This window comes from Rhineura floridana, chromosome 1, assembly GCF_030035675.1.
Source record: "Rhineura floridana isolate rRhiFlo1 chromosome 1, rRhiFlo1.hap2, whole genome shotgun sequence".
NCBI classification, from domain to species: Eukaryota; Metazoa; Chordata; class Lepidosauria; order Squamata; family Rhineuridae; genus Rhineura; species Rhineura floridana.
This window is the reverse complement of record NC_084480.1, coordinates 258,905,906-259,050,084: the sequence shown is the minus strand read 5'-3', so window position 1 is coordinate 259,050,084 and position 144,179 is coordinate 258,905,906. Positions and strand designations below refer to the sequence as shown.

The 144,179-nt window shown below is 41.4% G+C and overlaps 4 protein-coding genes across 8 annotated transcripts; 3 read left to right on the top strand and 1 right to left on the bottom strand.

The window, feature by feature from the left end:
• Nucleotides 1-44,387: 44,387 nt before the first annotated feature.
• On the bottom strand, nucleotides 44,388-54,760 carry MRPL15 (mitochondrial ribosomal protein L15). 2 transcript variants are annotated; one of them, XM_061601189.1, is made up of 5 exons: nucleotides 54,538-54,760; nucleotides 52,572-52,729; nucleotides 48,359-48,524; nucleotides 47,211-47,334; nucleotides 44,388-44,864 (listed from the first exon to the last, which is right to left on the bottom strand). In XM_061601189.1, the coding sequence occupies exons 1-5, from the start codon at nucleotides 54,652-54,654 to the stop codon at nucleotides 44,527-44,529; spliced, it is 903 nt and encodes a 300-aa protein (XP_061457173.1). In that variant the 5' UTR covers nucleotides 54,655-54,760; the 3' UTR covers nucleotides 44,388-44,526. The 2 variants fall into 2 exon arrangements, with proteins under 2 accessions (XP_061457173.1, XP_061457259.1); XM_061601275.1 differs by having other exon boundaries at nucleotides 54,521-54,625.
• Nucleotides 54,761-60,209: 5,449 nt separating this feature from the next.
• Nucleotides 60,210-86,514, top strand: LYPLA1 (lysophospholipase 1). Its single transcript, XM_061598828.1, has 9 exons — nucleotides 60,210-60,416; nucleotides 62,080-62,111; nucleotides 63,382-63,447; nucleotides 64,817-64,864; nucleotides 69,679-69,749; nucleotides 78,953-79,026; nucleotides 82,220-82,321; nucleotides 82,754-82,930; nucleotides 83,835-86,514. The coding sequence occupies exons 1-9, from the start codon at nucleotides 60,348-60,350 to the stop codon at nucleotides 83,886-83,888; spliced, it is 693 nt and encodes a 230-aa protein (XP_061454812.1). The 5' UTR covers nucleotides 60,210-60,347; the 3' UTR covers nucleotides 83,889-86,514.
• A 2,389-nt stretch (nucleotides 86,515-88,903) lies between these two features.
• TCEA1 (transcription elongation factor A1) lies at nucleotides 88,904-141,769 on the top strand. Of its 4 annotated transcripts, XM_061598804.1 has the most exons (12): nucleotides 88,904-89,234; nucleotides 91,946-92,022; nucleotides 102,955-103,017; nucleotides 109,330-109,435; nucleotides 115,658-115,745; nucleotides 121,144-121,292; nucleotides 124,215-124,271; nucleotides 126,468-126,622; nucleotides 128,713-128,859; nucleotides 137,413-137,484; nucleotides 138,794-138,906; nucleotides 140,894-141,769. In XM_061598804.1, the coding sequence occupies exons 3-11, from the start codon at nucleotides 102,991-102,993 to the stop codon at nucleotides 138,902-138,904; spliced, it is 912 nt and encodes a 303-aa protein (XP_061454788.1). In that variant the 5' UTR covers nucleotides 88,904-89,234; nucleotides 91,946-92,022; nucleotides 102,955-102,990; the 3' UTR covers nucleotides 138,905-138,906; nucleotides 140,894-141,769. The 4 variants fall into 4 exon arrangements, with proteins under 4 accessions (XP_061454788.1, XP_061454770.1, XP_061454780.1 ...); XM_061598786.1 differs by lacking the exon at nucleotides 91,946-92,022; XM_061598815.1 differs by lacking the exons at nucleotides 88,904-89,234; nucleotides 91,946-92,022 and adding an exon at nucleotides 89,572-89,763.
• LOC133371389 (uncharacterized) lies at nucleotides 132,548-136,564 on the top strand. The gene is made up of 2 exons (XM_061598775.1): nucleotides 132,548-135,279; nucleotides 135,920-136,564. The coding sequence occupies exons 1-2, from the start codon at nucleotides 132,557-132,559 to the stop codon at nucleotides 135,930-135,932; spliced, it is 2,736 nt and encodes a 911-aa protein (XP_061454759.1). The 5' UTR covers nucleotides 132,548-132,556; the 3' UTR covers nucleotides 135,933-136,564.
• Nucleotides 141,770-144,179: the final 2,410 nt, after the last annotated feature.

Below are 144,179 nucleotides of genomic sequence, written 5' to 3'. Positions count from 1 at the left end.
AATCTATACAAATCTCTGAACTTATTTTTTAAAGAGATTTTCCACATTTGGAAATCTGCCTTTGGAATTATCAGTTTTACTCAGAAGTGCCAGGAGATTGCTGGGTACTATGCAGGTATTATGGCTGATGAACATCTATATAACATAATTCAGTTTCTCGGTGCAAGATACAGTTTTAAACAGCCAAAAGGATCTTTGGTTAATTGTCTAGTGCATGCATTGTAGTTTGTGATGTTTTACCTGATTCTTACAAATATCAGAAAATGCTACTTAAGGACTGAAGTGATCTGCTTGTTTCATCTGCTACTGAGAAGGTGAGAGATGCTACATGAAATGGAATTGCTGTGTTTATACTCTGTTTCATGGATAAAAATTGGGGCAGGCCTAGAAAAGATAAATTCTGTGATTAACATTATCTTTGGGGTGGACATCCTAGAAACACAGGGCTGAAAACACACACACGTATTAAGATATCATGGAGAGAAGCAAATTCTTACGTTTCCATTTATCTGATTGCATTCTCAAAGAAAGATTTGTACTTGAATTAGAGGGTGGCCTTGACCCACTTTAACACTGTTTTTAAAGGTTTATGGGAGGCGGCATGATTTGGCTAAAATTGGAGAAAGTCAAAGGGTTGGGTCTGACTCTTGGAGATTTCATTAACACAGAGAGACACCTTCTCCCATAATTCAAAAACTGAGTTAAGGGCACAGCAGAGGACTCTTTCTGTTTTATATACTATTTTATGTCTGTGAAGTTATGAAATAAGAAATATTCAGCCACTGAGCAACCTGAAGTTGGCCACTTAGATCTAGAGCTTACTGATGTCTGTGTCTAGCTGTACCACTTTAGTTCATCGATGAGGATTCATGAGAAATAATGTTCCTCATAAAATAAAAATATACTCCTACAAATAAAAAACAAGCATGTTGGAGAATTGATTAAGCGAGAACACTTCTCCTTGACAATGAATTTTCTCCATTGAGGGATTGTTTGTTTGCTTGTATGAAAGGGAGCATTCAGTCATGTGAACCTGTAGCATGCAGCCTGTAATGGTACGGCCCAGAGGTAGAACTACCACTTTAGCAAAAACTAGGCATACAGTGGCTTTGAGCCTCAAGTTAACAGTGGGCTGTATAAATATTATGAAGTAATGCTGAAATATTTGCAATGGGAAATGGAAAGGTTGGGGAAGCATCATAGTTTCTTCTGTTCAAATCACTTTCCACTACATTTGATGGCAAAACTATAATTATTAACACAGCTGAAGTTTTCATCTGATCTCAGATAATCTAGTTGTAAGGTTGGCCATCCCAGATATCTGAATTGAAGTCCTCTTATACAGCTTAGCAAGATACAGATGTCACCATCATTTTGATTGTCACTTTACTATTCCCTTTGACAAATAGGGTGGGCTCATATGACTAAAAGGAACGGGATCAGAAGAAATCTGGAAAATGCCACTCATTTTTTCATTGTGAGTTCTTTCCCAATTGTGCCTGAATTGCATTCATTTAGATTGAGAAGCTCTTGTGACAGGATTTGCTGTCATGTGTTTGTTTCCCCCCAGTTCAAATCTGACTTTTGCTGTCATAAGAACATAAGAACATAAGAAGAGCCTGCAGGATCAGGCCAGTGGCCCATCTAGTCCAGCATCCTGTTCTCACAGTGGCCAACCAGGTGCCTGGGGGAAGCCCACAAGCAGGACCTGAGTGAAAGAACACTCTCCCCTCCTGAGGCTTCCGGCAACTGGTTTTCAGAAGCATGCTGCCTCTGACTAGGGTGGCACAGCACAGCCATCATGGCTAGTAGCCATTGATAGCCCTGTCCTCCATGAATTTGTCTAATCTTCTTTTAAAGCCATCCAAGCTGGTGGCCATTACTGCATCTTGTGGGAGCAAATTCCATAGTTTTAACTATGCGCTGAGTAAAGAAGTACTTCCTTTTGTCTGTCCTGAATCTTCCAACATTCAGCTTCTTTGAATGTCCACGAGTTCTAGTATTATGAGAGAGGGAGAAGAACTTTTCTCTATCCACTTTCTCAATGCCATGCATAATTTTATACACTTCTATCATGTCTCCTCTGACCCGCCTTTTCTCTAAACTAAAAAGCCCCAAATGCTGCAACCTTTCCTCGTAAGGGAGTCGCTCCATCCCCTTGATCATTCTGGTTGCCCTCTTCTGAACCTTTTCCAACTCTATCATATCCTTTTTGAGATGAGGCGACCAGAACTGTACACAGTATTCCAGATGTGGCCGCACCATAGATTTATACAATGCCATTATAATATCGGCTGTTTTATTTTCAATACCTTTCCTAATTATTGCTAGCATGGAATTTGCCTTTTTCACAGCTGCCACACACTGGGTCAACATTTTCATCGTGCTGTCCACTACAACCCCGAGGTCTCTCTCCTGGTCAGTCACTGCCAGTTCATACCCCATGAGCGTATATGTGAAATTCAGATTTTTTGCTCCAATATGCATAATTTTACACTTGTTTATATTGAATTGCATTTGCCATTTTTCCGCCCATTCACTCAGTTTGGAGAGGTCTTTTTGGAGCTCTTCGCAATCCCTTTTTGTTTTAACAACCCTGAACAATTTAGTGCTGTCAGCAAACTTGGCCACTTCACTGCTCACTCCTAATTCTAGGTCATTAATGAATGCTGACATGAGTGTGTTTCAGAAAGTTCATGCCCAGGTTTGATTCCCTGCTTAGTAAATGGCTAGGAATCATCACAAGTTGTGCTTGCCTTTTTCAGGATGGCTGTGGGGGGGGGAACTTACCCACCCCTTCAGAAGGCATGCTGTCCTGCTACTGGAGCAAGGTCATAAAAAAGAAAGAAATGTACTTAGAAGATGAGTATTTTTGAGGTTCTGATAATAAAGGTTCTGATGATAAAACTCCATGTATTTTTAATTCTCATTCTTCATCTGGAGTTACAATCTATATCGGTGGTTCCCAAACATTTTTCCCCCCATTTCACTTAAATATCATTGAGGGTCTTGGTGGACCACTTAATGGTTTTTCTGCCTGTTTTAGCAATTGTCATGTGCTGTGCTAGATGCTGTATGATTTTTAATTGTATTTTATTGCTTCTTTTATTTCTTCTATGTTGTATATTATTGTATTCCATAGAATTCAAATTGTAATACAATATAAGAAATGAAGGAAGCAATAAAAATACAATTAAAAATCAGTATAAATATTTAATACAGTAGATATTCAGTCTCCTGTCTTTAGCCACAAATGCACAGACCACCTGAAGGAAGCTCATGGACCATTGCTGGTTCACAGACCAGTTTGGGAACTCCTGATCTATATGCCAAATCATACAAATGTCTCAAATATCCTAGGATGTTGGTTATAACCAGAGCTTGGAAAAGTTACTTTTTTTGAACTACAACTCCCATCAGCCCCAGCCAGCATGGCCACTGGATTGGGCTGATGGGAGTTGTAGTTCAAAAAAGTAACTTTTCGAAGCTCTGCTATAACGTGCTTTATGATTACTCTCAAATGAAGTCAGGCCTACATAAGTTGTGATTCACCAAATGGAAAACAGTCAAATAGCTGTGTTTATGTGACCTGCCATTGCTTGAGAACCAACCCATCCCAGGTAAGTAATATGGTCACTTACACATCACTAAAAAATAAAAATAGAAGGAGGACACAGCTTTGCATGAAATTTGTACATGCTGATTTATATGTATTGATGCAAATTTAGAAATAATTACAATAAACAGAAATATAATACATTCACCATAGTTAGGAAGACTGTGACCAGGTGGAGCGATGTCTACTCAGTCGGCTGTCCATGTGCTAACTGTTGATGGGCAACTTGAAGGCCTCTTCTGCTCTCTCACTTTTGAGGGTTCTGCATCTTTAAACAGTACCAGATAGCCCTTCAAACAGAGGATGCCTTCTTGTGAAGGACTGACAGTCCTTAAAATACAGGGTTAGTCCTCTATAATGTAGAAGACATGGCTGGCAACTCAACAAATAAGACAGCAAAACATTTCAGGAACACAATCCAGCTACTAACTATTGTTATCATTGTTATTGTTATCATTACCAGCTTGTTATCTAATTAAGATATCATGGAAATTTATAAAAGTTGTTAAGGCTGTAACCTTATGTGTACTTTCCTGGGAGCAAGCCTCACTAATCTCAGTGGTCTTGCTTCTGAGATGACATGCATAGGATTGTACTGTAATGCCACTGAAAATAATCTTGGTAAGAAAAGACTGTAACCTTGGTTAAAGTGTCAGGCTTGGATCCTAAGACAATTAATTTAAGGAAGCTCATAAAAGGCATCTTCTCCACCCCTACAGAGCCCCGTATCCCCTGAAAAGCCTCTCTGATGAGTCTAGGGCCACCTTCAATAATGTGGGATGGTGTCCAGGGTGGCTGATATAGAATGGGAGACTCTTCCAATATTGGGTGGACTTTCATGCAATTTTGGATGATTCCCCTTGTCCCCAGCAGCTTCCTGCACACTGTTCCATGTTATTCAGGATGGCTTTTCAGACTCTATGGATGGGTTTGGAGGGAACCTCAGATAACTGCAAGAGGAGGATGGAGTGGGAAACCTCCCTTCCATGAATTTATGGAACTTAGATTATTTTAGGAATCAAGCTATTTAATCAATTATTTGGGAATAACTGAAAAAAACATACCTTTGCAACTGTGCCAGCCTTGTTTTTGTTTGTTTGTTTGTTTTACTTCTTTATAGGACAATGAAGACAATTCACTATGGGGCAATTACAATGTACATTTGAATCCATCCAGACAATTGCAATGACAATGGCAGGTAGGTTCAAATAAAAGCCAAATCACTTTCCTATTTTTTTTCCTTGGCTTTATTGCTTCTTAGTTCCACATTTCCCTGCTGGAATCAGAAAATCAGTGGGCCAGTGTCATAACTTTGGCCTCAGCTTAAGTATTTTACCTGATTTTGGTTTCATATTTACACAGGTGATCTTTCTATATTTATTCATTTGGTGGTTTACCTCTCCAGAATTTTGCCCCTTCCCTTCAGAATGAACACTGTTTCCCTTAAGGGTACTCAGATCCCACAATTCCATTGGTATATAACACATTATAATGGATCTTTTGAATGATCTATTAATGGAGTTTGCATATTGTTCATTTTTAGCTGTTTTTCTCATTTGTAATTCAGAGATCAAATGTTGAAGAACAAGTATTTAAGACCTGCCCCTGAAGCCAGAAGCAATGGCAAAATTCCTGGTGAGTTGAGGATTTGTCCTAAATCCCCTATAAAAGCTAAGTGCTCTGTTTTAAGCTCCAACCTAATCAGCAGTACTTTAACAGGATTTTAGTTTTATTAGAGTCTGACAAGTTGCATGTGACTCCAGGGCTGCATGATAAACATTTCAAAACTTAGATGCTTTGAGAAGAGGGTCATTTTTCCTGGCGTTAGTCATTATCAGCAACAGTACACAAGCACACAATGGAAATGATACTGGCCTGATTGCAAACAATGCCTTTGAAAAAAAACCTTCAAACCATTTCTTAGTGAACAATTTATCAGTATAATTACCATTTTCTAATCTGGAGTTGTACTGGGGCATTGTTTCAGGTAATGTGTGAATCAGGGGAGAGGATTTGCTGTTTTGGTCCCCATCAGGATGTTTAGGGGTGCATAGTCTTAGGATGGAGACTTAAGCCCAATGAAGCATTGTGCTGGCACTGCAGGCCACGGCTCCACCACTACCTGCCCCTGGAAACACCCACTTCTTCCAATTTCCCCCATCGGCAGTTTACAAAGCAACCAGGTAATTAATGGGGGTTGGAAAATAATTTGCACAGGATTTAGTGACTTAGAATTGACCATGAAGCCTCAAATCAAGCTGACTATTTGGTTGCCTCTCCTGATCCATGAGGAGAGATGTGCTGAAATGAGAACCCCATGATAACTTGTGACCCAGCTGGAGAAGACAAATAAAAGGCTTAGATGCCTTTGGATATGCTAATACACAGACACAGTTAAAAGCCCAGTGAGATTGTCTCAAATCCTCCTTCAGACCCAGCATAATAAAATGGCTCTCAAAATTCATGCCGCAAACTGGGATTGTGTTGACAAACTATACTTGGAGCATTACACACCATGTAGCTGAATAACCCCTACTTTTATATTTATAAGGGGGGCAGACATAGGTTTTGATGTCTCAATCAACTGTGTCTTGCTTCATGCATAGATGATAGTTTCTTCATATCTTGATTTCGTCTCATCATGTGCCTTACCTACCACCCAGGATAGTCGTGATTAACAATGATTTAATTACAGAATCTACCTTAGCTCAAGATAACAATTAAGGAGAACTCCCTAAAAATGAGATAGGCAATGCTGAAAATGTTTGGCAAACTCTTCTCAAAAAGTTTGAACAATCTCCCCACCTCTTTTTGCTTCATAGGGATTGAGCTTGGAAAGACTAGCACTGGTGAATCTTATGTGTCAGATCAGTCTATCACATCCCATCCACAGCTCATTTATCGCATCTCAGCCTGATCTCTGGAGCCACACTGGTTTAAATTTGCACCCTTGATGATAAGCCTATGATCTACTAATGCTATTATGTCCTTTTCCCAGTTCTACCCCAATCTAAAACAAAACCCAACAACACACACAATGTCTTTTCCTGTTCTGTCAGATTTTAGCACTGTAATACTCTCCTTTTTCAGTCCTCATTAATGCCAACATGAGGAAAAACTAAGGGTCAATTTACACCTTTGCTTTTCAGGAATTATTTATTTATTTATTTAAAATATTGCTGTCCCGCCCTTCTACCCTATAATAGGGCACTCAGGGCGGCTTACAAAAATAAAATCAGACATATACATAATAAAATTGTAAGCAGTGAAATCACAAAAATATTAAAATAAATTAAAATACATAAAATACAATTAAAATACATAAAATACTATAAACACACATACACATACACACACACATATATATAGGGATCGGCACTAAAGGAACTACAAAGATAAAATTTAATGTAGAAGACATAAAAATCAATGTCAAGCTCTTTGAATTACCACTTTGAATGTAGACTTTAGAATGTGTGAATTATTTAGAATTTCTTGGGATGATATATTTGGTACAAGGAGACTTGCAGACCCATGTACCTGGACCCTAAGCCTCGCACACCGTGAGGAGGTACATATTTTCCCCAACATATTAATACTTCTGTAGGTAATGTGTGAGAAGTTCCCAAAAATTCATGACTGATTGTCACATTAGAGCCCTGCTCAATCAGGCCAATGGCTCATCTAGTCCAGTATTCTTTTCTCACAGTGGCCAACCAGATGCCTATGGGAAGCCCAAAAGTAGGACCTAAGCACAGTAGCACTCTACCCATTTGTGATTCCCAGCAAGTGGTATTCAGGGGCATACTGCCTCTGCCAGTGGACATTTCTCTACTGAAATAAGCAGACTTGTGGAAGAGTGTATTGCATTTTAGTACATTGTATGAATTAACTGAGGTTGCCACCCTCATCACACATTTATCACATTCTTTCATCTCTTCCTTTGTCCAAGAAGCTCAGGGTGGTGTTGTTCCATTTTATCCTCACAACAATCCTGTGAATGAAACATAAGCTGGAGAATACAGGTAAGCCCAACAAGCTGAGAGGAACTTGAACCCAGATCTCCTAAATTCTAGTGCAGTACTCTTCCCCTGTGCAGTAGCTTCCTCACAAAGATTTTCATATTTATTTATTTTTTTTATTTTATTACATTTTTAGACCGCCCTATAGCAATAAGCTCCCAGGGCGGTGTACAGCATAATAAAACAGGTTAAAATACAAAAACACAATAAAACATAATTAAAAATTTTCAATTTTAAATTCAAATTTTTAAATTTTTAAAATTTTTAAAATGCCTGGGCGAAGAGGTAGGTCTTTACCTGGCGCTGAAAAGATAGCAAAGAAGGCGCCAGGCGTATCTCATCAGGGAGGGCGTTCCATAGTTCGGGGGCCACCACTGAGAAGGCCCTAGCTCTAGTTATCATTCTCCGTGCCTCCCTATGCGTTGGGACATGGAGAAGGGCCTTCGACGTCGAGCGCAGCGACCGGGTAGGTACATAGCGGGAGAGGCGTTCCGCCAGGTATTGCGGTCCGATGCCGTTAAGGGCTTTATAGGTAAGAACCAACACTTTGAATCTGGCCCGGAAACATATTGGTAGCCAGTGCAGCTGGGCCAGGACAGGTGTTATATGATCAAATTTTTTTGTCCCAGTAAGAACTCTGGCGGCAGCATTCTGCACCAGCTGAAGTTTCCGAACCGTCTTCAGAGGTAACCCTACGTAGAGTGCATTACAGTAGTCCAATCTAGAGGTTACCAGAGCATGGATAACTGTGGCAAGGTTCTCCCTATCCAGATAGGGTCGTAGTTGGGCTACCAGCCGAAGCTGGTAGAACGCATTCCGTGCCACCGAGGCTACTTGAGCCTCCAGTGACAGGAGCGGATCTAATAAGACCCCCAAACTACGGACCTGCTCCTTTAGGGGGAGTGTAACCCCATCTAGGGCAGGTCGGACATCAACCATCTGGGCAGAGAGCCCCCCCACCAACAGCATCTCAGTCTTGTCAGGATTGAGTCTCAGTTTATTAGCTCTCATCCAGTCCATTATCGCGGCCAGGCAGTGGTTTAGTACATTAACAGCCTCACCTGAAGAAGATGAAAAGGAGAAGTAGAGCTGCGTATCATCAGCATATTGCTGGAAACGCACTCCAAATCTCCTAATGACCTCGCCCAGCGGCTTCATATAGATATTAAAGAGCATGGGGGACAGAACTGAACCCTGTGGGACCCCATATTGGAGTATCCAGGGACTCGAGTAATGCTCCCCAAGCACCAGCTTCTGGAGACGATTCTTGAGGTAGGAGCACAGCCACCGCCAAGCAGTGCCTCCAACTCCTAAGTCCGCAAGACGTCCCAGAAGGATACCATGGTCGATGGTATCAAAAGCCGCTGAGAGATCAAGGAGAACCAACAGAGTTACACTCCCTCTGTCTTTCTCCCGACAGAGGTCATCATACAGGGCGACCAAGGCTGTTTCTGTACCAAACCCCGGCCGAAAGCCCGATTGAAATGGATCCAGATAATCAGTTTCATCCAAGAGAGCCTGGAGCTGGTGAGCGACCACACGCTCTAAAACCTTGCCTAGGAACGGAACATTTGCTACCGGTCTATAGTTGTCAAGATTTTCAGGGTCCAAGGAGGTTTTCTTTAGGAGCGGTCTCACCACCGCCTGTTTCAGGCAGGGTGGTACCACTCCCTCTCGTAAAGAGGCATTGATCACCTCCTTGGCCCATCCGGCTGTTCCGTTCCTGCTAGCTTTTATTAGCCATGAGGGGCAAGGATCCAGAGCAGAAGTGGTCGCCCGCACCTGTCCAAGCACCTTGTCCATGTCCTCGAGCTGAACCAACTGAAATTCATCCAATAAAACAGGACAGGACTGTGCTCCGGACACCTCATTAGGCTCATCTGCTACAATATTGGAGTCAAGGTCCCGGCGGATGTTTGCGATCTTATCTTGGAAGTGTCTCGCAAACTCATTACAGCGGGCTATTGATGGTATTATTGCGTTCTGAGGACCAGAGTGTAAAAGTCCCCGAACAACCTTATAAAGTTCCGCTGGGCGGTTAGAAGATGACTGAATGGAGGCAGCAAAGTACTGCTTCTTCGCTGCCCTCACCGCCTTCACATAGAGCTTGGTAGAGATCTTCACAAGTGCAAGACCACAGCCGTCGGGAGTTCGTCTCCATTTGCACTCAAGCCGTCATATGATTCCTCTTCATTCCTTTGCTGCAAAGCATCCTTTCTGTAAATTGCTAACAGCTGACTTTGGCAAAGTTTTTTCCTCTCCATGCTATTGCCTGCTTCTAGATTCAGTTCAGCTCATTTCATGAATTATCAGTGGAATTAAATGTTACGAATAAGACTAAGTTACCAAAATTGGTGGCTGCATGTTACTCCCTTGTCCTCTTCCCAGTAATGTCTGGTACAACTTACCCCATATGTTGGTGCTACTGAATGGTGTGATTTTTCTTATTCTATATTATTGGCTGCTGCTGGCACATAGGGACAGGGGAAGAAAGATGCACAGCATAAGGATGTCAGGACATGGGGTAAATTGTACTAAACTTTTTTGGGGGGAGTGAGGACTGAGGATAACACTCTATGAATCAGACAAAATGAGATATCTAAAATCCATGAAAGCTTGTTACAAAAAATCTGTTAGTCTTTAAGGTGCCACAAGTATCTTTGTTGGTTTGCTACAGCAGTGATACCCTCCCTACAGTCAGGCAAACACCTTTACTAGGACCAACCAAAATTTCCCAAAAATTATAAGTAAGCTTTTAAGTTCCCAGAACTCTTTATCTAAGAAGCAAATACTAAATTTGAGAATACTTAACAGTTCAGGAGAGGGAACTGAAACTGGAGGAAGATGATTTTCTACCATCTGAAGGTGGGACTTGTATTGTTTTGAAGGTTACATGCCTTCCAGCACTAGATAATTCTACCCAATTTGGCTTCTAGTTACTTTTTACAGAGTATGTTATCTCTGGCTTTGCTAATATGAAGACTGGCATGTTGACTGAAAAGTTGTTGTTGTTGTTATACTATTATTACATTTCTTGCTTGACCTTCACCATGAAGCCCAAAGGTGGGTTACAACAATTTAAAATGCAAGCCGTTAAACAAATTAAAATCCATTAAAACAAACTGCTGTCAAGAGGATAGGGTGGGTCCTGAAAACATATGTGGTGTCAAAGGCCAGGGTAAAGAGGTGTGTCTTCAGTATACAACAAAAACTACATAATGAAGTTCCATGTGCACCTCTGTGGTGAGAGAATACCATAGGGGCTGCCACAGAGAATGCCCTCTCCTGGGCTGCCATCCCCCAAATTTCTAAGGGCAGTGAAACTACTGTAAGAGCTCTGTCTGAAGGGGTCTGTGGGGAAGGAGACTGTCTTTCAGATATTTGGTGCATGAGTCATTTAGGGCATTAAACACTAATGAATTGGGTCTGGAAATGAACTGGCAACCAGGGCAGCTGTTTTAAAACGGGTTGTATCAGTTCTAAATAGAACCCTAGTCAGTAATCTGGCTGTTGCATTTTGGATCAGTTGAAGTTTCTGAGTCGTCTTCAAGGGCAGCCCCACATACAGCATGTTGCGATAATCAAATCTGGAAGTTACCAAAACATGGAATATGGTGGCCAAGTCATCTCTGTCCAAAAGGGGCTGTAGCTGGAGAATCAGCTGTTGTTGGAAATAGGCACTCCTAGCCACTGAGGCTACCTGAGCCTCCAGTGACAATGTTGGATACAGGAGTGCCCCCAAACTATAGACCTACTACTTCCAAGAGAGTATAACTCTTTCCAGAACAGGCCACTCCACCACCTTTCAGATCCAAGGATACATAAAACCTCTGTCATTATCAGGTTCAGTTTTAATTATTAGTTTTTTAAAAAAGTAATAAAATGAGATTATACAATTTGTTATTTTTTACATGACTGCGAGGAAATTTTTTTTAAAAACTATTATATTTCTCTTCACTTCTGTATTCTATCTCACCAGAGAACTGTGGGCTCCTACTGGGAGGAAAGGTGGGATATAGATCTAATAAATAAATAAATAAATAAATAAATCTGTGTGCTTTTTCTTAGGGCTAGAGATGAATCTGACTAATTGCTGATATTTTTAAATGGGGGATGAGATTATTTTTTGCTTCATTGTTCCAGCATCCCTTAGTGCAACCTGAGATCTGCATAGCACCTAGCAGAGCCAAATCCTATAACATTAGCAATCTCCTCCTCCATGCTACCTTAAAACAGTGCCTGAATGCAGGCTTTGTAGATTCAACATCAAGTGAGCTCCCCCCCCAAAAAAACCTCCCCCAGTTTTACTTATCATCCAACTAATGAATAGTTCTGTCAACTTGAAATCTTGTTCATTGTTTTGTGACGTTTTGGTTAGCCCTAATAAAAATCTTTCCTGATTGAAGTTTTTTTTTTAAAGGACCGATATGCTTTTTTATGTCCACCACTTCCCATATGAATTGATCTTCCAAGTCTAATACAGATTACAGGTTGTTGTCTGCAAATTCTGGTTTCATTGTGAGCAATGGCAAAAGCCTCACATTAACTTTGATAAAAGTAGGATTTCGTTAAAAAGGTGTAGCTTTCAGTAATAGATGTTTTAAAGACTGTGCATTATTGCTGCCACTGTTGTTGTTATGATTATTATTTAAGAGTCAATTGCAGCACATGAACTATATGCTGGGAATTTCCAGTCTCTTGCATGCTGCCTAACCTCTATAACTAGTGTAGAGAGCAGTTTCTCAGAATACAATGGAAACCCTGCCACTTTGATGATAAGCTCTCACAGTTAGCTTAAAACAATAATTCTGTACTTTCTTTCCTGTGTTAAGATTTATTTTAAGTATTAGTATAAAATATCACAGAGTCTGATAGCAGCCAGATCAGTTTGTATAAAAATCAAGGGTATGTTTGTAGTATATTGCAAGCTATATTTGACACAGGAAAACACTTCATCATGAATGCTATCAGCACACCACACCCATCTTTTGTAAAAAAGTCTTAAAAGCTAGATTTATCACTGTGAACTTGAACTGGAGAGAGACAAGTAATCATGAATCCTGCAGGCCCCTACTGAGGAGTTGGGGTTAAGAGGCATGCTGTCCACAATACATCTCCCACCACCAATGTTCTGATGTTAACAAATGTTGTTGTCAGCTAGATAGATGTGGTTAGAGTGAGGGATATCTGTATCAGAGTTAACACTGGAAACATCAATATTAGCATTTTTAAATTGGTTCACTCTCTTGAGAATATATTCCATACCTAGAAACCCATATAAAAAGTACTGAGGAGAAAGGGGCCTCTACCTTTCAATGCCCCCCTTAAATTCACTGAAGCCAAACTTTTCCAGTAGCTTGGGAGAGGGGTCCCAGAAGGCGCCACAAACCTGTTCAGTGCATATCATGCTATTTATTCATTTATTTAAAATATTTCTATCCCACCCTTCTACCCCACAATGGGGCACTCAGGGCAGCTTATCGACTTGAAGGCAGTCTATTTCCATTTTCAAACATGATTCCATAGAAATAAATCCCATTGGGCTCAAAAAGTATGCAAATGATCAAACCCTCCCTCCCTTCTCCTCCCTTCTATCCCCTCCCTCTTGCCCCTTCCCTCCCCCTTCCTTTTCCCCTCCCTCCCCATCCCTTTCCAATCCCCCTCTTCCCCTTCCCCCTCCTCTTCCTCATCCCCATGGTCAGTTTTACCTATCTTAAACATGATTGCACGGAAGTAAATCCCACTGAACTCTATAAGCGTGCAAATAATCAAACCTGCCCCCCTTCCTTTGCCCCCCTCCAATACATTCCTTACCCTTTCCACTCCCCCTCCTCCTCCCCCATGGTCAGTTTCTCCTATCCTAACCAAGATTGCATAGGAGTAAATCCCATTGAACTCAATAAGCATGCAAATGATCATACCTGCTTTCCCCCTCCTTCCCCTCCCCTCGCCCTTCCTCCTCCCCTCTTCCTTCTTCCTCCTCCCCTGCCCACTACAGCCCTCCCTCACTCCCCCTGGGCAGTTTTACCTATCCTAAGCATGATTGCACGGGAGTAAATCGCACTGAATTCAATAAACATGCAAATGATCAAACTGTCCACCCCTCCCCCTCCTGCTCCCCTCCCAGTCCTCCCCTCTGCATTTCCTCCCCTCCCTCCTCCTCCTCCTCCCCTCCCCATCCCCTGTGGTCAGTTTCACCTATCTTAAGCATGATTGTAGGGGAGTAAATCCCATTGAACTCAATAAGCATGCAAATGATCAATCCATTCCCAGCAAACTTGCACAGGATCCCATTTTTACCTCCCCGATTAAAAAGCAGGAAAATTCACTAACAGGCAAAAAACCTTGCGGTTTAAGAATGTACCTATAGCTCACAGCTACTTCTATCAAACTTTAAAAAGCAGGGACATTGGGCAGCTATAGTGAATGCACCAGGGGAGAGGAGACCTGACCTCTCTGAGATATTGTACTGCCCTACAAATTGGTCAAAATGCAAACACCATTTGGGTTGGTCTTTCACAGTCCAATCCACTTGCTGTGTAGCTTGGAAGAATATTGTTTTTTTGCTGCCCTCACTGCCCCTAAATACAGCTTACTATAGGCACTTACCAGTGTGTAACTGCATCCACCAGGAGTTCGTCTTCATCTGCACTCAAGCCGTCTCCTATATTGTTTGATCGCTCTCAGCTCTGGGGTATACCATGGAGCCATACAAGCTCTACACAGGAGAGGGTGCTCAGGAGCAATCATGTCAACTGCCCGGGTCATTTCTGTATTCCACAGTTCAACCAGGGTTTTGACAGAAGCACCAGCCCTATCAGCCGGAAAACTCCCAAGAACCCTTTGGAAACCATCCAGATCCATTACTGTCTGGGGGTGGACCAACTTAATAGGTCCACCACCCTTGCAGAGGGGAAAGGCCGCTGTAAGTCTAAACTTCAGCAAGCAGTGATCTGTCCATGACAGAGGGACTGATGTAAGGCCCCCCACATTCAGATCACCATCTCCATGTCCAGGTGCAAAAACCAAATCTAGAGTATGCCCTGCTACATGGGCCAATGGCATATTGGGACAGTCCCATGGTTGTCATGGAAACCATGAAATCCTGAGCCACCCCGGATAAGGTGGCCTCGGCATTGTTGACATCCCCCAGAACCAACCATCTGGGGGATCTCAACAGTACACCCGAGACCATCTCCATCAGCTCAGCTAGGGAGTCTGCTGGGCAGCAGTGTGGGCAGTACACCAACAGAATCCCCAATCTGTCCCGCTGACCCAACACAAGGTGCAAACACTCCAGACCAGTAGTCACATGGACAGGATGCTTGCAGAGCCTGGATCCATCTTCTCTCTTGGCTCTCAGATAAAATTGCTATGTTCATAGTTTAATTTTTTTCTACAGGAGTTCATTCCATAATTGAAAAATTAAGGCAGAGAGAACATTGTTTAAACAAGTAGGTCTGACTCATTTTTTGTAGTTACTGTTTACTTATTAGAGAGATCATTTGCTAGCCAAACTTAGCTAAACATATGCATTATCCTGTTATAGCTACCATTTTGATATTTGTGGTCTCTGCATACCTTGGGTTAATCATCAGTACATAAACATGTAGAGAATTTACTCTCATAGTTTTAAAATAGCTCGGGACTAGAAAGTATAAAAATTTCTGTGTGCTTTATTTATTCTTCCTTTTAGTAATGAATATAGTGGCAATAAAGATGTGTTTACATTGTTTACTGTTCCAAATCAGAACAGTCCATGTGATCTCACAAGAGGACTTAGATCAGAATGTCATTCTACATGTTATAAAAAAGGTCCTAAAGTGTTTCAAATGGTGGTTTGCATTACTAGACCCTGATCAAGAGGAGATGCATGTCCATTTCCCGTAGTATGCAACAGTAATGTCAACATGGAAATCATATATGCTTACATTGATTTTATTTATTTAGTTGCACATAGTTGTTTGTTTATATTTGGCAAATGTATATACCATTCAATCACAAGAAATAAAACGTTACATAATACAATATAAAATATAAAACATTGAAACTGTTCAGTCAAAAAACCTAATAATACAAAGCTGGCCACACTTTAGAGAAAGTTTGGTTTCATAAAGACATTTTTAGCAAGCATTTTTTTAAAAATGAGGATGGTATCTAAGAACTACGTGTTTCTCCTCCCTCTCCTCTCCTTGCGCCCTCACCAAATCTGCTCTGGAGGTTTGGGGAAAAATCCAGGACAGATTTAGGGGGTGCACAGGTACAGGAGAAGGAGGGGAAGTTCCAATGTGCAGCCAAAGATTGTTGCACTAGCAGAGCTACTTTATTGGATGCTACCCTTTGTGATCATGTATTGGGAGAGGGCTCTGTAAGATTGGTTGCTACCACATTGAAAGAATGCCTTAAATCTGGCCTGGTAGCATATTGGCAACCATTATACCATCATATACTGTTTTTCAGAGAAGATTGCAAAGTGGTTACAAAGGAAGTCAAACAACAAAATGAAACAATACAGCACATCAAAATCCATAAAACAGGACTCAGCACTCACACTGAGCTATGCTTATTTATTTATTTATTTATTTATTTATTGGATTTCTTAGTCGCCCATCTGGCTGGCCATCCAGCCACTCTGGGCGATGTACAAAATGAACAAAATAACACAAAATGACACACCAATACAATAAACATTAAAATCTAAAAGCAACAATGGTAAAATCTAGCCCACCCCAAAGGCCTGCCTGAAGAGCCAGGTCTTCAGGGCCCAGCGGAAACTCATTGTAGAGGGGGCCTGGTGGAGAACATTTAGAAGGGAGTTCCATAGGGTGGGGGCCACAATTGAAAAAGCCCTCTCTCTGGTCCTCACCAGTCTAGCTGTTTTGACTGGTGGGATAGAGAGAAGGTCTTTTGAGGCCGATCTTGCTAAGCGGCATAGCTGATGATGCTGGAGGCGCTCCTTCAAATAGATTGGGCCGAAACCGTGTAGGGATTTAAAGGTCAAAACCAACACCTTGAATTGGGCCCGGCAAGCAACTGGTAGCCAGTGCAAATCTTTGAGCACTGGAGTTACATGATCTTGCCGGCGGCTGCCTTTAATCAAGTGCGCCGCCGCGTTCTGAACCAGTTGCAGCTTCTGGACCGTTTTCAAGGGTAACCCCATGTAGAGCGCATTACAGTAGTCAAGGTGAGAGGAGACCAGGGCATGTACCACCGATGGGAGCAGATGATTGGGAAGGTAGGGGCGTAGCCTCCGTATCAGATGGAGTTGATACAGTGCTGCCCGGCTCACAGCCAAAACCTGAGCTTCCATTGACAGTTTGGAGTCAAGAATGACCCCGAGGCTGCGGACCTGGTCTTTTAGGGTTATGACAGCAATGTAGCCAAAGCAGGGCTACTGTGAAGGGGGGAATCAGCATACTTGGAGGAAGCCCAAGGCTTGCAGAATTAAAGTCTCTCCAACTCCTATGAACACATATAAGGAAAGCAGGAAACACATGGACAGGCAGATGCCCACTGCTATCATTCTGCCCTGAGCATCAGTGGTGCTACCAGCCTGTGGAGAAAGAGGTTTGGGGCTGACTGTACGCATCTTTACAGCTACATGGTAAATGTCAAGGTGGGAGCCTACCTGCAATTTCCATGCATTCCAGAGCATCAATGACTTTGTAAGAGCTTTAACTATTTTCTCAAACTAAAGGTGTTCTTGATCCAATAATTATATATACATGCTCATAAAATTTGGATTAGACTCATGAGTTCTGTCTGTAAGGTTGCTTATTTTCGTAAATGTTAACTTAAGGGACAAAGAACGTATCTTCAGTTTCTTCATAGCAAATAGGCTCTGGATATAATATTGTGTCACATACATTCTCTGCATACTTACCCTGTTAGCTACATTCCAGATATGTTTCATCCTTCCTGGAGAGAGACATGTTAGGTGTCAGAGCAGGATGCAAACCTTCACCTCTCTGGAGTTTTTGAAATATTTTTCACTCTTGTACTGCCTGGGGGAGAGGATGTTGTAGTCAATTATTATAGTTCATTCCTATTTTTTTTCTTAACAGCAGTGTCTACCTTAACTTTGGATATGCTGCCAACCTGTCACCGTGACTGAAAAGGGGAGAAATTACTTCTGCAGTTGATTTGCATCCTAGTAATGTATTTTGCATGTATTTCAGTGGTAGCTTTGCAAGTTCAAAACTGCATAAAGGATAAGAAAAGGTTCACCACTTGTGGACCTTAATAAAACTATGGAAGGGACACAGCTTATTAGCAAAGTGTTGAATCTATGGCTCCTAAATGTTTGTTAAATGCACTGTAAGGAGAATTATCTATGATAGTCCAGTGTAGATGTTGTGGGCCCTACGGAAATGGGATGGAGCAGTGAGAATGAGGAGGGGAGGACTTTGAATGGGATGACGGTTCCAGTGACGGGCCTACAGGTCTAGAGCTTGGAAAAGTTACTTTTTTGAACTACAACTTCCATCAGCCCCAGCCAGCATGGCCACTGGATTGGGCTGATGGGAGTTATAGTTCAAAAAAGTAACTTTTCCACGCTCTGCGGAAAGCTCTCACACTATGGACAGTGACATCTCTGCCCCTATAGTTCTGGTTACCAGCGAGGAAGCTCAGCCCAGTCAGGCTTTTACCTCTCTGCCCAATGTACATCCCCTTCCAACGCCTACTTCGCAGTAGTAGAGCACAGCCCCCCTCCCTCTGATGGGGAGGATCTTGTTGAAGCAGAGCAGCCACCCTCACCTCATACATGGAGTCTGTTGTGCTGGCAAACTCAACGCACCCCATGGCTCCTCTGAGGAGGAGTGCTCGTGTGTGCGTGTGTTCTCAACAGTGACACTCAGTTCACTCAAGTAGGGTGCCCGCCTATCCTTATTTAAGCACGGTGAGGGGGCATGACTAGTTGCTGCGACAATGTCTTAGTGCAGTATAGTCACGTCTAGTTACTTCTAGTAAAGATGCTGAATTCTGTGTAACCTATAAACTGATTCATGAAGCACTCTGAACTGAAACTTTCTATTAAATCTACTATAGAAAAGCACACCTCTGTGTTGGTGTCTTAACTTCAGTGGATTCAGGTAGGACAGTAGGTCAACAACCATCCAACTGGCTTACTACAACTTCGGTGGGGGAAAGGAAAAATATTTGGGAATTTCTATGTCGCTTTTTATCTCTAGGACCCCCAAAGTAACTCACAAAACAATTTAAAGAGTTATATTTTTAAAAAGGAATAAAAAATTCATAAAACCATTGTAGATGCTGTTGTGTACTCCATAAGTTGATCTTTGAGTAGTGTCCTTGGAAGCTGGGAGACAAATTGTCCTGATTTGCCGGTGACCTTTTCCAATAAAGATGTTTATTAATTTCCATGAATTGTTATGAATTGAAGGAGCTGTGCAGAAACCAGATGGAAACTGACAGGCTGCCAAAAGTGATGTCCAAGGACGTATTTTGATTATAAGCCCCTTTGCACCTCCTCCAGCAGCTGTGGCTAAAATCCTATGCACTCAAGATTAAAGCCCATCAAAATTAATAGAACTATTTCTGAATACACTTCCACAGGATGGTATTGTCAGTCATAATAGTATGTGAAGAAAGTATTCTGATTTGAACTTTTACTTTGAAACAAATTGCATTCATAATCATAAAGTTGAAGAAGGACCAATGGGTTATCATGGTGTTTGACCCTTTCAATGAATTTAGGGACTTACATGGGTAAGGGCCGTATCTCAGTGGTATGCAAAAGATTCTAGGTCCAATCCCTAGCATCTCCAGGTATGTCTGGGAAAGACTCTTGCCTAAAACCGTGGAGAGTTGCTGCCAGTCAGTGTGGACAATATAGAGCATGATGGTCTAATTTGGTATAAGGCAAATTTCTGTGTTTCTGATTCTTTCTAAGATGGCCAGGATTTGAGTCACAACCATCCCCAAAGCATCTTTAAAACAGACTGATAGAGCAGAGACAAAAGTGGTGTGGTATCCCACAACTACGGCTTTTGTTTGGGGAGGGGGGTAGACCATAATCAACCTTTAGTTTGTCATCCAGTTTTCTTTCACAGAAGCAAAAGCATTATCCAGTGATGATCATACATGCCAGTGTAATGAAGCCATTTACAGTTTTGAACTAGGACTGAGAAGACCCTGGTTCAAAGTCTCACTGAGTTGACCCTGGGACAGTCTCACTCAAGCCAACGTATCCCATAGGGTTGCTGTAGGGATAAAATGAGATGGAAAAGAGGATTTTGTGTACTGCTCTATGATTTTTGAAGGACAGGGTAAAAATAAAACTTGCAATGCAAATGCAAATAAGCTGTGTGCATACAATTAGCTGGGACTCCCCTGTGCATGTATACAATGTATACAACAGTGACTGTTGTATGTGTAGGATCATCATAACAATCTACGTGTGGGATTCATGACAATTCCTACACTGATTTGAATTCCAGGGAGGAATTTTATCATAGTGGGAAGCAATCCTCAGCTACATGCTCTTAGCTTATAATTTAGGATTTTCCAAAGTAGTTCAATACATGACTGTAAAGTCAGCTCTTCTTCTGAACAAGCTCAGATCCCAGCCACTCCCAGCTCAAGGTTTCCCCAAGAAACTCTTCTTTATAGTATGATAAAGACAAGCTGTTTTCATTTCTTCTCCTGCATAGCTTTTACAATGTGAGCATTTTATTTTGTTGCTTTTTAAAATAACCCTTTGTTAGAGTCATTGTATAAAGTGCCTTGGGATATTTGCATCCTGTATATTGTATGACATTGTGTTAAGTATTTTTTTTAAAAAAAAATAACAAACCCTGAAAGCCTTCTCTGCTTACACTGTTCAAGAAGAACATCTGTATTAAGGTTCATCTATACCAGTGTGGTGTAGTGGTTAGAGTGTTGGAGTACAACCTGGGAGACCAGGCTTTGAATCCCCACGCAGCCATGAAGCTCACTGGGTGGCTTTGGGCCAGTCACTGCCTCTCAGCCTCAGAGGAAGGCAATGGTAAACCCCCCCTGAATACCGCTTACCATGAAAACCCTATTCATAGGGTCTCCATAAATCGGAATCGACTTGAAGGCAGTCCATTTCCATTTTTCCATACCTCCTTTTAATCTGCGATCTAAGCTCCTTGTGTTTCCATTAATTCTCTGGCGTCCATATGATGTTCCTTGCCATTTCGGATCTCCTCATACTTAAATCAACATTTCCCCTACCCTGCTATTAACCGATTATTGTTATCCCAATTATTAACCACTGTAACATTTGTAGTGAGGACATCTTGCCTGGTTTTTTTGCATTATGGGTGGATCACAGGGGTACGTCCCACTCTCTGTCTACACCCTTACAGCTCATTTGTGCTTCTGGCACTGAACCTGGACACTTCCTTTTTCACTTCTGTAGCTGTATTGCATTGCTCATTGTTTTCCCATTTGTTTTTGTTAATTTTTTAAAAAGCTACATTTTGTGATCAGACATAAAAGCAATTATTTAATTAATCACAGTATCACTTTTCTTTTTAAAAGCTGTTTTGCTATATTATGCCAACAATTGGAAAACTGACTATTCTTTGAAAACATGGAACACACCTCTTTCCTTCACTACAAAGGTTTATAATGTATTTATAAATTTTAAATACTATGTACTGTGTGCTATGTAACAGCCCATGGAAGGTTTTTTGAGTAAAAAGCCTTTGTTGTTTTTGCTTGAATGTTTTGCACTCAACTGAAACATCAACTATTTGCAAACGTACATTTTTGCATTTTCATATAAACACACATTGTGATCTAAGATGACTTGTGGATTTTCAAGGCTTAGGAGTGGTGCTTGTTTTGCTTGGACTTTGGGGGGGGGTACTGTTAACTTTGCCGTTTTGCACATATCCTGTTTATGTTTTCAAGCCTTTTAACAAAGGGTCAATTAACTTTCAGTCTGCAAACACCTTTCTTTCTAGGTCCTCCTTTCCTTTCTATGCAGGTAACCATTTTCTGCAGCCCATTGTCAGAGTAGGACAGAAAATAACTGCCCCTCTGCTTTCTGAGCTGGCTCTCAGTCCTCCTCCTAAAATCATTCTCGCATACCCTCCCACATCTGTCTGACCCTATACCTTTAATTCATACTTGAGTTGTGGATCTTTTTTTCCCTTCATAAATACAAACCCACACATTGGCATCAGTTAAGAAAATCAGATATATATTTTTGTGCACTTCTGGGGGTGTGCCAGAGTGGAAAACACATGAAAAGCAAAGGACCTTTAAGGACCAATCACCTTAAAGGGGTGGACTTGGAGGCGTGACAAAACACAAAAGTGAAATAGGTTTTTAAAAAACCCTGTCCATATTCATGGATGTCTGAAAATTTGGGTTTTTAAACATAAATCCAAGCACAAACAAGACATATATGGCTCTCAAGGCCACCAACCAAACATGGAAAATGTGGATTTTGAGGTTAGGTATGAATGGATCCTTAACCTACAGCAGAAAAACAACAGAGTCCACTGGTATCTTAAAGATTCATAGATCTTTTGGAGAATATGCTTTGGAAGACGAAAGCATCGAACAAAGTAGTGTGTCAAACCTTGGGGGAATGGAGAATGCTGTATTAAGGGCCATGTGGAGATAGAAGACAGTAAAAGCATAACTAGATCCTCAATATCACCCTTTTCTATGGGCTGGCTTTTCCCTTTCCATGGCTGATGCTTCAGAATCACTGTCCATGAAGATACTTCTTCAGATATGGGTGCCAGGTAGGTGGTGTATCCTAAAGCAGATTGTCCATCTTAACTGTAAAATAAATCAAGACATCAACAAACAAAACTCAACACCAGGATTTTGGTGTCTCCAGGACCGATCAGGTGAAACAAGGTCAAGTCCTACTGGGCTGAGTCATGTCACACTGTGACGCAGGTGGGAATAAATACATCCCAGATTCCTAGGCACTGTACAGGGAAGAGAGGTGACACCAGCACATGACTGGAGGCCACCCATAGAATATGACTGTTGTGGGACCTCTAGTCAAGGAGCTGGGAGCATCTAGCACAGGAAGGGGAACCTGTGCCCCTCCAGATGTTGACCTACCATTCCCATCAGCCTTTGACAGCATTATCAATTATCAGAAATGATTGAAGTTGTAGTTCATAAACATCTGGTGGGGCACAGATTACCAATCCTTGATTTAGTAGAAGCAGGTAGATAATGTATCTTACCAGAAAGTCCATCCTCACCATAGCCACCTGCCTATAAGGTGAAGTAACTCCCTTCTGTGAAGCCAGTGGGAGACTGAAGTTTTTAGAGACTGAAACAGTCAAGGTCATATTGGATCACTTTCAATTACTGTGGCATAAGGATGTGGACAGTCTGCTAGAAGGGGTTCAGTCTATCACCTGTGGTGTCAACCCTTGATCATAATGACTAATAAAAGTTGACCAAAGGGGATTGACTTGGTTGGCCCAGAGAGAATAGTAAATGCCTTGGATAGGTGTCACTTACCCTCAAAGACGCAGTAGTGTGCCCCTACTTAAGAATATTTCCTAGACCCTGAAGTGTTGGACCACTATTGCCCAGTTCTGAATATCCTCTTTTGGGGTTAGGTGCTTGAGAAAGTGTTGGCAGTTTTGGATAGGGTTGCCCCTTCCTTGAAAGAGCAAGTACATAGCCTGGGGGTATTTTTTGATTGATCTTTGTTACTTGCATCCCAAGTGGCTTCAGTGACTAGGAGTGCCGATTTCCAGTTCTGGCTAGTTAACCTGCTACAGACATACCTGGACAGAGAAAGACTGTCTATAGTGACCCATGCTCTGGTAACATCCAGATTAGTTCATTGCAATGTTTGGGGTTGCCCTTGAAAATGGTCTAGGGGCTGTATTAGTGTATGTTTTAAAATTCATTTTATATTTCATGTTTTTAAAATATGTTGTAAGTCTCCTAGAGATCAGTGGGTATGAGGAGACTAAATAAATAAATAAATTAGTCCAGTGGTGCTGATGGGAACCTCTGGCTGGACCCACATTATACTAGAGGAACTGGACTAGTTGCCAATTCACTTCCAAGCCTCATTCAAGGTACTTTGATTATGTATAAAGCTCTAAATGACTAAGAACCCAAATATTTGAAGGAACACCTCCTCCCATATTGACCTGTCCATGTATTAAGTTTGGATGGGGAGGCCCTGCCTGTGATCACATTGCCACATGAAGTTTGGAAAGCAGTGGCACATGAAAGGGCTTTTTCTGCAATGGCACCCATCCCTCCAAGGTGCATCTGGCACTGATGCTATCAATGTTTCAATGACAAGTGAAGACACATCTCTTTGCCCAGACCTTTGGGAAGAGCTAAAGAGTATTGTGAGTATTCTTTGCCTGCTTCAGTATTTTGCTTGATTCTGTTTATTTTAATGATGATTTTACTAGTGGTATGTCCATTTGATCTTTTTTACTGTACTGTTTTAATGTTAGTGATTTCTCCCCAGGACCTTTTGGTGGAGGATACTTTATAAATTTCATAAATAAATCTTTGTACATAGAGAGTGTGCATGAAACTGGGGAGTAAGTAAGAGGACACAGGAATCTGCATTTAAATATCAAATACATCATTCCATCTATTCCCAGTGTTCAAGTGTGAGTGTCATTGATTATGTACTCCAAATTGCATTAAACATGCAAGAGGAAAGTAATCACAGATGGGGGGGGGGAACCAGGTTTGCAGAAGTTCCAAAAATCCTTACGGAAAAACACTTAGAGGGAAAACCTTAAAAAAACAGCCCATTGAGGACCAAGCATGTTCTGTGGCCACAGAATGCTGATTGACTGTTGGTGGGGGGGATGTAAAATTGGATGTAGAGGAATGGAAGGAAGCATCATGGAGGAGAGCATGCTGAATAACTGAAACAACGAACAGGAGCACTCCACAATGCAACTTTTTATTGCAGGTTTCATCTATATAATATATAATGTTAAATCAACTAGGTGTTGAAATGAATTCAGATTACTCTTTACCCCATTATGTGTGTGTTGCATTCAATAACTGTTTGCAGACTTGGCCTGGGAAACTCAGTTCAAACACTGCTAAGCAATACGCTCATTGTGGGTTCTTGGACAAATGACTCTCCTTCAAACTAAGACTGCTATTAGCAGTTGTTGTTATATGCACCTCACAGGATGTAGAAAATAAGGCCTGTACACTGAAAAGTACTACATTGATTATCGACAGCTTGTCCCTAAACCGTTATGTGTCATCACCTAATTCTTCCTTTCCTGGTCCTACTGACTTATAACTTCCTCACTAGAATCAAGAACAGCAATTATACAGTTGAGTTACCATGTTCTTCAAAGACATGAAGCCTAAATATAATGCTATAGTACCTTATAGGAGACAAAGCACATCCTCTAATACATTTCTTTTTTGTTTTCAATGAAGTTCAGCACAATAAGCACTCACTTGACCTTTGTCCCTTCTATAGTTCATTTTAACATTGTCTGAGAAAAGATAGACTTTGGATTTTGCAAGGCCCAGGTGCTCCATCCTACTATGGACATGGTGGAGCCTCCATGGTTATGATTTGAGTGCAGGACTGTTCATACTACCAGCTGCACTCAGGGGACTGCTTTTGTGGGCCACCAGGAATTTCCTGTGATAGAATATCAGAAATCTACTGGTGACTAGTAGGAGGTGACTTCAGAGGGCAAAAGTTCCCCTTCTACAATAAACATTCTCACTGTTGCTGTGTAGATTTCCTACCAAGCTTGATAGAAAAACACACACACATTTGTCATCTAGACACAACTTGGCTTGGTGAAAGAAAAATAGATGTTCACAAGATATTATCACCCTAAAAGCTGTAACTTAAGAAATAAAAAAAAAAAAAGATATTCCAGTAACCATTATAACTTTTTTTTCGTGAAAAGGCAATACTTGTACAAATTTGCAGCTATGAATGCAGCACTCCCTATTCTCTCCTTTAGCTATATGTCCAATAGATTGCATAGAATTATGCTTCACAGTACATCAGTTTGAGTGCACAGAGAAAAGAAAGACTATCTGTTGCTGGACTGTTAGGCTGATCTGGAAGAAAGCACCTTGAGGAGAGATATAAAACATGTGCCAGATTATATTTTTGTTGAAGAATCCAAGGCAAAAACTCAATTGCTGAATGTGTCTTAGAGATAACAGTGTCACACACTGAAATACTATAACAAAAAGTTCATATTTCATTTCAACAGGACAGCACAGACCTGCTTTTCAGACACAGCTCTATAGAGTACTGTGAGGAAAAACCAGCGTGGCTAAATCATGCACACCAATAGTGATCTCCATTCTTTGAATATTACTTATGTAGTCAAAACGGCACCACACACACTCAGGTGGAGGTTATCAGAAGACTTGGGGGAATGCAGAAGTTTGCAGAAGTACGCAAAATATTTAAAGGGAAAAACCTAAGTGGGGGGAACCCTAATGACAGATGAAGATGGAGCATGCTCATTGGCCACAGACTGCAGTGCTGTCACTGCATGTTGGGGGAGAGGCACAATAGGAAGGAGAATGGAATGGAGTTTCCGGAACTGGAGCATTCTACACTAACATTTTGCTGCAGGTCCTATTTATGCATGCTGACAGCATTATTGTACATGGTTAAAACAACCTGAGGTGAAAAACAAAGGCCTGGCTCAGTGGTCACCATACCACAATGAAGTGGTAGAATCCTGGTGTAGCAGAGTGGAGTGTACCACCTTAGACTCTAAATTGGATATAACTCTTGGGCTGTACACACATTACCAGCTTCAAACGCAAGTGTGTCATTCTTTTTCTCAATTTGGATTGAAGCTGGTTTGGGGCAAAACACAGTGTTTCATAAGAAATGACTGGATAGATATGGATTGTGGTTGATGTCACATGTACACTGCTTCCCAAGCCGGTGGTGGGAGCACACTGGATGGAAACAGGAGTCTGTACACAGCCTTGAATTCCCCAATCACAATTTTAAAAAATCCCTACAAGAATGAAACTACCATACCAGAGAGAATGATTGCTGTCCAGCCCCATCCTTAATTTTCTAATTTTCTTCTTACAGGCAGATTATATTTCTCTCTGTCTGTCTTGTTTTTTTTAAGTCAGGGAAGCATTCAAGAAATGTCATCTGAAGAAGTTTAATCCACCACTTCAGAACTCTGAATGACATTGGACAAGACAGCGTTCCAGACACCTCACCCGGATCATCAGCATCAACAATGGAGTCCAAATCCTGGTAGATGGAAGCAATTTTATCCTCAAAATGCTTAGAAAAAACATCACAGTGGGCTTTAGATGGCTCTACCACCTCCCCAGGGCCAGTACATAATAAGCCCTTCGCCACTCTAAACAGCTCAGCTGGATGGCAAGCTGAGGGTGCAAAGGAGGCGGAGAAGTGTTTGAACATATTTATTTATTTAAAATATTTCTATCCTGCCCTTCTACCCTGTAATAGGGCACTCAGGGCGGCTTACAAAAATAAAATCAGACACGTAAAATTGTAAACAATAAAATCACAAAACATGAGCATGTACCATTGTTTGGTGACATTTGTTAGGAGTTTTTCTCCCTTTGTGCTCAAGCTGTCTCCTCCTTTCATTGCTCTTAGCTCCAGGGTATACCATGGGGGTTGGACTATGTTATCTTTTTTAACAGCATTTGAATAGCATGTGTTTTAACTTGCCTATCGGTTTTTATGGGTTTTAATTTAGTATGGTTTAAATTTGTATACTTGTTTTTAATGTTTTTAATTGTTGTAAACCGCCTAGAGAACTTCAGCTATGAGGCAGTATATAAATGCAATAAATAAATAAATGGAGCTTTCTGAGCTCTGCCAGTCATAATGCACTATTATTGCATCAATGACATGTCACAGAATATATACCTGCAAAAAAAACCTAGTCCGGAGGGCCCTTAAATTGTTGGGACATTATGATGAGGGTATTTTTTGGAAATCTCAATAACACATCAGCTTTTGTACATGGAATGGGAAGGTGCTATCTTTCTCAACTCAGCCCTGCCCCAGCAGCGGGGATGGGGCACCAGTTGGGTTGTACTTCAGGTTACAAAATGTTCTGGGGCAGCACTGATTTCCCTGTTCTGGAAGGAACTAGTTTGATCTCCAACCTTTTCCCCTCTATATCTTCCATCAAGTGGCACAATCTTTTCCTTTTCTATGATTTGGGCCATTTCATTACAATGTCGAATCTTACTGAAACTGAGTGAGCTAGCCATATTTTATACTCAGCAAGAGACTGTTAAAAGAAGCATTAAGCCCAGGTTTTACTGACTTTTGACAGGTCAGTCTGAGTGCTCAGAACAGACATTAGGACATTCTCTGCCAGCCCAAGAGATATTAATACACAGGGAATTGTGTTAGGTTTACTGTGTGTTTGGTGCTACATCTCCTTTTAATTTGCATGGTTCACACAATGTTACTGGGAAACAGAAGTTATCACACAGTTTTCCCCCTGTAAATCTGTACTAACCCAATCCACAGATAATATAAAAAGTTTAGAACAATACAACTCCAGTCCACACGTCTTTGCAGATGTTTTGCTTCGATGGTTTTTAGTGGGCGGGTGAACCGTCACTTTAAACTATTCCCCTTTCTCCACCCACTAACTCTCCCATGAATTCCATTTTGTTTCCGGTGGTTTATCCAGCAACTTCCGACTGCTCTGTCCTCCCTTCTTCACAGTTTTCTGCAGCCTTCCCTTCTTTCCTCCCTTTCTTCCTGAGTAAGCTCCCTTCACTCGTAACTAGCGATGGGAATTGCCATTGGATCTTATCATTCTTTCTTATATGCACTATCTTTGCGGAGAGAATTTTAGAGTAACATCTCTCCATGCCTAGTTTCTAATTTATTTTCTAATAAATCTGAAGTAGATTTTTTAAAAAATTGCCTCAAAAATATAAATATTAATATTGATATTTTGAGAAAATATTGATATTTGTTCAGCATATCAATATTTATTTATATTTGTTCAAAATATTAATATTGATATTTTATTTAAAATATTGATATTATATTGATTTGTTTTTCCAGTGGGAAAAATTAACTCAGAAAAAGCAAAGGATAGTGGAGAAAGATGCCTGTGAGTTATCTCCTGCATCTTTTTGCCTTCAATCAATAAGCTGCAAAATCTACCTTTACTCAGCAGTGTGGCCACCAGAAGGAAAAATGGTCAGATAGCGAAGGGAAAAGGAATTGCATCATTAACGGCCACCAGGGGCCACACTCATTGATAATGTTATCTATACTTTTATTGATGTTTTTTCTATCATTACAGAGTTGAGAATAAACATTGCTGCCAGTGGATGCTCATGAATAAATATTGATAATTCTCCGAACAGCAATAAATAAATAAAATAATTGAAGAGACTAGAAAAATGATAAAATGATAGAAGGAAAAAGGAATGGTGGTGGTGGCTGGTGACCCCACTTCTCATCAACTCCCAAAATACATTCTCTCCTCCTAATAGACTAGTGTAAAGAGGGGAGGGAGGGCTGCTTGCGCAACTGAAAGAACTGTGATGGCAAGCTGGAAAACGAAAGAAGAGGAGGGGGCAGATGACCCCACTTCTTTTCAACCGCCAAACTTCAGGAAGTGGTGGGGGCAGGAGGGAGTGGAAATACTATGCAGGTCAAAAATATTTGCACATGCCCAGTAACTGTGCAACCGGGGGGGGGGGAGTAAATATAGTATGTAAAGTTAGAGGGCAGGGCCACAATGAAACAGCAGCACTAATCCTTCTCAGATGAATGCCTGCTTGTGTGAATGGAAAACAATGGATTTGAAGCTACCATTGGGCATGAAGTGTGGACCTTGCAAATGTATTACAATGGTAAAAGTAGTGCATTTGCTACGAAGAAATGCTCCCATGTGGATAAGCCCTTAGTTTCATCTTTTCTGTTCTTTTTGTTCCTTTTAGAAAGAGCGACACCAATAACACTTGGAAATGCATAGTTAGTAGTCCAATAGGCGCTTGTTACCAGTCTGCTTTCCCCTGCAACCTCTTGCCACCACTTCTACTAGTGTTCCAAAGGGTCCCCTAATCCTCTGGATCAGATTTGCGAACCTTACAAAGGGCTACGGGGGAGGAAGAATCAGCTAAAATAGTCTTTCATCCTCACTCCATTTTTGCTGACAGAAGTCTCCACTGGCTCTAACACCCTTCTGTATGTACAAAGGATGCCACTGGATACAGCCCTCACTGCTTTAAGTAATAAGCCAATGTAATGCTGGCATATATATATATATATATGATCCTGATTCAGAGGTACATGGATGCACAAGGTACAATTGTGATTGCCTATCCCGTGCATGGAGTGGTTAGTTTTAACTACTCAGTCACCTTTTCCCCTACAAAATGAATATTAAAAATGGGATGGTAACTGCTGGAACTATCTGGAGGAAGACTAGACTTGTCAGAAAGGCCTGAGCATTTGAGGGAACAGCTCTGGAGTGGGATGCCTGAGCCCAAGTTTCATTCCCCTCAGTGGATAGAGATGAGAGCCAGATTAAGGTCAAGAGTCTCCTAATCACAGATGCATGGAATGATCTCAGCCATATAGGTTTCATCACACTGCGGTTCAATGTGGATCTGAAGCTGCTTGTCTCTATTTTGTTGCCCCTCGTCATCCAAGTGGCAGTCTGCACTCTCCCCCACCTGCTATATTCAGATTTTCCCTATCTGCAGATAATCTGGTAAGGGAAGAAACTGCGAGATAAAAATCACATCCTACCCAGTTGTGGACGTATTGAAGCATACAGCATGGGTGGGTTTTTTTATATTTGTGGTGGTAACTGTTCACTTGATGCCATCTATTGCCACACCCCTACTTCCATGTTGTTTCCACCAGTCCAAAGGAAAGGATGCAGCTTGACTTTTTATATTTCTATTTTCTATTTTTTAAAAACAGCTGCATTAAGAATAAAAATAAAAATTGCCCTTGCAGGAACAGGAGGCGGGAAAAGAAAAGGGGAGGAAAGGAAGAGGCAGCCTTTCATGTGAGTGATTCCAAAACCTTGCCTGGCTTAGAGTGACATACATATACAGTTTATTATTATTATTTCTGACTGCTCTTTGATGAGAAAATCTGGTATATCAGAAAAAATTGCACTTCAAGTATTATTATTATTTTTAAAGGTGCACCACACAGGTAAACATATACCTGTGTACATTGCTACAATGGACCTCAGGTTTCTAGAACTTACATTGGGCACGGAAGTAGTAACTGAAGGGAAGAGGACAACAACAGACAGTGTGAACAAGCACACCCCATAAAGCACCCCCTATTAGTGTGTATGGGAATTATCAAGATAGGTTTCACAGGCAGAAAACTGAAAGCATGTGTATGTGGATGAAGGCACACAAACGTGCACACAGAAACAATCACCCACATTCACAGTAATGCCTTAGTGTGGACACAGCCATAATTTGTTATCACGGTTTCTGTTTGTTCTGCTCCATGAATCCTGTCTCTTGTCTTGCAAAGAAGAGTAGATCGTGAGTGTTTGGTCAGCAGTGGTGTTAGATGAAGCATTTACTAGCAAAGATGTCTATGCTTCCCACAGTCTTCACTGGTGCACAGTGGGAGCTTACTTGACCTCCAAACTTATGGTGAATAGGAGGTTCCTTATTCAAAACTTCAAGTTTAACCTGTGTCCTCAGTATGGTGGAACCTTCTGCCTTTTGAGTAAGCATTGCTAAGCCAGTGTATAGTTTCTCCTAATTTGGGAAGGGGAAGGGGGAGACACTTATGTGGGGAAGGGGAGGGGGAGACACTTATGGGAGCTTTGCTGATTTACACACCCATCTCTTTTATTTGGTTGAGGGGGTAGATGAAGGATGTGTAGGAGTCCTGCTTTGATAAATGTTCTTTCCCTGGCGGTGAGCTTCCTTTCTTGCTTACTGATGAGGAATGCCTTGTCCTTGAAGCTCTAGTTGCAGCAGTAGACTTGGGATTCCTCCTAGGTGTTTGTATTTGGAGTCCTGAACCAGGGGTACTTATAAGGAGGCCTGTGAAAATAAGTGCTAGTAATCTTCTCCTTCTGTTTTGCTGGGCTTGCCTGTTTATTGTCTGGTAGCTATGGAACATGATTTTCTTCTGGAGATGAAAGGCTATTTCTACCTTTCTTGTCCTCTTGACGGCTTTCAATATTGTTGATCACCATGTTCTAAGTCCTTTGGTACTAATGAGCATAGCTATCAAATTATGTTTTATGTTCACCGCCCAGAGAGCTATTGCTAGTCGGGCGGTATATAAATTTAATAAATAATAAATAATAAATAATGTCCTCCCCAAATCCCAGCTGGAAATTGGTCAAGGAAGGATACCACATCCATAAATGCAGACAGAGGCATTGGACAGAAACCAGCCACTCTATTGCATTTTCCATAAAAAGGATATTAGAAATGGGATGGTAACTGGAGGAACCACCTGGTGCTATACTAGACTTATTTAGAACTGATCATTTGCGGGAGCAGCTCTGCAGTGGTTTAACTCCTTCCTCTCCGGTTGCCAACATAAAATGAGGGGTATTCCCATGCCACAAAAGAACTCTCTTTTGGACTTCCACCATATGAGTCGATTCTACGGCCATTATGAAGCTACTGAGTGAGATTGTCCATTGGAGTACCATGCCATTCCTATAGGACTAATGAGTATAGCTACCAAATAATGTCCTTCCAAAATCCTGGATGTTCTAATGACACCCAAGTCTATTCTTCAGCCTTGGCCAATCCAGGAACTGCAATTGTGGTTCTGAACTGGTGTTTGGCGGCAAATGAGCTAAAATGGAATACAGACAGTAGTGATGATGGTTGGCAATCCCAATGGTCTAGATGGGGGGTTCTCAAATTGTAGTTCATGGACCATCAGTGGTGCATGAACTTCATTCAGGTGGTCCAAGGCGTGTCTGTGAATTTATGGTTGAAAACGGGAGTATTCATATTGATTTTTAATTCTATGAAATTCAAATTGCAATACGATAAAATTCAATATATAAGAAATAGAAGAACCAGTAAAGTGCCATTAAAATCATACAACATTTAGCAAAGAATTTTACAATTGCTACAATAGGCAGAAAAATCTAAGCTTATATCTGCAGTCTGGGGTGTGTTGGTGGAAATCATTTTATTCATCCAGACTTTTAATCTGACAATATTTTAAGCATCTCTGCATTTATCTGACTACTGTTCTGCTGCATTGGCTTAATTTTATTACATTAAAAAATGTTTTAGTTTATTGCTTTTTCTGTACTTTGATGTTCATGAGTGCTGCCTAAAGTTTTTGGGAGGTAGATGAGTTACAACTTAGCATCGCACTTGGCATCGTCTTGGGGTTGTTTTCGAGAAAGAAGACAATGGAAGAAATGTTTATAGTGCTATTGGTTATGGAAGATGGGGTTAGGTGGGGAGAAGCACAATGGGGCATTGGAGAATATGTTGTAGATATTGTTATAATTGCTATGTTTGTTTTGTTTTATTTATTCTGTTATTATGTTATGTATATTGTTGAGATTTATTGTTTACTTATGTTTATTTAAAATGTGATGTATTGCTTTTCCTTTTAATTGTATCAAATATGAATTGTATTTTATATATTGTATATTGATTTTTATGTTGTAAACCGCCCAGAGAGCTTCGGCTATGGGGCGGTATAGAAATTTAATTAATTAATTAATAACTACTACTACTACCACTACTACTACTAATAATAATTTAAAAAAATCACCTTATTGGATTCCGTAAAACAGCTCAACTCTTTGCATCTGTACCACTCAGTCTCTGCCTCCTGTCCCCAAAAGTAAATATTCTAGGTTTAATACTTTAAGGCTGCATTCCCATACCCACTTACCTGGGAGTAAACACCATTGAACTCAGTGTGACTTATGTTTGAGTAGACAGGTATAGGATTGCTCTGTAAGGCAATATGAAGTGCCCTGATGGCTCAGACTAAAGATCCATCTAGTCCTATCTCTGACATACCAAATTTCTAAAGTACTAGTAGAACAAGGCCGTATTTTTCCATTCAAGGGGTATTCCCTGCCTATCACAGTGTCTAAAGCCATCAAAATAAATATATCTTGAACTCCATTTTCAGAGTTAGCAAACTCTGTTATCAGCAGAACACAGGTTGAGAGGATGTCCTTCATGGTCACAATTTACTATGTTAAATGTATAGATGCCAAATTCATGCACACTTCTAGGCAAGCTGTCCTTGGCAGTTCAGGGTACATTCAGAAAATAGAGTACCAAGTACTCGTATAGTCAAAAAGCTCAAGAAGGGCTTTTACATTTTGTTTACCTTTTTCACATGACATTGTGTGGTTGCGAGGGAATCAGACAATCTAATTATGTTAGCAAACCATAAACTTAGTAAGCACATTTTTCCTTCCATTGCCATGAACATTTTAAAATTATCTACTTAAAGCTAAACCTTGAAGTTCAAACTTCATATTCGCAAATGGGTTTCTCCCAGATATCTGTTTTACATTCTATCTTTCTATTTACTGCTGATAATGGGCTTGCTCTAGAAACCCATGAACAGTGTTGGATGGGAAATAAATGATTTTTGTTGATTCCTTCTTTCCCCTACAGACCTTTGGGCTGCACAAAATCTGTACCAGAGGACTGAAGGACTTTCCAACATGGAAAGTAGCATGGGAGTCTGCAGAGAGATGGAAAAACCTGTGAAAAGTGTCTCCTCTTTCTGTTCATGGAGGCTTCCACTGGATCACAGCACTTTGTGTGAAGGACTCACTCTGTTAATGAAATGGCTGGTCTGGACTCTGGAATAGATCCAGCCAACAGTGTTCCTGAGTCCTGTTTCAGAAATGCAAGAGGGATTACTACTCATGTGTCAAATATGGCCAGAAATACATTTATATTACTAGATATGCATTTATATTACAAAATGAATGATGATGAATAGCTTTGACCACGAGTGGCAGCTGGTGGCCCCATGTCAGTGGAGTTGTAGAATCTGTGCTGGGTTTTATTTCAAACTTTTAAGGAGCTGTCCAAGGTGCTGAAGCAGTTCAGACTAAAACTCTGTGTGGATTCCACTGCCCCACTGACATGGAGCCACCAGCCGCCACTGCTCACCACCCTGTCCCCACTTGTACTGTGAAAATAACTTGATGTGCTGCCTTGTGTTGCATTTGCCTGCCCAGAAGTGCCAATGGGTACAGCTTGGAGCAGTTCTGAGGCAGTTCTTAGCCTAACACACCTTGCTGGGTTTTCAGAGGATAAAATAGATATACCTCCCCACCCCCATGTATGCCATTAAAACTTCTTGGAAGAAGCACATAACAGAAATGTGATCAATTAAAAGCCAGAGATTCATTTTTAATATGGGTTACTAGTGTGACTAGAATGTACAGCAATTCTGGTAAAGTACAGTTTGCTTGAAGACTTGCCAATGATGATTCAGGTGGCATTTTAAAATGTGATTAAAAATTATACCAATTAGGGCTGCAATCCTGTACACTGTTATCTGAAAAAAAGTTAGTTCCGTTGAAGTCAGCAGGACTCATGTCACAGTAGATATTCATAAGATCGCACTAATGTTAACGCACATTTCCCCAGTATTAGAGAAATTAAACCTTTCAGGAAGGATTATCCAGATGAGTTAGGTTTTTGACTGCAACCCAGGAAGCTGTTGTTTTTCAGATTCCTCCCAAGTCCCAACATGGTTTTCTTTAAGCTATATTAGATATGTACTGATAAAAGACGCATAACACCATATGTATTTTGTTCACTGAAAAACATCATTGATGCACCACAATAGTGGGATCCATGTTAAGTATATTATTGCTTGTTTAGGGTAGGGCAATTTCAAAAGAAGGGACCAGGATCCAAAGTACTGTAAAACCAGTTACATGCACTTAAGGGCCTTTGACTTGTTTCCTTTAAACAGCACTCAAGTATATACATAGCAGAGCCACAATTCTCAGAGTGGTTTAATGAACAATTCCTCTTCCTAGGGAACTTCAGGAATTGTAGCTCTGTGATGAGAACAGGAATCTCCTAACAACTCTCACTACCCTTAACAAACTACACTTCCAGGGTTTTTTGGGGGAAGCCATGGATGTTTAAAGTGGCATGATATTGCTTTAAATATATAGTACAGATGGGGCCCTAATCTTTGAGACACCCTCAAACATTGTAAATCTTATTATGAGGATTCAAAACAATGGGATTCTCATTTGTTCAGCCACTGCCTTCCATAAATCTCCATCTTTTTCCTCACTCTATGCCCCCATCCCCAGATTCTTTACCTTTTCAATCTACTTCCACTTTAATAAATAAACAGGCAACAGTGTGGTATAGCGGTTAAGATGTCGGTCTATGACCTGGGAGACCAGGGTTCAAATCCCCACGCAGCCATGAAGCTCACTGGGTGACCTTGGGCCAGTCACTGCCTCTCAGCCTCAGAGGAAGGCAATGGTAAACCACCTCTGAATACCACTTACCATGAAAACCCTATTCATAGGGTCACCATAAGTCGGAATCGACTTGAAGGCAGTCCATTTCATTTTTTCATCTTTTGGGGTATATGTAATAAGAATGCATCTGTACTCATTCTAAAATCCATTTTTTAATAAGGCACTAAAAATAAATTTGTCGCTATTTGCCTGCCAGCAGTGAAGTGGACAATGACTGATAAATAAAAAGAACACCCCACTGTAAACTAAGTGTAAGATCACCCCCTAGTGTTATCCTTTTTTACAAAAGCTCTACATACTTGCAGCCCAGAGGCTGGGGAATGACCTCCTTTAAGAATTGAGGAACTATTCCTCTTTGCTTGCCTTTTGGAAGAACTAGAAGTTTTTTCTTTTTAATCTGGATTGTGGCATTTCCTTTTGCAGACATGCTTTTGCCAGGCTGACATTAATGTTTTATAATTATTTTGTTTACTGGTATTTTTACTATTGGTTTTAATGCTTGTAGTTTATTTTCCCCTTCTATAAAAGCCACTTGCAATAACAGAGAGGTCCGGGGCAGAATAAAACTACACAGATTAAAATCAGGAGTATGCAAGATAAAAGCAAAGGGTGGCATCCAATTAGGCTGCAATCTTAACCCCAGTTACCTGAAATTTACTTCTGAGTAGCCATGGTTAAGATTGCAGCCCCAACTACTGTAGATCTACTGAAATATATGGATTTAAGTTAGTAATTACTAATTTAAGTCCATTGATTTCAGTGGGTCGGATTATGAGTACCCGAACAAAATTAACTAGAAAATACTCACATATTACAAATTACATAGAAAGTTTAGCAGACTTCTAACCTCCTGTTCAAGGATGAGATCCACCTGGCTTATTATTCACAAAAGTGAAAAGGAAGAATCCTTAACTGCCTTACCAACAAGTGTGCTCAAATTATTTGGCACTGAGTCACACAGAAAATCACAAAAGTCCTGTGAATACTTTGAAACACATAAACATAATGAAATACAGGGTTGTTGCATAATCAAATATATATCAGTCCTAGTAGCTGCATGAATCCCACAGAACAAGAACCAAAGCAGGTGAGACAGAACTGATGTTTATGATGTCAAGAGCAAATTAGCTTTTTGCTCCACCGCATAGAATGTTTTGACTCCACTGCCTCTTTTTTTAATGCCTGAAAAAGCATTCTATGTAACTCAATAATTTGGCAAATTCAGAAGTGCAGGGTCCCGTCATGATATGCTGTGCCCCTTCACAGCCATGTCCCCTAACAGTGATGCTCCTCCTAAGATTATACAATAAAATGAGCTTTCAGTCTCGTACTTTGGAGTACTTTCCCTTAGTGATGCATTGCAACAATTAATACAGATCTCTATATGTTGCCTTTCAGTTAGATCTACTATTTTCTGTGCACGTACATGGGCAAATGTACTAAGATGCTGTAAGGTAAGGAATTTCCTTGCTGAGTTTCCCTTCTTGGTTGCCATACTAAGACTAAGAGTAACTGCATTTGGGCAATGCTTATGAGTTTTAGGAGGAAACATTTATTTATTTATTATTTGATTTATATCCCACCCTTCCTCCCAGCAGGAGCCCACATAAGCATGGAACTTCCTGATCCTAGCCTCGCTGGTGTTGGCTGCACCCCTCTCAAACATAAGCATATTAATTTGTATTTCACCTTACCATGCACGACACATACATACATAGAGAACGTCTTTAAAAGCTGAAACACCATTGAGCTCACACACTTTCTCTCCCACCCCCACATGTATTTTTTCTCTCCCTTCTTCTCCTCTACTACTCTGTCTTTGGGTTGGAACAAAATCACACATCTTCCCCCTCCCCCCCTTCTTTTTTGCTGCTGGGTTGAGAATAAGATCCTTATTTGCCGGTAGCAAATGTTCCATTCCTGGGCAAGGTACTTGAACGAGTGGTGGCAGGCCAGCTCCAGACACTCTTGGATGAGACCGATTATCTGGATCCATTTCAGTCGGGTTTCAGGCCTGGTTTTGCCATAGAAACAGCCTTGGCCGCCCTGTATGATGACCTTTGTCAGGAGAGAGACTGGGGAAGTGTGACTCTGTTGATTCTCTTTGATCTCTCAGTGGCTTTCGATACCATCGACCATGGTATCCTTCTGAGACGACTGGCTGAGTTGGGAGTGGGAGGGACTGCATGGCAGTGGTTCCGCTCCTACTTGGTGGGTCGGCTCCAGAAGGTGGTGCTTGGGGAACATTGCTCGGCACCCTGGACTCTCCAGTATGGGGTTCCACAGGGGTCAGTTCTGTCCCCCATGCTGGTCAACATCTACATGAAAACGTTGGGTGCGGTCATCTGGAGCTTTGGAGTGCGTTGCCATCAGTATGCTGATGACACGCAGCTCTATTTCTCCTTTTCATCTTCTTCAGGTGAGGCTGTCAATGTGCTGAACCGGTGCCTGGCTGCGACAATGGACTGGATGAGGGCTAATTAACTGAGGCTCAATCCGGACAAGACTGAGATGCTGCTAGTGGGTGGTTCTTCTGACCGGATGGTGGATGTTCAACCTGTCCTGGAAGGGGTTGCACTCCCCCTGAAGGAGCAGGTTCGTAGCTTAGAGGTTCTCCTAGAACCATCTCTGTCACTTGAGGCTCAGGTAGCCTCGGTGGCACAGAGTGCCTTCTACCAACTTCAGTTGGTGGCCCAGCTACGTCCCTATCTGAACAGGGATAACCTGGCTTAAGTTGTCCATGCTCTGGTAACCTCCAAGTTGGATTACTGCAATGCACTCTATGTGGGACTGCCCTTGAAGACGGTTCAGAAGCTGCAGGTTGTGCAAAATGCAGCGTCCAGATTGGTAACAGGGACCAGACGGTTCAAACATATAAAACCGATTCTGGCCCGCTTGCATTGGCTGCCTGTATGTTTCCGAGCTCGATTCAAGGTGCTGGTTTTAACCTATAAAGCCTTACATGGCTTAGGACCACAATACCTGATGGAACGCCTCTCCCGACATGAACCCACCCGTACACTACGACAAAATTGAAGGCCCTCCTCCAGGTGCCTCCTGTGAAGGAAGCTGGGAGTCTGGCAACAAGGGAGAGGTCCTTCTCAGTGGTGGCCCCCAAATTATGCAATGAGTTTTCTGATGAGGTGCACCTGGCGCCAACACTGATATCTTATCAGCGTCAGGTCAAGACTTTCCTCTTCTCCCAGGCATTTTAGCATGTGTTTTAAAATTATTTTTTTAAATGTGTTTTTAAATTTGTATATTTGTCTATTTGTTTTTAATGTTTTTAATTGTTGTAAACCACCCAGAGAGCTTCGGCTATGGGGCAGTATACAAATGCAATAAATAAATAAATAAATTAACAAAGAGAGAAACTGGAAGCTAGGCAGCAAAGAGCCAGAGACTCAAGTTCTCCCCTCTCCACACCTCCCTCCTTTTCCACTTTCTCTTGCTTGCTTGCTTGCTCTCCATCGTTTCCACGCTCCTCAGCCCTTCCTTCACACACTTTCTGCCCTAGGAGTCAATCAGCATGAAAGGGTAGTATGTTAGCTACTGAGGAGAGTCTTCTCAGTCGCTACCTCTCCACCTTTCACCCTGACTGGCTCCAGTCCGGAGGAAAGGACACTGGAGATATAGAAACCTTGCTTGGACTGTGCTCCTAAGAAGAGTAATGGGTCTAAGACCCCTCCGTTTCCTGGACAACTACAGCCCTGTTCACTCCCCAACATCTCCAGATAGAGGGCTGGGAGAGGCTCCTGTATGAAACCCTGCAACAAGGGTGGGGAAGCTCAGGCCCATGCGCCAAACCGTGCCCTTCAGGCCTCCCTATGTGGTGCTTGATACCCTCTCCAGGCAACACCCCTCACCAGCCCCACTTCCCATCCTCCTTGACTGAGCTCTGTGTCCTTCCTCTGACAGACCCCACCAGATTACTAAAGTTTGCTTTGTTTGCAGGCTAGTTACCTTTTCAGGTTTATTGACAAGGCTGTAGCAGAGCTTGTGCAGCAGGGATGAGGGACTTTTGCTTTCTGTCAGGGGCTGCATGATGGTGGTAGGTGGGGCTGAAACCAGCAGCAGGAGTAGCCAGAACCAAAGGTGTACAGGGTCAATCCTTTTGCCTCTGTTACCCCCCACTAGTGCCCAGAATGCTGCCAAGGGAGGGACAGATGATTCTTGCCAGACATCTCAACTGGTCACTTGACTTTTCCCGTTTCTTCCCTTCTCCCTTCAGGCATCCCTAACCAGCATGAAATGAGGCAGAGGGCCACATGTTCCCCATTTTTGCTGTACAGCAACAGGGTTCTCAAGAGTCTCAAACCCCAGAATATTGGCATATAGCAGCCCTTCTAAAGATTTAGTTTGAAATATGCACAATTATCAGTCAATCTAGCTAGATTCCCGGCTGTCACACTGATGACATAAATCTTATCTCAAACCAAAGCAAATCTTTCTGTGGTATTACCTCAGAAGTCTTCGTTTTTAAGTTCATAAGAACATAAGAACACAAGAAGAGCCTGCTGGATCAGGCCAGTGGCCCATCTAGTCCAGCATCCTGTTCTCACAGTGGCCAACCAGGTGCCTGGGGGAAGCCCGCAAGCAGGACCCGGGTGCAAGAACACTCTCCCCTCCTGAGGCTTCCGGCAACTGGTTTTCAGAAGCATGCTGCCTCTGACTAGGGTGGCACAGCACAGCCATCATGGCTAGTAGCCATTGATAGCCCTGTCCTCCATGAATTTGTCTAATCTCCTTTCAAAGCCATCCAAGCTGGTGGCCATTACTGCATCTTGTGGGAGCAAGTTCCATAGTTTAACTATGCGCTGAGTAAAGAAGTACTTCCTTTTGTCTGTCCTGAATCTTCCAACATTCAGCTTCTTTGAATGTCCACGAGTTCTAGTATTATGAGAGAGGGAGAAGAACTTTTCTCTATCCACTTTCTCAATGCCATGCATAATTTTATACACTTCTATCATGTCTCCTCTGACCCACCTTTTCTCTAAACTAAAAAGCCCCAAATGCTGCAACCTTTCCTCGTAAGGGAGTCGCTCCATCCCCTTGATCATTCTGGTTGCCCAGAAGTTCGGCTTCGGACCCGAGCTTATTTTTCCCCACCTTAGGAAAATGTCCACTATTGTGCAATTATTTCTCCAGTATACACTGGCAGAAATGAATTCATTCTCCAGTGGCAAGTTAGCAAGTGCCTTTCCTGTTATGACATGGCAAGATTTCTGCATATGCAACAAAACAGGAAAGCCAAAACAACCAATCATCCTCAAAGTGTGAAAAATGCACTTAGCTTTAGACAGATTTCATAACATTTTGGAGCTTGTTTTGTCTCATTTTAAAAAACAGCAACACATGTAAGAGTGAGAGCTGTTTTTAGACAGCTGTGGGGACCTTGTTGCTAGATCCCTCATTCCTTTGAAAAATTCTTTATTATGGTGCCTAAGATTTTGCTAGTCTAATGAGAAAAACATTGTGAGTAGCAAAGCCTCTGTAGTAACCCTCTATAGCATTGCCAAAACAAGTAAATAAAATCATTACTATTATAAGATACGGAGAAGTATATATATATAAAAAGAATATGGGGGGAGTCAAGGCTGCATTTTAAAAAGCAGTGAATAGTCAGTGCTGTCCCCTCCTATTGTAAGTCAATCACAGCTTCACCTTTATAAAATAAAATGACCGGATTTTGTGGAACGTGGCTGTTTTGGCTCTTAAGGTATTGATACCATTATAATATTGGTGTCAGGATACAGCTGCCCTGTGACTAAGATGGTGCTTGATAAATAAGTGCTATCCAATCAGTGCACGTCACTAGACATCTGTTTCCTGTTTTCATTCTTTCCCCATTATCATTTTATCAGAGTTTCCCTTTCACCTGAAGTTTATTTAGAATACAATACTAACCGAAGTATGCTGTTTTGTTTTTAAGGAGACTGTTCACAGTATCCTATACAAGCACACACACACACACCAAGTTGTTCATCCTACTAAAAAGAATTGAGTGGAAATAAAAAAAAACTTCTATTGAGTTGGAATATACAAATAATATAACACTTTTGTCTTCCACTCTTCATTAAGATGACTAACTTCCTCTCCTGCTGCCAGTTTTGTAGCTTTCCTGTTGAATGTCTCCATTTCCAGAGTACAATTGTGAATTGATTCATAAAAACTTAGCAAGACTGTATCACAAATAAGGGAAAGCAATAAATATTTCCCCTCTTCCTACATCCCCCAAATTAAATCAGTAACACAGTAACAACAACAGGCATTACTTGTTAACCCAATAATCATACACAGAACAGGATGCTCTAGAATGAAACATGTATTTACATTATGTGGTGGGTTGAAACGGAGGCTTTTATTTTTAGCAAAAGGTGCTGCCCTAAAGAAAGATGCCCAATTTGGCATGGAAATTACAAAAACTACATGTCAGGCACTTGGCAAGCAGATTAGTGGTATAATTCAAAGGGCTGTAACCATTAATCAACTAAAAAGGTTTAATTAGTTAAAACAGAAGGAATGGGTGGATCTGCTTCCAGGCCTGTTACTTTTGCATGTGAGTTGCCTTTAATGGGCTATGCCCCCAAAGGCAGCATATAACTAATATTTATAAGTGCACTTGCTTATGACACACATAAAAAAAAATGTAAGAGGGCTAGACAGAGTTCCTATGAACACAACTCAGCCCATGAGGCACTGACCGGGGGGGGGGGAGCTATCTTCACAGATTGCTTCTCCCTGTACCTTCTGAAAATCCCTATACTCTCCAAAACAGTATGGGAGATGTCCGGGGACGGGAAATCAGCAAAAATTATCCCATCCTCTCCTTAATCCAACAGGAGGCTTGCCTGGATCGGAGTCCCTTCCACGAACAGGAGAAAGTCTGGATGTCATAATGAAAACATACTTTTTGCATAAGAACTATTTTATTCATAGGCAACTTTAATCAATCAAGTAAAATTAAACTAAAATTTTATTAACTGGATGACAAATTCAATTATGGAGTCATGGCACCCCTAAAAATTCAGCTAAGAAGTCTGGTCATAAATGTATTGTGGCTATTATTTATTTATGGGGATTTGTGGCTTGATTCAACAGCTTCAACATAGTGTTTTACAATGCCAGTCTTATTTGTCGGCTGACCTTCTGGACCAACAGGATAACACGGTATACTTAACCAGTAAGTGCATTTATTTGTTAAGTACAGGCCCTTCCAAATGAACAAGCCAAGAAACTGTCAAGTTTCAAGTTCTAATAGAGCACTGAAAGTATCAGGCCTGAATTTAGTCTAGCTGCAGAAGACAAAAGGGCAAAGCAAAGATTTTGTCCAAGGAAGACAAGAATCTACTTCACACTTGATTTTATAAATTGGATCCAGGCACAAGGGTACACATTAAATAAGTGTTTTGCCAGTTGCATAACAAGTCATGCTCAGAAGGGGAGCAGAGAGAGAGAGAGAGACATTACTGTTTCAAGCCATCACTTTTTTTTTTAAAAGGACTCACATGAATTTGAGATGGAAGAATTTACAGTAAACTGGATTTTGCAAAATGCATCAAGGAGCACCATAATTGTTCCTGGAATGCTAGTCTTGAATCATGTCCAATCATAGACAATATTTGGTTTATTCTGTGCTTGGTACTAATTTAATTAATATTGTGGGTAACAGGAACTAGTGTTTGATTTTGACTGTTACTGAGAAATCTGGAGTTCAGGTGTTGCTGTGTAATGTAGCACACATGATATTTAATAGTATTAAAAAATGAAACCTGCCAGAGTGTCCATTTCTGTTTGTTCACTGAAGAATATACATACAACCCAATCCTAGGCCATTCCTTTACATCCTTGGCACAAGCAGAATTTTTATGCTACAGCATCTAGAGCAGCATTCTAGTTTTGACAAATGGATCAGAGCCATACAGCAAATGAGCCAACAGAGGGAGCTGAGACAGCACTGGAGGAAGCTTTCATGTTTGAGGAAGAAGATTGTGGGGAAAGGGAGCAGATGTCAGCATTTGTAAAGCTGATGGAACCTCCTGGGTTACTTAAACACCTGGAAAAGGTTAATTGGTTATATATTGTTGCACAGATTACTACTTTGGAACAAATATCTGATTATGAGACAATTATTTTGGAAAGGATGGAGTCTTATATACATGTATACTGCACAGCAGATAGTGTGTGAAAAGCATTTACTAGATATCCAGAAGGAAAGCCTGAACTTTGGGGACTAGCCATAGTGCAATCATATTTCACATAAGGAAGAACACTAAACAGAAGATGTGCCTATTATACAGTCAACATTTTATTGTTTTATTTATATTATGACTAATTTTGTTTTAAGAGAAAATAGTGACAATAATTTCATTTAATATGCAAACGTTCTTGAATATTGAGTTCTCCAACAGTTGTCTCCAATCATTCATGAGCTGTAGTATTTTAGCAAGCCCTCGTCCATAGGTTTCAGAATTTTCTTTTCTGACATGTTTACCACCCAGCCTGGAGCAAGGCCAAAGAAAATTTGTCTGGGGTCCTTGCGTGTGCTCAGCATTTGGAACAGTTCATCTTTTGTAATATCTGGTAAGACATAACCGTATTTCCTGGCAAGCTCCAGCCTCGCTCCTGGAATCTTTGACGGATCAGCCAGGTAGCCACGGCTCTTAGGATCTGTATAGTAACGAGCAAGATCTTCAGGAGGAAGCATTCTCTTTGGAATAGGCTGGCCACGTTGGAAAAAGGGCACTGGCTTGCAAAGAACATCTAAGTGCAAAATAATGGAACAAAAAGATACAGGATTAGCTACTCTGGCATCAGCAATTCCATCTATGAAAGAAGGGCATAGTGTGAAATTACAGTGTTTTTCAGTTTATATTCTGCAACATCCTGCTGTTGGGGAAGGCCCATTGGGTGATAATGTGAGTTGGCGCCCTTCCATTGGAGGTATGACTGGAATAGCTGCTATTGGGTTTTAAGTGCTGGCTGAAGACCTGCCTCTTCACCCAGGCCTTTGGAGAAAGGTGATTTGACATGGTCAGGAGTAAATTGATAGATGTCGTCATCTGATCTGATGATACAGCTGTAAATTGGATTGAAATGGTTGATTGAATGTTAACATTTTAATGCTTTGATGTTTGACTGTAAACCTCCCTGGGAAAATTTGATGAAGGGTGATTTAGAAATATAATAAATATTTTGCATATGAAAAAGTCACTGTTTAACTTATTTGGGTCCATTATGTTTAGAAATCTTTTATTTTTACGTTATGGAAGATTTCTCTATTTAGTTGGCACTCATCAACAGCCGTTAGAGGATACGAAGTCAAGAATAGAGAACACAAAGTCTGTTCCCTTTATTTCTTCAAGCCAAACTGTTTGAAGTTGATAACGGACTGGATGAGGGTGAAAGCTCAATTCAGACAAGTCCAAGTTGCTGATGGCAGATGGGCCAGATGGGGAAATGTGTCTGCTCTGGTCAGGGAATTACATTCCCCTTTAAGGAGAAGATTCATAGCTTGGCAGCCCTTCTAATGCCAAAGTTGCTCCTGGACTCCGAGTGATGGCTATGGGCAGGAGTACATTTTCCCCCCAGCATTGGCTGACAAACCTGCTGCACCCCTTTCTGACAATAAGAACTGAGCCACTGTCTTGCATGCCCTGGTGACGTCTGTTAAATTACCATTAACATGCCATATATGAGGCCGCTTTTAGAAACATTTTGGATAGTTACTAACAAAATACAGCAGCACAGCTTTTGTCTGGACCTGAGCATAGAATTCAATTCATATAATACTAATCTGGGATGACCTTAACTGGCTACCCATCTATTTTTGGTCTAAATTTGGTAATGTTTTTTATCTTTAAATTCATAAACAAGCTGGGTACAGAATACCTTCAGTAATGCCCTCTTCATATATTAAGATCAAGAGCCAGGTGGTGATATTTAACAAGGGTGAGGGAGATCCTGTTCCACATCCCTGCTATAACTCAAGTAATTTAACACTAACTGTATTATTGTTTTAACAATGTTTTTATTTGTTTTTAATTCTAACATGTTTTTGTATTTGGTAATGCCACCTTGATATAATTTTATGAAAAACGAAGCTTATAAATGCTTTAAATAAATAAATAAATAAACTGCATACATTATTCTCCTTCACATAAAGCAATGGCACAAACCTATGAATTGAAAGGGCAAAAAGCTCAGTAGACAAAGAATTTCTGCGGTACTCATTCCTGCCATAGCAAAAGGAAAGCAGAGGAAGGAAAATGCCAGGACTTCTGCTATAGAGACACAATAGACTGAATACTAAAGAGGTCATTTGAATGAGGAATGGTATCTTATTTGTAGGTGAGCAAAATACATGATGTGAATGGCAGACAGAGAAAAAAGGAGCAACACAGACTCCCCTCCCCCGGTCACTGATCTATTTAGACCTGTGCTGATGAGCCAAGCATACAGTGTCAGCTGCAGGTTTAGGAAGGCCCGTGAGCAAGATGTGTATAGTGAACCCATCTCCTCCTCACCACTGCTTATGTATCTGCAATGTTCACAGGCCACCTATAACAAAAATTCTCAGGCAGATCAGAGATAAAAACAAACTGCAGCTGCCCATTTGCTTGCCTTCTTCTGTTGAGCTTAGCCTGCATGACTATCCAGAGGGCAAGGAAAGCAATGGAAGCTCCTCCTCCTCTTGTTTTAGATGCTGCTCACTCACCCACTCAAACAGCAACATCAAGGAAAAAGAGCAGCAGGGTGGGGGATCTGTGGGCTCTGAGTGAGCTTTCTACCAAGGCACAAGCCTTACAATGCCAACCCTCTTACATCAACCCAGCTAGTATGGCAGATGAAATTGTGCTCATAGCTCATTTCTGTTTGCCACATTAGAAAAAGCGGCATGCAAAAGCCTTCCTCTGTTTCATGACCTGAGTGCCAAATGCGTATGATACATAAAAGCAGCTTTTTTTGTTGGAAAAGACAAGGGCTTCCCTCAAGAACCATCAGAAGACTAGCCGTATACATTGATAAAAAAGCTGCAATGAAAAGAAACATTCAGATAGAAAATACCGACTGCTTGTCCATGAAGAGACAGTTAATGAGAATTCTTACCCAAACTCCTTGGATCATAGAAGGCTGTAGTAATAACACCACCATTTTTTTCAACAGCTGCAATGGTGAGTTCCGATGCCAACTGCACTTCAATATTTATTTTTGCTGCAAAAGTATCGGCACCCTGCAAGTTCACATGAAGAGTGGTTAGGTCACAGAAAGATCAACTGAGGCTTATGTTTTTCAGCTACTGCACTCTTATGTGCACCACAGAACTTAAATCTATGATAGGTCACAGACATTCAAGTTCATCACGTGCACGGAACCTTTGGCCCTCCAGATGTTGCTGAACTACAACTACCATCATCCCTGGCCATTGGCCATGCTTACTGGGGCTGATGGGAGCTATAGTTCAGCAACATCTAGAGGCCAATGGTTCCCTACACCTGAACTACATGGTATATAAAATAATTTTCATTACTATTCATCAAAGGCAAAGAGCACAGATAACTTATCTTGGGATCCAAGTCAGTGTAACATAAGAAAGCTTATGGAAGGAAAGTTTCCCATCCTCTCCACGACTCTGTGGCCATCTGCACCCCCCCCCCAGACAGTTGGGACCAATCTCAAACAACATGTAAACAGAGAGCTGCTGGGAGGAGGAAGGAATCATCCAAAACTGAGCTTGGATCTTAAGGATGTTCACAGAAAGAGAAAGTTGCTATTCTCCCCTCTTCTTTTCCCTGGCCATCTCTACTCCTCCTCTTCTTCCATACAACTAACTACTTTTGAAATCCCCTGAAATCTGAGAAATGCAAATCCAAAGTGCCATATGCCACTGAAGTAAATTACATTCAACTCTGGATTCTGAAGTCATTTTAAAAAGTTAATCCATCTTGCATTCAACTTTGGAACATGTTAAGTCAGGTGTGGGGGACCTTTGGCCTTCCAGATGCTGCTGAACTACAACCCCCGTCAGCCCCAGCAAGGAGGCTCAATGGCCAAAGGAGATGGGAGTGTTGTCTAGCAGAATTTGGAGGGTCAAAGGTTCCTCGGGCTTAGTTTCTTGAATACCCCTCATCCAGCAATAAAAACAATCCAATAATGTATAGTGCCCTCTAGTGGAGGGATACCTACTTGACTTACAAAAATAAAGTACTACACTTTCAAAACTCAATAGCTTAAAATATCGCATAATACAGACATACCTCCTCCACAAGTTGGATACCATAATGTCTTTTGAATGGCTGTACTGTTACACCTCTAGCATTTATCAGCTGTGTTAGATCTATTGGCTGTGTGGGGTCAATTCTACCTAAGTCAATCAGATACTGTAGCTTTTTGAGACTGAGGGGTGGATACTGACGTCTGAGGCTGTAGAAACAAAGGAAAACAGATTTAGACTTTCAGAATGCATACCTAAACCAGAATGAGTAAAAAATATATATTAAGCACACAACACACTGTGCAAACGTCACTGAAATGAGTGAAAATTGTTCTACTGCTGGATTGTATGGTAAGGCTGTAACCCAAGATATCATTCCCCACAGGGATGTGGATCCGTTGAACCTCCAGATGTTGTTGGACTACAACTCCCATAATCCTCACCTATTGGCCATGCTGGCTGACACTGATTGCAGGTGAAAATCCAAAATCTGGAGGGTGCCAGGTCCCCCATTTCTGTTTTACCTGGAAAGTAAGCCCACTGAAATTTGTCCTGCTCGTAAACAAACAAGAACATAAGCCAAGACTACTGGATCAGGCCAAAGGCCCATCTAGTCCAGCATTCTGTTCTCAGAGGCAAACTAGACACCTTTGGGAAGCCCACAGGCACAACCTGAGTGCAATAGCACTCTCCACATCTGCTATTACCAGCAACTGGAATTCGGAGGCACACTGTCTCCTGCAACAGTAGAGGTAGAATACAGCCATCAGGGTTTGTTACCACTGATAGACAAATTCATGGAGGACAAGGCTAAAACTCTTGAAAAGCCATCCAAGCTGGTAGCCACCATTGCATCTCATCAGAGCAAATGTCATAGTTTAACTATGCATTGTTTATCCTTACTCTTCCAGCATTCAGCTTCATTGGATGTCCCTGAGTTCTAGTATTAGGGGAGAGGTAGAAAAACATTCCGCTACATGCAAAGCTTATGCCAACCAAGCCCCCCCCCCCAACTTAACAATTCACAAGGGTAATTGCAGCCACAAGCCTTGGTCAATTTCAAGCCTTGATGAAATTCAAGGACCAAGAAAACCAAAACATGAAACACACTGTGAAATGTTATACATGCATAATGTATTTTGTGTCAATTTGATACTGGCCTGCATGTTTCACCCTACAAATCAGTGTTCTTCAGCCTTGGGTCCCCAGATGTTGTTGGACTAAAACTTTCATAATCCCTGACCGTTAACCATGCTGTCTGGGAATGATGGGAGTTGCAGTCCAACAACATCTGGGGATCCAACGTTTAAGAACAGTGCTAGACTTTGTCTCTTGAAAAATAACATGCATGGAACTAGGTTCTGGGTACTGAAGCTGGAGTTCTGAGAATCACAGCTTTCAAACAAACTTTAAACTGCTCACTATTCACTAATAGGCAAAAAAAACCTTGGGGTTTAAGAACGTACCTACATCCAACATATATTTCTATCAAACTTTAAAAAGCAGAGAAATTGGGCAGCTATAGTGAATTCAACTGGGGAGCAGGAGACCTGACCTCCTCTCTGAGTTATTGTTCTGCCCTACAAATTTGTAAAAATGCAAACACAATTTGGGTTGGTCTTTCACAGTCCAATTCACTTCCTGTGTAGCTTGGAAGAATTTGGTAACATGTGCCTCTGAGCAAATGGTGAGTGGTGGCAACACCTGCAAACAGGACTGCATCTTCAAAGATGAATTAATTTTTTTGTATGTTTGTTGGTGTTCTTCTTACTTTGTTTTTCCTGCATTACTACTGTTTCTATAGAGAATTTACTCTAGAAAATTTTATTTCCCTCATTATTCATCCTAGAAATCTGTGTCAAATTTATTTTTATTAATTTCAAAGCCTTTTTATTGGTTAATGTCATATGATGGTGAAGATAGCCTTTTATGTTTCATACTGGAGGTTATGCTCTATTTCTATTTTGGGTGCATTAACAGTTGAATCTGAAACTGAAGTTTGATGTAAAATCAGACTGAATACAATACGTTGCTACTTAAGCAATGAATCTAGCTGTTGGAAAGAAACAAACTTGGCCTGCCCAAGATGCACGTTTTCAGTCTGCTATGTTTAAACCACTCCACTTAAGGAAGGGTGGGCATGGTCAATTAAAAACATAAGAGCACACCTAGAAATTTGCTAGAATATATTTCACCTCCCACTGTTTTATCCTGTGCAAACTGAGACACTTCTCATGTCCATTGGAAAGTATTCTGCAGAACAGTCAGTACCATTATTCCACAATTGTTTTTGGAGGGTTTTTTTTAGTGTAAATTATGCAAAGTGTTGCTGTACTTCACATATTCCCAGAAACAGAAGAAAAAAATGATTTACTATAGGAAACTTCACTAAAATTGCAAAGTTAATCAAACATATTTAAAGTGACTATCTGAACTGTAACACTCAATATCGTTGCTTCCTCCCTGCTAAAAGATCAGCACAGCAAATGTCTTGTTTCTGTTATTAGGTCTGATTGCAGGTGTTGCCACCATTCACCTTATGCTCAGAGACACATGTTACCAAATTCTTCCAAGCTACACAGGAAGTGGATTGGATTGTGAAAGACCAACCCAAATTGTGTTTGCATTTTGACAAATTTGTAGGTATAGCACAGTGGGGAGAGTCTGGCTGGGAGTCCACAGTCTGTGAGTTCAAATCCCAGCTTGTGTCTCCTGGGTGTCAAGGGCCAGCTAAAGATCACCCCCACAGTGAGTGGCTCAGAGGTTACATGCCCTGCCACCTGTGCAGCCGTGGGCAAGCTGCATAGTCCCAAGGAGCCCAGTAGCGCCCCCCCCAGCTGGCAGTCGTGTACAAGGAAGGGGCTGGCTTGTGCAGCTGTGGCAAGTTGAGCAGGCCCTAGCCAGCTGGGGAGGACCAGCCTCAGAGGGAGGCAATGCTAAACTCCCTCTGAATACCGCTTACCATGAACACCCTATTTATAGGGTAGCCACAACTTGGGATCGACTTGAAGGCAGTCCATGTCCATTTTTCACAATATCTCAGAGAGGTCAGGTCTTCTTCTCCCCTGGCGCATTCACTATAGCTGCCAAATTTCCTTGCTTTTTAAAATTTGATAGAAATATCTGTTGGCTATAGGTACGTTCTTAAACCCCAAGGGTGTTTGGTTTTTTTTGGCCTATTAGTGAATTTATGTGAGATTCTTTCACATACCTCAATAAGAAAATCATAGAAACATAGAATAGTAGGGTTGGAAGTGGCCTATAAGGCCATCGAATCCAACCCCCTGCTCAATGCAGGAATCCAAATTAAAGCATGTAATAGAATCCAATAGCCTAAAATGTAATCTGCTTGCTTATTCTCCCCTCCCTCAGTATTTCTCTCCCCCACTCACATTTCCGTGACATATGAAAGAAATCTCCAGACTCTTTCTGACATTTCCAACATGTTGCCAAATAAAATTCTAAAAACTAATAAAAATGTTAACAGGTGTAATGTATGATCTGCTCATTAATTTATTACATTTTTTCCCCTAATGGCTGCGTTCAGGGAAAATCTTTGCGCCTTTTCCAAAAGATGTTCCCTACTTCCTTAGGGCTATTTTCCCCAATATTTTGAGCCCATCTGGTCATAAGGTCTTTTACCTGCTCTGGCTCAGAATTGTATTGAATGAAAAGGTGGTAATTTTTTGCTAAATCAATAAATGTGACCAACTTAGGTTTATTAGTTTCATGGATCTATAACTTAAATTATACTCTAAGTAAATCTATGAAATTAATAGACCTAAGTTAGTCATGATGATTCATTTCAATGGGTCTACTATGAGCAGAACTAACACTGAATACCACCCAATGTTCTTAACACAAATAAGTGCTTCCATTTATTTGGTTTCAAACCATGTTTCTTTTTATCTGCACATACTGGCATAAGCATGGAGGTTTGCAAGTGAATGTGCAAGTCATAGAATCACAGAATAGTAGATGAAGGCAGAGTCCTAAACTGCTCCCCCTACCATCACTGGACCCAATCTGTACTGCTCTCTTGAGTCAGTTTGAAGGTGCTACAACAAAAATCAGCACAATGACTGCCTGCCCCCACCTTCCACCCTGGTTAGCACAAGCTGCAGGGCTGTGAATGCAGCAGTGGCTCTCCCACCCTGTTCAACCCCACTGCTCCCAGCTGGGAGTGTGACTTGCACCATAAATTAATTTTGACTACAGACATTTTCCCAAAAGTATAATTGTAGAAGCAAACTTACTGGTGTCTGTCATTGTAGGTATATTTTGGTATAACAAGATAAAATGGAGTTTGGCCTCCCTCAAAGCCTAATCGAGGACGGGTTCCTCTCTGCCTTTGCCCTTTGTGACCTCGGCCACTTTTTCCACCTCCATGCATTCCACGTCCACGTCTCTTTTCCTAAAATAAATAACTTTACATTAGCTTGCTATATAAGGTATACTCAGTTTGCAGTTTCGTATGTTCCAAAAAAGGGTGCCTGTGCCACAGAACTCCCCTCTTCCACAAGCAATCTTGTGCACATATATTTGGAAGTAAGTCCAACTGAATACAGTGAGACTTACTTCTATATAGGATATACAGGATATATGTATAGGATATAAGCTATTCCATTTTGACCGTTTGGGAGTATACAATAAAATAATCCACAAAATTGGGATAATCCACAGCAAGGTAGAAGTTGTGGAAAAGTGAGTGAAGAGGTGGGGAACTGTCAGAGAATGATCTAAAAATATATTCCACAATTTGTAATGGGTTCTCTGCTAAATACAGAATAAATGTCTGACAGGTGTTCCACAAATGATACATCCTACAGAAAAAGTTCCAGCTCTTGCAGCAAAAATCCCATTTATGTATTTATTACATTTATACCCAGCCTTTCTTTTCATCATAGAAACCCGTGGCGGCATACATACGGTTCCCAAATGGTCTCCCATCTAGACACTGACCAGACCTGACCCTGCTTAGCTTAAGCAGGGTGCAATCCCATGGCATTTGGGAGATAAACTGGTGTATTGTGACATGAGGTTTTGGAATTATTTCCATGTCACAAACAACAGCAATCAGGATTAAGTTCTTTGTATTTCAGTAACTGTCTGGTCTCATCTTACTTAATACTTTTTAAAAAATAATTAATTAATTAAATTTATATCCTGCCCTTCCTCACAGTAGGAGCCCAGGGAGGCAAACAAAAACACTAAAATCGCTATAAAACATCATAAAAACATATTAAAATATATTAAAACAAAACAACTTTTAAAAAAAGCTTTGTGCATATGGACTACCCCCTTCCTTTTATGCCATTATTTTATATACAAACTCAAACAAACACAGAAGATACAGCATGAATGCAAGGTAAGTTACATTTCACCTTTTCTATTGAAAAATTAGAACAATAATTGCTCCTCACTCACAGTTCATGTATTCTATCAACTTTAAGTATCGTCTCATAATAGAACCCTTAGCAATGGAACTAGTGGACATAGCTACACATGAAAAAATGACTTATGGAACCAGTCAGGCAGAGAAGAAGTATAAGGAAATGTTAAAATATGGGAATCAAATAGAATAACAATATTTTAAAAAACCATGAACGAGATATACGGGTACTAGTCATTGGTGAAAGCTTTCCAATTTTATATGCTGTGTGTTTATATCTGTAAGATTGTATTTGACTTAAGTAGATTGGAAGGTGCTACAGGATTCTTTGTAGTATCCCAGATAAAATAGCCAATGATATTTACTCAGACAAGACGTGCCTGTGTCCAGTAAAAATATGCACAGAAGCATCTTCCAGTATTTATAAGTTCACTATATGGAGAAAATTAAGTAAAGCATTACGTTTATGAATATGACCTATCTGCTTATTAGAAATAAGCGGGAATGTGCCACCTTTTCTTCTATGTGTATATCAGTTGCCTGACAGGCAGAAATCTAAATGTTACTAGGCCCCATTCAAGTATCTTCAAGCTGGGAAAGCAGCACCTGTGGAATTTCTGCCAATCATCCTACTTATAAAGGTACACGAACCCTCCCTATCGAGAAAGTGGGCTTAAATAAAAAAAATGAGGGAACGAAGGGAGTGTGGGACAAGTAGCTCTCCTCCTTTCCTCCCGATCTCACAGCAAGTGGCCTAACGCGGCAGCGGCCTTGCCAACAGCGAGGCAGACCCAGCACGACCTCCACGCTCACCGTAGCCTCCAACTCACCCGGTGGCGGGCTCCATCGTTGGGCCGTAGGTTGGCGAGGCTAACCCTGGGCAAGGTCCGCACCAGCTCCAAGGCCTTGCTCCTACTCCCTCCGCCAGCCCGAGACGCCGTCGCCATCGATCCACCAGTAAGAAGTAAGTGCAACGGCTAGAAGGAAGGACCAGAGTAGGGGAGAAAAGAGAACCAACCAGAGTCTCTGCGCAAGCGCAAAAAGATTGCCAAACCACAGCCGTAGATAAAAGAAGGTATAGAGAAATGCATTCCTCTCGATTTCCGGTGTTATTTCGGAATCAATACCTTAATTTTTTTAGAAAGGTACAGCGCAACGTGTCTGAATTCAGGGGAATTGAGATAAATTCTGTTTGAAAGGCAACGACTCCTGAGTTTTCTTCGATTGTAGGGGAAAGCACGCTACTGCCGCCAAATCACAGTTATTTGGATTTCTACATTGCTTCCTACAAACAGCTGTCACTTTCATTGGTTTCGTTTTTAACTCGCAAGTGATCCCAGGGCGGGGTACCTCAAACATAAAATCAAACAATACAACAATTCTAATAAAAATCTTAAAACAATATAAAGCCATCAACTCCCCCTTACTATATTAAAAAAAGACTAGGCTACAGTCCTAAATCCACTAAGGACTGGCCTGATCCAGCAGGTTCTTCTTATGATGCCGCCCTGGGCTCCTACTGGGAGGAAGGGCGGGATATAAATTTAATAAATAAATAAAATGATACCATGGACAATGGTATTCAAGGCTGCAGAGGGATCCAGGAGAAATAACAGGGTTGCACTCTCAGTTGCCTCCCCCCTGCACAGGTCATCAGTAAGCTCTCAGAGTTAAGAACATAAGAACATAAGAAGAGCCTGCTGGATCAGGCCAGTGGCCCATCTAGTCCAGCATCCTGTTCTCACAGTGGCCAACCATTTGCCTGGGGGAAGCCTGCAAGCAGGACCCGAGTGCAAGAACACTCTCCCCTCCTGAGGCTTCTGGCAACTGGTTTTCAGAAGCATGCTGCCTCTGACTAGGGTGGCAGAGCACAGCCATCACGGCTAGTAGCCATTGATAGCCCTGTCCTCCATGAATTTGTCTAATCTTCTTTTAAAGCCATCCAAGCTGGTGGCCATTACTGCATCTTGTGGGAGCAAATTCCATAGTTTAACTATGCGCTGAGTAAAGAAGTACTTCCTTTTGTCTGTCCTGAATCTTCCAACATTCAGCTTCTTTGAATGTCCACGAGTTCTAGTATTATGAGAGAGGGAGAAGAACTTTTCTCTATCCACTTTCTCAATGCCATGCATAATTTTATACACTTCTATCATGTCTCCTCTGACCCGCCTTTTCTCTAAACCAAAAAGCCCCAAATGCTGCAACCTTTCCTCGTAAGGGAGTCGCTCCATCCCCTTGATCATTCTGGTTGCCCTCTTCTGAACCTTTTCCAACTCTATCATATCCTTTTTGAGGTGAGGCGACCAGAACTGTACACAGTATTCCAAATGCGGCCGCACCATAGATTTATACAACGGTATTATGATATCGGCTGTTTTATTTTCAATACCTTTCCTAATTATCGCAAGCATGGAATTTGCCTTTTTCACAGCTGCTGCACACTAGGTTGACATTTTCATCGTGCTGTCCACTACAACCCCGAGGTCTCTCTCCTGGTTGGTCACCGCCAGTTCAGACCCCATGAGCGTATATGTGAAATTCAGATTTTTTGCTCCAATATGCATAATTTTACACTTGTTTATATTGAATTGCATTTGCCATTTTTCCGCCCATTCACTCAGTTTGGAGAGGTCTTTTTGGAGCTCTTCGCAATCCCTTTTTGTTTTAACAACCCTGAACAATTTAGTGTCGTCAGCAAACTTGGCCACTTCACTGCTCACTCCTAATTCTAGGTCATTAATGAACAAGTTGAAAAGTACAGGTCCCAATACTGATCCTTGAGGGACTCCACTTTCTACAGCCCTCCATTGGGAGAACTGTCCGTTTATTCCTACTCTCTGCTTTCTGCTTCTTAACCAATTCCTTATCCACAAGAGGACCTCTCCTCTTATTCCATGACTGCTAAGCTTCCTCAGAAGCCTTTGGTGAGGTACCTTGTCAAACGCTTTTTGAAAGTCTAAGTACACTATGTCCACTGGATCACCTCTATCTATATGCTTGTTGACACTCTCAAAGAATTCTAATAGGTTACTGAGACAGGACTTTCCCTTGCAGAAGCCATGCTGGCTCTGCTTCAGCAAGGCTTGTTCTTCTATGTGCTTAGTTAATCTAGCTTTAATAATACTTTCTACCAGTTTTCCAGGGACAGAAGTTAAGCTAACTGGCCTGTAATTTCTGGGATCCCCTCTGGATCCCTTTTTGAAGATTGGCGTTACATTTGCCACTTTCCAGTCCTCAGGCACGGAGGAGGACCCAAGGGACAAGTTACATATTTTAGTTAGCAGATCAGCAATTTCACCTTTGAGTTCTTTGAGAACTCTCGGGTGGATGCCATCCGGGCCCGGTGATTTGTCAGTTTTTATATTGTCCATTAAGCTTAGAACTTCCGCTCTCGTTACCACTATTTGTCTCAGTTCCTCAGAATCCCTTCCTGCAAATGTTAGTTCAGGTTCAGGTTCAGTTAAGAAACTGGGAGGGATGCATCATCTCTTTCCATAGTCACAGCACAGAAGCCATTTCTCACATCTCTACTGTGGGTTTAGAACTACCCATAGAAATCAATGAAGAAGTCCAAGATTTTATTCTACTGAGTGGGGTCCTCAGTGCACCACTGTTAAGCATGCGGGCCACATTCACACCACACATTTATTCCATGGTTTCCCCAAAAGAATCCTGGGAGTTGTAGTTAATAAAGGATGCTGAGAGTTGTTAGATATCCTATTTCCCTCAAACAGCTACAATTTTCAGAGATCTCTTGGAAGAGCGATTGACTGTAAAACTACTCTGAGAATTATAGCTCTTAGAGGGGACTAGGAGCCTCCCATGCAAGTAAAGTAATGCTCAAGATTCTACAACAAAGACTCTTACCATATATGGAGTGAGAAATGTCAGACATTCAAGCTGGATTTAGAAAGGGAAAAGGCACAGAGATCATATTGCAAACATACATTTGATAATGGAACGGAGCAAGGACTTTCAGAAGAAAATCACCCTGTGCTTTATAGATTACAGCAAAGTCTTTGACTGTGTAGATCATGAAAAACTATGGAATGCTTTAAAAGAAATGGGGGTGCCACAGCATCTGATTGTCCTGATGCGCAACTTATACTCTGGACAAGAGGCTATTGTAAGGACAGAATATGGAGAAACCAATTGGTTCCCAATAGGAAAGGATGTGAGACGGGTGTATCTTATCACCCTAGTGTATTTATTTAATCCGGCCTTTCCCAACCAGTGTGCCTCCAGATGTTGTTGGACCACAACTCTCATCAGCCTCAGCCAGCATTGCCAATGGCTGAGGCTGATGGCAGTTGTGGTCCAACAACATCTGGAGGCACACTGGTTGGGAAAGGCTGACTGTGCGCAGAGCATATCATACGGAAAGTGGGATTGGACCAAGATGAAGGAGGTGTGAAAATTGGAGGGAGAAATATCAATAATTTAAGATATGCAGATGATACCATACTACTAACAGAAACCAGTAAGGATTTCAAATGAATGCTCATGAAAGTTAAAGAGGAAAGCACAAAAGCAGGACTATAGCTGAATGTCAAAAAGACTAAAGTAATGACAACAGAAGATTTATGTAACCTTAAAGTTGACAATGAGGATATTGAACTTGTCAAAGATTATCAATACCTTGGCACAGTCATTAACCAAAATGGAGACAATAGTCAAGAAACCAGAAGAAGGCTAGGAATGAGGAGGGCAGCTGTGAGAGAACTAGAAAAGGTCCTCAAATGCAAAGATGTATCACTGAACACTAAAGTCAGGATCATTCAGACCATGGTATTCCTGATCTCTGTGTATGGATGTGAAAGTTGGACAGTGAAAAAAGCAGATAAGAGAAAAATCAACTCATTTGAAATGTGGTGTTGGAAGAGAGCTTTGCACACACCATGGCCTGCAAAAAAGACAAATAATTGGGTGTTATAACAACCCAACTGTTAGAACTGTCACTAGGAGCTACAATGATGAAACTGAGATTATCATACTTTGGACACATAATGAGAAGACATGATTCACTAGAAAAAAGAATAATGGTGGGGAAAACAGAAGGGAGTAGAAAAAGAGGAAGGACAAACAAGAGATGGATTGATTCCATAAAGGAAGCCACAGACCTGAACTTACAAGATCTGAACAGGGTGGTTCATGACAGATGCTCTTGGAGGTCACTGATTCATAGGGTCGCCATAAGTCATAATTGACTTGAAGGCACATAGCAACAAACAACAAGGGGTCTCCTAACAACTCTCAGCATCCTTAACCTTTGACAAACTACACTTTCCAGGATTCTTTGGGGGAAGGCATAACTGTGTAAAGAGGCATAAATGTGTGGTGTGAATGTGGTTCAAGTCCACCTAGAATGAAAAGGCAGCAATAAAGGGGACAACTCATGCTCTTTCATATTTTGTGTACCTAGGGAGAAATCTTTTTTTCTTTCCAAACATTTAAAAATTAGCCCAGCAGTGCAAAATCTAATACAAATTCAGCCATTTGTGTTATTCATAATCTGCCTTTTTTTAAAAAAACCTTTCCCAAGGCAGCTTTAAAAATATATATTTTTAAATCTCATAATATATTATTTATAATAAAACCCAAGTTAGAAAATAGCTGAAATCCAAATCCCTCCTGTTTCTTTTTTTTGGGGGGGGGGAGATACCTTTTATGTAAACAAACCTACAGTAATATCCCAGATTTTATTTTTTTATCCAATTTATATCTCGCCCTTCCTCCTAATCTACCGATTTCACTGGGCAGCTATCCTTTCAGAAGATTAAAGCCAAAATCTCTGGTTATGTTCATTTCATTTTCATTCATTCATTTCATTCAATGAAATGAATCTGGTTATGTATTCCCCTATAGACCAAACAAGAGATGGACTGATTTCATAAAGGAAGCCACAGACCTAAACGCACAAGATCTGAACACGGTGGTTAATAACAGATGCTGTTGGAGATCGCTGACTCATAAGGGTCGCCATAAGTCGTGATCAACTTGAAGGCACATAATACACACATACTTTGTCTGCCTCTTAGTTTTTTTGCTACGTTATAGCAGAGACGGAGGACCTGTGAGGCTTCCGTATTAGCTGGACTACAACTCCCATCATCCCTGACCATGGGCCATCTGGCTAAGGAGTTTAAAGCTTAAGAACAATGAAAAGCTACAGGTTCCCTATCTCTGCTTTAAAAGAGAAAAAATAAAAAACAGCGTCAAAAGTAATCAGGAAGTCCGGTCTGCAGCCAAAGCAAAAGTCGGTCTAGAACTTTTAAAACAACGTTAACAAAAAGTCTGTGTTTGTTAGAGATCCCACACGTAGTCGCCCTTGCGGGCCATCTAGGCTCAATCCAGCCAATGGAAAGAAAGTAGACGTTCGAGCGCTTCAAAGAGCCCTCGGTGCTTTAGAGGACGAGCGGGCGTGCGCGCACACACCTTTAACGGCCATTACCGCTGGCTGACGCCTTACGTAAGAGGACAAACTCATGCACACGCGCTCTGGTGGAGGGGCGGGAAAGGCGGTCCTGCTGATCTTCCTCCCCGTTTTCCTCCTTCCAATCCGTTCTTCCGCCACGCCCGTTTCCCCTCCCTCCTTCCCTGACAGTTTCTCACTGGCCGCTGCGGGAGGAGAGTCCAGTGTATGTGCGGCAACAACATGTCTGCCCCGTTACCAGCCATCGTCCCGGCCGCCAGGAAGGCCACCGCCACGGTGAGTGAAGTGAACAGGCGAGAGCAGCGCCTGACGATTCTCATCATGCGGGGGAAGAGTTGGTTATGCAGGGGCCCTGGAGGTGTCTTGCGGCTTCACTTCTGCACTCCTGAGCACACTTACTTGGGGGTAAACCCCACCGACAGCGGGACTTGCTTTTGAGTAAACGTGCCCACGATCAGCTCAGGAAGCCCCTTTCTCCCGGGCCGGTCAGAGAAAGTCTGCGTCTTCTGCAGCTGTCATTGGCCTGGCCTTTGGACCGGCGCCCTCCCTTGTCTCCTGGTGGGCGGTCATGCCCTTGTGCCGCCCATCCCCCTTCTAGGTAAAGCCATGGTAATAGGGTTTAACCTTTAAATCTGTAATAATATTAATATGCAATGTAAGTAGATCATATACTGGTGTAGTAGATCAACAGTGCAGATATATTAGTCTATACATTTATACAGTTCTTACAGAAACCAAATAACTTCCTTTTTTACAGCCTCTGGTTCTCTCCCTCCCCCTCTTAAAAAAAGTCTGGGAAAGCTTAGAATTGGATTTCACTAGTATGTTCTGAGTAGAGCAAAGCGTTGCTTGCGCTAGAAGTGCACTGGAAAATTGGATTAGGACAATGCAGTCACTTGGGTCATTTCCTTGCTTCAGATTATGCCATCCCATTTATGAGTTTGAGCAAGACCTAAGTAGTAATCTCTGTGTCAAAATTAAAAATAGTACTATTTCACGGTTTTGGTGTCAAATCCTGTGTGGGCAGATGGGAAAATCACAACTGAATGTCACAGGAATCAGATAAATTGTTGAAAGGGCTTTGGGAAGCCACCACATGTTCACATTCTCAAAGTGACAGGCTTGGTTGCAACAAAATCTTTCATCACCTTTTGTTGTCTCTTTCAAAAGTGTTGGAATATGCACACTTGCATCAGAATAACCAGAAGTGTGAAGGAGAGTTAATTAAGTCATTTTAGTGTCAGTTTCCATGCAGGAGTGTCCCAAATAAGCACTTTGTCTGCTTGTTGATAAAAATAATTTAAAACTTTGAATTATGAAGGCTATGAATGTGCTTTTATTGTTGCTTAATATGTCAATTTTTTATTTTTAAAAACTTGATGAGCAACACAAGCTACTACTAATTAGGCTGGTGGAGCCCTATATCCTTGAGTGCTCATTATAAGGAAAGGAAAGTATAAACAAAAACTATTCATTTCTGTAAAAGACACACAAATGGCCAGTTTGATTCTAAAGTTCTATTTTGAGGGCAGGAGTAAGGATGCAACCTCCAGAGCATCTATCAGCTTCCAATTGCTTCCTGCCTAGTGATTCTGAACTCCCTGGCTTTGTTCCCAGCTGACAAACTTGCTACATAGCCCTTACTACACAGTCAAATTAGAACAGGATTACATAATAATAATAATTAAGATGGTGATGATGATGTCTGCCTGTCTGTCCTGCCCTTCTACCCTAAAATAGGGCACTCAGGGCAGCCCACAATAAAATCATACACAATAAAAACACAAAAAACATTAAAATAGCCTTGATACTAATTGGTATCAAACAGTTCCCAGCACTATTTCTTTTTTATTTTTGTAGCAGGGACCACCCATGAGCAGTTTCTATGTGTCTCACAGCATTAAAGGAATGATGTAATTAATGTGCTGTTTACTCCCAGGTCATATTTCTTCATGGGTTAGGAGATACTGGGTAAGTAAAATATTTTGCTTGCTATATCATCTCAGCCTTTGAAAATACATCTTACTACTTACAAGGAAATATGCTATATGTTGAATTCCCACCTCAGTCAGATCTACATTAGCTTTTTTCTATGTATGCTTTGGGGCTTAAAGATTCAGTTTAATGGTCGAAATGTGTGAATAGTGCTATAGAATGCATTTTTTTAGAGTTATGTGCGGGTTGTTAGATCTGAACAGGGTGGTTCATGACAGATGCTCTTGGAGGTCACTGATTCATAGGGTCGCCATAAGTCGTAATCAACTTGAAGGCGCATAACAACAAAAGCAGGTTGTCACCTGATTTTAGTGGCAGGAAATAAGTCATGAAAAGAACAAACAAGAAACCTCTTCCAATGTTTTTCTTTCACATGGAATTTCTTTATACCTCCTCCCTACAGAAGTGATTATCTTATAGTTGCTTAACAGTGCAGTAATATGTATATTTGTTCAATGGGGTTTACGTGCTAATAAGTCTATTCAGAATTGCAACCTTAGTGTGGTTTGAGGTACCAAAAGCTACATGTTCTTATTGCTCATGCCAAACATCAGATCTTTTGTTTTAAAATTGATATGTCATTAACAAGTATGCACTTTAACTGACTGCAGTAACAATTGTTTACTTTTCAAATAACTAAACTCTCTATACAGTGTAGAGGTGGGAATCCAAATCTTTGCCAGGCAGACAGCATAAACTACAGAATTGTATCTGCTTAGAGTGAACTAAACATTGCAGAATGGGAAGTCTGATTGAAATCAAATCAGAAAAGTAATTTTGCTAGAAACTTACCCATCTTGTGGTGCTGGGTTTTACATCCTGAAAAGAGAGATTAAATTATTAACATAACTAATGACTTTAGATAGCCATATTCAAATCAATTGGTTTGTGATGGAAGAAAATGCTTGATCGTGGTCTTGTAAAAAGGTACAAATATAGACAGTGCTGTTGAGGTACTACATGCAGTCTACTCCTTGGAAGAACATTGCTTTGGTTACCAGAACATTTATCTTAATTTAGTGTCTTCAAATGCTGAACTGTTTATCTGATGTCTAAATTTGGCATTGTTTTGCTGAATTTTATTTTGCTTTCCCTGCATTAATAAATTTGGGGTTAGTAATAGTCCTATTCTGTCTATACTGTCCTGGGTTTTGAGAGACTAATGGGAATCAGAAAACTTTAATTTGGTCATAAATGGGATTGGAATATTTTGAATGATAGTTTTTTTTCCTGTGTATTTCAATAGGCACGGGTGGGCAGAAGCATTTGCTGGTATCAAAAGCCCACATATAAAGTATATTTGTCCGCATGCGTAAGTATGTTAATACTTTTGGGTTAGTCTTCCTCCTGCAACCCCCTTGTCAAGATTAGATGGGAGATAGATGTTTGGTAAGAGAATCCTGAAGATTTTCTATGAGAAACAAGGAGTTGCTATACATTCAGCTCTTCTTCTCAAAGTTCCATCACACATCCACTGATACAGATAAGTGTTTGGTTACCTGCAGAGCTTGGAAAAGTTACTTTTTTGAACTACAACTCCCATCAGCTCCAGCCAGCGCTGGTTGGGGCTGATGGGAGTTGTAGTTCAAAAAAGTAACTTTTCCAAGCTCTGGTTACCTGTACCTAGAATTCCTAGCTGCTTGAGACAAACAAATTGTTACAAAAATCAACTTGGGCTCAGCTGCATGCATTCAAGAGATGTTCCCGCAGTGTTATTAATTTCCTCATACTGTCCTGGCCAAGCCGATTGAAATCAGACTCAGATGTGCTGGTGTATTTTTCTCCAGCATGTTTAATGAGAAACTTCAGTCTAGAACGCTTCAAGGGTCATCTTATACATTACACAAGATTTTGCACCTCTACACACCATAATCAGGTATTACAACTCAAAGCTAAGAGATTGCAGCAATTAGACATGCCCCCACCAATCCTTACATAGGTGAGGGCGGGACCCATTGACGATAATGGGACACGTCGTGCAAAAATGACGTCAAAATGGCGCGCGATGGAAAAAGCCACTGTAAAAACAGAACAAGCGCCTTAATGCGGGGACTTTCCCTGATTGAAAGCCGCCGCATTAGCGAATCGCTGTAAAGTGAAGCGCTGTAAAGCGGGGCCCTACTGTATTATCTTGCCTTGTCCTAGTAAGCCAAACAAAGTGAAATCTTTCAGGAATAGAAATACCTCCTTACCCCAAAGTCTTGATCAAATTGCTTAGTATTAGCCTTATTTAAGGAGCGGCAGATTTAAAAGATGGGGAAGAATAAGTCCATGGCATGTCTTCTGTTTCAGGATGAAACAAACACAGGAACACAGAACTTGTGTGAACTCCCAGGAAATGATATATTGGCTTGCAGTGCCTCAGTGAGCACAAGTGGAGAAGTACATATGGTTCACATAGCACTAACAGAGAAGGGTTACCATATTTATTGCCCAAGACATGGCAGGCATTTGGATAGAGGTAGGAGGGTCAGGGAATACATTTTCCTATTCCTGCCAGCTACGAAGATTCTCTCCCAGAAGGTCTGTCTATCATTATGGTCATATCAGGAGTTAGTGATGGTACTGTTAACATAAAGCAGATGTAGTTAAATTAGTCCTATGTATGCCAAAATACAGAAGTGGTTGTTTTGAATTTTCTTCTTAATTTTTTAAAGAAAATCTTTTCCCCCAATTTCCAGGCCAGTTATGCCAGTTTCTCTAAACATGAACATGGCTATGCCGTCTTGGTAAGTAGTGGATTTAAAATGATTTTGAAGCATTCTTAAGATTTGTAGCCTTCTGTATACCTGAGCATGCAATAGAGGGCTATTGAAGGCAAGGGAGAGTAGCTTAATTTCACACAGTACATGATAGAAAACTAATGACCTATGGTCACAGTTGTGTCCTTTCTGTGGTCTGTAGCCCTTAAAGAGAAAGCGGTGAGGCCTAAGTTTGGTCTGCCACATAGACAAAGTCAGGAATGTTGTTACCCGTTATGTTGGTGTCTCCTTTAACACATAGAGTCTGGGTTGGGGTACTGAGACGGCGTTGTCCAGGGTTTGCTTTGCATTCCTCCCTTTATTGAAGATTTTGCTGTTTTGTTCTAATTAGAAATGTGTCTTCTATGCCTATATTAAAGACACAAGAATCTTCTCAGCTTTGATCTGATGTCAGGTGTGTTTCAAAGCTCCTAAAGCAGAATTGCCCATATGGAGGTCCTTACATTTTTAAAAGCTGGATGACAGGCAGGAATGCATAGCTGTAACTTTTTTTAGCCCAGAGATGCAGTGGTAGAAAAGCACTGTCACATTATGATCATTCATGAAGTGCTTAAAAGCACAAGAGCCCTGCCAGAAAAAGTGACCACTATAGCCATGTGTGAGCTTAATCCTAGTCCCACCTTTTATTTATTATTTATTTTTTAAATTTATACCCCACCCTTTCTCCCAGAAGGTTGTCTCTCCTTTCTTCAATGCCATCTATCCAAATGTATCCTCAAATCCTTGATCTTCCTGCTGCCATGTAATGCTCCCATGTATGTTCTTGTCTTGACCAAGCACATTGGAATCAGACTCACACTCATTGGTGTACTTTTCTCCAGTATGTTTAATGAAAAATGTCAGTTGAGAGCACTTCATGGATCATCTTACAGGTCACACAAGATTCTACATCTCTACACAGCATAACTAGGCAAGACTACTCAAAGCTAAGATGTTGTTGCAGCAATTAGACACACACCCTTACAACCCTTAAGTAGGTTCAGGCGGGCTCTTTCTACTTGCATTAGGAAGGTGTCACAGAACAGGAATGTGCATGGATGCGAGCACTCCGAGTTGGAAAAGTAAGGGCCAACTCAGCCTGCCAGCACAGTTGTCTGTGTGTCTGGGGTGGTAGTGGCACCACATCAAGATTCTCCTTGTCCAGAAGAGGTGCATGCAGTGCCTGTGGCTGGGGCGAAGAGAGGGGATGGAGGGGAGGAGAAGGGGCTGGCTTTTGATTAGCCAGCATTCCCTTTGCTGTAACTGGAGCTAAGGGGGAAGAGCTGTCACTGTCAAAAGTGCTAAAGCCTTCTGTTTCAACACTTTCTTGTTGCAAAGCACTAGGGCCCTCCCCTGGGTCTCATCCTGCATGTTCCTCTATTTATACATCACTCCAGGAACATTCTGTGGGGCTCATTATATCATCCCTCCTCCTGCCCAAGTCCTTCCCCCAGTCCTGAGGTTTAGGTTTGTCAGGATAGTGTTCGTGGAAATACCTCACCAAATCTGGAGCATGGATGTCAGGAGCTGCTTCCCAGGACTGTTCATCTGGTCTGAAGCTTTTCCAGTGCATCAGGTACTGCAGCGTCCCCCTGTGATGGTGAGAATCAAGGATCTGTTCAACCTGATACTCTTCTTGTCTGTCGATCAGTACTAGTACAGGAAGAGTTTCAGGCTCCCTATACGGGTGAGGTCATTTCTGTAGTGCCACTAGTGAATGGTGGAATACTGGGTGAATTTACATGGAGGCAAACATAGTTAATAGGCCACTGGGTTGATCTGTGCTTCTACTTCCAATGGTCCCAATTGTCTTTTTTCAAACAGGTGGCACAGGGTAGAAGTTGACAGGTAGCACATTGAGAACCATACTCAATCTCCCACCTAGATTTCTGGACTTGGCTGCCGATGTTGATCAGCTGCCCACTTGTAGGCAGCTTTGGCTCTCTCCAGTTATTCCTGTAGTATTTGTTATAGACAAATTCTGCCGGGGGTAGCAAGGACACCCAGTTGTTCTGCTGGTAGTTGACATAGCAGCTGAGGTGTTGTTCAAGGGTGGCATTAAGTTTTTCTGTTTGCCCATCTTGCCTGAGGATGGTGGGCAGAAGATAGTCAAAATTCAGTTTTCAGCAACTGCAGTAAGGCACACCAGAAACAGGTGGTAAATTGAGGACCCTGATCTGAGACCAGGTTGGGGAGGCTGCGCAACTGGAATAATTGTTTAATAAACAATTTGGTCCTTTCTTTGGCGGTAGGGAGGCCAGTGCAAGGAATGAAGTGAGCCATTTTGTTGAATGTGTCTACCACAACCAAGATGGTAGTATTTTCCTGCAAGGGAGGTAGGTCTGTAGTAAAGTTCAGAGTCACCATTCTCCAAGGCCCCTCAGGCATAGACAGACGTTCCAGTGGACACACTGGTTGACCAGAGGCATGTTTAACCCTCATACAGGTAGGGCAAGTCTGTACTTATTTTTCCACTTAATGTCATATTTGAGGCCAGCAAAGTTCTCATGTAACCGCCTACAGCATCTTGAACTTTCCAAAGTGGCCAGTGGTAGGATTATCATGGCACTGCCTCAGTACTTTGGCCCAAAATTCTTCTGCGGGCACATACAAGGCCTCATAGTGATAGAGCAGCCCTCCCACTCTTGTGAAGCCTGGCTCAATTTCCTGAGAGGGACTTTATAATTCTCATACTTGTTCTTGAGCAAAGGGGTCTCATTCCTTGGTGACTTGCAACTCTTCAATCCAGGGATCAGTACAAGTGGTCGCCATGATCTTGTCCAAGGGTATGATGTGACAAAGAGGGGGTTCTTCCTTAGGTACATTGTATTCCAGCTTGTGAGAGCACATCAGCTCTATGGTTTTGAGCAGAGCTTGGAAAAGTTACTTTTTGGAACTACAACTCCCATCAGCCCTAGGCAACATGGCCACTGGATTAGGCTGATGGGAGCTGTAGTTCAAAAAAGTAACTTTTCCAAGCTCTGGTTTTGAGCACTTGGAATGTACGTAATGCGGAAATGGATGTTTGGTAACACTGCTCCAATGGCTACATCTGATGCATTTGTTTCAGCCATGAAGGAGAGATGAGGGTCAGCATGTTGTAATGTAGATTCAGAGGCAAACAGCATTTTAAGGTATTTAAAAGCCTGTTGAGCTGCTTCAGTCCACTGGAAAGATCCTGAACCTTTGATACAGTCTGTTAAAGGAGCAGCCATTTTGGAGAAGATGGCTATAAATCATCTGTAATAGTTGGCAAATCCCAGAAAGTGTTGAAGATCATTTATGGTTCTGGGAGGATGCCAGGAAAGTATGCAATGCACCTTCCCAGGGCCCATTTCCATCCCTGATGGGATGATGTGATAGTCTAAAAAGCCTACTGAAGAACTTCCTCTTTCAACAAGCGTTTTAAGTTGAGACCTTATCCTAGTCTGTGTCTGTGTTGGAATTGCTTTTTAATATGTTTTTAAACCTCCTTTTTTAAACAATAGATGTTTTTAAACCCTTTTTTAAAATATGCTTTTAAAGCTTTTTTAAAAAAAATGTTTTTAAAGGTGTTTTGTTTTAATGTATTTTAAAGTCTATTTTTATGATGTTTTAAAGTGTTTTTAGTGCTGTTGTTTGCTGCCCTGGGCTCCTACTGGGAGGAAGGGCGGGATATCAATCAATCAATCAAATAAATAAATAAATAAAGGTGCTGAATCCTTCTGTTCAAACAATTTCTTGTTGCAAAGCACTAGGACCCTCTCCTGGGTCCCATCCTCTATCTTTCTCTTCTTGTTCATAGTTCCAGGAATGTTGCACAGGGCTCATGACAGTTCTTGGCTTTTAGCCACATTTCTTTTCTGACCAACACTTGTTTTTCCTCAAAAATACCTTCCTGCCAGAAATATACAACTCCTGATCCTTAGGGCCCTGTATGTCTGTTCATTTGGCCGCTTACTTCATCAGCTGTCTCTGGGGTCTGCACCTTCCTCTAGCTACTTTCCCCTCGGGTTCCTGTATGTCAGTCTGCTATTGACTATGTCACCTAGCATTTATGTTTGCTGCACCTTAGTCTCCTAAAACCTCTTCTCATTCAGTTTGCCTGTCTTGCTAACACAGCTCTACCTGTTTATATAGTTTAGCGGTAGTCAATGTGGTACCTTTCAAATATTGTTGGGCCCCACCTCCCGCCACCTTTGCCCATTAATCAGGGATGATGGGAGTTGTAGTTCAGCATCTGGAAGACACCACATTGACTACAGCTGCTACAGCCCATGTGAGCTCTGAGTTCTGACCCAGCTGCTACCTTCCTTTCCTTTCAGCACTTAGAGTATTTGTAAAAGTTTCTAAGACACAATGTGTCAGTGCCAAAGGCTTTGTCACCATTATGACCACCAGTAAATCCCTTTATGTATTGCAGTATAAAGAAAGAAGGCTTTCTCCTGCTCATGCTGTGGATTAATTTTTCTTTTACCACTTCCTGCACATGCTATAATAATGGGAACCAGGTAGAGCTTCAACACTTTTTCAGCCAAATTTATCTACATGATCCTGTAGGTCCAACTTCAAATGACTGATGTTTTTGAAAACACACTGTTCTCTTGCTTTGAAATGTATGATTAAAGACTCCAAAATATATTTTGTTAGGGCCAGTCTTCTGTCTGTAAACACATATGCATTTTATATACAATTTAGTGCTTCATAATTCAGTCTCCACTTAATACAGGGTTGAACCTATATGGCTTATATTAACACATGCTCTGAAAGTTGCTATTGTGTAGCCACCTGAGTAATATAGCTTAATAATTGTTTCATTTAAGGTTTGATATTATTGGACTTGCTCCAGATTCACAGGAAGATGAAGCTGGGATTAAGCAAGCTTCAGAGAATGGTATGTTCAATAACAATGTTATGTTTGATACAAAACAATAGCCCTGTTTGGTCAGACCAAAAGCCCATCTAGTCCAGCATCCTGTTCCCACAGCGGCCATCCAGATGCCTATAGGAAGCCCACTAGCAGAATGTGAATGCAGCACTCTTACCTCTTGTGCTCCACAGCAACTGCTATTCAGAGGTAAATCACTCTTCGTTTTCATGGGAAGCTTGCTGCCTTCCTGTGTTGTACACTGAAAAATGGACTCCTTTTTTATTGCACAGCACAGAAGCTGTGTGTTACTTTGGCACATCTGGGCCCTACCTACTGCCAGGATGGACCCTCCTATTCACTTTTCCCCAACACAGTGCAGCTCTCGGAGGGAAAAAAAGGTTCCCGTTCTTATTCTGTCTCCAGAACACATGGCTACAATCTAAATGGAATGGGTGTTGTCATAATTTGTGGCATTATAGTTAGGACATTTCTGCTTTTGATCTGGGTTTGTATGCAGCAATGTTGCTCCACTTATAGAAGGCTTTCCTCAGCAGAAAGGGAAGGGGAGGGAGGGAGGGAGTCAATATTTGGCTATTCCCTATGTCCTTTGCAGCCCCCTGTGCCTCCGTAATTTCCCCCCAGAGAGTTCCCTAACCCTCTGGATCACATTTAGGTGGAATAGGGGTTGAAGGAGAATAAGCGAAAATTACTTCCCTTGCCTTTCCACTCACAGAAACCTTCTGTCAGTCGAGTGACACTGTTGGATACAAGTTAGGATTGATACAAATAACTCCCTATGCTCCCTTCATGCTAACGTTTAGCAGTTTACAATGCAGCGTTTAATCACAGCTCTTCATGAGTCTTGCTAAAAGTCATTTTTCATGATGCAGCTGGATATAATTTAATAACAAATCTGGTTGGTCTCTTCAACTTCAGTACTTTGTTTTACTCCCAGATTTTTCAGTTTTGAGTCGGTCATTTGGTTGTGGTTTCCCCATAGTCTTCTGTTACTTTTTTGAACCAGGGAGAGCTGGCAGTACTAATGTTTCTATTCCCATGTTGCTGTAAGGTTGATCATTTTAGCAGTCAAAAGATTTAGTCAATTGAGCAGTCAAACACTGGGAAATAATAGTGCCTGCTTAAAACTTCTAGGCAAGCCTTTCCAGACACATAGATCTTAATATGTTTAATCTTCTTAGTTAGTAGCTGTTTTATTTAATAATAATAATAATAATAATAATAATAATAATAATAATAATGCTTACCCTGTTCTAGATGGGGTTACACTCCCCTTGAAGGAACAGGTTCGTAGTCTTGGGGTTCTTTTCGATCCTTCCTTGTCTCTGGAGGCACAAGTGGCCACGGTGGCAAGGAATGCATTCTACCACCTTCGGTTGGTAGCCCAGCTACGCCCCTATCTGGACAGGGATGACCTCGCCTCAGTTGTTCATGCTCTGGTAACTTCTAGGTTGGATTACTGTAATGCACTCTACGTAGGGCTGCCCTTGAAGACAGTTCGGAAGCTTCAGCTAGTGCAAAACGCAGCAGCCAGACTGCTGACGAGGACCAGCCGGTCAGCGCATATAACACCTGTTCTGGCCCGTTTGCACTGGCTACCTATTTGCTTCCGAGCCAGATTCAAGGTGCTGGTTTTGACCTATAAAGCCTTACATGGCGTGGGACCGCAGTATCTTGTGGAACGCCTCTCCCGCTATGAACCGACCCGGTCACTTCGCTCAGCGTCTAAGGCCCTCCTCCGGGTACCAACCCATCGGGAAGCCCGGAGGACAGTTACTTGATCTAGGGCCTTTTCTGTAGTGGCCCCCGAATTGTGGAATAGCCTCCCCGAAGAAATACGCCTGGCGCCGACGCTTCTATCTTTTCGGCGCCAGGTTAAGACCTGGCTATGCTCCCAGGCATTTTAATGCGTTTAATGTTACAATTTTAAATCTCTTTGTTTCAGTTTATTTATTGTGATATTTTGTATTTCTGTACTTTTAATCTTTTGTACACCGCCCAGAGAGCTATTCGGTATGGGCGGTTTAAAAATGAAATAAAATAAATAAATAAATAAATAATAATAATAATAATAGTCAAAGTTCAAGGACACATTCTAGCCAAACAAAAAACCTCAATGATGCTGCAAAGCAGGGCTGGTATTTGGTGTGGCCTGGGGAGAAGAGGTATGGCCAGGAAGGGGGTGTCCAGAAAGAGTCTTCAGGGCAAGATAAAGAGGCCTGGAGGGTTGCATGTGTGAGTTTCCCAATCTCTGCTCTAGGAGGAAGTAAAGGAACCTATAATGCAGGATTGGTAACTGTGATGTTCCTATATTAATGTATATATGGTAAGTGTTGTTGTTTTAGAAGATACATGGTAAGTGGAGTGAAAGAGGAGGGGAAGTGAATGGGCAGTAGAATGCGAGATGATTGGCTGAGTGTTTAAAATGGCTGAATGTATAAAAGGAAGAGTGAGAGTGGAATCGGGGGGAGAAGAGAACGAGTGGGTTGCTTGGTGGGGTTTAGAGAGTTGTTTACCAGGAGGGAGGTGGAGTTCGGATTAGTATTGAGTAAAACCATATGCTTATGTGCCTTAAGAAGAAATCTTGTTAATCTTGTTAGCTTTGTTATCTGTAATAAATACTTAATTTGGTTTACCAAAGGCCTGATCCTTGGCTGGGGTTTCACAGACCAGAAGGGAGGGTAAGGTAATGACCAAGGCTGAAGGGGAACTGTAACAAATGGTGGCAGCGGTGAAGAGAATAACAATACCAGTATTCAGAGTCTCTGGGAATACTAGTATTGGGACGTTACTGGTGGTTGCCTAGCAGGGGGATCTGTTGAGATCTGTGCTAGAGCGGGGAGAGAAACCATAAGAGAGAGCGGTCCGGACTGGTGGAGTCCCTGGTGGTGCCTAGAGACAGGCAGTAACCACGAGCAGGTAGGAACCTGACAGGGAGAGCCAGGGAAGGAAGCCTCACATGTGGTGGCAGTAGTGGTGGGATACGAACAAAGGAGACTACATCACAGGTGGTGTCAGTAGCGGTGGGATACGAACAACAGAGAATCCAGATACAGTGGTGTGGCAAACAGAAATAACAAAACAAGATTTCTTGTGAGAGTGACTGGCAAAGAGTGTGTGGCAAAGAGTGAGTGAACTCAAACACCATGGCTGAATATATAAAAATGAAAAGAGAGGAGCTGGTGGAGAAGTGCATAACATTCAATTTACCTCACGAGGGTAAAGGGGTAGATGAATTGAGGGTAGCACTTACAGGATTTGCAACTGCCCAGCAAAAACAACCTGTCAGAGAAGAGACCCCAGAAGGATATTTAAGCAATCCCGCTTATATAGAGTACTTGAGAGAGAAGTTAAGATTAGAGGCTGAGGAAAAAGATAAACAGCGAGAGTTAGAAGCTGAGAAGTTGAAGATGGAAACTGAGAGAATGAGAATGGGGTTTGAGGAGAGGGAGAAGCAACGAGCAGTGGATGCCGAATTACAAGTAGAAAAGTTAAAATTTGAAAGAGAGAAGTTTCATTCTGATGAAACAAGAAAGGACAGAGATGGAGCAAAAATAAAAATTACTCCAAAGGACTTTGCTGTCTATGAGCCTGGTCAAGATCCTCAAATTTACCTCAGCACCTTTGAAAAAGCAGCTCAGTTGTGGGGGCTACCTGAAGATAAATACATGCAGTATTTATCAAACCTGATTAAAGGGGAATTGGCTGAGGTATACCAATATTTCCCCTCAGACAGGCCCGTCACCTATGCTGAATTCAAGGAAGCAGTGTTTAAAAGATTCAGACTGGGGCCTGATTATTTTAGAAAGCTTTTCAGAAATTGCCAGATACAGACAGGGAGGTCTTTTGTGGAACTGGGAGCAAAGTTGATGGATATATTTGGAAAGTGGATGAGTAGTGCCAAAGCTCAATCAGTGGAAGAGGTGAAAAGCCTCATGATACTGGATCAATTATACCATCAGTTACCACCAGAAATAAGGCTCCTGGTCAAAGACCATTCCCCTACATCTGTGCAGGAGGCCGCAGAGTTGGCGGATCACTTCGCCTCCAATAGAACTGGCTGGGTGGGGAAAACATCAAGAGAGTTTAAACCCAGACCATATAGTGCTGGCAGAAGGGATGTGGTACCACAGCGAATGAGTCCTCCATTAAAATCTGAAGGGCACAGGACACCCCAGAGTGGATCTGTGTACCCTAAAAGTGAGGAGAAATTATGCTACAAATGTGGTAGACCGGGGCACCTACGTTTTCAATGTGAGGTTGCCAACCCCATTAGTAATCCTGCTCAGACAAGGACAGTGAAAACAGAGCCCAAGGCTTTAGAAACAGCGAAAAAGGTTCAGTTCTGCCAGATAAACTGGACAGAAGTAACAGACCTTGATTCAAGTCTGAGAGAGGAAGTGAGTGTACAAGGGGCAAATTATTGGGCATTGCTTGATACTGGTGCCGCTCAGACATTACTGAGGCCAGATTTAATAAAATCTGAGGTAATATTACCTCAGGAAACTGTGACTATCCAAGGAGTGAGAGGTCAACCAGAAAGTTTGCCTGTGGCCCTGGTGGATATGACTTGGAGAGGCCGAGAGGGCCAATATAAAGTAGGCATTAATGCCCAGCAACAAGAACCAGTAATACTGGGAAGGGATGTAATGGGCGCCCAAGGAAAGATCTATGTAGTGACCAGACAGCAACTTGGCAGAGAAAAAGAAGCCATATTAAGGGGGGCTGAAACAAACAGGGTGGAATCTGTTAACCAGCCTCAGGTCACCATAGCAACCACTAGCAGGCCTGTTGAAGGAGACAAATTGTATCAAGTGGTCTCTGGGAAAGAAGCAGAGCAATTCAGGGAAGAGCTGCATAAAGATATCAGTTTGAATCAAATAAAGGAACAAGCCCTGACCCAACAGATTCCTTTCACTGACAAACTGAGGAATCAAGTTGTGTGTGAAAATGGGATTTTATATAGACTGTGGATGCCCACTGAGAGAAAGGATGAATGTGAACCAGTGAAGCAATTAATAGTACCTAGCAAATACAGAACCAGATTGCTAGAGGTAGCCCACGATGTCCCATGTGCAGGACATCTGGGAATAAAAAAGACCAAGAGGAGATTGGCGGCACACTATTATTGGCCAAACATCTCCAAAGATGTAAAACAACATTGTCTATCTTGTGGAATATGCCAAAAGGTGGGAAAAAGTGGAGTAAAGACTAAGGCACCCTTAAAGCCCCTTCCTATAATTGGACAACCCTTTTATAGAGTGGGGATAGATTTGGTGGGCCCTTTTTCCAAACCCACAAGGCATGGCAAGAAATATCTAGTGGTGGTGGTGGATTTTGCCACCAGGTACCCAGACGCAGAAGCACTAAGATCTGTAGAAACCCCTGTAGTGGCAGAGGCTTTATTAAAAATCTTTATGAGGCTGGGTTTCCCTCATGAAGTGCTGACGGATCAAGGCAGTGTATTCATGGGAGTAGTGATGCAATGTATGTGGAAATGTTGTGGTCTAAAACATCTAAAGACCACTACTTACCATCCCGCCACTAATGGGTTAACAGAGAGATTCAATGGCGTTTTGAAGGGCATGATAAGCTATATTCAAGATCACCCACAAGACTGGGATGAACGTTTGGGATGCTTCTTATTTGCATACAGAGAAGTCCCTCAAGAGTCAACAGGCTTCTCACCCTTTGAACTCATGTTCACTAGAAAAGTGAGGGGACCTTTGGAACTATTAAAAAATTCATGGGAAGGAACCCTGGGAGAGTACAAAACATCTGTAGTAGATTTTGTATTGGAATTCCGCAATAAATTAACATCAATGATGGAAGTAGTGAAAAAGAATGTGAGTCATGCACAGGAGAAGCAAAGTTACTGGTATGACAGAACAGCCAGAGAACGTGTGTATGATGTGGGAGATATGGTTATGTCATTCATACCCAGGAAACATGACAAATTACAGGCTAACTGGGAAGGACCATATACCATCAGAGAAAGGCTTGACACAGTGACGTATGTAATTACCACAGACCAATTAAACAAAAGCAAAGTGGTTCATGTAAATATGTTGAAGCCTTACCATACCAGGGATGCAAAGGTGTTGTAAGTTACCTTATTCCCTGAGGGAAGTGGGCCTGAACTTCCAGATTTGGTACAGGAAAGCAAAGACAAAGGAGGGGTAGATCAAGTGGAATGGACAGAGGAGGTAGAGGAGGAAGTAAAAGAAGAGATTCTGAGAGTTTTGAAAACCTATAGGAATCTCTTTAGCAACAAACCTGGCCGAACCAGTATAGTTATACATTCCATTGATACTGGAGATCATGCCCCAATCAGATCTGTTCCGTACCGTGTGAATGGGAAAGTTTTGAATGAGATCAAAAAGGAGGTGGAAGAGATGCTGGAATTAGGAGTGATCAGGGAATCCATCAGTCCCTGGGCCTCAAGTATTGTCCTGGTTCCAAAAAAAGATGGAACGACAAGGTTTTGCATTGATTATCGGCTAATCAATAAAATTACTGTCCCAGATGCGTATCCTATGCCTAGGGTAGACGCAATGTTAGAGTTATTGGGGGCAGCAACCATTATCTCTACACTAGATCTCTGTAAAGGATTTTGGCAAATGGAACTAGACGAGCAATCCAGAGCCAAAACTGCCTTCAGTACACCAGATGGGTTATATGAGTTTGTGACCTTACCCATGGGACTAAGGAACTCACCAAGTTCATTTCAGAGGCTAATCAATACTGTGTTGCGAGGCATGTCAGATTTTGCAGTGGCCTATATCGATGACGTGGCCATTTTTAGCAAGTCGGTGCCTGAGCATGTCCAACACCTGACAACAGTATTGGAGGCCTTAAGAAAAGCAGGCCTCACAATAAAAGCTAAGAAATGCCAGTTTGGACTAAAGGAAGTAATCTATTTAGGACATAAGGTGGGGAGTGGGAAAATCACCCCCTTATGGAGCAAGGTGGAGGCAATACAAGCGTGGCCGATCCCCTTAACCAAAAAACAAGTAAGGGCATTTCTGGGTGTGGCTGGATTTTATAGGAAGTTTGTGAGAAATTTTGGGGAAATAGCAACCCCCTTGCATGAATTAACAAAGAAGAAGTGTTCTGAGCGTGTGGTATGGACGGATGAATGTCAGAAGGCTTTTGATCTACTGAAGCAAGCCTTGTGCCAAGGACCCATATTAATAGCACCAGACTATGAGAAACCATTCATCGTGGCTACAGATGCGTCGGACCTGGCGCTGGGAGTCGTCTTGCTACAGGAGAGAGAAGGTACCAGACATCCAGTGGCGTACCTGAGTCGCAAGCTGACGCCGAGGGAGAAAAACTATTTGTCGGTCCAGAAGGAGTGCCTAGCGGTCGTGTGGGGACTGAACAAGTTGCGCCCATACGTGTGGGGACGAAGATTCACAGTGACTATGGATCATCGGGCCTTGTTATGGTTGCAGACTATGAAAAACCATAACACTATGCTGCAGAGGTGGTCCTGGGCCCTACAGGACTATCAAGTGGACTTCCAGTTCATCAAAGGCAAGGACAATGTACTGGCCGATGGACTTTCCAGGCAAGTGGCTGGGACTGCAGTGACGTGACCAGACAGAGGAACAAAGAAAGACATTTTCCCCATAGAGACTTTTATTTGTTAACGCGACGTATAAATCCTGGAACAGGAATAATACTCTGCTGTTGTTTAAGGGGGGGGGGGGAAATGTGATGTTCCTATATTAATGTATATATGGTAAGTGTTGTTGTTTTAGAAGATACATGGTAAGTGGAGTGAAAGAGGAGGGGAAGTGAATGGGCAGTAGAATGCGAGATGATTGGCTGAGTGTTTAAAATGGCTGAATGTATAAAAGGAAGAGTGAGAGTGGAATGGGGGGGGGAAGAGAGAAAGAGTGGATTGCTTGGTGGGGTTTGAGAGAGTTGTTTGCCAGGAGAGAGTGGAGAAGGAGGGGGGTGGAGTTCGGATTAGTATTGAGTAAAACCATATGCTTATGTGCCTTAAGAAGAAATCTTGTTAATCTTGTTAGCTTTGTTATCTGTAATAAATACTTAATTTGGTTTACCAAAGGCCTGATCCTTGGCTGGGGTTTCACAGACCAGAAGGGAGGGTAAGGTAATGACCAAGGCTGAAGGGGAACTGTAACAAATGGTGGCAGCGGTGAAGAGAATAACAATACCAGTATTCAGAGTCTCTGGGAATACTAGTATTGGGACGTTACTGGTGGTTGCCTAGCAGGGGGATCTGTTGAGATCTGTGCTAGAGCGGGGAGAGAAACCATAAGAGAGAGCGGTCCGGACTGGTGGAGTCCCTGGTGGTGCCTAGAGACAGGCAGTAACCACGAGCAGGTAGGAACCTGACAGGGAGAGCCAGGGAAGGACGCATCACAGTAACCTATAGGCCTCCAGATGTTGTTGGACTCCATCAGCATCAGCCATCATGATAAGATATTTTGTTTTGTTTTATTTATTTATTATTTGATTTATATTCTGCCATTCCTTCCATCAGAACCAGGAGGATATGATGGGAGTGTAGCCCAATAACATCTTCAGAGCCACAGGCTTCCCATTCCTGTACTGGCAGGCCTCACTACTGTGGAGTAGCTGGGGGATGCAGGATATGGGGACAAGATAATGGCCTAGAACAGGGTTGGGGAACCTGTGGACTGCAACTCCTATCAGCCCAGTCAACATAATTAGTGGTCGGGATGATGGGAGTTTAGTCTGACAGCATCTGGAGGTCCACAGTTTCCACATCCCTGTATAACTTTGTATAACTTCAAAGGCAAGAAAGGCAGCCAGCCATCTATATCTCATACTGGAGGGTAGTGGCTAGAGCAGCCTTTCCCAGCCGGTGTGCCTCCAGATGTTGTTGGACTACAACTCCCATCAGCCTCAGGCTGATGGGAGTTGTGGTCCAACAACATCTGGAGGCACACTGGTTGGGAAAGGCTGGGCTAGAGAGTGGGGAAGGCTATATAGGCTGCAGTGGGAACAAGTGTGAATGAGGATTCCCAAAACCTCTGAGCAGGAAGGCGATGTCAGTCCCCAATGCTCTGGTCTGAGTCTCCAGGGAAAAGGTAAGGTGGGAAACCTAGAGGCTCATCTCTACCTGTTAGCCCCTCCCAGTGGCTTTCCCCATGATCGTCAATTATTCATTTTTTTGATCATCCTTAACAATTGACTTTTTTTTTTTTTAGTGAAAACACTTATTGAGCAAGAGGTAAGGAATGGAATACCCTCAAGCAGAATCATTTTGGGAGGATTTTCTCAGGTAAAGCTGATTTCTTTCTTACATCTAGCACTGTTTCTGTGAAAGTTGAAGGCAGTCTTTATAATATAGCATACCTGCTATTATTAGCATATTTTCATTAGCAGATAGTTTATCCACTTATTTTTCCTTGACCTTCAAAAGACCCACAGCACATTTTTAGTGACGCTTTCTTGTGCCCATGCTCATCATAGCTGTGTAGCATGTGGTAGCATAGGAGTTTTCCTATGTAGGTTTGACATATTATTTAAATATATATCTCATCTTTCCCCAAAGCTGAGGGTGAGGACCAATTTTCAAATCCGTAAAATATGCTATAAATATATGCTCATTCCATAGGTACTTGGTATTGATAGTTCAGTGCAATCAAAAACATATCTTTTACTAGGGGCTTTGCTCACCAACCCCATCTACTATCACCAACCTCTGCCTTCCCCCAGGTCACCAAAGCCCTCCCCCCCCATGTTTCTCCATAGCTCTCCCCGTTCCCCTCAGGTGTCGCCAGGGCTCTCCTTTCCCTACCCCACCACCCCAGGGGTCGCCAGAGCTCCCCCAGCCTTCTCCCCACCTCTCCAGGGGTTGCCAGAACTCCCATCCCCTCTCCTTCCCACCCAGGGGTCACCAGAACTCCCCTCCCTCAGCCATCCTCCCACCCACCTGTTGAGGTTGCACTGCTCTGGAACTTGCCGTGTGGGCCTGCCACCCTTATGGGCCTTGCTGCATGGACCCATGGTCCTGCCACCCCTGGTGGCTTGTCCTTGCCTATCTCACCTATAAGCATCATGCTACTTATGAACACTTGCAAAACTATAATATAGGTAGAAATTCTCTGGTCTTGACAAACTCTCTGATATGGGAGTTGCACCATCTGTGGAGCAGCCACTAGAGAATAGCTACCTGCACACCTTTTATCATTTTTACTTAACATAAGTGGCATCATTAATAGGTAAACAGCATGCCATAGTTTTCAGAGAGGTACAGTAGATGAAATGTTCCCTTGGAGCTCAAGTTGTCATAAAGGACTAGTATGCTTAAGTAAATAAGGATTTTGTATATGGGTTATAATAGTTGACTGTGCTGTACATCAGAGATTCCTTAGAGCAAGATGTAACAGAGTATTTTTTTAAATAAAGTTTTATAATAGTTTCACAGAGAATATCGGTGTCTATTCAGAAAGTTAAATAGTTGTCCCTTCGCATCTCACCAGTAGCTTAGCATGTTAAACACTACTACAGTGGTTCCCAAACTTTTTTCTCCACAGACCACTGGAAAGGCATTGAGAGTCTTCCTGGATCCCTTAATAATTTTTCTGTCTGTTGTAGCAATTGTAATGTGCTCCGTTAGATACCATATGGTGTTTAATTGTATGTTTATGGCTTCTTTTATTTCTTACTACATTTTGAATGCCATAGAATTCAACATGTAATATAATAAAATGCAATATATAAGAAATAAAAGCAATAAACATACAATTAAAAATCAATATGACTAATGCGATGGATGTGCCATCTCCCATCTTAAACCACAAATTCAGAAATATGCTGTGGACCATCTGAATGAAGCTTGTGAACCACTGGTAGTTTGCAGACCACAGTTTAGGAACCATTGCCCTACTACATTAAATACACATGTCCCAAAAGCCAACTACTTTGCCCATTGTTGTCCCAATAGAAGGGAGGGAGCAGGGACACGTGGACTACAACATGCTTCAAGGTGCTTGTGGGAAGTGCTCATTGGAAAGCAAATGTTTTACAATCACCACAAGGGCTGGAAGTGAAAGATTCAAATAAGGCATGCACTTGAAGAGACTGGGGGGGGGTTGAGAACAGCATGCTGCTTCAAGGAGATATGCCATGTATTTTGAGAACCATTACTTTAAACCATCTTGTCCCCCATGCTGTTTAACATCTATATGAAGCCCTCGGGAGCGGTCATTAGGAGATTTGGGGCGAGGTGTCAACGGTATGCTGATGATACCCAGCTCTATTTCTCTGTAACATCTGAGTGGGGAGAGGTCGTGCAAGCCCTGGACCGCTGCCTGGACTCGGTGGTGGGCTGGATGAGGGCCAATAAACTGAGCCTGAATCCTAGCAAGACGGAGGCGCTGTGGGTTGGTGGTTCCCAAGTTCGGATAATTCGTCAATTGCCTGCTTTGGATGGGGTCGTACTCCCTCTGAAAGAGCAGGTCCGTAGCCTGGGGGTGCTCCTGGATCCATCTTTGTTGCTAGAGGCCCAGGTGACTTCAGTAGCTAGGAGTGCCTTTTACCAGCTTCGGCTGGTGAGACAGCTGCAGCCGTTTCTGGACCGGGATAGCCTGACCACTGTTGTCCACACACTGGTAACCTCCAGGGTGGATTACTGTAACATGCTGTATGTGGAGCTGCCCTGGAGGTTGGTCCGGAAGCTGTAGCTGGTGTAAAATGCAGCGGCAAGACTGCTCACTGGGGCAGGATATTGCCAACATGTCACCCCCTGCTGAAAGAATTGCACTGGCTGCCCATTTGCTACTGGGCCAAGTTCAAGTTTCTAGTTTTGATGTACAAAGCCCTATACAGCTTGGGACCAGGATACCTGAAAGACAATCTTACCCGATATATACCCAGTCGATCACTGTGCTCTGCAAGGTACCATCTTATCAGGAGGTTCATTCTGCACAATATAGGAAATGGACCTTTAGTGTGGCACCACCTACCCTCTGGAATTCCCTCCCTTTGAATATTAGGCAGGCGCCATCTCTGCTATCTTTTTGGCTCCTTTTGAAAACTTTCCTCTTCCAACAAGCCTTTTAGGTTGAGACCTATCCCAGTCTGTGTCTGTGTTAGAATTGCTTAATATGTTTTTTAATGTTTTTAACCCTTTTTTAAAGTTGTTGTTTTTTTTAAAAAATGTTTTTAACGCTGTTTTGTTTTAATGTATTTTAAGATCTGTTTTTATGATGTTTTAAAGTGTTCTGGTGCTTTGTTTGCCGCCCTGGTCTCCTGCTGGGAGGAAGGGTGGGATACAAATGAAATAATAAATAAATAAAGATCTACCCATTTATGTTTCTGCCATATAAAAATGTGTATGTGATGTTTGAGTAGTTTCTAAAAGTTGGTAATGAACCCTAGTTGAAATTCCAGCATTTTGAATGAGGCTATTTTCATATGTAGTTGATCAATGTGTGATAAGTAATTAGCGTTCTCTTTTATTTCATTAGGGAGGAGCTTTATCATTGTACACAGCTCTCACAACACATCAGAAGCTGGGGGGTGTTGTAGCACTTAGCTGTTGGCTTCCACTGCGGACCTCATTTCCACAGGTAATATATTACGCTTTTAAGATTCAAAATAACTGATTACTTTCCACTCATATTTCTGCATTCAGCATTCATGACAGAGAAGCAGAATTATCACAGTACTTTTATTTTTTTAGCCTAAAGACAGCTAAGTTAAAGAGCATTCTGTTTGGTGCATTTCTTTATGCCTGTCCCTTCTCAGATCTGGAATATAGAGTAATATAACCATCATTTCATGAACCCAAGTTTCATGTACTCCATATGTTGTTGGACTTGTCTCACCCAGCTACAAAGCTCGCTTGGTGTGCTGATCAGTCACTGTGTGCAGCTTAACCTATCCCATAGAATGATGAGATAGATGTGACAGTGGACATTTATTCAACTGTTTGGAAGGCTAAAATAAAAGAACTTGTTTTTCATCTGTAATGTTCTAACATCTTAATAACTTTCTTATAGGGTGCCATCAACTGTGTCAACAAAGACATTCCCATTCTCCAGTGCCATGGTGACCATGATCCTTTAGTTCCGCTTATGTTTGGTTCTGTCACTTCTGAGACACTAAAAACTATGTTAAATCCTGGCAACATAAATTTCAAAACTTATTCGGGCATGATGCATAGTTCGTGTATTGAGGTATTTTTTTTTAACAAATATGAGATGAATGGTTTAATCAGAGAAGAATGGGAAATGCTGATGTCATCTAAAATGTTTGTTTGGTATCCATTTAGTACATAAAGTAGGGCCCCGCTTTTCGGCATTCCGCTAATATGGCGGCGCCAGCGGGGCGATCAGCTGGAGCGTGGGGAGCTCACGCTTTCCAGCTGATCACTGTCAGCTGGAGCCTGGCGGCTGGAATATAGTAGGGCCCCACTTCCCGGTGGTTTTTGTTTTTCAGTGGGGGCCTGGAACATAACCTGCGGTATGAGTGGGGCCCTACTGTATTGATATGTAAGCTCTTGAAACGGTTGTAAGGCTATAATTTTATTTTGAAGCACTGGTTAAAAGCTGTTGAGCATTTTTTTACTCTTTCAGTAGGATACTGTTAAAGGATAGGATACTACTGTATCAGACTTAACATTGTTCTGCTTCACTCTTTTTATAAGTGGTGTCAAATATTTAGGTATAGTGAATTTAACTAACTAAATATCCCAATACTTTGGAATAGAATTCTGACTTTCTTAGCACAGAACCTGGCACTATTTACAGTGCAGTCATACATTTGTTACTCAGAAATATGTCCCACTGAGTTCAGTGGACCTTACTTGCAGGTTAGCAGGTACAGAATTACAGCCTTGGTCCAAACCAGTTGCAAGTATGGTGCACAGACGGTGTGTAAAACACCCTTTTTAGTATAGTAAAATAAGAATTCATGTTTTAAGTTTGAATAGAAAATAACTGGATGAAGTTTTTCAGAGCAAGAACGATCTTGCATTGTAAGGAATCCAACCATATGCTTGGCTTTCTTATATACTGATTCCTGCAATATCAATATACAAGGGTAATTAAACCAGATCACTGTTTTTTATTCTTTTAACAGGAAATGAGGGATGTGAAGCAGTTTATTGACAAGCATCTACCTCCAATTGACTGAAACTATGTGAGAAGCCTTGTTAAATGCACCAGCATTAACTGTACGAAATTGTTTCTTTTCATGCAGCCATTTCTAAAGCATTTCTATGCCTACAGTGTTAATTGCATTGCAAAGACTAGATCACATAACTTTGAAAAATTATGCTCTTTTCAAACTTCACTGGCTGTGATGTAGGTGTACGGCAGAGGAAAAGCATGCTAGAATATAATTAGGTATACTCCATCCTTTATTGCTCCAAATTTAAATTTGTCTGTTGATAACTGAATACCTCTTGCTTCAAATAATTGTTTAAATGAAAACAATTTATGTCCAAACCTGTTTTATTACTGCTTGCAAAACTGGCATTCTTGTGTTGTACATACAGTGGGTAGTATGTAAAATTCAATAAGCATGCAGTAGTAGAATAAGTATACTTAAAGATCAAGTTTAATTAATATTATTGCATGAGCATATCGTAAGACTTCCTGAAGTGTTGTAAAATTTAAGCTCTCAAAGGCTCTGAGTAGCTTGGTAAATTTCTAAATTAAAATAAAAATATATATTTTATAAACAATTTATCTTAAATTGTTTTTTTCTGCTACAGCAAAATCAGGAATGATGCTGTGGTATAGCCACTGATGTGAAAAGACAAGTGCTTCTAAAAATGAGGAATTTATCTCTTTGCACTTGGCACAATGCAGTAGCTTTTTCTTTTAAATTGTTTCAAAGACTTCAGGCCTTTGTCAAACCAGAAATGATATTTTCTCCCCAAAATACCAAATAACCTGGTAAATATTTGAGAAAAATAAAATATTCTGTCTTGCTCAACTAGCTAAAACATATACCATTTTAATCTATATTTATACAAATAAAACTCAGAGCATCCTTAGTAACTTGTATAGCTCAAGCTTCAAAATCCTTGTACTATTCTACTATTCAGAAAAAGTAGTGCAGATTTGCTGGTGATGGGGGTCATAAATTTGTAGAAACATTTGGACATCTTTTCTCCCTTCGAGGCCATCACTAAGGTCCCCAGAGTTTGCTAATTGCCTTAGCATTACATTGCTGGTACATACCTATTATTCTTAATGTTGAAATTACTACTTCTAGATTTTCTTTCATTATCTTTTTCAATGCCCATGATCCAAGCTTAGGAATACAGTCCAACACCAGTCACTGTCACCAATACAGGCATTTTAAATAGTAAATTATAGTTGAGTTTATAGTGCACCAGGGATGCTTGTTATGTGACTTTTAGTACTTCTGTTACCTAGTTTTGCTCTGCTTTGTATATCACATTCCTTGTGCCTTGCTTGGTCTTTTGTAGCTTGAGGGCCACTATATATCAGCAGAACTGAGCAGTAAAGCTATTCCTGGAGTACACAACTTCAGATTTCAAATGAAATAATTTTAGGTTTGACTGTTCCTACATATATTCCTAGCCATCTCACTAACATGCTGATTTCCTATGTGCTGGGATAGGGAATTTGAATGAAGGAGCACTGAAACATGCCACCTCTCCACTTGTAGCCTGAAGCAGTACAGTTCAGAAACAGCTTTACCACTTGATTTTTCTGAATAGTCCTTATAAAGTAGTAAGCATTTCTGTACTCAGCCTTCCTTCTAAAATATTCAGTATTGGGACCTCTGCAAGAACTGGTGTATCCAGAATTTCAATATGGAACCAGTGTGACTTTCCTGAGTGCTTGACCTGTTTATACTAGAGAATAGTTTTCTGTATAAATTATAGCTCCCAGAGTAAGTCAGTCATTATTTAGCCACTTTATGGTAATGTGTAACATTTTTTAGAACCTTGCTTTATTAACAGAAGTTGGTCTGCTAAAAAGTATTTCTAATGGAATAGATCAGTTTTCTCTTAAAAATCAGTAGTGAAAATTGATGTCTTCATTTATTAGAATAGCTTCATATTTTATCAACTTATTTGTGAAACTACTGAAATTAAAATGGTAGTGCTTCAAGACAAGACATTTAGTTCACTTTGGAATGCTAGATATGCAACATTTTGCTGAAAATCAAGATTTGATTACCAGTATTAGATGACTTAAGAGTATTTGTATGAAGTACTTAATTGCCAACTTGCTGATAAATCTTAATTGTGCTGTATATCATAGTTGTGCCAACAAAGGCAAAACTACTGGCTTCATTGGGAATTTTGCCCTAATAAGATGTAGCCTTTATTTTTCCCTTGAGTATTGTATGTAAATGCAGTGAATTGCTGAAGGAGTACTGTACTCTATAACTTGATATTTTAGATCTGTTAATTAAATGTTTGCCTTAGTGAGGTGTATTGCACTTCATTAAACTGCAAAATGCATCTTTTTATAAATAGGTGCTATTGACACTCAAAATTAATATAGTTTAAGAATGTATTGTATAGGAGGATGTTAATAAAGCCATACATTTAGGCTGAGGTATTTTATAAACAAGTTTAATTTGGCTTTCCTTTATCCTAAATTGTAGAAATACGAAGTTAAGGTAACATCTTGATTTTATATTTGTTTATAGAAAAATATCTTGTTGAAATGGCTTTCTTGTAGTTGAAAACTCTAACATTACTGTGAAATAAATTCTGAACAATCAATGCATGAACAATTTCTTCCAGCAGAACAAAGCCTTTATACGTGTATCTCTAAACTGTTGTAAGAGAAGATATTTCATTTTAAAAACTAAACATTAACCTGAGTGGTGGCCTTATGTTTTTTAAACTTTTTACTGCTTTTCATTGATACATCACAAAACAATTTGCAGTGTACATAGAAAATACAGTTAAAACATCCAAGCATCATAATTTCCGCAACTACAGCAGCTGGAGCCAAAAAATAAATTAAATATCAACAATCAGGAAACACCAGGGTAAACAGAAATCTTTAGCTGTCTGCAAAAGCACCCCATAATCATATGGAGCTCCTTTTACAAAATGGGTACTACAGTGGTAAAGGTTAACAGTAGACATATGTAAAAGCAGTATCAGCAGTATATGAAAAGGAGAGAGGCAACATACAAAGTAGCATTTGACTTATTTCCTACAACTGGTCCATTTGAAGTCTTGTTCTGCTTTTGGAACTTTCCTTAAAGCAGGTTCACACAGAATTTCAAGACACTACTGTATATTAGGCAGAGGTCCAAATTTTGACTAGCTGGGGTAGCAAAGCCAAAATCTGTAGTTGCCAGAATCCTGTCCCTTTGTGCAATGCAAGACAATCCCTACTCCCCTCTCCAGCCCCAAGTTTAGAGCTGAGTAGACAGGCCAGGGTATGGAGTGAAATCCTGAGAAAAAAGGTAAGTCTTTTCCTGGCCCCCTTAAAGATGTTAGTGAATGTGTCAGACAGACCTCATTGGAGAGAGCATTCCACAGACAGGTAGTCACAACTGAAAAAGACCTCTCGTCGTTGCCCTCTGAACCTTCCTCAGAGAAGGACTTCAGATGAAGATCTAAGGGTCTGGGTAGGTTCATATCAGACAGGCATTCCAGAAGATACTGGGGTCTTGAGCCATGAAGAGCTTTAAAGATCAAAACCAGCCCTCTGAATTGGGCTCAGAAGAGTACAGACAGCCAGTTTAACCGGAACAGAATTGATGTCATATGATCTGTTCACCAGGTACATGTCAACAGTTCAACAGTTGTGTTCTGTACTAATTGAAGTTTCCGAACTGTTTTCAAAGGCAGCCCCATATAAACCTCATTGCAATCATCCAATCTTGAGGTTATGAGCATAGATTAGCCAAATTAAGGCTAAAACCTACAACCAACACCTTAAATTGAGCAGCCAGCCACTGCAAACACCTTTAGGGATAGGTGTTAAATGATGGTACCTGGCTGCCCCCAAATTAACTATGGGACACCTCCATTTTCCACTACCTGCAAGTTCCAGGCCCTTTTTAAGGGCAGCCTGGCATAGAACACATTACAATAATCCAATCACTAGAGCATGGGCCACATATAACAGGCTGTCTTGGGCTGCAATCCAATAATGTCCACTCAGAAATAAGCTCCACTGGGTTCAGTGGGATTTACTCTCAGGTACGTGTGCACTGGATTGCAAGCCTTGGTCCAGAACAGCCCTTATACACTGCTGAGAAACCCTTGATTGTTTCTGCTGAGGCAGCACATGTAGAAGAAACTAAAATATCCCACGTGCAGGGGTGTAGTTGTCCATGGGCCTTGAGGATCTTGGACCCCTAAATTTTTTGAGAGCAGGGTCCCAATGTCTCCAGCAGCCTATCAGTCAATCTGCATGACGGGAATGTGTTAGCCACTGAGAAGACTCTTCTAACATGCTTCCTTGTCCTTGCCTGTTGATTGGAGCCAATCAGACTGAAAAGAGGTCAGTCAGCCACTCAGAAAGCTAGCTAACTCTTCTCTTTCAAGCTTATTGGCTCCTAGGGATGTCTGTTGTTGTGGAAGGCATTAACAGGGATCTCATTCTCACCTGTTCAGCAAAAAATGGGGAGGGGGTGTGGCTGTGACTATCATGAAGGGACCCTGCACTTCTGAATTTGCCACTACACTACTGCCCACGCAGCATTTTTAACGACAGGTAATTCCTGCAGTCGTGAACAAAGTTACAAGGCATCCTTAATACCAGGTCATGTCCTAATTTAAGATAAAATACCCACTAAAATGGTGTGTGTGGGGGTAACGTTTCTGATCATTAGCCCATTACCATCTTTGAATTGAAGAAGCATTATCGCCTAACCCAGCCATCCGGATTCCGCCTGTAGGCCACCCTCTGTGTAGTAACGAATGTTCGTTATTCCTGTGTCTTATGCCGGAATAACACCCCTACCACACATCAAGTACTACAGAGCAACTTGTAACACCAGACTGAAAAAAAGATCTTCCATGTTCGCTACTCCTCAGGCAGCCTTTCCTGAAGGATTTCTAATCACATCTACATCGCCATTTTCTTTGTTCGAGGCACAGACGAGGTTTCCGCTGGGTGGACACAGCATTTAAGGACAGAAACCCCGCCTTTTCTCTCTCCCGCCTCCCTTCACCCCCCAATCGATGTATTCGGCTTGCAGAAGCACCGCCTGGCTCTTTTCCCCAAGGCTTGATGAGCGCAGCCTGGCGCCACGGCGGCCGAGCTGTCGCTTGCGGGTCAGGCCGGTTTATGTGCTAAGCGGCCTGGACTGTGGGCTGACGGCTCCATCTTTGCTGGCGCTGAAGGCTCCAGCGGCATTCCAAGCAGCAGCGTTAGCACCAGCGGCGGCTGTTGAGCTTCACTCAACATCCCGTCGTGGAGGTAGGCACTGCTGACGCTGTGGGCAGTCGCCATGAGCACCGAAGACGAGATCATTCGCATCGCTAAAAAGATGGACAAGATGGTGCAGAAGAAAAACGCGGTGAGATGCTGCACCGGGAGGGAAGGATGCTTGCGAGCCCCTCGCGCGCTCGCCTTGAACTTCTGTTCGACCAATCAGCTGCGCCTCCCGCTCAGCTGGGCGCCCGCCTTTTTCCTGAGGGGCGAAGGGAGGAAAGGCTTAATGCGCGCGGTTGCGCTTTTGTGAGGCCTCAACTGACACCTGTCGGAATGAGCCGGGCGGGGGGAGATGGGACCACAGACAGCACTACATTTCACCCTAATGCCGATATGGTAGATGGGGCCATGTTTCTGGCTCTCTTGAGTAGTAGTGACCCGAAGGCTACTATGTCACGTTCAAAACAGGAGACTCATTGGCGACATTTATCTGGCGAGCAGCCGAATTCTTGCCTTCCTTTAAATTGGGGGTTAAGGGTCCCACTGCGTGCAGGAGAATAAACCACTCGCCTGTAGTATTATCATGTTGGGCCTCTTTCTGGGAGACTTTCCTGTTTTCAAAGTTAATAGTCATAGTACACTTACTTAAAAAATGTGATGCTGATCATCAAAAGGTAAAATCTTTCTGCCATTCCAAATCAGACCCTTTCATGTGGGTACTCTAGTCACAAAGATTAGTTAGTTTTTAAAAGAACTTGCAGTTTTTATTAGACTAGAGAAGGGCAATAAAATATAAATGCTTTATGAATTTCATGAGTATATGTCTGTATCTCTGTTTTCATTTTGCAGTAGAATAATGCTAGTCTGTATAGTAGGGCCCCACTCATACGGTGGGTTATGTTCCAGATCCCTGCTGAAAAGCGGAACTCATTGAATAGAATGGCATGTGACACCTGAAAACAGCCGTAAAAGCGGAACAAGCGCAGTGTGAGTGGGGCTTTCGTCTAATTGAGACCACCGCATTAGCGAAGCGCTGTAAAGCGGGGCCCTACTGTATTGGTTTTAACTTAGTTCTTAACTTGGTGGCTTAAGCTTGGAGTTTGAACAGCTTTTCTGAGATACTTGCTGGATATCATACTAAGGTACAGGTAAATGGTTCCATGGGTTTATACTACCCAGCTCTTGAGTGTGGATTTGAAAACAAAAGTTTCAATCTTCGGATTAAATAGGCAATGAAATATACCCATAAATAAATGCCAGAATTCCACCTGAAATTGTAGCTTTTAAACTGTGAATATTCTCCCTGCATACCAGTCAGTTGACAAAGATGTGTCACTGCATGTATGTTTGATACGTTTGTCTTTTTTAATGAAATTCTAAATTAAAATAATTGACACTGTTAAAAGCACAGAACTGAGGCAACATTAATTATCCCCCAAATTTAATGGAACAGGTAAGTTCTTTACTAATTCTCTAGCAATGATGTCATGTGGTAGACTTATCGGGAAAGGCATTCCATCACCAATATGAAAACGGTGTGTGCCTCCTCAAATATTAAAATTATGATAGCTCCCTGGGAGATCTTAACATTCTTGAAAGCACATGTATTTCAATTTATTTATCTGGTCCAGTGCAGAGAAGATAAGCCTGCCCCCTCACTAGACTTGCTGAGGATGTGTTTTGAGAGAATCTTAGATCTTTTTTTACAAATGGTAACACTGGTCTGGCCAGTTTCCCCAAAAGTAGTGAAGTATACTCAAAAGTTTGTTTGATTTAAAATATAAATATACAAAACAAGTTTTATTGTAAAACCTGAGGCTTGATAGTCTTCAAAGAAGAATAACTTGGTAAGTCTTGCACCTGAATGTGCCTCTGTACTACTATTGAAGGGAGTTTTATCTGTAACCAGTACAGAAATTCTTCTATAGTCTTGTTCTAAATATGGATTCAGTTGAGAAGGATATATTTGATAATAATACTTCTTTCATTATTTATTTATATAAATATTTGTATACTGCTATTTTGTTGAAAATGAAAGTGGTTTACAACACATTAAAAACCACCACCACCATAGAATTTAAAAAAAATACAGTAAAAACAAAGGTCAACTGTTGTGAAAAAAGCATCTTCTTAATTGCCTGCATAAGCCTAATGGAACAGAAAGGTTTTCAGCAGGTGCTCAAAAGTTAAAACAGAAGAATTTGCTGGGTTTCTGTTGGCAGATCATTCCAGAGAACTGGGCCAGTAACACTGAAGGCTCAGTTTCGTGTTGATGTTAAGTGAGCTTCACCAACTCAGGACAATCAAAGCCGCTCCTGCAGATTATCTCAGTGATCAAGCTGGGATATAAGGGTTCATGTATTGTTCAGATGATTTGGGTGTTCAGCTTCAAATATTTTTCCATGCTCAGTTAACTGTGTCTTGTGGACCCCACTTGAACCTTGATAAAGTGTCAGTGTTAAAGGCTTTAACAGCTGTTACTGATTATGTAAGCCACCTTTACTGAAAGAGTTATTTTAACTTGGTAAATGCAAAGCACTATGATGTAGTAGGAACAGATGTGTGCTACAATGTTCATGGGTTTGGGGGCCTGGATTCCCTGGTCCTTTGTGTTATTCCAAATCTCTCCACCACCTATGCTCCAGACCCACACATCCTATCTGTTGGGAACACTTGGATATTTTAATACACATTGGATCAGACCCAATGTGTATTAGCTCTTGCTCAGAAAAATTAATATCAGCATGAACTATATACCAGTTTTAAATTGAGCCTTGCAAATTATATTTGTAACTTATCAATGTTTGTTCTATAGTATAATCAGTGTAATAAATTACCTTATTGTGTAATGAATAGGTTGAAGTTGGCAGAGGTAATTTTGCACATGGATTTTCAAAAATCGAGAGCAGTTGAGTAAGATTAGAGAAGAAAAGGTAAGCAGTTGTAGCTTTTCCTCTTATACCGTATGGAGCCAGTGTGTACTAAGCAGCTTTCCATGTGCACTGAGCTGCAATCCTGTATCACTCAGTTGGGAGTAAGCCCCATATAGCTCAATGTGACTTACGTCTAAGTAGACATATATAGGATTAAACTGTTACAAATGAGTTGTACAAATTTATGTCTAGCAATAGCTCCATAAATCTTTGGTCATAGAACCTAATCTTTAAAGACCAATTTTAAAAATAAATCTGAACTACTTTCACGTATTTATTGATCTTTTTATGAGGAACTTAAAAGTAACTTTTGTTATATAAATAATGTTCCTAAAACCTTTTTATAAACACTTGTCCACCAAATACTGTAGTTCTTATACTGTTTGTTTGTATTGGGTTGGATCCAGAGTTAGTTATGTTTAGAGTAGATCTATTTAAATCAATGGAACTTAAGTTAGTCATGAATAACTTAAATTCCATTGATTTCAAATGATCTTCTTTAAAAATGACCAAGTCTGGCTCTTACCCTATGTCTCCCATATTGATTGGCTTGAATAAAGTGCTACTTTTGTAAAATGTATGTTATTTTTATTTTGGTTCTTGCATCCCAATCTTAATTAGGTTAACTTTGAAGTTAACCTAATTGCTCATTGGAACTTGATTCCTAATTACTACATTTGGGATTGTACCATAAATCTACAATCTTTAAAAAATCAGTAAATCCTATTGATTTCAGGATGAACTTTGAGATTCTATTGATCTTAGAGCAGAAAATCTACTTTGCTTCTGAATTTACTTTTAACAATGTATGCTTAAGATTGCAGTCTTACTGCCCTGTCCTCTGCATGCTTACTAAGTTCTGAGTTCAATAGAACTTGATCACAAATAAATAGGTAGTTTTATGTCTACATATCAAGGAAGATATTTCATAGATAAATTATAAATATGCATCCCTGCCCCCCAACTGACTTCAGTCATATGATGAGTCCCTTTACAGACTACCATGGCTATAAAAGCTAAGCTGGTAGTCACAATGAATAGGACTTTCTCATTGGTATAACTTAACTTTTGAAACTTTCTCCATAGAAAGTGTGCCATATTCCCTGCTGGTGTTCCTTTTTATATATCTGTTTTACTTCCCAAGGCATTTGGAGTAAAAAAGGATTTTGACTGGGGACTGCAGTGGTGAATGTAAAATTGGTTTGGATTTTTTAATTTTTTCCTCGAAGTTACTTCATGGATCTGCAAAACTGAAAGACAGAGTATATATTTCATTAATAGACAGCAGTACAACATCTTATATTAAGTTTCTTTTACTTTTTTTCCGGTATTGTGCAAATCAGACTATGGTTTTGCATTCATCTTTATTAACAAGGAAGGTAGAACAGAATAGTTTTATGGAGGCTTTTTAGTTTCTTTGTGACAAATGAATGTTACTTGCATTCACATGACAGTCTTGTTTGAATTTTAGAAGATGGCAGTTCAGGTTGTAGTGCCTTTTATATCTACACATCAAAGGTGTAAAAGGCAGTGAAGAGGCTTGCAATATAATTCAGCAGTGGCTTTGTTCTGTTACACACTTTCTACATGATTCTGGAGACTGTTTCTCTCTGCAAAATCAATGAATGATCTTTCCCTGCCAGTAGGAATTGAGTTGCTTGAACACTCTGCCTGTTGTACCAATTGTAATGTGCTGTGCTAAATGCTGTATGATTTTTAATTGTGTTTTTATTGCTTCTTTTGTTTTTTACATTGTACTTATTGTATTACAATAGCATTCAAACTGTAATACAGTAACATACAATATAAGAAATAAAAGAAGCAATAAGACTGTTGGTTCTGGGGGATGTCAACATCCATGCCAAGGCCACCTTATCTGGGTGGCTCAGGATTTCATGGTTTCCATGACAACCATGGGACTGTCCCAACATGCCATTGGCCCAACACGTGTAGCAGGGCATACTCTAGATTTGGTTTTTGCACCTGGACATGGAGATGGTGATCTGAATGTGGGGGGCCTTACATCAGTCCCTCTGTCATGGACAGATCACTGCTTGCTGAAGTTTAGATTTACAGTGGCTTTTCCCCTCTGCAAGGGTGGGAGACCTATGAAGTTGGTCCGCCCCCAGAGACTAATGGATCCAGATGGTTTGCAAAGGGCTCTTGGGAGTTTTCTGCCTGACAGGGCTGGCGCTCCTGTCGAAACCCTGGTTGAACTGTGGAATACAGAAATGACCGGGCGGTTGACATGATTGCTCCTGAGTGTCCTCTCCTGTGTAGAGCTTGTACGGCTCCATGGTATACCGCAGAGCTGAGAGCGATGAAACAATATAGGAGACAGCTTGAGTGCAGATGGAGACAAAATCCTGGTGGATACAATAACACATCGGTAAGTGCCTATGGTAAGCTGTATTTAGGGGCAGTGAGGGCAGCAAAAAACCAATATTTTGCTGCCACTATAAAATCATCAATCTGCCACCCAGCGGAGCTCTTCAGAATTGTCTGGGGACTATTACACACTGGCCCCAAGGACACGGTAGAACCATCTGAAGTCTGCTGTAATGAATCTGCTAGGCACTTCCAGGATACACTGTTTAGCATCTGCTAGGACATAGACTCCAGTGTTATAGCAGGTGAATCAAGCGGGGTATCCTGAGCATAGCCTTGTCCTGATTTCTTGGATGAGTTTCAGTTGGTACAGCTTGAGGACATTGACAGGGTGGACAGGTTCGTGCAACCACTTCTGTGCTGGATCCTTGCCCTTCTTGGCTAATAAAAGCTAGCAGGGATGGAACAGCTGGCTGGGCCAGGGAAGTGATTAATGCCTCTCTGTGAGAGGGGGTGGTCCCTGGCTTCCTGAAAGAGGCGGTAGTGAGACCACTCCTGAAGAGACCCTCCCTGGACCCAGAAAATCTTAATTACTATAGGCTGGTAGCAAATGTGACATTCCTGGGCAAGGTCCTTGAACGAGTGGTTGCAGGCCGGCTCCAGACACTCTTGGATGAGACAGATGATCTGGATCCATTTCAGTCGGGTTTCAGGCCTGGTTTTGGCACGGAAACAGCCTTGGCCGCCCTGTATGATGACCTCTGTCGGGAGAGAGACGGGGGAGTGTGACTCTGTTGATTCTCCTTGATTTCTCAGCGGCTTTCGATACCATCGACCATGGTATCCTTCAGGGAAGACTGGCTGAGTTGGGAGTGGGAGGGACTGCATGGTGGTGGTTCTGCTCCTACTTGGCGGGTCGGCTCCAGAAGGTGGTGCTTGGGGAACATTGCTCGGCACCCTGGACTCTCCAGTATGGGGTTCCACAGGGGTCAGTTCTGTCCCCCATGCTGTTCAACATCTGCATGAAACTGTTGGGTGCGGTCATCCGGAGCTTTGGAGTGCGTTGCCATCAGTATGCTGATGACACACAGCTCTATTTCTCCTTTTCATCTTCTTCAGGTGAGGCTGTCAATGTCCTGAACCAGTGCCTGGCTGCAACAATGGACTGTATGAGGGCTAATAAACTGAGGCTCAATCCACACAAGACTGAGATGCTGCTAGTGGGTGGTTCTTCTGACCGGATGGTGGATGTCCAACCTGTCCTAGATGGGGTTGCACTCCCCTTGAAGGAGCAGGTTTGTAGCTTAGGGGTTCTCCTAGAACCGTCTCTGTCACTTGAGGCTCAGGTAGGCTCGGTGGCACGGAGTGCCTTCTACCAGCTTCGGTTGGTGGCCCAGCTACAACCCTTTCTGGACAGGGATAACGTGGCTTCAGATTAGATTACTGCAATGCGCTCTATGTGGGACTGCCTTTGAAGACGGTTCAGAAGCTGCAGCTTGTGCAAAATGCAGCAGTCAGATTGGTAACAGGGACCAGATGGTTCGAACATATAAAACCGATTCTGCTGTTTGCATTGGCTGCCTGTATGTTTCCAAGCTTGATTCAAGGTGCTGGTTTTAACCTATAAAGCTTTACATGGCTTAGGACCACAATACCTGATGGAATGCCTCTCCCAACATGAACCCACCCATACACTATGCTCAACATCCAAGGCCCTCCTCCGGGTGCCTACTGGGAGGGAAGCTGGGAGTCTGGTAACAAGGGAGAGGGCCTTCTCAATGATGGCCTCCAAATTATGGAATGAACTCGCTGAGGAGGTGTGCCTGGCGCCAACACGGTTATCTTTTCGGCGCCAGGTCAAGACTTTCCTCCTCACAAGGATTTTAGCATGTGTTTTTAAATTTTGTTTAATTTTGTTTATGTTTTTACATTGTTTTTGTGTTTTAAACATTTGTATATTTGTTTTTAATTTTTTTAATTGCTGTAAACCGCCCAGAGAGCTTCGGCTATGGGTCGGTCGGTCGGTCGGTAGGTAGGTAGGTAGGTAGGTAGGTAGGTAGGTAGGTAGGTAGATAGATAGATAGATAGATAGATAGATAGATAGATAGATAGATAGATAGATAGATAGATAGATAGATAGATAGATAAAAATGCAATTCAATATTAATGTTTAATGCGGTCATGTCACAGACCACCTGAGTGAAGCTTGCAGGCCACTGGTGGTCCACTGACCACAGTTTGTGAACCTCTGGTATAGACTATTTGAGGAGTATTATAAATGTATGTTGAATATGGGAGGATATAAAAGGTACCATCAGGCTTACATGGCTCTAAGTCAATAAACAACTCTTCTTTCAAGTTTGTGATTGAACAAGTGGAGTCTTTTCTCCCTCTTGCATCATCTAATAAGGATAGATTCCATAGTTACAGTAGAAGAGAATATTCCCTGCCGATTTTGGAGGCATTTTAGTTGTATTACCCAAATAAATTTTAGATGTAAATTATTACAGATGTCAGAAGCAATAAACCATGGCTCCAATTTGTTCTTTTCTTGTAGGCTTAATATTCAGAAAATTTTATTTGAAGGGTTACTTTCTATGATTACATTTTAAAGATACCATTTATTTTCAGATTATGCTTTAGAATATTGTTCTTAAATGGATTTGGTTTGGTTATCTTGAAATTGGTCAGTGTTTGCTTTCTGAGGTATAGATTGTAAGAAATTGTATTGAACATGATGTGTTAAAGATTAAAAATCAGGGTGGACAATAAAATAAGAGAAAAGTAATTTCTGTACAGTATTTTTACCAGCAGATCCAACAACTGCCTTGCTTTGTTAGTTTAACCAAATTATTTTAACAGAAAAGCTTGTATGTATTTTGGTGACAATATCTTTGCACTGTTGTGAATAGATAAACCGTTCCAAGTACCTATGATTTATGAATTAAACCTTCAAATATATGGTCAAGTATAAATTCACAAATTCAGGTAAGCCAAGATAGGGAGAGTACTTGATAAGTTTGAAAAATATACAGCCATTTTAAAAGAAGTTATAGATTTTAAGAATTTAACCCACAGTATAATCAGTGGGACTTCATGCTTAAATATTTGATGGTTAAACTATTGTGTGTGGTGTTGTCTTTAAATGCTTCTTTTACAGTGTGATCCTTTACCCATTTACCTAGGAGTAATGCCCCATTGAACTGAGCTTGAACCCAGGGAAGATGGAGGCACTGAGGGTTGGTGGTTCCTGTGTCCAGGAGATTGGCCATTTCCCTGTTCTGAATGGGATTACTCTCCCTCTGTAACGAGATTACTCTCCCTCTGAAAGAACAGATTCCTGAATCTTTCTTGGTCACTTCAGGCTCAGATAGTCTCAGTGGCTAGGAGTGCATTTTACCAGCTATGTCTGGTACAGCCTTTTGGGGACAGGAATAATTTGACCATGGTGACTCATGCATTGGTAACCTCAATATTTTATGATTGCTCTGTGCTCTATGTGAGACTACCCTTGAGCATAGTCCACGAGCAAGAGCTGGTGCAAAATTCCCTTGGCTAGACTGTTGATGGGGACACGCTAACATATACTAAAAGCTTGCACTGTCTGCCCATATGTTACTGGACCAGGTTCCAGGTTCTTGTATTAATTTATAAGGCCCTTAACAACTTGGGTCCAGGATATCTTAAGGACCACCTGATCCCTTATATCCCTGCCCAATCTTTGGAGGAGCTCTGTTATTGATCCCCCATGGCTGAGCTGCATGACTCATAACTACTTGAAGATGTGCATTCAGTTTTGTGGGCTGAAGCCTGTGGAACTCCTTGCTAAACTTCAGGTGCATTATAAAAACTTTCATATTTCAGCAGACATTTTAAAGTAGTGTTCGGTTTTATGATGAATTTTTATTGTTATTCTTTGTATGGCTTATTTCACTTTTTATCATTTTATGTACACCACTTAGAAATGTTAATAATTAAGCTGTATATAAATACCTTAAATAAATAACTAAACTTAGTGACGCTTCTGAGTAGACATATACAGGATTGCACTCTTAAGGTTTCTGTCAGAATTCTTTATTTAAACAAAAGTAAATGAAACAAAGTAGAGATGGGATTTGTTTAGAAGAAGAAGAAGCTGAGCACTTCAGCGATTTACCTCACTCTGAACACTTTACTTGTGAGATAATTGTATTAATTTCAGGGAGTCTCATTTTCGAATAAATGTGTGTTTAGTTTTGATGCAGAACTGTGGCTAATCTTGGCAGTGGGCCAGAATTGTGACATTAGGACCTAGGAAAGACTGTTCTACATAGTTGACTAAGTTAAATTTACATTAGGAGTTAAAAGCAATGTAAGTGTAACCTTAATTCAGAAAAAGATGTGGCTTTGGACAAATGAATAAGGATATGATACACAGAAGATTCAGGAAACTGCAAATATATAAGGTCAAATGTACGTTGTTAGAGTGAATTAACAACTTGAATAACATTGAACTTGAAAGTGTTCTTTCCTAGAAGGTTAAAATGAAACCAGTTTTTATTGAACATTCATATCTGATTTGTCTTGTTAGCCTGTTAATCCCTCTTAAGTGGTGAAATAAAAATTAGGCCCTGTTTAGTTGTTTATATTTATTAGTAGCTTTTTTTCCTCAGAAAGGTGAACATATAACATTAAATCATGGTTTAGCACTACATGGACAAACTTGAATAAGTCGGAGCAAAACATCAGGCATCTGCACTACGTGTCTCCCTCCCCATGCAGCTGGGAGGAGCACGTTGCCAGACTTCAATTCCTTTTTTTACAAAATCTTAGCTTAATGTTTCTTTTGAGCAAGGATCCTAGTTTATGTTTCATAATAAACCAATATCAAACCATGAATTATGAAACTAGTTTATTAAACTAGGTACAGTTTGTTTTAAATTAGGATTCCTGGTTTGAACATAATGCTATGCCAAGATTCCTTAAAAGTGAAACGTACCTCTTAGAAAGTACTTGTGGCCTCATGAGGGGAGATGAAATATTTGAGATAGCTTTAAATTGTGATTTAGTGTTATGTCCAAATGCAGCCACTATATGTTCTCTATAGACAAGAAATATAGGTTTCTTCAGAATATTCTGGAAAACTTGCTTTTTCTGTTCTTATGGACTGTAACAGAAGCCTTCATATTCCAGGCTTATGCTTTGACATCTGTTTTCTTTGCCCTACTGTACCATAGACAATTATGTGGTAGAAGCCATTTTTGTAAGTGTTTCTTCTCTTTTCTAACTACTTTCATTTCTTCATCTTTTTATTTGTCCTGTAGTGCTGGCTTAGGCAGACTATATTCAAGCAGTTTTGTGTAGCCAGGTGTAGGATTATAGATGCAAGAGTGGGAGATAGCTTAAGCCTTATTTACAAAATAAAAACTGACAAATCGTTGGATCCAGATGGCATATCCCTGACAGTTCTCAAAGAGCTCAGGTTTGAAATTGCTGATCTTCTAATAAAAATGTGTTACCTGTCCCTAATATCAGCCTCCATTCCCAAGGATTGGAAAATGACCAAATTTTAAAAAGGAATCCAAGTGGCTTCCTGAGAATTACAGGACAGTTAGCTTAACATCAATTCTGAGGAAATTGGTAGAAAGTATTGTTAAAGGTAAAATAACCAAGCATACATAAGAACAAACCTTACTGAAGCAGAAACAGCATGGCGTCTACAAGGGTAAGTTCTTTCTCACTAACCTATTGGAGTTCTTTGAAAGTGTCAACAAGCATACTGATAGAGGTGATCCAGTTGACATAGTGTATTTGGCCTTTTAAAAAGCTTTTGACAGAGTATGTCACCAAAGGCTCCTGAGAAAACTTGGCATTCAATAAGAGGAGAGGTCCTCTTGTGGATCAGGAACTGGTTAAGAAACAAGGAGTAGAGAGTAGAAATAAATGGACAGTTCTCCCAATGGAGGGGTGTAGAAAGTGGAAGTGAGGTAACCAAGTTTGCGGATGATGTTCAGGGTAGTTAATCAAAAAGGGATTTGAAGAGCTCCAAAAGGATCTCTCCGCACTGAGTGAATGGTTGGTAAAATGGCAAATACAATCCAATGTAAACAAGTGTAAATTTATGTACTCCAGGACAAACCCCCCCACTTAATTCCACATATACAATCATGGGATCTGAACAGGTGGTAGCTGACAAGGAAAGGAATTGAAAATAAAAATGCCGATATCATAATGCCATTATATAAATTTATGGTGAGACCACACTTGGAATACTGTGTACAGTTCTGGTCACCTCACCTCAAAAAGTATATTGTAGAGTTGGAAAAGGGCAACCAAAATGACCAAGAGGGTGGATCAACTCCCCTATGAGGAAAGATTGGGGGCTTCTTAGTTTAAAGAAAAGGTGAGTAAGAGATGGCATGATAGAGGTGTATAAAGTTATGCATGGTGTAGAGAAAGTGGATAGCAACAAGTTTTCCTCTTTCTCATAATGCTAGAACTTGGGGCCATCCAAAGAAGCTGAATGTTGGAAAATTGAGGACAGACAAAAGAAACTACTTCACACATGGCATGGTTAAACTATGGAATTGGCTCCCACAAGAGGCAGTGATGGTCACCAACTTGGATGGCTTTAAAAGGTTTAGACAAATTCATGGACGATAAGGCTATCAATGGCTACTAACCCCGATGACTATAATCAACCTCTACTGTCGGAGGTGGTATGCTTCTGAATACCAGTTGCTGGAAGCCACAGGAGGGTAGAGTGCTATCAGGGCTGGTTCTAAAGGACAGCCAGGTTGGGCACTGGCCCGAGGGCCCCGGAGCTACAGGAGCCCCTGGGGGCCCCTCTGCTCCCCTTCAGTGATCCACGCCCCCCCACGCCCTCACTTACCTGTCAGCTGGCTTTTTAGCATTGCCCTTAATGAAGATGGCGGCCGCAGCTTCCCTAAGGTACTGAAGCCGCTGCCACCATCTTAGTTGATGGCAGAGATGTGTGCGCGTAGCACGCACATGTGCCATCAGCAAAGATGGCGGCGGAGGCTTCATTCCCCTTAGGGAAACCACGGCCGCCATCTTCATTAAGGGCAATGGTAAAGACTAGACAGGTAGGGGGGCATGCGCGCATACCCACTGACCCACCGGGGGGCCAGGGCAAGCTGATGCCCAAGGGCCCCCACATGCCTGGGGCCAGCCCTGAGTGCTATTGTGCTCTAGCCCTTGCATGCTTTCCATAGGTATCTGGGCACTGTCAGGGCAGGATGCTGGACCAGATGGGCAACTGGTCTAATCCAGCAGGCTCTTCTGTGCATTCTCCTGTGGCTCTACTATGCTTTCATTCAAGTCTTCTATTGCTAGGATGTCTCTTTTAGGAGTTTGGCACAGTATATTCTAGTCTTTTTATCTGAATCCTTTTTACTTTTAGTTATCTTCCTCTTTTGAGGGTATCTAGAGAAGTAAACTAACAACAGAGATGTTGGTATAATAAAGGGAAATGCCTACATAGTTGTGTCTTGTTAATCATAGTGGCTTTTAATATAATAGAGTTAACTATTGCCTTGCTTTGATAAATGGTTTTTGCCATCTCTCTTTGAGAAATGTTTTTTGGCATTTATTTGGGATACTTGTGCTTGATAAGAACACAAAGCAATTGATATGAAAGTGGAGCTTTCATTTGTTGAGTCTATCTGGTTTAGATGCAAATTGCACCAGGCAATGAAAGATCTTGATGTAATCTGTGGTCTTCCTATACTGTGTTCTTAAAATCTTCTTCCAGTACTCTTTAGGGCAGCCTTTCCCAACCAGTGTGCCTCCAGATGTTGTTGGACCACAACTCCCATCTTTCCTGACTATTGGCAATGCTAGCTGAGGCTAATGGGAATTGTGGTCCAACAACATCTGGAGGCACACTGGTTGGGAAAGGCTGCTTTAGGGATTGGCCTGCAGTTAACTTCAAAATAATGCTTTAAAGTTATTAGACTATTCTAATGATAGGTAGAATACAATCTTCATATGAATGCTGTAGTATAATATATTTTACACCTCCCCTCATTTTGAAAATAAATTCAAGATTTAGCATATAATGGAATTTGGAATAAACAATTAACGGTGAAGGTGTCCCCGCACTTATAGTGCGAGTCGTTTCCGACTCTTAGGGTGACGTCTTGCGACATTTACTAGGCAGACCGTATATACGGAGTGGGATTGCCAGTTCCTTCCCTGGCCTTTCTTTACCCCCCAGCATATGCCGGGTACTCATTTTACCGACCACGGATGGATGGAAGGCTGAGTGGATCTCGGTAAAAGATCATTAAAAGCCAGTGAACATTTAATGGAATAATTGGCCAAAAACTAGATTTTATGTTCTTTGAGAATGCCCAAGTTAAAATTTTCCTTAAGTGGGGTTTTGTTATAGGCTAATTGCAACCTAGAGAGACAAGATTGACTTTTTAATTCTGTGCAAGATATTGGGGAAAACTGCAATTATTTAGCACACACTGATAAATGTTTTCACTAACTGAAACTCATATTGTGGAAGTAGAGTTGAATAAAACTGTCTCAATAGTAAATATTATTTTAATTATATGGGAATGAACACATTAAATCTTTTTACAATGTATTTTACAGGCTGGGGCTCTTGATTTACTCAAAGAACTTAAGAATATGCCCATGACTCTGGAGTTATTACAGGTATGTTTTTCCAATACTGCAATATTTCTTATATGTACATTTGTTGTTGTTATGTGCCTTCAAGTCGATTACAACTTATGGCGACCCTATAACAAATTTTAACTTTCATCTGTAAGACATTTTTGGTTCCTGGCAATGGAAGGGAGAGTCTGATTAATGTATGCATTCATTAGTAAATTTGCCAGGCAACCAAATGGTAATGAAGTTCACTCCCCTTGAATATTAGATAGACATTATCTCTGTTGTCTTTTGCACATCAATGGAACTACTTTGCTGCTGCGCATGTATTATATAGATAAGGTACTTGAATCACACTGACATTATCCCTGAGTATCAGAAATATTATTCTACAAGTAGAAAGCTCAACATTGCTATACATGGAGTTCACGTTACCCTGAAAGAAATGTCTGACAAGGGACTTCTTACATCTTACAACAGAAATTCAAGACTTGAATTATCCCTCTATTATAATAGTAGCCAGTGCTCCACTAGACCACAAGCTAAGGCATATATGCAAGAACAGGTTTCCACAAATGCCCTCACCAGGTTGCCCTTGATGAAGAGACATCTCTCCCTTGTGATCTGAAATTACAAATGAGGATGAAGTGAGAGATTCCTCCTTGATCTCTGAGGATAAAGAGGTTTCTTGTTCACTTCCTATCTCAGCAAAAGAGATGGCTGTCATCCCTCTTTTGATTATTTGACACATGTTGAGGGAAAGGAAGAATTTTCCTTTCACCTCTTGCCAGGTTAGGAGATGCTCAGAAGAAGATATATTTTTCCTGCTTGTGAGAATGCTACAAAACACATAGAAAGGCTAATCATTTGGTCTTTAGCAGGTGCCAGCCTGGAACATACTTGAAATGGCCAGAAATTCTTATCAGAAAAGTAAATTGAGTGAATGAATTAAGTTACATCTGACATCTCTGTCCAGATTTTCCACTTCATTACAAAGCATTTAGGTGCCTAATATAACTAATTAAAAAATAAACCATCCAATTAAAATAATTAGAAATAATACAACAACCACAGTTTGGAAATCGCAGTGATATGTATCAGAGGGAGGAAAAGAAAACCAAAAGTCAGGATGAAGGTGTGCTGAAACAAAAGGTTTTAGTTAATGGTGGAAGATCAATGAAGAGGGCATGAGATAGATCTCCTGGGGCAGGATAATCCCAAACTGCAACACTTAATTTTCAAGGGGAGCATTATCCCATCCAAAATAAGTTCATTGCCAAAAACTGGATAGACAGTCCTATTGACCATGTGGACTTGTCTAGATTATCTGGAATGTTGGAGAAACCAAAAGACCATCAACTCCAACCCCTGCCCAAGGTACAACTCTTCATTTTACAGTTGTCTACTGATCAAGTACTGCAGAAGGAGAAAGTAGGTTCACTGCAGGAAATGTTTTACAGTATATATAACTTGAAATTGTCTCTCAAGTGAGCCAAACTATATTTAAAGACTCATTCTATAGAATTTGATTTGGCATCACATTTATCGTTCTTGTCCTTTTGATTGCTATAGTGAAGAATCTAGGGCAGAGCAGGGATCAGTACCTTAGGTTAAGGCTGATTTGGATGTAATCTTAAATTAATTTATTGAAGCAATCCCTTTGGTTCAATAAAATTTGTCATTTGTTGTCTACAACAATCCAGGGATGTGGAATTCTAGGTTCTACCTAGGTCTTCTAACTAGACTGCATCATAAAAAAGACAGGACTCTACTTCTTTATCATGTATGCACTGCTTAGCCTCTCCCCAGCAGATGCCATGCTGATCTGCCCACCCATCTTGTGTTGCTATTCCTTATTGTCAGATTAGGTCACACACACAAAAACAACCCAAAACCCTCATCCATGATTTGATTGTAGAAGAGGTGGCTGAACTGGAATGGATTACCAAGACCTGGGCGAGTGAGCTGGGGTCAGAGTGGGAGCTGACTGTACCCAGCTTTGCCCATCTGAGTATTTGGTGTAGCATCAGTCAAGGTTGGAGGGATGGAGAGGAGGTGTGACAGTGATTCATAAAAGTTCCATCATTCTTACCAGGAGGCCAGTCTATCTGGGTACTGAATGTGAGGGTTTGTTCTTGGTCCTGAGAGTCAAAGACAGAACAAGGATCTTCTTGGTGTACCATCCATTCTGCTGCCCATCCATCTCTCTCACTGAGCCAGAGATGGCAGTCTCTGGTATGGTGTTGGAAAATCCCAGGACACTAGTTCTGGGGAGTTTCAACATCCATGTCGATGCTGCCTTGTCTGGGCCAGTTCAGGCCTTCATGGCTGCTATGACAACCATGGAGCTATTGAAATACATTGTGCATCAGATATGTAGTGCAGGTCATACCCTAGATCTGGTTCTCGCTACTGAGGGCATTGGGAAGAATCCAGCGGTGGAGAGGATATTGCCCTATTATCATAGATGGATCACTCTGGTGAGGTTTGGTTTGGCTATGACTGACTCCCTTCCCCCTCAGGGATTTGGGAACAGTTAGATCAGTCCACCCCTGGAGACTGATGAAATCTGAGGGATTTCTTAATGCTCTGGAGTATTTTCCAGGAGGCATGGCTGGTGCTCCAGCCCATCCCCTAGTTTCACTAGGCCATTGACATTATCACTTCTAAGTGCCCTCTCTGAACATGGGGAATCTGGAAGATATGGTTTGCTGAGGAGCTCTCAGTGATGAAGCAAGCTAGACATCGGCTAGAGTGCAAGTGGCACAAGTCCCAGCGTGAATCCAACCAAATAGAGGTATGAATACTTCTGTTCCTATCACAGACTGTGGTGGCAGCAAAGAGCATATCTGTTGGCCTTTATTGCATCCTCAGTGAATTGCCCAGTAGAATTGTTTAGTAGAACTGTGGTAAACTGGCTGGTTTGGACCAGTGTGGCATTGTTAATAATGGACTACTCAACAGCTTGTTGTGAGATTTGCAAATTGCTTTGAGGGGAAACTTACTTGGATGCATGCTGAACTTGATGGCACAATTGGTTCAGGACTGTAGGACATCCCTGGAGCGTTGTCAAATTACAGCTTGTGGGATTGGTTTCAGTAGTTACAATCTGTGGATATAGACAGAATGCCTGGAGTGGTGCAGCCAACTACATGTCCTCTCAATCCCTGCCCATTACGATTGGTAAAATGTAGTAAGGATTGACTGGATAGGTCCAGGGAGTGGTCAATGCCTCGCTGCAGGAAGGAGTTCTCGCCACCACCTTCAAAGAGGTGGTGGTGCAGCTCATCTTAAAGAAGTAGTGTCTGGATCCAGAGGTTTTAGAAAACTACTTTCTGGTATCTAATCTTCCCTTTCCGGCTAAGTGACAGAGAGAGTGGTAGGCGGTCAGATGCAGGTATGCCCAGAGGAAACAGATGATCTAGATTTATGCCATTATGATTTCAGGCCCTGTTTTGACATGGGAACAGCTTTGGTCACTTTTATTGATGACCTTTATCAGGAGAGAGATAAGGGCAATGCACTCCTATCAGTGTCCTTGACTTCACAGCCATTTTTGACACCATTGACTATGGTGTTCTTCTGGGGTGACTCAAGGAGGTGGGAGTTGGAGGTACTCTATTACAGTGGTTCCACTCCTACCTGCAAGGTTGCTACTAGAAAGTAGTATTAGGAGACTGTTGCTCAGCTCCATGGCTTTTGGGTTATGGAGTCTTTTCTTTCTCCTGTGCTATTTAATATCTATACTGTATTAAACTTTTGGAAGCTGTTATCTGGAGATTTGGATCACAGTGTCTGTTTCTTCATTCTGGAAGCAGTGAAGGACTGGCTAGGGGGCAATAAAATGAGGCTGAATCCTGATAAGATGGAAGTACTCCTGATAAGATGAAAGTACTATGAGTGATTTCGATTTCTATGTCTCAGAATTAGATGTATGGCTTGTTCTGGAATGGATTGCACTCCCCCTGAAGGAACAGGTTCATAGTCTGGGAGTACTCTTGTATTCCAACTTGTCACTAGAATCTCAAGTGGCTTCTGTGGCTAGGAGTGCTTATGCACAACATAGGCTGATTCACTAGCTATGGCTGCTCCTGAACCAGAATAACCTGGCCTCAGTTGTTCATGCTCTTGTGACCTCTCGTTTGGACTACTGTAATGCACTGTTTTTGGGGCTGCGTTTGAAGAAGGTCCGGAGGCTGTTGGTAGTGTGGAATGCAGCTCCTGGGTTTGTAAAGTAGGACAACCCAACCATGTGTCATAGGTCCTAAAAGCACTGCGCTAGCTGACAGTGACTACTAGGCCCAATTCAAGGTGTCCATCTTATATGCTATAATTGGCAACTGAGTCCTTGGTGGTGGTGCAACCACTGGGGCTGTTTGGTTGGAGTTGACATGTGACAGGACTTTTTCAGTGGCAGTTCTTCATTTGTGGAATGCATCTTCCTGGTGAGGTGCATCTGTCTTCCTCATTATTGACTTTCAGGAAGAATTTAAAAACATTCTTGTTCACTCAGGCATTTGATGAGTAAAAAGGACTGTTCACAGTAACACTGAGCTGGGTGAGATAATGTTTTTAACTGTTTTTATAATACTTGTAATTTTCTTTACTATTATTGATGTGTTTCCCACCCTGGGCTCCTTTCAGAGGAAGGGGGTATAAATTGAATGAATAAATGAATGAACAAATATATTCATTTATTTATTTATTCATTCATTTGTTTTTCTTGTGGGGAGGTGAATAAGTTGTCCTGGGAGTCAATAGACTCCCAGGACAACTTATTCACCTCCCCACAAGAAAAACAAATGAGTGTACCTTTGATTTCCTTCAGAAAATGGAAATCTTGTCCAAATGAGGACAACAAAAAGGAACATAAACTTTGGCAAAAGAAAAAATGCCAGTACTGCACAAGCAGATGCACTGAAATGCAAAAAAAAAATTAAAAAAATTAAGGAGCAGATTGCTAAAAACATAAAGACCGACAAAAAAGGGACTAAGTGGACAGTATAGAATGGAGTATATTTCTGGGCTACATTTGGCTAGAGTGAGACTGATCCACTATAGGTATCTTTTTAATGATACAGATAATTTTGAATGATATGAACATATCCACACATGTCACTCTCCACAAATTTTAATATCCCATATGTTTCTTCTTAACTGCCCAAATAAAGCTGTAGGTCATTTGTAGAACATAGATGGCCTGAAGCAATAAAATTTACCACCATCTTAAAAAACTTTTCCTGCCTCATTAAATGGAGGCAGTTCTTTCTTTCCCCATGCAATAGGCTTTTAAAACATAAGTACTACATATATGCAAGCTCACAATTACTAGATATGGTGCTATGCTTGAACTTCCTCTTTCAACAAGCCTTTTAAGTTGAGACCTTATGCCAGTCTGTGTCTGTGTTAGAATTGCTTGTTTTTAACCTTTTTTTAAAAAGTCTTAAGCTTTTTGTTTTTTTAAAAAAATGTTTTTAAAGATGTTTTGTTTTGATGTGTTTTGAAGTCTGTTTTTATTATGTTTTATAGTGTTAGTGTTTTTGTTTGCCACCCTGGGCTGCTGGAGGAACGGTGGGATATAAATCAGATAATAATAATAATAACAACTTAGTTTTGGAGCTGGGATAGGATTGAATGAAATGAATGAAACTTTGTTTTTACCCCGTCCTTTTTCCAAACTGGAACTCAGGGCGGCTTACAAATAAAACTACATGTAGTTAAAAACATACAAAAATATACAATTAAGATACAATTAAACTATATGAAATGTACTTGTGTTTGGTTGTAAGTTGCCCAGAGTGGCAGATTAACCTCTGCCAAATAGGCATCTAACAAATCTCATAAATAAATAAATACACAACCATAAAACAGGCACTTAAAATACTAAAAAACAATTTAAAATCATACAAATAACAGCATAAAACAATAAACAAACCTTGTAGAGGTTTCAAATGAAACCAAATTGAATAAGAGTTGCAGTCTGAAAATATGATTAAAAGAGAAGCAAACTCTTATAACAAGTGTTCAGCTTTAACAAAATGGTACTGTAGATGGCAGCAGTATTGTTTTAATACTGTTTAACCAGAAGGGTGCCCCTGGAGAATAAGTGAAGCTGATAATGAAATTTGATTAAATCATCGGCTTTTTCTTTCTTTTTCTGATTCCATGGTTTTCAAAGCAGTTACCTTGGATCAGTTAAGGCAACCAGTTTTAAACAAAATTTAAGATTGTAATGAGAGTTGATTTGTAACCTTCATGTCATTCAAATAGCAATGATCATGTTAAATCTGGAAGCTAAGGTGTAATCTTTCTGTAAATATCTGCTTAAGTGTTGATACCTGTATTTGTTTTCAGTCTACAAGAATTGGAATGTCAGTGAATGCAATACGGAAGCAAAGCACAGATGAAGAAGTTACATCTTTAGCAAAATCTCTCATTAAGTCATGGAAGAAGTTATTAGGTATAACTAAGTTCTTGTTTTTTTCTTCTCCAATTTTCAAATTAATATCGAATGGGTTGTTACTGTTTTTGTCATTCTTGCAAAACCAATTTCCTTTGACACAAGAACTCTCCCTTTTTTTAACTTTCTTTTTCCTTTCAAGTACATGACAGATATTTCCTCTGCGATGGGGCAAGCAACAAGATGATAAAACAACCTGGCAGCAGACTGGTTATTCTGGATGGGGGGATATAGTTGAGGGTGGAATGGAGAGGCTGGATGTCATGGGCCCGGCCTCATATGGGGTTAAAAAGTGCTTATGCTTGCTGTTATTGCTTATATAGTCTACTTATTTTATAGTATGCATAAATTGTTCTTTGAAAGGGTTTCTTTGCTCCCCTCCTGGGTAAGGCATGGAGTTCTCTACTAAAGTTCTTTAACAGAATACAGAGAAACAAAACGTCTGGGAAGGCAGCCAATGCTCCGTTATATTTGTAAATACCTGATATCATTTTAGATAGCTGCTGGAACACCATTTAAGGCATGCCGTTTTGTGGTGTTCCTCAAGAGATATTGTGACCAGAGTTACCAGAGAGAGATGCAGTGACAATAATTACCAGGCAGGCATACTTGTGTATGAGAAAGCATATAAAAAAGCCAAGCCACATTATGCTCAAGACCCATCTCCATTTGGAGATGTGGTTGAAGATCTGCAAGAATGCTAATCTATGTCATCTGATGGGTGAGATGTATTTTGACATGTATTTCCATGTACTTTGTACCTTTGGCTCTGTAACAAGACTATGAGTTCTAAATCCTTTTATCTATTGTAACTTAAGTAAGTTTGTACCTTCAAGGTTTTATACTTTGATGTTAAATGAGCATATACAGCAATTTCTGTCCTGCTGATTTGTATTCTTATTTTCTGTTTCTGCTCTGATGGCTAAAGCCACTTAGAGTGCATTTAATAGCTGTAGTATGCACGATATGAATAAATATTTTCTGAAGTCTGATTCCCAATTAAAGTATTTGATACATTCCAAGAATCCTTGGGTGGGGTCTCTAACTATAATTTGCCTACCCTAGGCGATTGCTGTTGAAACCTGTTAGCTTAGATGAGCTAACACTCAACATATAAGGACTCTGAGTAGTTACGAGTAAAGGGAGAAAGCAAGCAGGGCCGGATCCAGGAATGCCGGGGCCCTTGGGCATCAGCTTGCCCTGGGCCCCCAGCGTGTGTATGTGTGTGCGCGCACACACGCACTCCCGCAACACCCCCACCTACCTGTCTGCTGTCTTTTACCATTGCCCTTAACAAAGATGGTGGCCGCGGTTTCCCTAAGGGGATGAAGCCTCCGCTGCCATCTTTGTTGATGGCACGCGTGCGTGCTATGCACGTGCATCTCTGCCATCAACTAAGATGGTGGCAGGGGCTTCAGTACCTTAGGGAAACCGCAGCCGCCATCTTCATTAAGGGCAATGCTAAAAAGCCAGTTGACAGGTAAGTGGGGGGGGCACGGATCACGGGAGGGGAGCAGAGGGGCGGCTGAGGGCCCCCCTGTAGCTCCAGGGGCCATCGGGCCAGTGCCCCACCTGGCCGTCCTTTAGAACTGGCCCTGAAAGCAAGAATCCTTGACCCTGTGCAGTCACAAGAAGAAGGCCAGCCTTGCCAGTATTGAGAGTGCTCATGTTGGACAGTTAGGAATGACTGAATTATAGGGAAAAATAACACTGATTTTTTTATTTTAAAAATGTATATTTACATACCCAGCTGTTTTGTGGAAACGTATACCAAAAAGTCTATAAAATGCAATTACATTGAGGAATGTAGCACTATTTTTGTGAAAACTATTAAGTATATGCAAATATATTTACATATGTGTGCAATATTTTATATTTGCAAAATATTGTTGCATATGGATGATGGTTGCATCAAACAAAACCTAAGATTCACACCAAAATAATTTTAAAGTGCAAATTAAGAGCAGCTGTTTTCAACAGAAAACTCCCAATTTATTTTTTTTAAAAAATCTATTTGAGGTAAGACGTATCACTAACTTTGTATTGCAATGAGTCTGCTAATTAAACTGCTGATTAAAATGGTTTATTATTAGCCAATCAACATATTTTCAGATTTTCTACTGGAAGAGGGGAGCTCAGAGGTTAAATAAATGAAAAATTGAGAGGAGGGCTGAACACCATAAGTTCCAGAAACAGAAAAAAAGTCTTACATATTTAAAATACCATTAGTCAGCATCTTAAAAATATTCTTAACAATTTCCACTGTCAGATGGAAGTGTGCGTCTGTGAATACTAGTTGCTGGGCATCATAAGTGGGGAGAGTGTTAGTTGCACTCTGGTTCTGCTTGCAGGCTTCCCATAGGCATCTGATTGGCCACTATGAATACAGAATGTCGGACTAGATGGGCCTTTAACCTGATCTAGCAGGGCTCTTCTTAAGTCCATCTATAGTGCACTTTCAAAAAGGAAAGAGTGTATAACTGTATTCTAAAAAGAGTGGGACTCTGTCTCAAAATTCTTACCTGCTATAATTTGCCATACTTTAGAGCTCTTAAATCAGATGTTTTGCTATAGGAGGAGGGGATAAGTTTATTTTGTGCCTACCTTTTTCTGTCACTGACAATGGAGATTTGAACAGGGTGTCTGCATGAGGCATGTTAATTATATCTTATGTTTTTATTTATGGAAAAAATGGAAATGGAGTGCCTTCAAGTCAATTCCGACTTATGGCAACCTTATGAATAGGGTTTTCATGGTAAGTGGTATTCCGAGGTGGTTTACCATTGCCTTCCTCTGAGGCTGAGAGGCAATGACTGGCCCAAGGTCACCCAGTGAGCTTCATGGCTGTGGGGATTTGAACCCTGGTCTCCCAGGTCATATATCACAAGAAATGTCAGGATGGGAGTCATATTCCAATAAAACAATACAAATAGAATAAAATTGATCAATAAAAAATGAAAATACTTTTCTCTTTTTCTTTTTTTTCACTCAGTATGCTTCCTATAATGAAGCCTTGTAGCTCAGTGTCTCATACCCACCGAAAGGCCTGGAGGGGGAGATGGGTAGTCAGCTGGAAATAAAAGCTGAACAATATCAGTTTCAACCAAATTTCAGGGCAATCCTCCCCACCCCCCAATTTCTTGGTTTGAGATAAAGCATAAGTTGCTGTTTTGTTCCAGCTGACAAACTGTGATTTGCACTTGCCTGGAAAACCAGGATAAAACCCTAGCTTGGACTGTTGGTTTGCAGGGTAAGTGTAAACTGTTCATTATATACCCTTATATATCCAGCTGATCACTATGCTCTGCAGGTGAGGGCCTTCAGCAGATACCATTCCGCATAATATAGAAAACAAACCTTTAGTGTAGTGGTACCTACCCTTTGGAATTCCCTCTCCTTAAATATTAGACAGGTGCCCTTGCTGTTATCTTTTCGGTGCCTACTGAAGATCTTCCTCTTTCAACAAACCTTTTAAGTAGAGACCTTATCCAGTCTGTGTCAGTGTTGGAATTGCTTTTTACGGTGTTTTTAAAGCTTTTTAAAAAAAGATTTTTTGTTGTAATATATTTTAAAGTCTGTTTTTATGATGTTTTGGAGTGTTTTTAGTGCTTTTGTTTGCTGCCTTGGGCTCCTACTGGGAGGAAGGGCAGGATATAAATCTAATCAATAAATAATAGTTTGGATGAAACAGCATATTATGGTTTGCCTCAAACTAAGGAAGAAGGGAAGAAAATAGTACATGCGAAGGAAAGAGGGATCACATGGATCTGAGGCTCCTTGAAGACTTGATCTTATAGCATCAAACCATGTTTGGCTTTATGCCTGAACCAGTCCTTTATGAAAGTGTCAGTCATTCATATGAAACTTACTTTTACGTCTTGAGATTCCACAGCACTATTTTGTATGGTTTCCATTCGAGAGTACTCTTAAAATAGTTGCTTTATTAAGCTAGTACTTGATTGGCTAGATTGATTGGTTAAAAAGCTTGTGACCAATTTTAAAAAGTATCCCTGATTGAACCAGTAGCAATAGTTTTGTCTATTTTTAGTGTTTTCATAAAAGAACTAGGATTGCTGGTGCCATTTTAAACAAGGCATTCCTACATCTCACATGCAGGAAGCAATTCCTCTTACAATATATGATCCCTGCTATGATAAATGTATGCATAATCTAGAAACAGTGCTTTTTATTTTTGGAACTGTTCTTTGTTTAAATTGGGTGGGCAGACTTCAGGCTTCTCAAATTAACATTTTTTATTTGAATTCTAAGATCTACCAGCTGAAGTCAGTTGCAAAAGATAGTTAGAATTAAGAAGAGGGTGTATCTACATACTGAGCCTAGGAATTTGTTTCAGTATCAGAATTAAACTAAGTTCACAGTCTTTTCACACAAGTCTACTCCTGGTGAACTTTATTCATTTCATTATCCTAATTTAGGTGGAAGTCGTAGGATTTTTTGTTGCTATAGTTAGAAGTCAGAAACCTGCCAGTCTACTGCAATTCACCTGAAGATATATCAGTAGATGAGAATCTACCATTCCATATTAAATACAAATTAAATTATTGTATGCATTGATGAGTGTCTTTAATTTTTTGTCTTGATTTTTAGAATTGTGTATCTACTGCTGTTTTGACGTGCTGTTTTAGTTAACTAATTGTCAGGGATATTGAACAATTAAATTGTAGTACTTCACTTTGAAACCTAGGGTGATACCCGTGTTAGTCATACTCAAGGTAGGCCCTCTGAAATCAGTGGAAAAGTAACTTAAATTCATTAATTTCATAGATATGCTCTAAGTATGACACAGCTGGATATTTCTGCAATCCTTACCATGCCTACTCAAAAGTAAGGCCCATTGAATTCAGTGGAGCTTATTCTGAGGTAGTAAGTTTAGTATTGCAACCTGTCCTAGTTTTTTGAAATGCGAAGCAGTACTTAAATTAACTAAATTCAGTAGAACTCAAACTTAGTTGTCTTGGGCTTGTTTTATGTTTACAAATATATGCTGTTTTAAACAGTAGCTCTTTGGTTTCAGGATTCCATCTTGTTTCTGAATGCTTCTCTATATTTTCAAATCTAAACAAAAGTGAAACCCATTGAATGCACTGGGACTTAGTTCTGGGTAAATATACATACGATTTTGCTGCATGTAATATTTAGGAAAATTTTAGCTGTCATATTCTGATTGCTGTCATTTCATTTGATTATTAACCTGCTAGGTATTTAGCAACATTAAATATACCTAGATACAGGAGAGCATTTGGCTAGGTTCAGTGCTTTGTCATCAGCAGTTATAGAAGGTCAACTTACTAGGCTGCCTTGACACTTGAGTGTTTCCCCTTCCAGAAGCAGCTCAGTCTCCATCTTAACCCATATTTTGTTATATCGTAATTTCTATAGGGATAAGGTACCAATTTATCTGCCTAGTACTTTCTCTACATTAGGGGAACTCAGATGAATTCTAGGTTTCAATTTTAATGGCAGGCTCCAACCCTATGATTACAGAGAACATAGCCAAGTTCCTCAATCTAGTCATCAAAATTGGGTCACAATTATTAAAGGGAAGACTATATCTGGTAATGGATTTTGTTATACTATTTTAAAAGGCACAATTTGTGTGCATGTCTCTTGTGTTTTTTCTCTGGTGAGGTTGTCTTGATAATCCTATACTGTATTTGATGTCTATGGTCTTTAGACAAAATAAACTGAAACCGGTGATTGATATGTGAGAGCTGATCATTTTGATATAGTGGGTTGTATCCAGCATTTAGGACTACTCTTAATTAGAAATAAATGTTGGATACAACCCAGTCATTAAAGGACACTTCATACTTGATTTAATGCACATACAAAAATATTAACTGTATATGAGTTATGTATACAGATAGGCTTATGAGAGCATCAAGATTGGTTGTAGATCAGTGGCAAGTTTTTGCTCAGTAGCAAAACTGTGAGGTAGTTTGAAGAGCCAGTTCCTAAGATCTGGAACGTCTCTAGTTAAAATCACCTGAGCTGTAAGTTGTTGAGTGACATTAAACAAGCTACTGCTTTTTTTTTATCACTCTCTCCATCTGTGATATGGACGATACTGACTTAACAGAGTTGTTGTTTAAATTACTGAGACAATATATGTAAATCACTTTGGAACACTTGGCAGTGTGCTATATAAATGATACATATTGTATGTGTACATATGTATTTATAAATATATATGCATTTCAGATGGACCATCAAATGATAAAGACTCTGAAGAAAAGAAAAAAGAAGCTGCTTCTTCATCACAAAATAGTCCTGAAGCAAGAGAAGAAAGGTATTTCTTTGAACTGGCGGTAGAAAAAAACTAATTCAAATAATTCAAATTTGTGAAAATTAGAGTAACGGAAGCAGATAGTTAAATAGGAAAAATTATTTGGCTTGCTCAGTAGATGCTAAACTAGACTACAAGGTAAGATTGTGGAACCTGATAAGATATTATTTGAAAGACGTTTATAAATTAGTATTTTCCTGGGGCTCCCAGAAGTCATTCCTTAACCTTGGGATGGTGTGTCCCCTTGGAGGCAGGGTCAACATCTTCAATACTTATCCAGGAAGATGGACTGCACTGCCCTGCCTAGTGAGCAAAATGGTTGGGGTAAGTTGGAGCTTCTGAGAGCCCAACTTTTGTACATTTTTAGGCTTCTCAAGCGCTTGCATCTCTCTTCCGTCTTTGGCTGACACATCCTAGACAGGGACCTCTGGAAACCACAGGTTCAAGGGGAGCACATTGCTAGACTGGTGGCCTCCTGAGAAACTCTTACTGCATTGGGTTGGGTCACCAATGGGATACTGCAGTGGCAGTGCAACCAATTCACCTCTGCCAGAACCACTGAGAATACTGCAGCTACAAGAAAGAACACCATGATGCCAAAGCAGTTAGTCTTGACTCCCTTCTCCTTCATATAAGGCAGGTAGGGGACAGAGCATAACAGTCACTCAAATGCTAAGAAGACAAGCTATCAGCACCATGACTCCTGACGAAACAGTGTCAAATGAGATGGAATGGGAAGCTCTGAAAGCATCCACCTTGCCCAGCATGGTTTTGGAACCAAACAGACAGGCAACATGAAATGGAGGGGGTGACCACTCCTTTCCTGATCTTACTAGGAAGGGATCCTATTCCCGAACGTATGACCTGAGTGAACGTGTTAGTCTCCTAGGCACAAGTATTAGAGAAAAAGACCACAGGAATTGTGTTCATCCAGGGAGAAATCACAGCCTACTCTTTCAGTGAGGGTGTCTGCATCAGCAACATTCTGGTGTAATTATCTCATTAAATGTAACTGTAGAGTAACCCCATAGGCCTCAGGTCATATTTTTACAAAGCATTATAAGATGTGTATTTGCAGACTCAGCCTTGGATAGGAAAGTTGTGCAGAAAGTTCTGGTACATTAATGTGCTGGTCTACTTGAAAGCCCACCCTGAAATAGTATGGCCCTGTTACATCCAAAGGTTGAGGAATGCCCTCCAGGAGCCACAAGAGAAAATGGAAATCTTCTTACTGTGACTCTGTTCTCTGGGACTCCCAGAGTACATTTCACTCACCTCTTCCTTTCAGGACCAGCTCATGGGCACTTCAAGGGTTCTACCTCACCAGCGTCCCCTTTTTTATTCACTACTTTTTTATTGCAGCTGAAGTTGTTTAGTGCTGATTAACAATGTCACTCAAGGGTGTAGTTTGTATTTTAGCAAGGGATGGAAGGGCAGCATTTGCTATTCTACTCTGGTCTGGGAGAGCAGGGCAGCCTTCCCCCTGTATAAACAATTGAAGATGTTGACTCTGTCTTTCTGCTCCAAGTGAACACACCATCCCAAGGTTAAAGAACGACCTCTGGGAGCCACAGGAAAATACTAATTTATAAACTTCTTTCAAAGATTCTCTTATCGGGTTCCACAGTCATATCTTCAAGCTTGAAGTCTAGTTTGGCATCTACTGAGTGAGCCAAATAATTTTTTCCTACTTATCTACCTGTTTCCGTTATTCTAATTTTCACAAACTTGAATTGTTCAAATTAGTTCTTTTCTACCACCATCACAAAGTGAGGTGACATCCTGAAGTTGAAGAATGCTGTCCAAGAGTCTTAAATAATAGAAATTCATTGTGGGTGAGAGATCTGTTATCCCATTTATTTTTCAGATACATCTAATACTAGGGATAACTGAAATCTCATTTCATTAAACTGGGAGATGTGAGTGAACAGCAATGGTTATGGTTTTGTAGTCCAAACCAACTGGAGGGTGCCAGGCTGACAAAGGCTGCTATACACTCTGTTTATACCTTAGTTTACTCCTTAGATTGGAGTTATGCAATATGTTAACCTGATGCTTATCACAGCAAATATAAGAATTGTGGGAATTGTGGGACTGGAACAGATTGAATGTTGTAGATTTTGTCTTGTGCCAAAATTTAAAACTATACATAAATTCCAAAATGAATACATGTAGTCATTTTTCTGCTACTTCTGTCATGGCGCATTGGAGTCTAGCAATGTTCTTTACAGTTATGTCAGCTATAATGATGTGTCTGTTTGGCTTCACTGTTTTTTTAGTAGTCTAAATTGGAATATGTCAGATATTAGCCAGTATTGTTGTATTTTGTTTTGTGACTTACATTGGCCACTTTCAGATGACAATATTATGGCAGTGGGATCTAATGAAGCATCCAGAACACGGTCTTGTCCTTATTTATTGGATGAGTTTCAGTCTGTGCAGCTTGAGGATGTTGACAAGATCCTTGGACTGGTGTGGGTGACCACATCTGTGCTGGACTCTTGCCCCTCTTGGCTGGTGAAAGCTGGCAGGACCGGAACCGCCGGCTGGGCCAAGGAGATAATAAACGCCTCTTTGAGAGAGGGAGTGGTCCCTGACTGCCTAAAAGAGGCGGTAGTGAGACCGCTCCTGAAGAAACCCTCTTTGGACCCAGATAACCTGAACAACTATAGACCTGTGGCGAATGTTCCGTTCTTGGGCAAGGTGCTGGAACGGGTGGTTGCCGGCCAGCTCCAGGGGCTCTTGGATGACACTGATTATCTTGATCCATTTCAATCCGGTTTTAGGCCCGGTTTTGGCACTGAAACAGCCTTGGTCGCCCTGTATGATGACCTTTGTCGGGAGAGGGACAGGGGGAGTGTGACTCTGTTGATTCTCCTTGATCTCTCAGCTGCTTTTGATACCATCGACCATGGTATCCTTCTGGGAAGACTCACGGAGTTGGGAGTTGGGGGTACTGCTTGGCAGTGGCTCCGCTCCTACTTGGTGGGTCGCCACTAGAAGGTAGTGCTTGGGGAACATTGCTCGATGCCCTGGACTCTCCATTGTGGAGTCCCGCAGGGATCGGTACTGTCCCCCATGCTTTTTAACATCTACATGAAGCCGCTGGGTGCGGTCATCAGGAGTTTTGGGGTGCATTGTCATCAGTACGCTGATGACACGCAGCTCTATTTCTCCTTTTCATCCTCTTCAGGTGAGGCTGTTAACATGCTAAACCATTGCCTGGCCGCGATAATGGACTGGATGGGAGCTAACAGACTGAAGCTCAATCCAGACAAGACCGAGACGCTGTTGGTGAGTGCCTTCTCTGCCCAGATGGTGGATGTTCATCCTGTTCTTGATGGGGGTTACACTCCCCTTGAAGGAACAGGTTCGTAGCTTGGGAGTTCTTTTCGATCCTTCCTTGTCTCTTGAGGCCCAGGTGGCCTCGGTGGCACGGAATGCTTTTTACCATCTTCGCTTGGTAGCCCAGCTACGTCCCTATCTGGACAGTGACGACCTCGCCTCAGTTGTTCATGCTCTGGTAACTTCTAGATTGGACTACTGCAATGCGCTCTACGTTGGGCTGCCCTTGAAGACTGTTCGGAAACTACAGCTAGTCCAGAATGCAGCGGCCAGATTGCTGACGTGGACCAGAAGGTCCGCTCATATAACACCTGTTCTGGCCCGTCTGCACTGGCTTCCTATTTGTTTCCGGGCTAGATTCAAAGTGCTGGTTTTGACCTATAAAGCCCTACACGACATGGGACCGCAATACCTGGTGGAACGCCTTTCCCAATATGAACCTACCCGTACACTGCGCTCAACATCTAAGGCCCTCCTCCGAGTGCCATCCCATCGAGAAGCTCGGAGGGTGGTGACTAGAACTAGGGCCTTTTCAGTGGTGGCCCCCGAACTGTGGAACAGTCTTCCCGATGAGGTGCGCCTGGCGCTGACACTACTATCTTTTCGGCGCCAGGTGAAAACCTTTTTATACTCCCAGGCATTTTAAAGTGTATTTTAACAGTATTTCACTATTATTTTGTATTTTGGATGTTGTTTGGTTCTTTTATTGTTTGTTTGCTTTTGTTTCTTGATTTATTGTATTTATTCACTGTGCTTGTTTTATCTTTTTGTACAACCGCCCAGAGAGCCTTCGGGCTTAGGGCGGTATATAAATTAAATTAAATAATAATAATAATAATGGTAAACCATAAATCATTGCTTACTGTGAACAAGCAGCATGCTAGCACATGCTGCTGAAGCACTACCACTGCACTACTCCTCTAGCATGATCCAAGCCTTGGCATGCATGGCATCTGAACCAGCACTCATGGTTTGTTTCTCCCAAACAAAGCATGTTTGGAAACCCAGAACAAATCTGGATATCAGACTGTTGTTTGGAGAGAAACAAACCAATGAATGCTGATTTGATTTTGCAGTAAGCCAAGGCTTGTGGTTAGTTGCTTGTTCTAGGGAAGAAGAGCAGTGAAAGAGATCTGGAAGTGTACTAGCACACTACTTGTTTGTAATAAGTCCAAACACAGCCATTGTATGACTTGTAACATTCATGCAGATTTGTGGAATACTTCTGGACCCCAGGGGCATTTTAATTGTGTAATTTACACATAAGTAGACCTACAGGAATGTCCTCCGAGGCCTTGTCACAAATTTTAATCTGTACAACATCCTCAAGTTTCAGCCAGTTACCACTTACTGTTTTCCTTCTGGAAACAAAAAGCCATTGTGGGCCACAAATGCCCCAGCAAACAGCTCTGGGGGCAGATTTCTGCCTTTTATTGTGTAATTTACACATGAGTAGACCTACAGGGTTGTCCTTCTACGACATTGTCATAAACTGTCACCTGTACAATGTCCCCAAATTTCAGCCAGTTACCACTTACAGTTGTCCTTCGGGGGGGGAACAAACAAACAATGGGGTTCAAAAAAAACCCCATTTACTAAATATGCATGGAGAAATGGCCAATGTATACTGCTCAGAAAAAATTCTACCTCTTCTGAATAAGGTTTTTTTTTTTATCAAGGTGCTTTGGTAGTGTCAAGCACACTTGAGGTGACACCTCCCCCCCAAAATGGTCTCTGGGTTACAAAATAATTCCATCCTTCTATTGGAAATCTCACTGGTGTCCAAATATACCCCAAAGTCAGTAAGTGTGGTTTTTTTGCTGGGTCTGCATGAGGTTAACAAGATTGGTTGGGATCTAAAAATAAGATTTTCCATGTCACTGTCAAATGCCACCTCTTACTACAGAATTTGAGCATGAGAAGACTTGCCATTTCAAATATTTTGGCTAGTATATAGTTAGTGCTAAAGAGGGATTTTAACTTAACCAATAATGAAACTAGCCAAAGACGAATTCTGTTAAGTGCAATAAAAATTTTTTTTCAATGGTCCATTTAGCAGTTGCAGTAGCAACTCAAGCAGCAAGAAAGAGGAAGCTAATGCTCCCTCAGAAAGCTTTATCTCTTCTTTTCCTCGGGCTCCAAGCACATCAGATTCTGTACGGATGAAATGCAGAGAAATGTTGGCAGCAGCTCTCAAAACAGGAGGTAAGCAAGGCAGTACCACCTTTATAGTTCAGTGTGCTCTACATTTCCTTTCCATTGTTACTTACATCTAGTTGTACAGCTGTAGCTAAACCTGTTATTATATAGATACCAAGTGAGTGGTGAGGTGCAGTTTCTTGAGAGATTAATATAAGCCATTTGATGTTCCAACATGTATGTCCATTGTTTTTGAAAGCAGATATGCTCTTTGTGATAAACCTTAAAGTTCTTATATTTCTCTTTTAGAGGTTTATGAGGTTGCTGCGTCTTGTTCTGTGCTAGTAATTGTATCTAGAGCTCATGATTTTTTTTAAAAAACACACACTTTAATTCTGAAGTTTTATGGGTTCGATCCAGAGATCCACCTACAGGCGAAAGTAGATGAAGAGTGACTTTCTCCCCTCTCCCTGCCAGTCCCTGGAATCACCTGAAAATGCTCCCTTGAGGGTCTGGGGATTCTGCTGAATAGAGTGGGCTGTGATGCAGGGGGCTGAAAGGGAGAGATCACAGAAGAGCAGGTGAAGGCACATTCTCAGAGCAGCAGCTTTTTTCAGGAGGGGGTTTAGGGGTTGGCAGGGAGAACAGGGGAGGAAAATTACCTCCTCTTCCACAGACAAATCTCTCGATCCAACTCACAGATATACCTGAGAGTTGATAAATAACTCAAATGAGAAATCACTGATCTACTGGGGGGGGGATGTAGCTTGTCACTAAAAGTGGCCATCTTAGTGGAAGATTAGGAAGTAGCTGCTGTAGCATGGTGGGGTTTTTTTAAGGGGCAGAATTACAGGCTAGTTAGATTAAAATCTTTTGTGGTTATAAATGAAAGCTAAAAGACATTGTTAAGCAAGAACAGACATTGCTGAAGAAGTATCAACATAGCTTCTGTAAAAGGACATTATTTTTGAAGTACACTGAAAGCATCATCTACATAGAAGTGATTTGGTAGACACTTGGAATTCCAAAAACACACACATTGATATAGTCCCTTGCCAAAGGCACCTGGGTAAATTTAATAGACATGGGATAAGATGGCAAATTGTCTTATGGATTACCCACTAGTTAAACAATAGGAAGCAGAGGATAGAGGTAAACTGACAGTTTCACAATGGAGGGAAAAAACAGGTGAGTCCTATTAGGACTATTACAGTTTAATTTGTTAATAAATCGTCATCAGTCATGGGTGAGTAGCAAGGTGATTGTTTGCAGATGACACCAATTTTATTCAAGATGGTGAAAACCCATTTGGTTTGTTTGAGATTTTTAGCTGTACTCCACTTTTTTGTAAATCAAAGATTACTCTAATCCATATCAAGAAGCTGCCATCTGGATGTGGATCTGGTAAATTGCATTTTAAAATGCCATCACCTTGACCCATTTTCACAAAGCCCATATGGAGCCATGTTTGCTTGAAGCCAGTCAAAATACATTTCTGGATCCTAGAGTAAATTAGAGTAAGTAAATTTCCCATGCTGGAATTTCTCTGAATGCATGCAGCAATTCTCATACCACGCTGCTTGTGACACTCAATTATGTTAAACATAGCTGATTATGTTTTGCATGACAAATTACACATACACAGGTTTTTGTCATTAAATATTTATTCTTATTTATTGAATTACATTGAGAACTGTTAAAATGAAAAAATCCTTGGCCAGCCCATCTACTGATTTTTGGCCTATTGTTAATTTCAGACTCAGTACTGGAAAATAAGGCTCAATCACTAGATGTTCCATTGAAAGTGGTAAGCAATGGAAGCTTGTTGAGTTGTGAAGATTACAGAAGGCGACATAATCTGTACTGGTTTTGCCACTTTGAAAAAATAAATTGCTACCAATGCAGCATGTGATGTGAGAATGGATCTCTAGCCGTCTTAAACATGTTTCTGTGAAGGAATGTGCCATTTGGTGTTAATGATCGTAAACAATCTCTGATGTTTTGAAACTAAAATTCTTAAGGAAATAAAGGGTACCCACAGTCTTCTATAAGAGTTACACAGTAACCCTAGGAAGATATTTGGAAAATTCATTTGAAACTTCCTGTCGGTTGATTTTGTGCACTTACAAAATAGCCAGCCATATCCTGCTGGCTGTCGTTCCATTGTTGTTTTGACTGATTATATTTAGAAGTATATTTTTCAAATATAATCACTATGTATTTGGAAGATATACTTCTGTTTACTGCCAGATAAACATGCACGTACATATGTTACTGCTCCTTATGTGTTGCAGACAATGAAACTTCTTTCGGTTCTGATACAGTATCTCTGAATGTGCCTGAGGAGCATATGCGTGCTGTCTACAAAATGCCATTTGAGAAACCAGCAACATTATAGAATGCCATCTTTCTTGATGCTTCTTGAACCTGTAGTATAATGAATGAGATCATACACAGATGCTGCAACGACTTTCAGAAACTGTGAAAGAAGCATTGGCTCACAAAAGATTGGCTCACAAGATTTTGACCCATTATTCTTTGAAATGAATCCATTGCAATTGCTCACAGGCCAATCAGAAGTCTGTGTAGTGCCAGAATACTCCTGCTATCATGAACCTCTGGCATGGAGTCTTTCTGCAGGTTGTGGAACAGGTAGTGTAGGATCTTGTTATTCAATCTAGGGGTGCTCAACCTTTTTGGGCCAGCAAGCACATTGGGAATTTTGAGAAAGTGTTGTGGGCACCATGACAAAATGACTTTTCAGAGAGTAGGGGCTTGTCCATTGAAATATTGACTAGTGAAATGGATGTGACCATTCACAAAACATCCCATGTTGCAATTCTTGTGCTAGATAATAGCCACTGTGATGTAACAAAGAAATTTGACATCCTGTTAACTGCCCTAGAAGGAATTTTGTTGAAGAGTGGTATAGGAATGTGGTGAATGAATTTTAAATATTAATAATTATACAACTGACTTCTGTTTCAGATGATTATATTGCTATTGGTGCTGATGAGGACGAGCTGGGTTCTCAGATTGAAGAAGATATCCTTACCTGTCCAATGAGTTTTTGACCAACTGTTTTGGTTTAGTAGGGTCCCTTTTGAAATATTGTGTGTCTTTTATTGTTTGTGATTGTCTTATTGTTATTCATTGATATTTTTAGTCTTTTATGAACCACACTGAGTGCAGAAAGGTAATATAGAAGAGTTTTAAATTATGCAGCCACAAGAGTGGCTGTATACTATAGTCAGCATGGATTTTTCGCATTCTGCAATGTTAAATCGAAAATATCCCTCCATGCTGAGAGGAGACTCTTATTCCCCTGACAGAGCTCTAGTGGCCAGAGTGGTTTAACAGTCAGCCACTGTGATTGAAGCTCTGTGAGTGGAACAGGGCATCTCCTAAGCAACTCTCAGCACCCTTCACTAACTACACTTTCCAGGATTCTTTGGGAGAAGTCATGGCTATCTAAAGGGAAATAAAGGTCTGGTATGGATGTGGCCAGGGACAGCTTTGGTTTAAATTTGGGTGGGAGGCTACATGTGCCTGCTGTAGAATAAAAAGGTGGGGGAAACCCTGAAAAAGAATGATACTGTTCCCAATGTTTTCCTTTTGGAAAGGAAAGGGGCTTCCCCTCTGCCCAGTGCCCACCCATCCAATCTCCTCCCCCTTCATCCCTCCCCTCCCTGCCCCTCCCCCAATTTCCCTGCTTTTTAAAGTTTGATAGAAATATCTGTTGGCTGTAGGTACATTCTTAAACCGCAAGGTTTTGTGCCTATTAGTAAATAAATAATGGTGATATATTATTCAACCCTTATGTCAGGTTATACACTTGAGTATAAGCCCGTGGGAACAAGAACCCATCCTTTTAAACTTTATAAAGCACTATAGATACACACACGCACAAACACATATATGTATGAAGCTTACCAGTCTGTAAAGGTAACTCAGCATAAAAAGATAAAAACATTAAAATATTTTTTATTTATTATACTTATTAAATGCTGAATAGCAATTGTAGAGAAAAGGAAAAATGGATATATTAAAACACTATAACACACATAAAAAAACCAACATAAAAGCTTTTAAACAATTATAAAATGGAGCTAAAACCCATTATCAAGCAGAAAGCAACCTTAAAATACAATAAACTAAAGATATATTAAAAACTACAGGAATGGAGAATTAAATCAAGAAATTTACAAGAAGCAGATGTTAAAAGGTTTATTTATTTATTTATTTGTTTGTTTCATTAAGCTTATAGACCGCCCCATAGCCGAAGCTCTCTGGGCGGTTCACAAAAACAAGAACAACATTAGAAATACATAAACATATACAGTATAAAACACAATTTAAAAGTACAAAATATTAAGAATTAAAACACTTGCAATATATACAACATGTTAAAATAATTAAAATGCCTGGCCGAAGAGGAAAGTTTTAACCTGGCGCTGAAAAGATAGTAACGTTGGCGCCAGGCGTATCTCCTCTGGCAGGGTGTTCCACAATTCGGGGGCCACCACTGAAAATGCCCTTTTTCGTGTTGCCGCCGTCCGAGTTTCCCTATGAGTAGGCACTCGGAGGAGGGTCTTCGATGTTGAGCGTAGTGTACGGGCAGTTTCATATCGGGGGAGGCGTTCCAACATGTATTGTGGTCCAGTGCCGTGTAAGGCTTTGTAGGTTAAAACCAGCACTTTGAACCGGGCCCGGAAACATATAGGCAGCCAATGCAAGCGGGCCAGAATCGGTGTTATATGGTCAGACCGTCTGGTCCCCATTAACAATCTGGCCGCTGCATTCTGCACAAGCTGCAGTTTCCGAACCGTCTTCAAAGGCATGTGAGGGAACAAAAAGGATCTTGTTTGATGCTAAAATACATTAAATTAGGTGCTGGGCATAACTGGGGATGGCATCCATAGTTTATAAAGAGTGCTGTTTGCCAAGCACTGATCTTCTGCAAATTTCATTCATTTCACTGAATCAGCTATAAAGGAGCAGCCTTGTCAAGCTCTGGCCATATTTGTGGTAAAATTTCCCATGCTAAGCTTACATTCCTAGTCATCATGTCTTAATATTCATATCTTCAGTCTCAACATGCCAGTATTGTTTAAGATGCTATTGTCAGTTAAAAGAAAGGAACAGATGTAGATGTAAGATTAGAATTGGTCAAATGTTCGTAAAAGGATAGAGTGCAATATTGCACTATTCATATTGCTGTTGTCCTTAACTCATAAGCACCTATATTTCAGGAGCTAAAAAACACTGACATGAAATACAAAAACAGGGTGCGCAGCAGGATAGCAAATCTTAAAGACACTAAGAATCCTAATCTAAGGAAAAACGTTTTATGTGGCAATATACCCCCTGACAGGTTTGCTAAAATGACAGCAGAGGTAAGTAACTCATTCAGTTTACTACATCTTTGATTTTCTTTGGCAAAAATTTGAGTGTAATACCATACTACTAAGAGATGGGTATTTTGGAAACTTCTTACTGTGACATACTAAAACCTTGTCAGCAAGCAGTGATGTATGCTTGAATACAATACCTCAGCCTTTTTGAATGTATGTTGGGATTGGGTAGACAAAGTAGGCCTTTTATTTGTGTTTCTAACATAGGGACGATGTGTAGCTTATCTTTTGGAAAGCGTTAAAGTAGAAGTATGTTTTTAGTTCCATTCTGAAAGGTAAATTAACTATATGAAAGGAAGCTACAGCTTATACTTTTATAGTGTCTCCGTAGGTGTTGCAGGGGCTGAAGCTTGGTGGCAGAGCACATGCTTTGCATGCAGAAGGTCCATCTCCAGACTTAGTAGTTGGCCTTTTAGGGAGAGTGAAAAGATCAAGAGCATAAATCCTTCCTAAAGTGATACGATCCACTAGCAATCACATGTGTGTTGTCTGGATTCAACTTCTATCTGTCCTCACTTATTCAACCCTTAACACATCAAAGCACTTTCTCAAGAGCACCATGGCTGCTTATGGATTTTTTGAAAATGAAAAAAATAGGGCTGGATGTCATCCACATAACAATGACATCACATTCCCAAAATTCCACATAATCACTCCTAGCAACTGTATTTGGTGTCCAAAAACATTGGAGGCAAAATTGAATCTTTTATGCAACACTATAGGATAATTCTCATGGAGTCAAGCAGCAAAGGGTTTGATTTCTGTGATTCTTAATTCTATTGAGGTGTCTCTCTCCCTCTCAATTGATGAGGATATTCAGTTTTGGTTATAATGGGTTGGATCCAGCCATCCATTTCCACAAATGGAAGTGCTCATTTTGTTCACAGAAGAGATTTCAATTCATCAGAGGCTTCTGCTAGATGAAGAGGGAGGGGTGATTTTCATTGATTCCTCTTTCTGCAGCCCTCTTGAAAGCCGCTTTGGAGGTTTGGGGATCATCTGGAACAGGGTGGCACAGAGGGAAGGGGAAATTGGTGAAAATCACCTCCTTCCTCCTGCAGATGTGGGGGCATCACATGTGCAGAGTTCTGCTCATATTTAGCCTAGATCAAATCAAATATGTGTGTTGCATCTTTTGGTGGTCTTTTGATTTGTCTTTTTATTTTGTTTAGTTTGCTAATATTATTTCATCACCGAACTAACAACAACAATTTTCCATTTAATCCAGTTGCCTGGCACATTTCAAGCATGTTCTCTTTTTTCCAAATGCAACTGTAAAATAATAAAAAATGATAAAGCATAAAAATTGTTCACACCACTATAATAATAGTAGTAGTAGTAATAATAATTGGGTGATATCCAGTGTTAATCGTCTTTAAAGTAGACCCATTGAAATCAGTGGACTTAAATTGGTGGATTTCAGTGGATCTACTCTGAGTATGATTAATATTAGATAGCACCCATTATTATTATTTTTTAGCTATTTCATCCTAAGAGGTTTTGTTTGGTTGTTTTGTTGTTGTTGAGCAGCAATCTGCCAGTGCTATTCTCTAGTATTACTGGACAGGGTGGAGTGGATAGATTACCATATATTGCCCCAAATCATCAGACGTGATTTGTAATAAATGAACATTGTAATTTTCCAGGTGAAAAATAAACTATTGGTTAATGAATAATCCAAGACTGTAGGCAGTAGAACTTAAACTAATTTAGCAACAAGTGATAAATCTGTGTTACATTAATTTGGCTGTTTTCTCATGGAAGGGTAGTCTACTAGATGGAAAGATTCTGTCAGTGGAACGAGAAAGGGAGGCAATTTCTGGAGATCCGCTCTCCCCTGCGCCCCCCCCCCCCACAAGTTTGCTCTATAGGGTTGTGGAGATTCCAGAGCATGTTTGGGTGGAGTCTGTGGGACTTTAGGGAGAGAGGGAATAGCCAAAAATTGTCTCCCTCCTCCTTTCTTGTCACAGATTCCTTCCATCAGCAGACAGATACTGTTGGATACCACACAATGAACAGCTGTAAGTAAATTAAAAATATTTTAAAGCCAATTCACTGTGTCATTACAACAGGAGATGGCAAGTGATGAACTGAAAGAGATGAGAAAAAATCTTACCAAAGAAGCCATAAGAGAGCATCAAATGGCTAAAACAGGAGGAACCCAGACTGATCTCTTTACATGTGGTAAATGTAAAAAGAAGAATTGTACTTACACCCAGGTATGTCAAGCTGTATTCTCCAACATTAACACTTCATAAGTTCCCCCCGTGACAGCACTCCTGCTTATAAAAGATTCCACAAAAGCAATATCTGACTTATAAAAGCAACACTAGTTGACTTTTATTAGACTTTGGGGGGGGGGTTCTTGTACTGTAGGGCCCCACTCATATGGCAGGTTCCGTTCCGGACCGCCGCTGTAAAGCGAAATCTGCTGTAAAGTGTAACTCGTTGACTAACATTGACAAAAATGACACCCAAAAAACGCCATAAAACTCGAACAAGCGCTGTAGGAGCGGGGCCTTTCTGCAGTTGACAACTGCTGTATCGGTGGAATGCTGTAAAGCGGAGCGCCACAAAGCGGGGCCCTACTGTATCTGGATGGACAACAACATGAGTGGCTTGTAGATAAATCATTGTAGAAGATGACATACATGATAGGATGCTGGAAGTTTAAATGGACTCAGAGAAACCAAGGTTTTTGGAATAACACATGGTCAGTAAATCCAGATATTTTGGGTGCACCATAAATACATAGGTATTTACAGATGGTACTGTTGCCACTCTTACAAATTCTTAATTTTTTTAGATCTTGTTGAAATAGCTAATAATAGAGATAGTGTTGATGTTTCAGACTGTCTTTTTTTGTAGAAATGTTATGATCAGAATGTCTGTAGTCTGAGGATTCAGTTTTGCTTGAATTAGCTTACTCTGTATCCAGTGCTGGAGATATTATGGATATGTAGAACTGCCTGCTGCTTTGTAGTATGAAGTGCTATTTTCCATAGGAAGTGGGCCATCACTGTGGGAAATAGTTCCACCTATCGTGCGAAGGCAAGAATGTTTTTGAAGTCAAGACTAGGGGCGTCATGCCCCTCCCACTCTCCAGTTCATTCTTGCCTTCGTACGAACAAGATTGGAATTTCACATAGCATTTAGCTAAGTCTCGTATTTGTCTTTAAATCTTTTCTCTTTTTCTGTGTGTGTTTAGCCTCTGAGGGTTCCCTCAGGGACCGCGGCTGCGGCTTCCTCACCCTTCCCTCAGAGCTATTCAATCCATTTTATTGACTTGATTGGGGGCTCCCTCTGAGACCGCGGCTGCGGCTCTCTTCGTTTTGGCAGTTTCTAGCCCCCCCCCCCCGCTCAGTTGTCTCTTTAGCCAGGGGGCTTCCTCAAGGACCGCGGCTGCGGTTCTCCCCTTTTGATCGCTTCTGATCGCTTCTGATCGCTGTTAACCTCCCCCCCCGATCGGTTGCCGCGGCTGCGGCTTATCCGATCTCAGCGGGAGCTCGCAGCTGCGGCTCCCGCCGTTAACCCTCTGCCTCAGATCGCCCTCGCAACGTGGCTTAAATCCCACTGAGGGCTTTTCAGACCGCGACGGCGGCTCTCTCTGCAGTGGCGGCCGTTTTTCCCCTACCTGTTTTCTCCAGGGATTTTTTGGAGCCGCTACTGCGGTTTTTGGCGAGATTGTGCTGGGCAGCCCTTCCCCCAGTTCGCCTCCGACGGCCGCCATTGCTTCTTCCCTCTCTGTCATTTTTTTTCCCGCTCCTTTTTTCCGGGCGCCATTTTTTTCTTTCAGAATTTGAATTTCCCGCCCCTTTTTGTTCCCCTTATTATCGGATACCTCCCCTGCAGACTATCTATCCGTACGTTTGTGTATATGTGCTGCTGACTAATTTACACACGACTGATTTACACACATTACTGTGGCTGTAATCATAGTGGAGCTCCAATCCTAGTGGGCTGGATTGTATTATTAAGGCTGGAGCTTTAATCCTAGTGGCTGGATTACATTATCAAGGCTGGAGTTTTAATCCTAGTGGCTGGATTACATTATCAAGGCTGGAGCTTTAATCCTAGTGGCTGGATTACATTATCAAGGCTGGAGCTTTAATATCAGTGGCTGATTTGTATTAAATCTGATTTACATTACATATCCTGCCCCCTATGGGGCCGTGAACAAGCCAAAAAAACCCAGCCTACAGCACTAATCTGAGTGTGCCTACTCTAAGCAGCCTATATTATATTAACGCTGATACCTCTGTGCATTCTGCCCCCTCTGTGGCAGTGCATTCGCCATCTGCCAGTGTATCCTACCCCCTCCGTGGTAGTACACTGTGCCAGTTCGGGTCTTTACATCCTGCCCCCTCCGTGGCAGTGTACTGCACCCAGGTTCATATAAGATGGCAGAACAGCCAGGCATGTCACCATCAACACACATGGTGCCAGATCAGCCAGACATGCCACAATCAGCCAAGCCACAACATACTAACACGTCTAAGACCAGACATGCCAAAGCACTGGCTAAGACAAAACATCTTTCCAGCCATAGTAAACCAAAGCGCCCTCGTTATGTCTCTGTGCCAACAACCACCACAGCACAGACACACATAAGTGATATTTTCCATTCTCCTGCTACTGCATCTGACGAGGAAGAGTTTGTTGGCTTTCCCCCTCACGGTTCGCCTAACGAACCTACCTCTGGCTTACCGCCTCAGACATCTGTTCCAATAGCCCACCAGGCACATACATCTCACACATCTGGTCTGCAGCTGTCTCCTGATTTCCTCTCTCAACTCCAAGCCATGCTGGCTTATTTCACACGAATGCAGTCACTACCACAGGTTCCTGCCATACCCCCACTCAACATGGACCAACGTGCGTTCCATGCTGCTCATCCTTCCTGCTCACCAGATCCTTTCGATGTAGCCAGAGGCAGATGTACGGACGAAGCCTCGTATGCGGAGGAGTTAACTTTCACTGACCATGTTGAAGGAGACGACTGGAGCGACTATTCAGATCATGAGGAGGATACATCGTATCGCTTGTTCAATACCTCAGATTACCAACCGCTCGCACATAGGGTACTTCATACCCTTGGTCTCCAGACTGCGCCTTCAACTTTGTCCGCTCCAACTCTCAAAGGGGCCAAGGTCCTCAAATCCCCTGCACCTACTGAACAGTACATCCTGGTGCCGGACCCAATTGCCAAATTAGCTTCCGAAGAATGGGCCCACCCACTCAAAGCTCGACGCTTCAAGAACATGGCTGACAGACTTTACGCCCTAGCCCCAGACTTCGCCACCAAGTTAGATGTCCCTGGCATAGACGAACCGATCGCTCGCCTCGTTTCGCGATCTATCTTGCCCAGGGAAGGGGAATCCCACCTAAAAGATACTACTGAACGTCGAATAGACTTCGCCCTCCGCAAGAACCACGAGGCCACTGCCCTATCCATGCGTGCCTCCGCTTCAGCCTCCATTTTCTCCAGAGCATCTATGATGTGACTGGATGACCTTCTAGAGGATGATAACCCTGATCCTGTCGCCTTCAAAAGAGCACTATTGAAACTACGTAAGACAGCAGCCTTTGTGGCCGACGCCACTTTGGATGCCACCCAATTAGGGGCACGAGCCATGACGACTCAAATAGTCGCTCGTCGCACCCTCTGGCTTCGTCACTGGCAAGCTGATTCAGCGGCCAGATTGAACCTGTCCAAGGCTCCTTACTCCGGATCTCTACTCTTCGGTGAGGAAGCTCTAAAGGCAGTTCTGGTTGATCCAAAAGACGCCCACAAACCGGTTCTAGCCACAGTCAAGAACATCGACCACAGGCCCTTCAGGCGATTTCCCTCCTTTCGTTCTAACCAGCCCTTTCGAGGAACGCGACCAGGAGGACGAGGCCGCGATTTCAGACCCTATGATTCCAACGCATTCAGGGGCTCCTGGAACCGACGCCCCCAGGGCAGAGGTCAGTACCAAGGGCGCAGGGGCAACTCATCGTCCTCATATAGGGGAGGTCCTCGCCTACACAAGTAGTATTAACGCCATCCCCATAGGTGGCAGATTACTTAATTTTGGAGATCGATGGCTGCGCCTTACTACGGTCCCCTGGATCAGGGACCTCTTCACTTATGGCTATACCATAGAGTTCTGGGCAACCCCATCAGACAGATTCCACCCGTCTCCTTGCCCAAGGGCACCAGCCAGGCACAACATCATGCAGACAGCTATGCATCACCTCTTGCACATAGCGGCAATAGAGCCAGTTCCCACAACTGAGAGATCGGAAGGGGTGTACTCCCTCCTATTTGCTGTGCCAAAACGAGATTTATCTTGGAGGGCGGTATTGGATCTCAAGTTTGTCAACCGTTTTGTAACATACCGCAGGTTCAAAATGGAATTTCTCCATTCCATTACCGAGAGTCTGCATGAAGGAGACTTCCTGGCTTCTATCGACCTTAAGGAAGCGTATCTCCATGTACCCATTTGCATAGCCCACAGAAAGTTTCTTCGGTTTACCTTTGGCCACCAACATTTTCAATACAGAGCGATGCCATTTGGCCTCTCCTCTGCTCCAAGAGTATTTTCCAAGGTGCTACTCATCCTAGTGGCTTACCTTCGGACCCAAGGGGTTCATATCTACCCATATTTGGATGATCTGCTCATACGGGCCAAATCTGAAGAGCTGGCTCATCATCATTTAATGATCACCCTCAATGTTTTGCAGACCTACGGCTGGCTTGTCAACTTCGACAAAAGCCATCTCCAACCAACCCAACGCCTACTACATCTTGGGGCAATGTTGGACACCCTGCAGGCAATGGTCTTCCTGGCTCCAGATCGCATCACTGCCATCACAAGCATCGCAAGGTCCCTGATGCAACAAACATCCGCAGACGTCATGCTTCTCGCCAGAGCGCTCGGGATGTTTATCTCCACAATCCACATTGTGCCCTGGGCTCGGGCTCACACTCGGCCCCTTCAGTGGACTCTGTTGCCTTTTCAAAAAGACATTGCCAGCTCCAACCATCGCAAAGTTCATTTGAGCCCCGCTCTGCGCCTCTCCTTCCGCTGGTGGACCAAGGTTCAACACCTCTCCAAGGGCACGTCGTTCAGAGAACCCCGCAGAACCGTCGTGACCACAGACGCCAGCCTCATAGGTTGGGGAGCCCACTGCAACTCCCAGTACGTTCAGGGGGTTTGGCCCAACGCAGAGAGATCTCGAAGCATCAACTGGCTGGAACTAAAGGCTGTCCACTTGGCTCTATGTCATTTTCAGTCTCTGTTCCCTTTGCAGCATGTGCTCATTCGAACAGACAACACGTGTGTAAAATCACATTTGAACAGACGGGGGCACCAGGTCTCGTCCTCTGCAGGACTTAGCCTCCCTCATCTTTGTCTGGGCAGAACAACATCTACAATCCCTGAAAGCAGAGCACCTCAGAGGGATTTTGAATGTGACAGCAGACTGGCTCAGCAGCCAACAGGTCTTCCCGGGAGAATGGAAACTTCATCCAGCCATTTTCCATCGTCTCCAGTGTCAATTCGGCGCCCTCTCAGTCGACCTGTTTGCTTCCAGTCACAATTGCCAGCTTCCAAGGTACTTTGCCCGATACCTGGACTCAACAGCAGAAGCAGTGGATGCTCTGACAACACCGTGGCCAGACGGTCTATTGTACGCCTTTCCTCCCATACCATTGTTAGCCAAAACCTTGAGGAAGGCGCGAACCGAAAGGGCACAGCTGGTTCTGATAGCACCATTTTGGCCACGCCGACCGTGGTTCTCAGATCTTCTGGCAATGTCGATGATGGATCCTTGGACACTTCCAGTAACGCCAGACCTCCTATCCCAGGGTCCAGTACTGCACCAGGACCCTACTTGGCTCAATCTAACAGCGTGGCGTTTGAACGGAGACACTTGAGGTCAGCTGGACTGTCTGACGCTGTGATTGATATTATTTTGGCCTCGAGAAGACCATCTACCACTCGAATTTATCAACATACCTGGGTGGCTTTCTCCAAGTGGTGTCAGTCCCACCACCACGATCCATCCCAGGCCAATGTGCACCAGGTACTCCAATTTCTCCATAGTGGCTTTATGATGGGACTTCGACCCAACACTCTACGTAGACATGCGTCTACTCTGTCATCCATTCTCTCAGTGTCCTCTCCTGGAGATCATATTTCCTCACTTCCGTTCATTAAACGTTTTTTGAGGGGAGTCGCCCTACGCTCTCCGGCTGTTGTCCATCGGTTCCCCTCATGGAGTTTGCCGAAAGTCCTGCAGGCTTTGCAACGCCCTCCATTTGAACCCATCAGGACTGTGCCCCTACGCATACTGTCCTTCAAGGTCCTGTTTCTGATTGCAATCACATCTGCCAGACGCGTTTCGGAGTTGGGTGCATTGTCTTCTGCTAGACACCTCTGCGTCTTCCATAAGGACTCTGTTGTGCTGAAGACTGACCCTTCCTTTCGTCCCAAGGTCGATTCAGTTTTTCATTGCAACCAGGACATTGTGTTGCCTTCTTTTTGCCCGGATCCTACCCATACTCTTGAAAAGGCTTGGCATTCGTTAGATGTCCGGAGGGCTCTCAAGACCTACCTGTCTAGGACCCAAGAGATTCGACGAACGGAGTCTCTGTTTGTATCCTTTCATCCAAGGTCTATGGGGCATAAAGTATCCAATCCTACCTTATCCCGTTGGTTAAGGGCATGCATTACTTTAGCATACGAGTCCCTGAAGCTGTCAGTTCCAGCTAGTATAACGGCTCATTCTACCAGGTCAGCTGCCACCTCGGCTGCTTTTGCCACTAATGCTCCTGTTGCCGATATTTGTAGGGCCGCAGTCTGGTCTACCCCACACTCGTTTATAAGGCATTATAAAATTGATCGTTATGCCTCTGCTGATGCTTCTTTTGGCAGACGAGTGTTGCAACAGGTTCTTAATGAGGATTAACATGTGGGTGGTCCCTCCCTATATGGGTTGCTTTGGTACATCCCACAGTGATGGCCCACTTCCTATGGAAAATGTACCATTGGTCTCACCTGAAAGGTGATTTTCATAGGAAGGGGCCATCACGACCCTCCCAGTTGGAGGATGACTAGTGATTTTATCAATGGGTTACATGTTATTGTTTCCATATTATATTTAAATGTAAGAGTGAAGTCAAGACTTTTAGTTCTGTTATGTTATGTAGTTAGGTTAGAGTCATGTTGTTATGCATGTGACTATTATGTTATTTTCCTGGCGGGCCTGTTGGCCTTGTTCTTGTATTTTTAGATATCTCTTTTAGACTCGCTACGAATGAACTGGAGAGTGGGAGGGGCATGACGCCCCTAGTCTTGACTTCAAAAACATTCTTGCCTTCGCACGATAGGTGGAACTATTTCCCACAGTGATGGCCCCTTCCTATGAAAATCACCTTTCAGGTGAGACCAATGGTACATTCACATTAAAATGGAATATGAATAGTGGCATCCTTGGGACTGTTGTGTGTAGGCGCTGAAGTCATGAAGTAGGTGAGAGAAGTAGAAATCAGTTGTGGTAGGAGAGGGTATTTTTTTAGGTAGAGATACTCAATACTGGATAGGATCCAAAGGCCATGCATTAGGGCTTTTCAGCTTCCCTCTACTCACCCACCTCATTTCCTCTCAAAAGCTGTTTAAAGTTGTTGTCCCTCTAGAACAGAGATGAGGAAACTGGCCCTACAGATGTTGTTGGACTGCAGTTCAGTTTATCCCTCATTGTTGGCCATACTTCCTTGGATTGATGGGAACTGTAATCCAGCAACATCAGGGGGGTCATAGGATAATGGATTTAATGGAAATGCCTATGTTTGCTAGGAAGAGTGTAAATATTTATATCTGAGAAATGATCAAATTGGTTCTTCATTTACATAGAAGGCTGTCCTATTTTATCTGGTAGAGAGCATTGATTTGGTTCAGAGATTAGCATCCTTATACATATCTTGTGTTTATGCATGCTAATCTCTAAAAATAAATTTTAACCAAATGATTTATTTAGAGAAACTTCGTATTTCTGATATTAAATTTTAGGAGTGCAGTTTTTCTTTTTTATATATATAAAAACATTGATAATATTTTTTTAAATCCACCTTGTCCTACTACCACCACAGCATTCCCTCAGATATATGCTGATGTACAACCAAAGGGTAGTGGGACTGACCTAGGATCCAAGGCTGATGTATTAATGCAGACAGTTTTTGCTTCTTGCTCTCTCATTGCTTTTTTTACCATTCAACCAGTATCTCCCCACTCTTTGCCAATGACATAACGGGAAATTGCTGCAGGGAAGACACCCGGTACTATGCCCCAAACCTTCTTAAATTGTATTAACATTGGATAATGAACAAGCTGTTGTCACCCAAAAGAAGCTTCTGCATGAAGACAGTGCCATCTTGGGTGTACTACTCACAGTGGCCAAAACAGAATAGGAGGTGGAGGGTTGTGGATTAGGGCAGTGAGTAGAAGAAGTGTGAACAAGAGAATGGCTAACAGTGTAGGGGAGACAAGAAAAGGGCAAATGAGTTGAAGGGGAATTATCTCTCTACTTCACCCTCTTACTCACAAGCTCAATCTTATAAGTCAGTAATTAAGCATTAATATTGGGTGAAAAATGAGAATTGGTCTGCAATTGTAAAATGCACATACAAGAAAGTAAGCCCTATTGAACACAGTTAGTCTTACTTACAAATAAACATGCATAATATGTAATGAGGAGATCAGGATTGCTGCCCTTTTTTTTCTCTTTAGGTTCAAACTCGAAGTGCTGATGAACCTATGACAACATTTGTTGTGTGTAATGATTGTGGAAACAGATGGAAGGTAAACAAGTCTTGTTTGTTTTTGTATAGATGATTTCGGGGTGTGTGTGTTTATGTATCAATTTTTGCTGTATTTTCCAAGGAATGTATTTTCTCATTCTAGGTATGTGTATTTATGAGGTGACAGTGTTTCATACAAGATATAAAAAAGGTAGAATTGGGATACCAGTCCATTGACCAATCACATGTTCTCAATGGCCTAGCTGGCCTTGGTTGGAAAAAGGATGCTGAACTAGTTAGACCTTCAGTCTGATCCAGCAAGGTTTTTCTTGCCTTGTATTTTAAATTTAGAGGAGTTATAAGCTAGCACATCTGAAAAGGAAATATGAAATTAGCAATAATTTTTCAATAAAAATATATATTAAAAACGTTTAAAAATTCAGTGTTCATAAACAGATTCCTCAATCTCAAACCATAGAATGACACCATAAATATTCTTATCTAAATACAGCAAATAGAAATCTTTTTTCACTAGATGGGGTACAAGAGGCTTGAGCTCCAAGTCTCAGGGCTAGGCTGCACATGAAGAACGTTAGAGTGAGTAGCTTATGAAGTGGTCTAAGAGGGCTGCCTTTCCCCCATTATACCTGCAAGCTCAAGTCTTGTTACATTGCAGCCAACTCAGAAGGGACAGGAAGGGGGGAGGCATGAGTTTCAGGCACCTCCGCAGCCAGAAGAAGTAGAGTTGGGGATTGTTGTGTCTGAGCAGGAGCAAACGGGAGGATGGCAGCCTGCTCTTCAGCCAGTTCCCATGAGTAACGCCCTTTCCGAGGAGCCGAGCGCACCGCCCCCAGTTGATGCAGAGAACGGGTGGGGGGAAGTTTCAGAGTCAGTGCCAGCTCCTCCTTTTCCAAGCAGTTCCCAGGAGGATTCCAGTGCGGCACCGCCCTCTGACCTCGAGCCTGTTGCTCGCGAGCAGGTGTCTTCTGATGAGCGGTTGGATGAGCGCCCCCTGTCTCCTCATTCCTGCCGGCGCGAGAAACGGACAGGGCAAAGACAGGAATTACGAAGGAGTCAGAGATTACGTTCAAAAACATTTCCTATATAAGCCTGCCGCTCCCAGTGGGGGGTCGTTGAGTCAACTTTCTTCGCACGCTGCAGAGCATGTCTAGAGTATAGTCAGGGGTTTTAGTGAGTTAGCATAAGGTTTCCTATGAAGCGCAATGCCTTTGATGTATCCATTACTCTAATAAAACGAGATTTACTTGCACACACACTCCAGCCTCATTCTTTCTGCTCTGGACGGGACAAGTCTCCATGTGCACCTGCGAATTTACTCTTCCAGCCTTTTTGCTTCTTTTTTCTTATAGCTTCAGGACAGGGAGTGGAGCACCCAGCCAGAAAAACCAGAGCCATTGGGCACCTTTTGCACCCTCAAAGGAGTGGCCACCTGCTCCCAATTGGCTTCAAGGGCTTTTTAAAGGCATGTGTACAGTATATCTTTAGGCTTCCCCACCCTTAGCTTCCACATTCTTCCCTGATTTTGGGTTGACTGCTGTGGTGTTAATAAATGGACACTTTGTGCCAAAGCAATAATTTTAAAATGTGTACTTTGTGCATCTGTGGAAATATATGCAGCCTAGCAGATCCATACTGAAAAGGGCAATTTAGCGAGGTTGGGAGTCCTGTGCCAGGAAGACATTGTTGCCACTACCACCATCACTCACCTCCTACTGGGCCTCAGCTTTTGGAGGCTACGAAGCAGTCCTTCCCTGTAGGGTTGCTTAGGACTGGAGAATCCCTAGCTGGATCAGGCTGTCCTGGGGCTTCAGAATGAGATCCTTTCCCAGGACCAGTGCAAGAAGACCTTCCCTTTCCCCAGGGCTGCAGTCACTCCGTTGCCCCAATCCCCGGAGGCTAGTACCCCACCTGCATGCAGCATCTCTTTCCTTTTCCCTTCCCCAAAGAGAAGTAGACTCCTGTCCTCTTCCTTCATTGACACCAGCACCATGGTGACACTACTGCATTCCCAGCGCACCATTGTAGCAGCAGTCCTGGGCTGAGCAAAGACAATAGGGAAAATGGGAGGAAACAGTGTGGCTGCCCCAAACCACCACCCAATTCTCTGAAATAATATGAAAAGAAATCTGCAAGAAGAGGGCCACCTGGTGACGCCTCTGGAAAGGACTTCACAAAGCGGCTTCTATTAGCCCAACAGTCACTCTTCACCATCACCCCAAGGGCAACCTTGAGCTGGGCATGGATAGGAGGGACCTGCTTGAGGGGTAAAGAGGAGACGTTAGTAAATGGGGGTGTAGAAATAGCACAAGGCTAGAAAGGACATGGTGGTTTTATCCCAGCTTGATCCTATGCATGTTAATTTACAAGTTTTTTCAATAGGGTGCATCCCTAAGTAAGATGGCAGCCTTACTACAGCGCAATCTTATGTATGTTCTCTTTGAAGCAAGTCCTGCTATTGTCATGGGATTTACTCATAAATATTTAAGGATTTACACATAGAGAATGAGCATTTGGTAGTCAGGTTTTATTTTGTGTTTTTCTATTGCTGTGGTGTTGGCAACCAAGGCATCTCAGGTATTTTTTCCCTCCTGTTTGTTTTTAGGTCATACTCAGTGTTTCATATAGATTGGGGGAAGAAAGTACACAAAACCCCATGATTTTTGCTCTCTCTGTCACTCCCTTTCCTGCTCCCTTTTATTTACCAACTAAAGGTTTCAAGTTTAGGACCTTCTCTGCCCCCCCCCAACCTTTTGTATAAAGAAAGCAGACATCAGCACAATGCAGGGATTTTCATTTCTGTTGAAAGTGTTGGGATGCCACTCAGTGTGTTGGGAGTTGCATGGCAAAGGGTAGATAGAGAGGGAAACATTTCTGTTTCCTAGACTGTTCTTCTGACCTAACCTGTGCTGACTTTCCTTCAGGTAGACTGATACTCTTAGGGTTTCTGATCTCATTTCCTGCTCCTCCCTTCTTCATACCACCTTGGGAGAAGAAACATGTTTCTTTTGTATCTCTCTCCTGCAGAGATGAAAGAGGAAGCATGGCCCTTTGCACCTCCAACTTTAGTTAGCTAGAACTAGAATCTTTCCTAGCCAGTATGTTTTTGGTACAAAAAATGTGAGCTTTATTGTTTTCCTTAAAGTTAAAGTCTCAGTGTGATTATATTCAGAGTAAAGAAACCAGGATTCACACATAACTCAGCTACCACTGGCATTTTGATGTTCTGCTAACAGGTTATGGGCTTAGCATGCTTCCACTGCATTTTGCATTTTCCACAAATCAGCGGTGAAAATTTGGGGGTGGGAGAAAGAGAGTTTTGTTATCATTCTTGAATAATAGATGATAAGAAAGTGAACAAGATGTAGAATCTTCATTTGTTTTCTCTCAGCAATGACTCAAAACTCGTGTCATATGCATATAACTCATAAATATTTCTTTTCCTTTGACAGTTCTGCTGAAGAAGAAATTATTGACATCTGGACCAGGATGAAAGAGGATTTTATAATTAGCTTTAAGAACTAGGTCAAGCATCTAGATTCCAGCAAAAGTTTTTGTTTGTTTTTTCTTTCAAGCAGACATCTGATGTTAAATTTTGGATTTTGACACAGCCATCCCTGTAGTTAATAGTTTGTAGAGCAAGAAAGCTAAATTGTATGGTATATTTTTTTTCATTTTTATAAGCAAGTCTACATTAAACTTTTATCAATAACATTTGGGTAACTGCTTTTTTCTTAACTTTGTGAAGAAAGAGTTGTATGTCTCTGCATTTGACATATCCAGCTGACTTTTTTTCTTGTAGAATAAAATTCACATTTAATAGCACATTCCTTTTTAATAGTTTTGGTGTCTTAGATAAAATAGTTCTTCATACTCATATAATAAATTATATTTTGTATGGGTGACTAGGCCGTATAAACCATTTCTGCAATGGCCCTCATAGCCTCATTATAAAATGTGATTATGTGTAACACCCAGAGGCCTCTTATTAATCAAAACTTTTGAAAATTGCATTGATGTATCCAATTTATTGTGCAGTCCTGAAGCATGTGTATTATTATCTTGCCCTTAGTTCTAGAGAAATGTCGTAATTGTTCATTTGACCTTACTGTTTAGTTTCCTTTATGTTCTTAATACCATAATTCATTTTAGATTCTGTAGATGAACAAAGATGCTCTGTAGTATGCTGCCTACCTGAAGATGTAAAGCTAATCTTTACCAATGGTATTAGTTCTTGTGAACTCTTAATGACCAGCACTTTTTACATGTAGAATAGCTGATTTCCTAGACCACAGAGGTCAAAAATAAAATCACAGTTTTTCACCACCTGTTATGGTGGAGTTTTGTTAGAAAATTTCTCAAACTCTTTAAGAAAATACTGAAAAAGCAAAGCTCTTGTGTTGATTGATATTTTTGGTATAATATACAAATCTAGGAGAATATAAGTTGGAAAAACAGGGTCTCTTCTGAGCTATTTATGAAGATAACTCACCCCCCCAAAAAAAACTTTATTAGATAAGGCTTCAGAACATAAGTAACTGAATTGGAACTGAGATAATGGGATAGTTCTCATATCCACAGTAAGAGTAATATGAAAAACCTTGACTTCCTTTACTGCATTATTCAGCTTTTGTGTACTACTCCATGCTGTCATGCTGATTGAAAAGAGTAAGATATTCAAAATTATCAAAGAATATATTTATTTATTTATTTTTATATATCCCATCCTTTGTCCCAGTACACACCCAGGGCAGCAAATATTTCTCATTAGCAAACCACACTTGACACAAGTTTCTTACATATAAGGTGCAAATTGCCATCTCATTTTATAGCATTTAATTACGAAAGTAAGCACTCTTCGCTCAAATTTTCAATTTTATATTGATGACAACTTTTTGGTGCCAAATTATACCTTTTTTAAAGCCCTTTTATTTATTTATTTTGAGTATTAATAATAAACTGATCCTGTCCCTTCAAAAGCACAAGTGTGTCAAATCATAACATAAAAATGTGTCTACTTGTAGACAGGGCTGTGGAGTCGGTACGCCAAACCTTCTACTCCGACTCCTCTATTTTTCTACTGTCCGACTCCGACTCCACCCAAAATTGCTTCCAACTCCACAGCCCTGGAAAGGGCTGTAAATGTCTTTTTAAATTGGAAGCTCTCATAGGAGCATTTTTATTGCTGCCTGAATATGCGCTGATCTTGGCATCACAGCATTTGTCTTCATCTGGGTCCTGTGTCATACACTGACACACAAAATGTTTTCCATTTTGAGTTATGGTGAAATGTTCAACTACAGCTGACTTCATGGGAAGCTTCTTTGACGTTTTGAATTTATATTTTTAAAAATTTGTCAATCAAAATTTATTTTGAAGTCGGAGTCAATACATTTCTTCCGACTCCACCCAAAATTGCTTCCGACTCCACAGCCCTGCTTGTAGATCTTTTAAATGATTCTCATTGTTAAAACAGCAACAAACTATTCTAACTTCAGTTTAATGAGTTTCATTTTGTGTCTGGTTCCTCCCCCCCATTGTTCTCATGGAATCTATTTTCATACATGTGGGGAAATTGCACATGTAATTCTTATTGCAGCATCTCCAACAACTGAAAAGAATCAACTAACTATTCATAATTAAAAATTAAAAAAACCTAATTAAAAAAACCTAATTCTCTTCAGCTGAACTGCTCTGGAGAAATTTCAAAAGATCTTTCATGATGATGAATACTAGGTTAAAGAATTAGGCACATTCATGGAGGATAATGACAAACTCCATGTTCAAATACAGTATTTGAGACCAATATTTGATGGTCTCTATCATATTCTGTATGTGCTTTACTTTTGGAGACAGTGCTTAAATAGATAAATGATTGGTCTGATTCACCAAGGAAATTCACATAGTTCTATGTTCATAAAACTCCAGCTGTATGCCATTGTTCTCTGTGTTGCTTTGTGGGACTACAGTCTTTCTTGTTTACATATCAGCTAACCTTGGAAAGCAGTGTATCTTAATTATGCAATTTGCCTCAATGAGTATTTGACAATCCATTTATGTCAGTCTTTAAATATTATTTCTGTAGTCAAGTTAAGAGGTTTCTTTTTTGCAGATGAAAAAGTTTGTATAAGCCATTGCAGAAGCTGAGTTTATGAAACTGGAGCTTCTCAGTTACATACTTTGAATCAAGAGCTCCCAAAATTGCATAAGCATAGATTGGATCCGTGCATATTAAAGATACAACTCATAAATGCAAAAATAAGGCTCAATGGACCCAGATCAGAATTTAAATACAACTTCTATAATAGCATTGCTGGCATTGGCAATTTAAATAAAATGTACCTGGTTGCTAATAAAAATAAATGACTAAAATGTGAATACTGTTACACTATTAATGCGAAGATATAATTTATAGTGTAGTGATAGAGTACACTCATTCAGACTAATAAAGGGGACTGGAGCTACATTTGTTTCAACACATGGGTAACCTTACTGATATCTACAAGACACCTCAACTCTTAACTATGATTTTGAGCAGACTAGGAGACAGTGGGAAGCTTAATAAACTGAAAAAATGGTGTCCTAAATTTATTTTGTTAGTGCTTTCCCGTCTTTGAACTGAAGATGTTTGGATATATAGTGCAATGACATCAATTTTAATGCATTTTGTAAACTGTGGTACTGTCTGGAGATGTATGTAGCTGCATTGTAAATTTTTGCTAATGAAGCCAAATATTT

What these genes read in the sequence shown, in the direction of transcription:
- MRPL15 (XM_061601189.1), bottom strand. Translation starts at nt 54,654, where the DNA reads ATGGCGACGGCGTCTCGGGCTGGCGGAGGGAGTAGGAGCAAGGCCTTG. An exon ending in ACGATGGAGCCCGCCACCGG is followed by an intron (nt 52,730 to 54,537) that starts GTGAGTTGGAGG and finishes TATTTATTTTAG; the next exon opens with GAAAAGAGACGTGGACGTGG. An exon ending in GTATCCAACTTGTGGAGGAG is followed by an intron (nt 47,335 to 48,358) that starts GTATGTCTGTAT and finishes GTGAACTTGCAG; the next exon opens with GGTGCCGATACTTTTGCAGC.
- LYPLA1 (XM_061598828.1), top strand. Translation starts at nt 60,348, where the DNA reads ATGTGCGGCAACAACATGTCTGCCCCGTTACCAGCCATCGTCCCGGCC. An exon ending in CATGGGTTAGGAGATACTGG is followed by an intron (nt 62,112 to 63,381) that starts GTAAGTAAAATA and finishes GTATTTCAATAG; the next exon opens with GCACGGGTGGGCAGAAGCAT. An exon ending in TAAGCAAGCTTCAGAGAATG is followed by an intron (nt 69,750 to 78,952) that starts GTATGTTCAATA and finishes TTTTTTTTTTAG; the next exon opens with TGAAAACACTTATTGAGCAA.
- TCEA1 (XM_061598786.1), top strand. Translation starts at nt 89,166, where the DNA reads ATGAGCACCGAAGACGAGATCATTCGCATCGCTAAAAAGATGGACAAG. An exon ending in GTCATGGAAGAAGTTATTAG is followed by an intron (nt 109,436 to 115,657) that starts GTATAACTAAGT and finishes TATGCATTTCAG; the next exon opens with ATGGACCATCAAATGATAAA. An exon ending in GGGTTCTCAGATTGAAGAAG is followed by an intron (nt 124,272 to 126,467) that starts ATATCCTTACCT and finishes ACTCATAAGCAC; the next exon opens with CTATATTTCAGGAGCTAAAA.
- LOC133371389 (XM_061598775.1), top strand. Translation starts at nt 132,557, where the DNA reads ATGATTCCAACGCATTCAGGGGCTCCTGGAACCGACGCCCCCAGGGCA.